Source organism: Protopterus annectens, chromosome 2.part1 (genome assembly GCF_019279795.1).
Source record: "Protopterus annectens isolate FY-2018-M chromosome 2.part1, PAN1.0, whole genome shotgun sequence".
NCBI classification, from domain to species: domain Eukaryota; kingdom Metazoa; phylum Chordata; order Ceratodontiformes; family Protopteridae; genus Protopterus; species Protopterus annectens.
The window spans coordinates 1504352977-1504497155 of record NC_056729.1 but is presented as its reverse complement, the minus strand read 5'-3'; the positions used below and the strand labels follow the sequence as shown (position 1 = coordinate 1504497155).

General features: G+C 39.0%; 1 protein-coding gene and 1 pseudogene across 1 annotated transcript; one reads left to right on the top strand and one right to left on the bottom strand.

Moving 5' to 3' along the window:
* Window positions 1-42197: 42197 nt before the first annotated feature.
* Window positions 42198-133370, bottom strand: LOC122794984. Its single transcript, XM_044063574.1, has 6 exons — window positions 133283-133370; window positions 106315-107265; window positions 58528-58710; window positions 57693-57869; window positions 55966-56168; window positions 42198-42442 (listed from the first exon to the last, which is right to left on the bottom strand). Exons 1-6 carry the CDS (start codon window positions 133368-133370, stop codon window positions 42386-42388), a joined length of 1659 nt encoding a protein of 552 aa, XP_043919509.1. The 3' UTR covers window positions 42198-42385.
* Window positions 133371-139271: 5901 nt separating this feature from the next.
* LOC122794778 lies at window positions 139272-140057 on the top strand (annotated as a pseudogene).
* Window positions 140058-144179: the final 4122 nt, after the last annotated feature.

Genomic DNA, 144179 nt, shown 5'->3' with positions numbered 1-144179 from the left:
CAAATTGTTATCCCAGGGATAAACATTCAAAGGGGGATACTCCAGTGTGACTTTCTGTCACCATTACTATTCTGCCTTGCCCTTAATCCATTAACCTGTTTACTCAACAGCTTAGGCCATGGCTATAATCTGGCTCCTAGAAAATAACAAAGTGTAAAGACTTCTCACCTTCGCTTTGTCGATGATTTAAAACGGTATAGCTCATCAGATGAGGGAGTGAAAGCACAACTGCAAGCTGTCATTACTTTTTCAGATGATATAAGAATGTCATTTGGTCTTGATAAATGTGCAAAAGCAACATTTAAAGCAGGAAAATTGCAATGCCAGGAAAACATCAGTTTGGGACAAGAATGTTATATAAAAGAACCTGAGCAAGAAGGATTGTATAAATATTTGGGAATTGATGAAGGATCAACAATAAAACATGAACAAATGCAAATAAAACTTAGTAAGGAATACTTCAAAAGACTTAAATTAATCCTGAAAACAGCACTGACATCTAGGAACAAAATCCATGCTATAAACCAATTTGCTCTTCCTGTCCTAACTTACAGTTTTGGAGTGATTGACTGGTCCCAAAACGTGTTGGATAGATTAGATAGGAAAACATGAAGGATGCTTCATCCTCACCAAATGATTTATAAAAATCAGTCCATACTAAGATTATATAATTCCGCTTTCCAAAGGAGGGATGGGTCTCCTTGAAATTGATTGTATGTATACATTTGCAATCATGGGACTCCACACATATCTGCTGACCTCACAAGACCCAAACATAGTGAAAGTTTTGAAACATGAGGAGAATAAATCTAAGATGACTTCTCTGCTTAATCTAGCAGAAGCTTCTCGGCGTCAAGCAGGAATGGAAATCAAACCAGAAGTAGATAAAAATCAGGCAACAACTGAATGTGCCAAAAAACAAAAGAAAGAGTGTAAGGTGAAGGATCAGATGAGAAGGGAATAAATGTGGAAAAAGCATAAATATAATTGCAAGTATAGAAAACTTCTGAAGGAACCTCATGTTGATCAGCAACGAACACAGGAATGGTTAATGAGAGGTGAATTCAAACCAAGAGATGAAAGGTTAATTTTGGCATCCCAAGATAGTGGACTGCAAACATGTTGGTTTATAAAGTTCATTGAACATGTGCGAGAAACAGACAAATGTAGGTTTTGTAAAACTGAATTGGAAACAGTTGCACACCTCATTGCTGGTTGCGACATACTAATGGCAGAAGGACTATATACTGAAAGGCATAATAATGTGGTGAGACTGTTGCACTGGGGATTGTGCAAACATTATGGTACTGAAGTGGCCAAAAATCACTGGAAACATGAGCCACAAAGCATAGAAAATAAAGAAGTCTACATCACATGGGATCATCCATAACAAACAGTTCAAAAGATAGATGCTAGAAAATCAGATATAGTGGTCCAAGAAAAGAAGACAAGAGTAGCATTGATCATTGAAATTACCACACCCAGTGACTATAGTGTCTTGTGTACAGAGAGAGATAAAGTCATAAAATATCAGGATCTGCAGGCAGAAACAAGAGCAATGTGGAAGAAAGATACCCAGACAGTTCCAATAGTGGCAACAGGTCTTATAAAAAAGAATTTACAATCGTATTTAGATATGTTACCAATACATGTAATTCAATACGAACTGAAGAAGGAGTCATTACTGGACATATTGTGGGTGCTGCGAAGAGCACTACTGGCTAACATTAAAGATTGAAACTATACTAATTTCATGAACTTTAATTATACTTTGACTTAGGAATGGGGTCCATTCCCGTCATGGTATTAGAAAAAAGATATATGCCCACCTATTATATAAAATGAGTAAAGTGCAACTGAGCTTGTTGTCTTGTAGGCCTGTCAGTGGTGTTACTACACAATTATAGCTCTAAAATAGTTTTACATTTCATAACAAAACCTTTAGGCTCTCAGGTTGGAATACTCAGTTATACCTTGTATTAGGATTATACGTTTTAATAAAGAGATAATAAAAAAATGCATTTTTCACTTCTGAGGAAAGATTCAGTTTTCCATTTTTCTGAAAAAATTTGAGGGGTGAAATTAGTGCAATAAAACACATTATATAGTTTTAGTTATTGTTACACGTGTACCCCACAGTTATGATTTCATCCACTGTGTGTTCAATGCAGTGAAAAGGGAAAATGTGAATGCTTGCTGTGAACTGAATTTAAAAAAACATTGCTGAAGGTGTGCTAAGAAATTATCTAACATTTTTGAAAGCCAAATCAGAGTTTTGTTATTAGTGAGCCATAAACACCACAAACACTAGTTTCACTTCCTTCCTTTTCCATGTCTGCTCTGGTGAAACATGTCTCCTTTGACTGGGAATATTTTCTTCGATAGGACACATAAATTGTTTATTAGTAAAAGCTGTGGTGATCATTGCTTCAGATATTTCTCCTTCCTATGATACATTCTTACCACTTCTGGTTAGATAAGGTGGCATTAATTTGCTTTCATAAATGGGTCTATATTAGAACACCGAACATTCAAAATGTCGAGTGTTCTAATATCGAACCCTACCAATCGAAAATACTAAACATTGAACATTCAGAACAGCAAATTCTTTCCTAGGGAAAAAAATTGCTATTCCAAAACACATACACACAACACAAGCACACCAAACAAACAGCAATCCACACACATACACCTAAACTCTTACACCTAACCCTACACTAAACTATACACACACCACTAAGTATCCACTTACCTTAACCCAAACCCTAACCCTAAGGTCCGTCACTATCACACAGTCACCTCACCCGTGCCCTAACCCTAACTCACCTACCCTGCCCTAACCCTCACGTCCACACAATCGCACACTTACCTGACCCACACCCTAACCCTAACTCACCTAACGCTCACGTCCACACAATTGCACACTTACCTAAACCCGACCCGTAACTTTCCACCAGAACGCTGAAAATACCAAAGCAACAGAAATGGACAACCAAATTCTTTCCCTAGGAAAAAATTTGTTTTTCTGTTTCTTCGATATTTTCAGTGTTCGCTGAAAACGGGTCGATATTAGAACACTCGACATTTTAAATGTTCGGTGTTCTAATATAGACCCTCATAAACTGCCCTCCTAACTCTTTAAAGAACACCTTCTGACTGGGTGTAATGCTGTCTAACTGTGTTCCAGTGAAACCAAATCACACACACACACACACACACACACACACACACACACACACACGCACACAAAATCTGCCCGTGATCAGCCAAATAAGTCAGTAGTTTTCATAGATAGCCACAGATAGCCATTTTCAGATTGGGCACATCTCAGCATTTGACTGTGATCATCTGAAAGAAATTAAAGATAAAGTCCAGTACTCTAGGTTGTTTATATAAGCACATACACTCTTTCACACTCTCTCATTTTCTGTCTCATACACCCCCCACACACTCACAGTCTGCCCCTGACAAGCAAATTTGATCAGATATTTTCAAACTCATATTTTTTTTATTTCTTCCTTACTCCAAAAGACCGACATGGTTCACTTTCATAGATGCATTGCCCTTCCCTGAAATGTTACTTTGCTGATCATTTAAAAGTAATTTCAACCTGCCTTGCCTTGATATGTAATCTACTTCCTCCCAACCTCACCAATAACCATTTTCTGACTGAGCACACCTCTAATTTTAGCTGCTATAATTATTTTTTTTCAGGAGGTCATTATATTTAACACTGCAGCTTGTATATCCCTATTAAAAATAAATTTGCAGCAAATACTGTACTGATAACACTGACCACTATTTTCTGGTGTTGTGACGATATTTTTTGTTCATTCTACAAAAGAATGCCATCTCTGAAGAATGGATTATCTGCTTCCTCTGTCTATCTTTTACAAAATAAGAGATTACACTTCAACATTCTCATTATTTGCACATAAGCAGCCAGTACAGTACCAGCCTTATATAGTGACAGGCCACAGATTAGGTATCTATGACCTTTAATAAGTGAGGGGCAGGGACGTGAGAGAGCATTCAAGTGGTTAACATAATGCCTCATTCTCTTGCTCATTTTACTGTTATTTTAAATTAGTATTTTAAGTGTACTAATTACATATCCCACCCAAAAGTGTTCCGAAACAAAAAATGTTTTATATTAAAATCACAATTTTGCAGTTATAAAATCACTTTTCCTACTATTAGCCATAATATTCTTGATAATTTTTTCACTCATTAATTGATTTCAATTACAGGAACAGTTCACTCATAATTTACTTTGGCCCTTAAGTATTTATATTCTCCTTACAATATGGTATCAATATAATTTAGGTACCAGAAATCTGTCTGTACTTTATAAAACTTTCATTTCATTACCTTGGAAAAATAGAAAGGGAAGCCCACCCACCTTTTTTTATAAGCTTAACTTCTTAAATGCTTTGTCAGAGGGATTCATCTCCACTTCTATGCCATACCACAGACAGAAGGAAATCTGTTGTTTTTCCTATCAGATATTACTCACAATCTTACAAAGGCAATAAGTCTTACATATCAGCAGCTGCTATATTTAAAAAAAAAATTCTGAGTGTTGTAAAATTGTTTTCTACTGCCTTGATTGCAGAGAGGAACATAAACAGCATCAGTACACATAGACAATAGGGTTACCACCTGTCCCTTTTGCATAAAGGCAGCTCAGATTAGAACAGTTCTGTAGGGCCAGGGACATGAAAAAAATGATAATTTTACAATTAAAGTAGATGTTCTTCCAGCTTTGAATGATATTTTCATTACAACCTGTAACATGCCAGACAACCAGTTTACAGCACCTAAGAAGGCAGAGATGTTGTATAAGTTCCTCAATTTTATGATTTTTTATTTTAGTTTTAATCCCAGATTTGACCCTTCAGTGATTTCCTTGACAAAAGTTGCTGCAACTAAACATTTAATGAATGCAAATCCCTCCCCCTCTGATAAGGATGGAAAAGGCTTTGATAGATTTGGGAAATTGTCAAGCTCACGTGTTCAAATATTTACTTGTTTCATAGGAGAATATGGGTAACGTTATAGCCACTTTTCCCTCATCGGAGAAAAAATTTTCTCTGTATAGCTGCTACTGGGATTGTTATGAGAAAGTCTGCACTGCTACATTTTCATAATTTACCTGAGGATGATAAAGATGAAATGTGTAATTCCTCTTTGTATAAGGAGGTTGCTTTTGGACCATTTGGTGCTGAAGTCCTGAAAAGTTATGATGAGAGGGGAAAGCTGATTGAATGGGGTGACCCAATGTTTCAGCATTCCTTTTATATGTTTGTTAAAGATATTACAACTATGTCAGAACCATTTTATAAAAAGCACAATAAGCAGACTCGACAAATGTCAGGAAAGCAGCTATTCAAAAAACAGTGGCAGGGGGGTCTCCAAAGAGAAAGGAGGAGCTTCCCAGAAACCAGGACAGTCTAACAAGTCTGAATGTCTGTCTACAATATTCATATTCCTAAAGCCTCAGATTTCAGTCATTAATTTCATATCTTCTGTGTCTAGATTACACTATAAATTCCCTGCATTAAACTTTGGGTTATCCACTGATCCAAGGATGTTTACAAAGTGTCTAGTGCCATTGCTAGCCTATTACAATATGCAACACAAGTACAATTTTTCTTATTTATACTACTTGTTCATCTTTGCAGAGTCTTTTTCCAAGTGTCAGGAATCTGTCACTTGGCTAAGAGATCTCTTTTGCAGACTGGGTTTCCAGAAGACCATTCTAAAGTTTTGTTTGATGCCTTCCCACAAGATTGTATTCATGGGGTATCTCCTAGATACTTCAGCTCAAAGAGTTTTTCTTCCACAGGAAAAAGTAGATCTCTTAAGTTTTTCTACTCAGTCCTAAACTTCATAAGGGAATCTCTCAGAATACTAGGATTCATGGCATCTATGATTCCCATGATCCCTTGAGACATACTCTATATAAGAAAAAAATCAGTAGTACCTAAAATTGATTTGGTCCCAACATCAACTTTGCTTGACATTTTAAATTCCAGTTTTGGGAATTGTAAAAATGGAACTGCTTTGGTGGTGAGACAAGTTTTATCTTAATCCAGGTCTCCTAGTTTCCCTTCCAGCTTCAACACAATCTGTAACAATGGATGCCTCGGACTTTGCATGGGGAGCTATGTCTGTAGGGGTAAAGTGCAGGGTAAAGTGCAGGGTCTTTGGAACAAAAAGACAGACTGAAACACATAAACATAAAATTGATGTTAGCAGTCATATATGAACTCAACTTTCTCAATCATCTATGGTTCCCAGTGTTGATAGAAATGATTAAAACATGACAGTGCTATGGCACATAAACAGATGGGGGGTTCTAGATCTTACTATCTGTGAATGTTAGACATAGTAACCTGGGATATAGCAATTCAGCACATACTCACTCTCCAGGCATTTAACATTCTGACAGTGCAAAACACTGTGGCAGATGAGATTAGCAGGATGAGGACAGACCCTCATGGATGGAAATTGTATCAAGGGTTCTTCTAGGATTAGAGCCAGCTGTGGAGAGCTCCTCAGACAGACCTTTTTGCCTGTATTCACAACAAACAACCAGCAAAATTCTGGCCAGGACTCCTTGCAAGCTGCCTGGAAAACAGATGCATTCTTATTTTCTTGGGCAGTAATGTCCCTGTATGCCTCTTGATCCTTTTCAGTGATAGCCATGGCTATTCTGAATATTCAGAGGGTTCATTGCGTTTCATTGTGGTGACTTCCTTCTGGCATGGGCAGCAGTGGTTCTCCCCTTTTTTTTACATGGCCAAGGGCAATTACTACAAGCTTCTGCATAGACTGGACCTACTCACATAAGACAGGGGTGGTTTGATACACCCCAGCTTGAAACAGCTTCAGCTAACTGCTTGGATGACAGAGTTTTAACACATTTTATGCACCTATTTTCTTAAGACATAGAGCAGGTATAAAAGGGGGTAAATAAACCTGCTACTAGAAAATCATATATTAGTGCACGGAAAATATTTTCTAGTTGGCCTCAAAATAAAAACCAAGGTTCTTTTAAGGCTAAAAAAAAAAAAAAAAAAAAAAAAAAGCAAGGAATACACCATTGAATTTATTAAAACACAAACACAAAGTAAAACGCAAAGCTCTTTCTCAATGCATAAAAACTGGCAAGTCAGTGAACTCATTTATAGAGCAAATTAACCAATGAAATACAAGATTGATCACATGATTGTGCTTAATTAGTAAAAGTTAAAATTATTAAATAGCCTAAAAAATACAAATGAAATACATACAAAACACTAAAATATATACATATATAACCCGGTGGAATAAAGTCAAATATAATCATGTTTAAGTCTTGATATGGGTTTCAAACTGTTCTGACTATTCAGTCCAGGACTAACAGATGCTCTAAAAAAATCTATCCATTTACACTCTGCTATTTCAGTGGCAAGTTTAATAACACCCCCTCGCTTTGCTACACTCACTACCTGAATAACATGAAACTTAAACTTATGTGCATTCCCCATCATTTGAATATGTTTAAATAACACATTAATATCAATACCTCGCTGGATCTCTGACATATGAGAACAGATCATTTGTTTTAATTTCAAGTTTGTTTTTCCTATATAGAAAGATGGACAGGCTACACAGTTAGCAAGATATACAACATTTTCGGTCTGACGTAGCATACGTACAAAATTCAAAATTATTCTTAGAAATAAGATGCACAAAAAATATATCAGTATTGATTATATCACAAAAAGTGAAATTATAGCAAGGATGAGTCCCTTTAGTAGCTATAGATATACAATTCTCATTACTCCATAGATCTTTATAGCATAGCAGTTGTTTCAGATTTTTTTCTCTCTTATGTGCAAACAGAGGTCTAGTACCAATTATATTCTTAACCTCTAAGTTCGATATCAAAATAGGCCAGTATTTCATAACAATATTCTTAACAGACTGTGTATGTCTATTATACTTCATTACATATCTGACAGGTCTCTTTTGAGAAGTAGCATTACTATTATTATTAACAGAACTCAAAGTAACATTAGAAGGATTAGCTGCCATAAAAGATTTACCTATATCCATATGTTTTTGCATAGCTGTAGCTTTCATTTCAGAAAGCAGATTTTCATTATAGCCCCTAGACCGAAAGTCAGCAGTCATATTTTCCAATTCTTGTTTAAATAATTCATCATTAGTGTTTATCCTACTTGCTCATAAGAACTGGCTATTATCTATGCTCTTAAATGTATAAGTAGGATGCATACTCTGAGAATGTACATAGGGTGTAGCTCGGACATTTTTCTTATATATCACAGTGTTTTTTTTTTTTTTAAACACACTTTATTTGCTTTAATAACAACAACAAACATAATAAGAAGAACACATATTACAATAATAAATGAGTTGAACTAAACATTGCTACAGAAGTGGTCAAAAATCATAACCTATATACATACGTGCCAATGTGTAAAGGGAAGAAAGGAAAATGCTACATACAGTGGAGACTCCAAATACTAGATTTAAAGGAAGTGTAGATACAACTTCTACCACACTGCAATTCTCCAACCAATTAACAGAGTACTGGAGAAATGGGGGGAATCAATAGACAAGAACATCCATGACCAAAATCACAAAGGGGGACCTGCATCAACTGCATAGAGATCTGGTTAATAGATTTTGTGCAGAGCATGGGGCGTGGAGTGACATATAGGTAGTGCTCATCAATCGTCAGTCAAAAGAAGAAAAATAAAATCCTATAATTCCTGGTATGAAGCTCGTTTACGGGGATTAATTATTAGCAGTTTTTGGGAGGTAATGTATTTAATTGCCAGATTCTTAAAGTCCCTCCAGGATAGCTTGGAGTGGTCAATCCAGTGTTTGGTAATATAAACTTTTATTAGAAGGCAGAGTGTAATTAGGGCTCTAAGTTTAAGAATAGGTATGTTAAGGCTGGTAATGTGTAGTAAGGCCATTTCCCAGGATAAGGTAGATTTATGGTAGCCCATTTTGTCCAGCCTTACCTTAAGAGAGCACCAGATGCTGTGTGAGTACCTACAAAACCACAGAATGTGGATGATATTCGCACGGGGATAAGAACAGCAGGAGCATGAAGTGGAAACATTCGGATTAAATTTATTCAAGTGGACTGGAGTTAGATATAAGTTATTTGTAATCATAAATTGTGTATACTGAAGCTTTTTAAAGGGAGAGTACTTAAGCGTGGATTCTATTGATAATGCTTTCTGCTGGGATGAGAGGGTAGTGCCCTGATGGTCCCAGTAGTCCGCAAAAATAGTTTTCCCTTGATTTAGAAATGAAGAAAAGGTTCTATAGGCTATAGAAAGCATGTTTTTCCTATTAACTAAGTTTTGTAATAAGTCTGCTACGCGGTTTTGATCAACCTCAGAGCTGGGATAGCTATGAAGAAAAGATGATGTGAGCTCTCTTAATTGCCTCAGGATAATAGTATATTTTTTGGACAAGGCCAAAGTAGCTCAAAGGTCTGTTAGTGAGAGGTGGTTAAGTTTATGCATATCCCGTAAGATAAAGTCTTTAATTAATGGGTAGTTATTTAAGTTGATCATTTTACCGTTCAGATTTAAATTCGGGTTGAATAGGTTGGAATAGTAGGAGAGCATTACCTAGGTTCAGAGATTGGAACAGCTCCTGAAAAAGTCTTAATTAACCCCTTCAGGGAGTGGTGTAACTTTAGTTTCTTAAGGTTTGATTTAACCAGGAAAGGTAGAGCTCTAGGGCTAAGATCATCTTTGAGGGCATGATTATACCACACTTTGACCCACAAGGGAGTCCACGTAGAAGAGTCTGGATGATAATTTGCAATAGCGAATATTCTATTTGCATGAATGATTCGGTAATATAATATGAGATTGGGCATCGCCAGGCCCCCCAGAGATTTGGGTAACATAAGTCTTTGGTATGAGATTCTTACCGACTTAGGGTGCCAGATGAATTTTGCCAGGGCTTTATGAATTCTGTTGAAGAAAAGAGTTGAAACCGAGGATAGAGAAGAGTTGAGATGATAGAGGAGCTTTGGAAGTATATTCATTTTAATGATAGAAGTTTTGGTTAACATTGGGAGTTTTAACTGTTGCCATTTCAAAATGTCTTGGGAAATAGAAAGCCAGACTTTTGATAGGTTAGATTGTAGAAGAGAAGAGGAAGAGTGGTCATAATAAACTCCTGGATATTTAAGGGAGTAATCTGTACGACAGGAGAGATCAGGAAACAGGTGTTGTTTATGTGCTATAGGGTTGATCGGGAAAATGAAGGATTTATTTTGGTTGATTTGGTAGTCTGAGATGGAGGTAAATGTATTCAGAGATTTTAATTATCTTCTTAGTGTCAGATATAGGGTGGTCAAAGTACAGATTCAGGCCATCGGCAAAGGCCGTAAAACTAATGTTTGTGTTAAGAATTCTAGGAATTGAGTGTTTTTTTGCGAGATAAACAGAAAAAAGGTTTCTAAGTATAGATTGAAGAGCAGGGGAGATAGAGGACACCCCTGTCTAGTACCATTTGCAATCTTTATTGGTTGAGAATATTGCTTGTTTATATACAGGCGAGTATATGAGCTGTTATATAATGTTTTGATCAAATTGATAAAGGCAGGGGGAATGTCAAAGCCCAACAAAGCCAAAAACAAAAAGTTCCAGTTTACCCGGTCGCAGGCCTTACAGGCATCCAACACCATAGTATATCTAGGGTTTCTTTCTTTTTTGGTGAGATTTATTATGGTTTCTAATGTTAAGGTATTGTCCCAGGTATGTCTGTTAGACATAAAGCCCGCTTGATCCGGAGAAATTAGGGCATGTATAGTTTTTTTAAGTCTGTTAGCTAGGAAGCTGAGAACATTTTTATATCAACATTCATAAGGGAGATTGGCCTATAGTTATTTAAGTTAGCACTATCCAGAGTGTTTTGGGGATTAGTATAGTTTTGGAATGGTTGATGTATAGATCCGTTATACCTTCATTAGAGAAAGATTCAAAAAGTTTGAGCAAGATGGGAGCAAGTGTAGTTCTAAATGTTTTCTAGAAATCAGGTGAGTAGCCATTTGGGCCTGGGGCTTTACCAATCTTGAGGTTGTTAATGGCTTCCAGAATTTCTGACATAATTATCGGAGCTGATAAAAAACTTGTCTGAGAGATTGTTAATTTTGGGAAGGTAAGTTTGTCCAGGAATTTTTTCATCTCATCACTAGTAGGAAGCATGTTATTACAAGCATAGATATCTGAATATATTTAATGAAATAGTTGGATAATCTGAGCATCTGATTTGTAAAGCGTGTTACTGTGGTAAATGAAAGTGATTCTGGGGGATTTAGGTGTGTTAACTATTAGCTTGGCTAGAGCTTTGGAAGGGGCTTGTAAATATTTGGAGTATCTAGCAATATAGCGTAATTCTTGGAGAGAAAGGTTAGATTGGTGGTGTTCAAACAGTTCTTTTTGTTTAAATTGCAGCTTTTTTTCAATGTCTAAGGAGTAATTAGTTAAAAGCTTGTCGTCCAAAGTCTTAATCTCTGCAACTAGGCTGGTTAACTTTTCTTTATTTAGTTTTTTGAAAAAACTAGCTTTCCTGATAAGAATTCCCCTAATCACCGCTTTACCTGCCGCCCATCTAACATGAAAGGGGATACCACTGTCACGAGAAGCAGAGAAGAGTTCATTTAAAGTAGAAGTAATTTCTACGATTAGTGGCTGATCCTTTAATAAATTACTATTGAGAGACCAGTTATATGTTTTATGAGTTGGGGACAAGTTGAGCGTAAAACCTATCTTTAGGGTTAACCAGAGGAATCTGGGTTCAGTTGAGAGTTTGATTTGCCTTTTAGCTAAAATGTTGGAAATTAGAAAGAAGTCTATGCGAGACCATGAATGATGGCATTTGGAAAAGTAGGTGAAAAAGTTATTATTCCCAGAGTCGGATCCGAACGAAACTGGGTCCATTAACTCAAAATCCAGTATTAACTCTCTTAAAGCTATAGAATCCTGGGAATTTGTGACTTTGGTCTTACATGAGCGGTCTATGCTAGGGTCTAAGACCATATTCCAATCCCCCCCAAGACAAAGATGTGGTTTGGAAACTTAAGTAGGAGATTATAGACTCTCATGATGAAGTCTAGTTGCCCTGAGCAAGGTCCATAAAGATTTAAAAATAGTACAGGTTTATTTAGGTTATGTGATAGACATGTAAAATAACACCACCTCCCATCTTGGTCAGCTCCCTTTGCCACAATCGTAGGCTTAAAGGAATTTTTAATAATAATCGCCACCCCCTTGGAATTATGGCTCACGCCTGATGTGATAATATCTCTAACCCATTTTCTGTTTTTATCCTTGGCCCATTCTTCATTTAACATATGTGTTTCCTAGAGAAAATAAAGGTCCGACTGGGATTAATATAAAAGATGCAACGCCAGGTTTTTCTTATTTTTGTCATGCATCCCCCTTACATTCCATGAAGAAATATTCCAAATTTTATCCATAAGTATTTGGAGTCAAATTAATATTATTTAAAGGCACTGTTATAAGAAATAAGTAATAAAGAGGAAACTTCAGAAGAATTGCAGTATGCAGCACTATATAAGATATGGCACAAAACTCCCTCAATTTTATCCCCCATGCTTAACCACATAACCCCTACAATTGAGAGAGAAAAGAAATAAAGTATGCTAAGTGAGCATAAATCCAACATACATCTAGGGATTAAAAATAGAAAAAGAAAAGTAAAAACCCTACAATATTTACAGATAATATACAACATTGATCTAATTCCAAACTAAGCCATCGACAACCCTACTTAGAAAATCCAAATAGCTTCCAAAAAATGTAGTGTAACCTAAAAGAGAAAGGTCAACTAATGTAGATAGACCCTGTACAATAATTGGAATAATCTCTGGCTGGAGTACTCCAGACTAATTAATATTAATCACACATATAAGGTAAACAGAACTCAAGAGGTTTCTAGAAGTTTACAGATATACCATTTAGATTAATACTTGAAGTTTCTTCTGAGCAACCACAAATATATTTAAGGCGGTGTATAGCCAGGTTTCACCAGTTATCAATAATAGTGGGATATACCATTTCCGGAGGAATGACCAACCTACTTATGCTAGTCCTTCATAACTTTTATCAGTTCAATCTGTAGACCCCTTGCCGTCTAGGTACATGCGTATATGTCCTAGCGACATGCACTAGACAAGTTAATATTAGGCAACTTTTCACATATCGGGCAGCTGCCCACTTCTTTACACCGATAGATTTGATCGAGGCCCACAGACTCAGAAAGTAAAGTGCATGGGTTCTGCCATGCCAAACTAATAAAGGAAGTCCAGGAGGATAGTGGTTCTCACCTTCCCAAATTGATCAGGCCAACTTCTAAGGAAATTTGGTTGACAAATCATCCAGGTGTGAGCGCTCCCCGTAGCTGTCGATGATAACATTCTCCGAGTTATGAGTCCATTGCAGGACAACAAAGGATATAATCCATTCAACTTCTGGCTTCAGAGGTGCATCAATCAAGACTCGGGTTAGCCGCCATTCTCATGGATCCCTCAAGCAACAGGAACTAGCGGAGAGTTCCTATTATAGCAAGGGAGAGTCAAAGGTTGATTAATAAAAGCCCAGTTGCAGATTAGTGTGAATAAAGACACACTAACAGCCATGAGGGACTAGAATGGCTGTAGAGACCTCCGGTAAGTGGAACGAAGTAGTCGGGAGCTTCACCAACTGGTTGGGGCTGAACCAAAGCATTTAGTAAAGATAGAATCCACTTCTTTAGGTGATGACATATAGAACTTTGTTTCCTTGTAGGTAAATGATAATAAAGAATGAAATTTCATTTGGAATTTGATTTTACGAGAAATGAGGTTGGCACAGTAGGGGGAGAGTTTGCGGCGTTTCTCCCTTATTTCAAGGGGTAGATCTTGAGAAATGACAATGTTTTGGTTATTCCAGGAGAAATGGTTTGCTTTCTTGTAGGCTGATAAAATAGTTTGCACATCCTGATGATTAAGCAATTTGACGTAGACAGGCCTTGGAATTGCAGTGGTTTGCTGTTTCCGCAAAGCTCTGTGTGCTCTCTCAATGATGTATTTAGTCGGAGGGCTTCTCTCTTGGCATAAGTTGTTGAAGATTTGTGTAGTAATTTCAGGGAGTTGATTTGGTTCGTATTTCTCAGATAAACCCCTAATAATCAGGTTGTTCCTCCTACTTCTAGCCTCCAGGTCCAAGATTTTTGCTTGCATGTCATTGATCGCTTTGTCTTTCATTTGTAGTTCTTCTTTAATGTGTTCAATTTCAAACTCATTGGATTTAGATCTCCCTTCAACTAGGTCTAGTCGGTCAGCTATTTTATTAATGGAGGAGCCGAAAGAGCTCATTTGCACAGTTAGTTCTTGGATGGCCGCTTGCAGAGGTAGCAGAGCACTTTTCAGCTCATCCATTTGTAGTGAACCGTCGGCCTTCTGTTTAATCGGATCCTTTGGCTGCTCCTGTACAGATTTGGAAGATCTCAACCTCTTTGCTTCTTTCTCCAGTGATGTGGAAATGGCTGATAGTTTGGATTTTGTGGTTTGAATATCCACAATTTCAGGTTCTTTCAGCATTATGATCTCCGACTCTGTCCTCGTGGGTATTGTCAGTTGGTCCGGTGCTGAAAGCTTGGGCCTCTATATATCCACGTGTATCTTCGTTAGGTTTCAGTTGTTGGTTAAAGCAAGCAGCTTTGGAGTACTAAAACTATTAGTTTTAGTGTAAAAACTTTGAATATTTAAAGTTGAAGCATAAAGGTTCACTGGTACAAGGTCTTATCCTATATAAACTTGAGTTGATAGGGTTAATCCATTGAATGTGTATGGAGCTAAGAGGAGAGGGTGCTTCTCAGATAACCACCATCTTGGAATCCTTATATATATCACAGTGTTAAAACACTAATATTCGATACTAACAGTTATATCCAAAAAGTTAACTTTAACTATATCAAAATGCAGATCAAAAACTAAAAACTGTGTATTTTCATATAATTAATTGACATATGCAGTTAAAGTTTCTACATTCCCATTCCAAATTAGCAAAACTTCATCTATAAATCATTTCAGGAAAACTAAACTATTATTTCTTTTTAATATAGGATTATTTTTTTCAAAGATATGGATTTCTTCCCACCTAGCTAAAACTAGGTTAGCATAGGCATTTGCCACAGGTTTACCCATTGCTACACCTATTTGTTGGTGAAATAGTTTGTTGTTAAATACAAAAACATTATTTTCAAGTATGGTTTCCAGCATAGAGCATAAAAGCTCTATCTTCCTTGTTGTGAATTGACTATGTAGATGTAAATATTCTGTTATATATTGAATTCCCAAATTGTTTGGTATCACTGTAAACAGTGATTTAATATCTAATGTAGCTAATAATATGTCATGTATATCATTATTCTCTGACCATATTATTAAAGCTTTAAGAAAATCATTTGTGTCCTTTATAAAAGTCGGACTAATTTCTAAATGGGGTTTAAACTGCTCTTCTATATATTTGCATATTGCTACTGTAACCCACTTGCTACCTGCTACAATGAGCCTCATAGTCAGTAGAGACAAATCTTTATGTATTTGAAGTAAGCCGTATATAAAGGGTGCAACAGGTTGCGAAACATATAAATAATTATATTCTTCAGGGGTAATGTCTCCATCCATCAATGTACTATACAAAAATTCTTTAACCTTATATATACAGCTGTTAGCATGAACAACATTAATTTGTTTAAAAGTTTGTGAATCAGATAGTAAAACAAACATCAAGTTATTATATAAATCTACACTCATTATAACCACCTTTTCCCTCCTTTGTCAGCCGACTTAATAATAACATCTTTATGTGTACATAATTTATGTAAACCTTCTCTTTCAGCTGATGTTAAATTATAAAATTTTGAATCTCCTTTCACTTGAAAAAATGTGTTATAAAGTTCTTCTTCACAAATCTCCAAAAATGCTTTAATATTAGGAGTATGGACGGGTACAAATGTACTAGTCAATTTCAATTTTGCATTATCATTATTACTACCATTATTACTACCATATTACTACCATTATTACTACCATCTTTAAAGAGCAACTTTTAATCAATATTTCTGGCAAATGATCTTAGTTCAGTTAATGCTTTGTTAATGTTACCATATGCTGAAGGCACAAAAGTTAAGCCTCTATTTAACACAGAGAGTTCTATTTCAGTAAACTCAAATTGAAATAGATTGACAACATTATTAATATTACTATTACGTAATGCAATGTTACCTGACTTGTGTAATTGGGCCTACCTAGCTGTGAGTCATTAATGTCTGTGAGGCTGTCTGTCCATTGGATTCGTGTATTTTGTTTGCTGATGTTGGTTTCGTGACCTGCTTCTTCCCTTTGGTTCTTTTTGTATTCGAATCAGAAGCTGTAACTGGAATCATGCTGTCCCTAAAAAGCTTTTGCCTGAAGTAGTAGCAGATTCAGGTAAACATATGGGGGTAGCAGTGACAGTCAACCTTTACTAATTAAGCACAGTCATGTGATCATATTTGTATTTCATTGGTTAATTTGCTCTGTAAATGAGTTCACTGACTTGCTAGTTTTTATGCACTAAGAAAGAGCTTCTCTTGAAAGTTTTGCATTTTACTTTGTGTTTTAATAAATTCAACGGTGTATTCCTTGCTTTTTGCTGTTTTGGTGCTTTGGACTGTGCTAAGGTCCTGGACGGGGTCTTGTTTTTTGCTGTTTTTGCTTTTCTTTTAAGGCTATTGTGTCTCTGGTTCTACAATATTTGCTTGATTTATTAACCTCTGGCTTTTCTTATTCCTTTATCAAGGTTCATTTACCAGCCATTCAGCATGTCTGCTTTTGGAGCCCCCTCTTTGAATGCATTCCTGTGTTAAAATGTTTTTGAAAGGAATTCTACATACCCGTCTACCTAGAAAACAGGCGAATTCTCCATGGAATCATCATTTTGTTTTGGAAAAATTAATTCTTGCTCTATTTGAATGAACTCATTAAATTAATTTGAGGTTCTTAACACAGAAAACAGTTTTGCTATTTGCTCTGATTTCTGCAAGAAGAGTGCCTAAGGTGTAAGCTGTCATGGTGGGTCAACCTTATCTAATTTTCCACAGTGATAGGGTTTCTTTGAGAACTAATCATTTAGTTTTCCCTAATCTGGTGTTTGAATGTAGTTTGAACAAAGCTATCCACCCCTCTGTCTTTTTTTCCAGAACCTAAAAATGAGGGAGAAGAGATTCTTCATTGCTTGGATGTACACAGACAACAGAGATACTATTGTGACAGAAACAAAACCTTCATAAATTCTGATTAGTTATTTATTTCTCAAGAAAGTAAGAGAAAATGACAACCTGTGTCAAGCAAACTATTTCAAAATGGTTTTCCCAAGCCATTTCTTGTTATTCCCACAATAACAAAAGACTTCCAGGCAGGGTCAAGGTACACTCTATGAAGACCTTTTCATCACTGGAATTTTGGAAATGGGTGAACTATAGAAGTATTCTAGAAGCAGCAAGTTGCCCCTCTGTGCATACAAAGCACTACAAACTAGACTGCTTTTCAGGTCTAATGCAGGTTTTGCTGGGGCCATTTTACAGGGGCTCCATTGATCCTCATCATTCCTCCTCACAGTCTTAGTATGCTATCATATGTTGCCAATATAGCTAAGGCTACTGCAGCAGTGATCCAATGATGAACATAGTACAGTTTTGTAAGTAAATGTACCATAACAGAAGATGTTTCAATGATCACTATTGCAGTAGTCACTCCCTCCCTCACTCCAACCCCATTATTTTTGTGGGATTTTGTTGCCAGAGTGGGATTTTTATTTACCTAGCATTGTCCATCTTCAGGGTTCTAGTCTCCCTCTTTCTTGTTGGCATGAAAGCTGTGAAGAGCTTATTGACCAGACATTTGATTTTCTGCAGCTCTGCTCAAGCTACCAACAGTTTAGGAGCATGGATGGTTCCCTTAACCTTTGGAAGCTGTCTATCTATTATATCATATGCAGGATTTAACCTACATGGCTAAGGCAACTGCAATAGCTATCATTCAAACATCCACTGTTATGGTTAGCTTAACTACACAATTGTACTTTTCTGACTTTTTCTGAATGTCACAAAAACTGGGATACTACATTTAAATCATCTTAATATATTATAAAGTAGTATAAGCAATCAACATTGGACATCACATTTTTTTAGTAATAAAATAAAAATAAATATTTTTCTTTGTTTGATTGCATGTTTAGGCATATGAAAAGATTGCAATCCTATCACATTTTGTATAGTGATCCACTTGAAATATATATTCTTTCTTGTAGGTGCAACAGTTTGATAGAACACAATACAGAGAACTAATAAATTGTCAAGTTCAATGATTATGGTTTGATAATGTGTTAATATGCTGCAATATAACAATAAAGGGGTAGCAATACAACAGGAGTAGAAAAATGTAATGTATGAAGGCATTTGTGTCTCATTAAAAAAAAACTCATAACAACACAAAGTCAAGAACAGATTGTTGTATTTTTTTACTGTGTAAAATAATTTTGAGCAAAAAGAGCACATACATTAGCACATTCCTCCAGTATTCAGAATAAAAAACACTCTTTTTTTTCCTTCAACTGAAGTCTTGGAAGAAGATATGGAAGCACTGAAACAATATTATATTAAAATGGCAAGCCTAGTATCTGCAGTTCTGTAGAAAAACATTAACATTTTATAAGAAGTACATAAGTGATTTCCATGTATTGGAATAGCTCAGGAAACAAAGATACAAAGAAAAAAATCTGTTTTTTTTAGTTCCAAATTGGAGTTTTATTTTAAGAATGCATAAAGGTAATGAATGACAGGGCACTAAGGCAGCTTTTTATGATAATTTCAACTCAGTCATCAACAAACATGTGCCAGCTGTGAACACTGTATCTAAAGTTTGTAATAAGTCACCATGGTAGAATATGAAAAGAGACTATGTAATATAAAACACCACTGGAAACAGATTAGCTGTTCTCTTCCACTGCATAGACCTAAAATAACACCAGAAGGTCTAGGTAAAGTGATGTAATTTAGAAGCGCTCTTTATGTACAAGCTCACTAGCCAAAAATTACAGACAACAAAAAGGAACTATATTTGCATTTAAAGAGCATGGGATATCAGTCTAGCAATATTTCTTACTAACTGCGATACGGGAAGGGCTTTAAAGCTGGCATGGAAATTGCTAATATTCTAAGGAGATATTCAGTTCTTATTGTTCAGAACAACTGTAAAAACTCAGAAGGACTCTCACTTGTTGCTTAATGTTCCTCATTTACTGTGACTTGGTATCAGAAGAACTGAGATTAAAATTAATATAGCTGCAGGCTTTGATTGAATTATGATGATTTTTAATAAGAACTTTCAAAACAGTTTGAACTTTAGTCTTCAGTGTCCATTTCAACTAGTCTTAAGAAACAGCTGTGTATAGGCTACTTAGAAATCAGAAACTGTTATTCCTATTCATAAGCATAGAGACAACAGAGATACGGAGATTAGAAGCCAATCAATTAGGCAAGTATTTTCCGTAATACTTTTGAAAAATCTTGCTGAAACTTCTGTCTGATAATTTGATAAATCTAGATGATATCCATCAGCATTACTTTGTAGCTGCTAGATTGTGTTGAACCAATCTACTTCTGATTTATGGTTTCTTGGTTCATATGTATATACTGGGCTAATGACCATAAGGGCCCTTACAAGCCTAGCCAAGCTTCCCAAATGTATCCAGCAGTTTTTTGGATGCCATAGAGATTATTTTTAAGGGTCTGTGTTAATGGTTATTTATAAATTAGGGCATTGCTGGCTAAGTATTTACATTTTGTTCTTTTATTGGCATCACTTCACAGTCAGAGTAAAACTTACTAAGCAAATTTGATATATCTGATAACTGCTTTTTCATATAAGAGTAAAGTTTAACTGTTATCTTTCAAAAGTCACATCACTGTTAAGTGTAAGAAAGTACAAACATAAACATTTAAAAACTAGCCAACATTTATTTTAACAATATAACTATACAGTATATATAAAACATGCCATCAATATCAGACAATTATAATATTGTATATTGTTCCATTTTATTTCAGTTGTCTAAATATCATGGATTTCTGTGTCTCTATAAGGTAATTCTCCATTAGAAGTAGGCCCAATTTAGTCCAGCATTTGTAAATAATCACAAGAGATTTTTCTATTGCTAGAAGATTAATAATTTTTCATGTACTAAAGTGAACTAATAAACTTTGGAAATGTTGGGGGTAGGCTTTTCCCATTTCCTTGTAATTATTTAAGAACAAAGAAGAAGATAGTAATCCTGATTAGCAGAAGATGAATTAAAGCATTTATAGTGCAAGATAAATTGACATTTTAAATGTTTTCTTTCACAAGGATTATGCAAACTATTGCAAATTATTCCATAACTGATAACAGAGTGCATTCAAAAACAATTGATCATATTCTGCTTTAACTCGTAGGTTGCATCTTCAACAAAATTATTAAACATTCTTGTTATTTTCCCAGTTTTTTTTCAAATGCATAAAAGCTTGTTATATAAATTTCCATGTATTAATTTTCAAAAGGTGGGGTTATTGAGTTAACATTTAAATGATCTCTAGCCATCATTTTTATATTTTTGTTATTAAACAAAAAAAAATCTTAAATGAATTCAAAAATGTTTATAATATACTAGATATATTAGTATTATGATGATGTAAATCAGACAGAATAAATATAATAAATATAATTTTGTTGGACAAAATTAAAAGTATATATTGTAAAATTCAGGGATATTTTCTATGCTACTTCTAAGCACGTCTTATAGGTTTGCAGTAATACATTTTTCTGCAATTTGTATGACTAGACAGTCTTCAGATTCTAATGTACATTTGCTGATGATATCAGTCATCCTTACTTTAATATTATCCAGAAAATTATGCCAGCACTTATTTTTTTCCTTTTCAAGTCAGCATTTTATACAAGATTGAAGCTTTAAAAAATCCTGTGGTTGCACAACAAAGGAAATAACAATCCTATGTTTACAAATCTTTTTGTTTTAAATTTGAGTATATTACTCATACATCTATAGTCCATTACTGTACACATTTTACATTTAGTCTATATCTATGATTATGTATTTTATGCAGTCTCAGTAGCTCAACAGGTATCACCACTTGTCTTTGGTGCAAAAGGCTGTGGATGCTATTCCCATATGTAGTAGTTGGATTCATTTTGAAGTACTGATCTTGCAGTGTAGCATAAGGGGGTGCTGTACTACTGAGTGTGCTGTCTTTCAGATGAGAAATCAAACCAAAGCCTGAGTCAGTGATAGTGGATGTAAAAGATAGTATATTTGTGTAAGTAAACTTACGCTAATGGAAAGTCTTCAAATGATCACTGCTGTAGTAGCCTAAGCTATATGAGTTATATCCTGACAAAGATATAACAGCCAGCCAGCTTCCAAAACTTTAAGGCACCTTCCAGGTGCCCAAACTATCTGGCAGCTTGAGCTATGCTGCCTGAAAGAAAGGTCTGGGTGCCAAGCCCTTCAGAGATTTCCTGCCAACAAGACAGGGAGGCTGAACCATGAAAGGACAATGTTAGGAAGAAAAAATAAATAAATAACCATACCCTGGCATAAATAACATACCAAGAATCAAGTGGGATGGAGGGAGTGAGTAGCTACTGCAGCAGTGATCATTAGAACATCTACTGTTATGGTAAGTTTACTTACACAGTTGTACGATGTTCTTCACATTGATCACTGCTGCAGTAGCCTCTATGTGGGTGGATTACTAAACAAAATTTAAGAGGTGGAAAGACAAGAGTCCAGGAGCCTCTGGAGAATGGTTCCATCAAAGCCTGGTCTAGCTCTAGAGAAGGAATCAAGCTTATAGTGCTTTGTAAAAGTATATACAGAGAAGCAAACTGCTGCTTTTAAATACTTATAGAATCCAGCCCTTTCAAGAAATCCAGCCCTTTCAAAAAAGTCATAGATGAAGTCAAGACTCTGGTAGATTGGGCCTTCAACCTGCTTGGAATAGTTTTGTTGTGGTGAGTATAACAAAAGGTAATAGCTTTAGACAACCATTTGGAAACAGTCAGCTTTGACACACAGCCCCTTTTTCTTACCTTCACAAGAAATGAACAATAGATCTATATAGCTGGGAGATTTAGCTCTGTCAAGATAGTACCTGACTTATTTGTGGACATCCAATGACTGGAATATCCTTTCTCCCTCATTTATTGGTTCAGGAAAAAATGGGTACAGGGATAGTTTGTTTTAAAGTAAACTTGGATACTACTTTTAGATATCAAAGAAAGATTAGTTTTCAAAGAACCTGTCCCTATGGAAAATGAGGTTGTGTTGACTGGCCATAAAAGCTTGCAACTCAGACACCCTTTTTGCAGAGGTCAGAACATTCAGTAAAACAATTTTCCATGTTAAGAACCTCAAGTCAGCCAGATTAGATTATTCAAATGGAGCAAGTGTTAGCTTCCCTAACACAAAATTAAGATCCCAAGGAGGGTCCACCAGTTTTCATGGAGGCCTCTTATACAAAACATCTTTCAAGAACATTTTGACATGAGACTGACTTGAAAAATGAGGATCCATGGGCAGACATGCTGAAATAGATAATAAATGAACACTAATGGAGGAAAAAGAAAGGCCATACAATAGTAACTCATATAAACCTTGTAAAACCAAAGAATACCTAGCCCTGAAAGGGTGTTGGTAATTTTGTTGGAACTAACTAGAAAAACTTTTATATTTGTTAATATATGATTTTCTAGTAGCAGTCTTTCTTGCCTCCATTAGTAATTGCTGCATGTCCTCAGAAAACAGGTGCCTAAAAAGAATTAAGACCCTATCATCCAGGCAGTTGAAGATGATTAGTACTGGAGTGTATCAAGTACACCTGTTCTTGTGTGAGTAGATCCATTCTTTGAGGAAGCTTGTGATAATTCCCCATGGTCATTTTCCAAAGAAGGAAGAACTGTGGTTGCCTGGGCCAGAAGTGAGTCATCACACTGATCTTTTAGGATTCCTTCTGAATCTTCAGAAGTACCCTAGATATTAGTGGAAAGGGTGGAAAGGCATGCAAGAACATTACTGTCCAAAGAAAAGAAAAGGTATTTGTCTTCCAGGCTTTCTTGCATGGAGTCCTGGAACAGAATTGTGCCAGTTGATTATTCAGAGAGAAGGCAAAGAGGTCTGCCGAGGAAACTACCCACAGATGGATCAAATCTTGGAAGACCCCTGATCTAGTTTCCATTTGTGAGGTTCTGCCCTGTTCCTGTTAAGCTTGTCCACCACACAGTTTTGCTCAGACTGAATGTAGGATGCCTGTAGAGTGAGATTGTGCTGTGAAGCTAAAAGGATAAAGCCCAAGCTAACATAGCTAGTCTGTAAAGGGGGTATGACATGCCACTTGACGGGGTCCCAGAGATCACAGATGGTTCAGAGAGGTGAGAGTTGAGTGCCTTGATCAGGGCAAACATCTCCTTGATATTTATGTTCTTGCATTTGTCCTTGGATTCCCACACCCACTGCACTTTTATCCTTCCCAAAATTGCTCCCTAAGTAAAATCTGAAGCACCTGTGCTGACAGACTACTTTGGAGCAGGGAGGGAGAAGGGGAAACCTGGATTGAAGGATATCTGTTTTCTCTATCACAGAGGAGCCTCTGTGGTGTCTCCAGCTGCTGCATGTGCTTTGCGAAGTACATACCAAAAGGGGCATTGTACTCAATAATGGGCCCTATAAGGGAAGAATCCAGGGATGTTATGACCTCCTTGTCCCTGGATGAGATACCCGCACTTATGAAGTGTGCCATGAATAAGGCTTTCCATACAATGGAAGCACGGTGGTCAAAAGTAAGGTTGCTATCAACCTGGGTGCCCAAATCCCTCAAGACTGATTGCTTGCTTAGGACATTGTTATTAATATGATAATTTGTGAGGATGGTGATGCATTTTTTAGTATTCAGACTGAGGCCATGTTTCTGGCACCAGTCATTTGTCTGAGTGAGACCACCTTGGAGGATGTCCACATCATTAGGGGAACTGATGACAGCACCCAGCTTGCAGTCATCTACAAACATGGTCAGCCATAGCCCACTGGTTTTGGCCTGCACCCAGAAAAGTATATCCCAAAATATCTCCACAGCTCCTTCCATATCACTATTCAAACAGTCACACAAGGCACACCTCACACAGTCCTGGCTATGTCATTGCATCACTTAGATATCCTCCTCTTCTCCCCACTCTCACTGTCCCCTTTTCTTCACTCACTTCTATCCCTACAATATTGTACTAAAACCACTCTAATGCAACAACTTCTACACATAACCATTATGTATTCTGCATATTATGTTCTTGTGAGTTATCTCCTTCATTGCATAAGTTGATAGTGAGCATTTTTCTCTCCCAAACACTCCCACCCAAAGCTAATTATGAGTAAACCATGCTAGCATTAACTTGCATAGAACAAACTACTGTATATACCTGTATGACTGCATTGTATCATATATACTTTGTTATATATTTTTATTGTATTGTATTGCATTGTATTACATTGTATTATATGTACTTTTTTTTCTATATATCAATCATTGCACTTGTTAGATGTGGAGCTTTTCTCCCCGGGCCGCTGCTGTAAATGGACCTCACTCCAGTCGGACATTCCCGGTAATCAAATGTAAATAAAATAAATAAATAAATAAGAAAGGCCCAAGACCAAACCCTGGGGTACGCCGCTTGTTATGGGTCTACTGCTTGAGGTGGCTTTCCATGTTTTGACTATGTGGGTTCTATCAGTGAGCGAGTTTGCTACCCAAACATATGGATTGATGCCTAGTTGAGAGAGTTTATCTATTGTGCCCGAGTGGAGAATAGTGTCAAAGGCTTTGGCCAGGTCAAGGTAGGTGGTGTGCGCCATCTTCCCCTTGTCCATGGCTTTGGAGACTGTCTCAAAGAATTCAACCAAATTTAGCAGACATGACCTCCCCTTGATGAAGCCAAACTGTGTGGGATTAAGTGTTTGGAGGTTGCCAATGTCCTTGTTAATGAGGGCCATGATAATCCATTCCAGGCCTTGCAGATCAGGCTAGTTAGGCTGATGGGTCTATAATTTCCCAGATGGGTGGATGCTCCACCTTTGTGTAAAGGGATGACAGTGGCTGTCTTCCACTCAGCTGGGATGAAGCCAGTACTCAGGCTTTGGTTGAATAGGGTGCCTAATGGTGCTGCAAGTACCTGCTTGAGTTCATATAGGATGCAGCCTGGGATGTTATTGGGTCCCATGGAGACTGCATTTTTTGCCTTTGAGAGAGCAGTGATGACCTGTTCCCGAGATAGAAGGGGAAGGGGGCAGGTACTGAGGATGTCCTGGTTTACTGATGAGGGAAGACAGAGGGGTAAAGTTTTTGCTGAATCTGTCAGCCAGCAAGTTTGCTATATCTACGGCATTTGTATATGTGATGTCCTTGACCACCAGTTCTGAACAGATCTGGGTGCTTCCTTTCAGGTTGCGGACATATGTGAAGAAGGCCTTATGATTGTCTCTAGTAGATGTGGCCAATTTGGACTCAAAGTTTCCTTTGGAGGATTTCATTAGTGCTCTTATTTGCTTGTTCAGGCTAAAGAGACATTGCTTCCAGTTGGGCACCTGCTCCTTCTTGGTCTTGGACAGCAATTGTTTTCTTTTGTTATAGAGTTTATTTATTGCAGATGTCTACCAGACAGGTTTACTCTTCCTTGTGGAGGATGATTTAGTCCTATCAGATATTCCTGATTCCATGCATCTATATAAATGCTTGTATAGTGTTTTGGTGTAGTTTTGGATATTGGTGCCAGTTCCTACAGAGGGGGATGGGGCTGTGAAGCTGTTTATACCATACCTCAGGAGGCTGTAATCAGCTTTGGAGAAGTTTTTTTTGTCTGATCCTAGCTACAGGGGGGTTGGGGGAGATGGTTCAGATGTTGGACTCTCCTTGGTTTTGGGAGGTTTGAGACTTCTTTTTGGAACCTTTTGCCACATCTTCTTAATTGTCTGTGGACCTGAATTCTGTTGAGACTGTTTATTCTGTTTTTTGATAAAAATGGATGATGAGAAAGAAAATCCCTTGGGCTGTTTGGAAAAGGAAGTATGAGAATTCTTAGAAGTTTCCTGGATCAGTTTGCCCCTTTCATCACACGTTTTGATCACCTCTGCAGAAGAGGTGCCAAACACTAAATCTCTGTCCAAGGGAGAATTTAAAATCTCATGTTTTACATCACCTGGGAAGTTCTGTGAATGCAGCCAAGAAAACTCCTTAAAACAGTACCAGTGGCCATAGTCCTGGAAGAAGTATCAAGACCGTAACATACACACTACAAACAATGAGTAGTGATCTGTGCAGTAGAAGAAATTATTTAAAGCAGATTACTCCTCACAAGAAGAAACTGTAGAGAAACATTCCTCGTGCTTTCATAATTTGTCAGAACAAACTTTAACTTATACGAGCCTGACAATTAAAAATTATGAAAATCAGAGTATACACTTTTTCCCCATACCTATCAATAGTTTTTCCATCCTTTTAGAAAGAGTAGGATTGGAATTAACTAAGTGCTTAGCAGCAGTGGACTCAACTAAGACTGTAGGTTTCGGTATAGTGTATAAAAATTTAAAAGACTGAGGAACTTTATACCTCCTATTTGCATTTTTAGGAACAGCTGGCTGACTATTAGGAAAACTGCAGGCAGTAACACACATATCCTCTAAAGCAGACAGAACAGGAAGAATGGGAGTAGGTTCTGGAAAATCCTTCTGTAACAACTCATAGTATTTTCTTAGTGACTGAGAAACTAAAAATACTAGGACATTCTAGCTATAGTCTCAGAGAAAGAAAACAACCCAGAGGCAGAATCAGAAACTGATCTCTCCTCTGAATCTCAATTAGAAATCTGAGGACAAAATCCAGAATCCATCCTTCAGGAAATATCATCAAATATAACTCCCCCTACTATCACTAGGGAACAGGTTCTTAATGCTCTCTCTAAACCAAGAACACTGCATTGGTGGGCCCCCAGATAATATCCCAGGATGCCTTCTAAACAGCATGAAACAAGACCTATGAGGGCATCTGGAATTACTATTTAACTGTAGCCTCCAAACAGGTTTTTGGCCTCACCAATGGAGAAAGGCAACAGTCATCCCTCTGCACAAAGGTAGACCATCTACAGACCCTGGAAATTACAGACCCATAAGTCTCACTAGTCTTATATGTAAAGCCATGGAAAGAATTATCATGGAGTTGATCAACAGAGATATAGTAAATTTCCAGACACTAGACCCAACCCAGTTTGGTTTCTTCAAGGGCAGATCATGCCTACTCAACCTAGTGGACTTCTTTGAGAAGGTCACCAAGGCAATGGATGAGGACAAAATTGCTCACATTACCTACCTTGACCTGCCCAAGGCATTTGACACAATACCCCACTCAGGCATTATTGACAAACTCAAGAGGTTAGGTACAAACCCATATGTCACCCGGCGGATAGCTAACTGGCTCACAGACAAGAACCAGGAAGCTAGAATTGGGGAGTCCCCCTCTACAAAGAGGCCAGTGACAAGTGGAGTCCTTCAGGGATCAGTCCTTGGACCGCTCCTTTTTGGCATCTACTTCTCAGAAGTCAAGGACAATGTCAGTGGTCTGTGGCTGGCTAAATTTGCAGATGATTGCAAATTAGGAGCTGTCATTGAATCTCACACTAACACAAATGTTCTCCAAGAGGGGCTGACACAGACAAACAACTGGTGTCAGAGTCATGGACTAAAATTAAATGCCACAAATGCATAATGGTATCCTTTGGGAAGTCATCCATCCTTGGTGACTAGCATATTGATAACACACCCCTTAGAGTTGACCCAGTAGTCAGGGACTTAGGGACACACATATATAGTAATATAGCCTTTGACAATCATGTGTCTACAGTGGTGAGGAAATCATTCTATGTTGTGCAACTTGTAAACAAAGGTATGGCATCTAAGTCCAAGGAAGTCATTGTTCCACTGTATTTGGCATTCATCAGAACTAGCATTAAGTACAATGCCCCCTTTGGTATGTACCTAACTAGGCATATCCAACAATTGGAACATCCACAGAGATTTCTCACTAACAAAATACAGGGCATAAGTAAAATGTTCTATGCAGACCGCCTTAAGACCCCAATCCCTGTATTTGTCTCCTATGGGCTTTTTAGGGGAGATCTATGCCTGGCATACGGGGTACTGTCAGACCCCACTCTGATGGACCTCCTGCATATCCACAAAACCAACATCATTAGAATTACCCGTTCTAAAGACTTAAACCTTGAATGTGATATAAATAGGACCTGCTGGAGAGATAGGTATGTATACCAGAGACTACTGCATCTATGGAACAGGCTCCCTAATCCAGTTCAAGTGCAACTTGGACAATTGGATGGGAAACCAGAAATTCATACCTGGTTTGGCACCTATGTCTGTAATGGACACAGGTCACCTGTAAATGGTTCATCTCCAGGCCAATGCTTACACTTATCAAGGGTATCAGAACTTGTCAAAGATTTGGGATGCATGGCTAGGCTTAAAAAGGCCCTTATGGTCATTAGCCTAGTAAACACCTATGAACCTATGAATCCATGCAGTTTCCTGTTCAGATTCAGAATCTTGAATCTCTTCAGGAAAAGAGGAATCCCTCTTTCTTTTACCAGAAGCTACTTTACAAGAAGGATCAATAGTCTTAATTAAACCCTGAGCCAGTGCCAATAAACTACTACCCAAAGACATTTTAGGAGGAGTAGATACATGCTTGCTTTTATGTTGCTTTTTGACAAGAAAAATGGGGCAACTGTCTCATAATGACAGCAGCTGCTTCTCCAGGGATGGGTTCAGCATTCTGCCACAACAGGAAAACCTTCCTTGTTCCCTCTCGCATGATTGACAAGAGTGCCACTGAGGGGACTCCTACAGCTACAGAGGACATGGCTAACCCCTGGTCTGTAGAGTCTGTAGGTGCTACACCAGAGGGATCCAGGGTAGAAGATGAGGGGTCTGAGGTAGAACAAATGGCCACAGCAGATTTTCCCACCTATGGCTGAGGCAAATTGCTAGCCTGATGTTGTAGCAAAGGCTGTTTGCTTAACTTTTTCTTCTTGTGACTAGAAGAAGGATCAACTGTGGGACCAGCAATCTGTTCCATGGTCAGGTCAAAAATGGTGCCTCTTTCCTGGGGAAGGCAAGCAGCAAGTGCTGATAAAACTACCAGTCTATAAAAATTACTTTTTTGACAGAAAAAAAAATGCAGTAAAAAGCACTTTAAAAACACTACAGCAGTCTCACAACTGAATTTATCCACAGAAAATATATTTTCAGTTAGCTTACACTACTTTTAAACTGGCAGAAAAAAACAAGTGCTCTGTTTAAAAGAACAATACAGTGTCAAGACAGTCCATTACAACGCAACACTCTTAGCTTTAAAATGATTTTCCTAAAGAGGAAAGTAATAAAACTGTAATAAATCTAAGAAAATGTAAGTATTTTTCCCTCCAAAGAGAACTTATCTCCCAGAAAAGAGAATCAGAAGCCAAGTGTCGATCCTCGAATGTCTCAAAGGCATGTACTTTCCTGTGACCGTAAAGCTCTGAAAGGCTTCATTCCCTAACTTGCTTTTAGTCACCTTAGCTCGAGCTGCCTGATGTTTGGACATGTGGAAAGTGCCCTGAAGATTTGGAAGCTGGTCAGCTGTTATATCCTTGGCAGGATATGACCAATATAGTGAAGGCTACTGCGGTAGTGATCAATATGAAGAACATCATTGAAATTTTTGAAAATGGGAGGACAGATTGATCTTGATAACTCAACATTCAATATTCTGATGATGTCATCTAGTGCTAAGCTAACTCATTGCTCAAGCTAAAATGGTTGAAGCTAGAGTGTCAGTCTAACCGTTGAGTGTAGAATTCAATAAATTAATGAAATATATCATTTTTGCTAATTTTAACTGTCTGAGGAATTGCAGTTTCTTTACCTTTTCTTGGTCCTGCATAATTTGCATGTTGCAAGCATGTTACAGTGGACAGTCTGAACCCCTTTTCTAGCATGTTGATGGTATGGAGAACCAGTAACTTAATCCCGAGTGCTTCCCCCCTTAGCCTGCAATTTCAGGCAGAGGTTTTATAGGATTTTCCTCAATGAAGCTTTCGTAATCTTTTGGCTACCCCATTTTGCTGATTAATGCAACTAAGCCCTGAATGAAATGGCAAACGTAATTTAAAATTCCATTCTGTGATTTGCAAATCATCTTCAGTTTTATTTATTACATTTTTAAAAAATACTTTGTGGCATTCCTCACCTGGTAACCATATGGCTGAATACCTCATTCATTCCCTAATCATGTGAGAGCCCATTACTTGGGACAATCAACCATAAAGGCATCAAGGGATTTTTTTTAATATCCATGTTTTGTCCCTGTTGTGCATACCACATAGATACTGGAGGGCTCAGTGTGTAAGAAACCTTTGTTAGAGATTGTCATTCACTCACTGTTGTGAGTAATATATCCCCTTGGATGACACTGCCCTTCTTACAAGCCAACAGCTCTTTGTGATCTCCAGGCTCCACTGTAAATTCTATTAAAGACTGTGCACCCCAGCTATGTGCACCCCATCCACCCTCATGGGAGAAAATGTGAGTAGGAATTTCTTCAATACCTCTCTCCCATTGCTTAGCAGCTGCTCCAGAACATAGGCTGCTAATCAAACCTGGGGTGCTTGGGTCATAGTTAGGGCTTTATCTCACTATATCAGTGGACAGGCAATGGTAGGTTCATAGGTTCATAAGTAAGTACTAGGCTATTTGCCCAAGGGCATTTATAAGCTTAGCCAGAATGTGTTGGTTTTCACCACCCTCTTAGATTAGTTCCCTGTGCCTCTGTCCAGCAGAGCCATTAGTTCCCTGTGCCACTGTCCAGCAGAGCCACTGCAGTGATTCCCGGGGTACATTTTCTGTTTCCCATCCACCTGTCAAGGTTTCTCTTGAAGAGTGTTAGTGATGGCCTCTGCCTGATGTATATTGGAATCCTGTTCCAAAGCATGGGGAGTCTCTGGGATAGGAATCTATCCCTCCAGCATGTCCTATTTATCGTTGTGGTGAGGTTTATATCTCTCCAGCATGTGGCTCTCCGGGATTTGTTTTTTTTTTAGGTGGAGCATGTCCATCAATTCTGGGTTGGGCATGACCTTGTATGTCAGGCAGAGATCACCTCTGAGTAAGCGGTATGCAACCGAGTACAGCTGGAGTTTCTTGAGTCGGGCTGCATAGGGCATCTGTTTGAGGCCAGCAATCCTCTTGGTGAGGTATTTTTGTGGTCTTTCCAGCTGTTGCAGGTGTCTTGTAAGGTACATCCCAAATGGGGCATTGTATTATATGATGGGTCTAATGAGTGATGAGTAAAGAGGCACAATAACCTCTTTTGCTCTAGATGTGAACCCTTTTGTGATTAGGTGGGCCACATAGAAGGATTTTCCTAACCACCTTGGCAATATGATTATCAAAGGAGAGATTACTATTTACTTGGGTCCCCAGATCCCTTTTTACATTTTCTGTATTTAGGGTACTACCACCTATGTGGTAGTTCGCGGGTACTTTATTTTTTCCAAAGGGGACGACTATGCACTTTTTGGCATTTAGTTTGAGGTCATGCTTTTGACACCAGGTATCCGTCTCAGTGAGACCCATCTGGAGGGTGTCTGTATCAGCTGGAGAATCAATTATGTCCCCTAGTTTGCAGTCGTCTGTGAACTTGGTCAGCCATAGTCCTCCTATGCTTGCCTGTACCTCTGAGAAGTATATACCGAACAGGAGGGGTCCTAGGACTGAGCCCTGGGGGATGCCACTTGTAACTGGTTTAGAGTTGGACATAGAGCCTGCAACTCTCACCATGTGGGTTCTATCCATGAGCCAGTTGGCAACCCATCTCTTGATGTAGGGGTTTATGTTCAAACTGGTGAGCTTGTCTATAATACTAGAATGGGGAATGGTGTCAAAAGCCTTTGGGAGGTCTAGGTAGGCTGTGTGGACCTCCTTTCCCTCGTCTAATGCCTTGGTAACCATGTCAAAGAAGTCCACCAGGTTTAGGAGGCATGATCTTCCCTTAACAAAGCCAAACTGGGTAGGGTCCAAGGTTTAGAGGTTCCCAGTGTCTCTGTTAATGAGTTCCATGATGATGCATTCCATAGCCTTGCAGACCAGTCTAGTCAGGCTTATAGGGCGATAGTTCCAGGGGTCCATTGTGGCTCCACCTTTGTGGAGCAGGATAAATGTTGCTGTGCGCCACTCTGTGGGTACATAGCCTGTAGAGAGGCTGAGTTTGAACAGTGTGTTTAGGTGAGGGGTTAGTTCATTTTGGAGCTCTTGTAAGACACAGCCTGGGACACCGTCCGGTCCCATTGAAGCTGTGTTTTTGGCTTTGAATAGGGCTGTTTTAACCTGTGTGTCAGTGACTGACAGGGCCCTACATTCTTCTTTTATGGTTATGGACCCTTTAGGGAGGGAGAAGGGGGTGAAGTTTGCACTAAACCTGTCTGCCAGAATGTTGGCAATATCAGTCGGTTCAGTGTAATTTGTGCCATTCTGCACTAACTCAGAGCAAATCTGAGAGTTTCCACTTAGGTTCCTGACATAGCTAAATAACGCTTTGTAGTTATCTTTGGAGTCATTGGTAATCTTTCTTTCAAAACTAGCCTTGGATGATTTAATGAGGGATCATAGTTTCTTGCTGATACTGATCAGAGATGTCTTTCCTTCTTGGGATTTTACTCTTTTCTGTACTAGTTTCCTCCTTTTGTTGTATAGCTTGTTTATGGCAGGAGTCCACCAGACTGGTTTCCTTTTCTTGGAGGAGTGAGTCTTGGTTTTACTTGGGATAGCACAATCCATGCATTCCTGCAGATGCTCATAGAGTGTCTTTGTAAAGGTTTCAGCAGCTTGGACAGCATTGTCCTTTAACATGGGGGCTGTGAACCTTTCCACCTCAGTCTTAAGTAACGTGAAGTTTGCTTTTGAAAAGTTTTTCATGGTGGTTTCCTTGATTGGGGGTTGGGCGGAATGTGGATATCCAGAGTGATTAGTCTATGGTCTGATCTAACCAGTGAGGGGTTGACCTTTGGTGTAGAACACCAGTCGCCCATGTTGGTGATGACCAGGTCCAATATGTTGTTCCCTCTGGTGGGGGTGTTGACCAGTTGATCCAGGGTGTTCGAGTTTATAAATTCTAGGAAGCGTTGGACAAGGGAGTTAGTACTTGAGTAGTTCTCCCAGTTTATGTTTGGGTAATTGAAATCACCCAGTATTAGGGTGTTTCGTAGGATCTTCATATTTCCCAGTGTCTCCAGAAATGCAGAATGGGGGTCCTGGGCCATGGTAGGTGATCTGTAGCAAGCTACAATTTGGATTGCAGTTTTGCCCATTGTTAGTTGCACATGGATGATCGCTGATGCATTGTGCTGCACCACTAACCTGGAGGTGTGGAGGTGTGGGTATCCTTGATGAATATGGATACATCCCCGCCTTTTGTGTTTCGGTCCTGGTTCTGTGGCCGAAAGTTATGGTATGAATTATAGCCTAGTAGTGCTGGGGTGCTCTCAGGAGCCTTAAACCAGGTTTCTGTTACTGCACAGATGTCGATGTTCTCCATACTGAGGAGTGCCTCGAGTGTGTGCATTTTGAGGTTTAGACTTCTGGTGCTGAGTAGCATTACCCTCAGTTTTTGGTTACTTGTGATATTTATGGTGGTGGGTTTGTCTTTTGAGCTTTGCCTAAAAAAGGCACTATGGGGGCGGCAAGAGCCTTGGTCAGTATTCGAAAGCCTAAGGGTGACAGGTGCAAGCCATCTCTTGTGAAGCAACGTGGCTTGTCGAGCATGTCATTCCAGGCAGACAGATACTGGATCCTCTTTGAATGACACCAGAAACTTAGCCAATTGTTGAAATTGATAATTTTTTCTTTATACTGTGGCATCATTCTTGGTGAGGGCAGAATGCTACTCAGGTTCAGGGTCATACCGGCCTGGGTTACATGATCAGAGAGCACTTCCATGTCTCTTTTCATGTAGTCCAGGGAGGTACGTCTCAGGTCATTCACACCAACATGGACAATGACAGAGTTGTATTTGTACTTGTTCTGGAATGACCTGAGTGCTTGTGTTATGTGGCGGATCCTGGCACCCAACAGGCAGCTAACTCTAACCTTCTCCTTGTCCAGCCTAGTTAGTGGGACATCAGTGTGCCTGACTATAGAGTCGCCTATTACTAGTGTATTGGGTTTGTTATTTTGCGTTAAGGGCTGTTATTGCGTGGCACACTGATTATGTAAAGTATGTGTTTCATGGTTGGTGATGGGGTGTGGAGTTTGCTTGGATGTCTGCTCTGGAGTCTCTGTTGCTTTTGAAAATTTTTATTTAGGCCCTCCGAGTATGTTTTCATGTATTCATGTGTGTTATTTGCCAGTGTTGGTTTATTAGGTCTATGTGAGACTGGTGGTGTGTTGCAAGTATTACCCTTCTCCTCTTGACTGTCAGTTCCAGACTTGGGTTGAGAGAGCTTTGCCTCCAGTTTGGCTGTATAATTGCATCTCTCGCATATATTAGTGTTTGGTGGTAGGAGGAGCGGGTTGTCTGTGTACATAAGGCAGTTGTAACATTGCTTCAAAATGCCCAGATTCACCAGTTGGACTGGATAGCACACCAGAAACTGTCCTTTGGACATGTCTGAATAGGTAGAGTAAGCTGTTTTTCTGATTGGCTGGTGGAGACGAATAGAGAGCCTTGTCCTTCTGGAGAGTATAGGGGGGTCTAGTGCTAGGGTTAATTAGTGCTTGCTATGAGTTTTAAGCAAGTGCTTGACTGTGAAATGAATGGTTTGAGTGCTAAAGTTGAAGGTTTGTCTAGTTCCAAGGGAAAAAATTGGAAGAGTAGACTTCGTGGAGCTGAGAATAGTTTAATTCTAGCTAAACGGCGCTGCCTGGTGCACAAAACCTCACAAATGCGGTTTTTATAGCAGGGAAGTGAAAGAGATAGAAATTAGCCCAAAATGGCCGATAAACTACTAACTTCTGGGCTGAAACCACTCCTCCAGGGACAGATAGGCTGCTCAAAGCTCCACTCTCTCACAGGAGAAAAGAGAAACTTCCTTCTATCCAAGTAAGGTATGGGCAACACAGAAACTTGTAACACAGCCCTGGATTCAGCAATAACCTGAAAACTGGACTATACTAGTTCAGAAAGGCGTGAAAAGGTATATATTTTTTTTTTTTTTTTTTTTTTTTTTCAGAAAATAGAGCAGATACAATCAAAATTAGCCCAAAATGTTCAATAAACTACTAACTTCTGGGCTGAAACCATACCTCCAGGGACAGATAGGCTGCTCAAAGCTCCCCTCTCTCACAGGTGAATAGAGAAACTTCCTTTTATCCAAGTAAGGTATGGGCAACACAGAAACTTGTAACTCAGGCCTGGATTCAGCAATAACCTGATAACTGGACTATACTAGTTCAGAAAGGCGGGTAACAAGTATTTTTTTTTTCTTCAGAAAATAGAGTAGATACAATTAAAACAACACTTTAAATGCACAGAAAAGGCTATCGCACTTTAGTGTGTAGCATACAACAGTTAAACAGATTATTTAAACACAAAAATTACTTAATTCAAGTGCAGGCAGCAAATAAGTACAATATGTAGCAATAACAAACTTTTTAAATCACAGATTCGCTAAAAAAAAACTGGCGTTTTAGGTGGATGTTTATAAAACATACTGCATTACTTTATGCATAGCCCATATCAAGAGACTTATGGTCCCAGAAACTTAATAACAGCGATGAGATTTTCTGAAGTAATAGCATATACTATCATTCTTCTACAATAACACTGTCTGATGTTGCTCCTTCAGTTAAGATAACAAAAGAAACAAGGTCAGTCAACTTATCTCTCTCTCTCTCTCTCTCTATATATATATATATATATATTCCAAATAATTCTGCCTGTTTGTTATAGTAGATTTCTCTTACCACAACCCATTTGATTTCATACTGTACTTAATGAACACCCGCGGTAGTGGTGCTGCGGTAGCATTGTCGCCTCACAGCAAGACATTGTCGCATTCGATTCTCAATTAGAGCGTCTTCTGTGTGGAGGCATGCATGAATGGGCGTGCCTTCATTGAAGGTTGTGCGTCAGGGCTGGTAACTCGGCACGTAAAAATCCACTACCAAACATTAGCGGACCGGAGTTCCGCTGTGGCGACCCCTAACCGGGATAAGCCGAAAGACAGAACAACAACTTAATGAACACCCAAAAGAGATTAAAAGTGACCTTCACAAATGTCACACAAAAGGAATTTTTTAGTATTTTACATGAAGCAGACTAGGTTTCTCTTTAGTGCTACACACAGACACACACACACACACACACACACACACACACACACACACACACACACACACACACACACACACACACACACACACACTCTCAGAATCTTGCAAAACAACTATTTGTCCAAATGTTAAAAACACACACCAAGTTATGTCACAAAATGTCTAGTAGCCAGTATGTAATAAAACCTTATTGTATCACCGGGTGACAGCTTAAATAACCACCTAACGCAGTAAGGGTTATTTAACTCACTGCTGACCTAGCTGCCTGTGCATTACAGAACCTTGCCATATCACAAAGTGACAGGCTCATAAGTCCACCTGAGCCAGTAAGAAATTTTGTAACACACGTCAGGCCTGAATGCCCCTGTGTTAGGGAATCCTGCTGTATAACACAATGCCATATTCTGATGCAGCAATGGTTATTTAACCTCTGATAGGCCTGGCTGCTGAAATGTTAACATATGGTGATCATAAAACTGTGAGTGAGTGAATTAACAAGCTAACAGGCTGTAGTCAGTCACTTATTAACTCCCCAAGTGATGCAGGCATTCTACAGAAAGGCCTCACTGAGACCAATGACTGGTGTCAAAATCATGGCCTTAAGCTTAACGCCAAAAATGCGCCATCATCCCCTTTGGTAAAAACTCAGTTCCCACTCATTACCACATCAATGGGAGCCCACTGAACACTGAAGAAGCTATAAGAGATCTGGGGACACAGATTGACAGCAACCTCTCCTTCGACCACCACATTGCCACTGTGGTCAGAAAGTCTTTCTATGTGGCACATTTCATTGCCAAGGGTTTTGCATCCAGGAAGAAAGAGGTCATCACCTCTCTCTCGACTCTTCCTTCATTAGACCAATCATCGAGTATAATGCCCCATTTGGCATGCACCTCACTAGACATCTGCAACAGCTGGACAGGTCACAGAAGTACCTCACGAAGAGGGTCCTAGGTGTTAAACACATATCCTACATGGACAGACTCAAAAGACTCCAGCTATTCTCTGTCTCATATCGCCTACTTAGAGGCAATCTCTGCTTGACTTATAAAGCCATGTCTGACCCAACTCTGTTAGAAATGCTACATCTAAAGAAATCCCAATCCCTGCACACAACATGCTCTAGAGACCTCAGCCTCATTACCACAATCAACAGAACATGCTGGAGGGACAGGTTTCTCACCCAGAGACTGCCCATGCTCTGGAATAGACTTCCCATACATGTCAAGCAGAGCACCTCGCTGACCCTCTTCAAGAGAAATCTTGATGAGTGGCTGGGTAATAGAAAGTTCACCCTGGGGTCACTCCAGTGGGTCTACTTGATAGAGGCACTGTGAACTAACTTCGGCGGCATGATGCCAGGGCACTTCTATGGGTTAGGCTTGTAAAGGCTCCAGAGCCATAGCCTAGTACACACCTATGAACCTGTGAACCTGAATTGTAAAATAACACTTTCATCTGTTTGCAGGTGAGCATTCAGAAAATAGAAAAAGAATGCAGCAATAAATGGAAATGACAGATTCTTCCATTGATAAACATAAATAAGGAATTTGGGGCTACAGCTTTATTAAGACCTTGATGTTAAATCTATTCTAAAATAGTAGTTATGTGATAGAGGAATGATAAAGTTGTATTTGGATAGACACTACAGATAAAAAAAATAGAAGTTAGAGCTGAGGTAATCATCCTTTCATCTTCTTCAGCAAAATAGCAGATAGTGGAGGGGCTGTGCTTTATTAACAAACAGTTGCTTTATATCGGGTTTGTGCAAACATACTGATATTTCCTATAATTGTGGTTTTTCATATTGTTCATTAACAAACTCATACATACGTACTGCATGATTTGATGAAAATCTGAACTTATTGTGTGCAACAAGGTTTTGTCAGAATCTTGTGCTATGGATTCAGTCCATGGTGATGTCATTTCAAAGGACAGAAGATCAAATTCAAATGGTCAAGGGACAAGCATTGCATTGGAAATGCAAAGTAGATGCAACTCAAACTCTAAATGTGTCTTGGACCATCAAAATGAAAACAAAATAAATAAAACAAATGCTAAATCTGACCTTAATCTTGATGGTAAGCAAAAACTCAAAATCCAGTGCTAACCCAAAACATGATCCCAATTTTTATTGGCAGTGTAACATAAGGGATTAACATTGTGAGTTTGCCTGTCCAGACACTTGCAGCAACTCTAACACACACACAGACACCTTATTAAAAGGATACAAGGCTTTAATAATATGTCCTACATGGACCAACTCAAAGCTCTGTCACTATATTCAGTATCCTACAGACTGCTAAGAGTTGACCTGTGTCTGGCATACAAGACATTACTGATGGATTTACTACACATCAGCAAGTCAAATGGCATCAGAAATACTGAGCTTAGGGATCTAAACTTCTTTTGCAACATCAACTGAATAGTTTGGAGGGACAGGCATGCAGGTATATCTCACTGAGGATACCGCTGCTGTGGAGCAGACTCTCTATTATAGGATCATAGGAGGTTACTTGGCTAATGGCCCTGGGGCCCTTACAAGCCTAGCCAAGAGTTTATCGCCAAAAAAGAAACCTTAGTAGCACCTGTCACCCCTGTCAATGATGGATAAATGTGGAATCCCTGAGACAAAGTTGTGGTTTCCCATCCACTCATCAAGGTTGTGCTTGAAGAGGGTCAGCGAGGTACTCTGTTTGACATGTATGGAAAGTCAATTCCAGAGACGGGGCAGCTTCTGGGAGACAAACCTGTCTCGCCAGCAGGTTTTGTTGATGTTGCATATTAGATTTAGGCCTATCGAGTGGGTAATGCACAAGGAGTTAGACTTATGGATATGAAGCATCTCTAGTAGGGCACAGTCCGATATTGCCTTGAAGGCGAGATACAGATCACCTCTGAGCAACCTGTATGATATCGAGTAGAGTTAAAGTGACTTAAGCCTGTCTGCACAGGACAGGTGTTGGAGGCCATGTATTCTCTTTGTGAGGTATTTCTGTGGCCTTTCCAGTTGGTGCAGGTATTTGGAGAGGTACATACCAAACGGGATGTTATACTCAATTATAGGTCTAATAAGGGAGGAGTACAGAGAGGTAATAACCTCTTTTTTTCTGAATGCAGTCCATTTACTTATGAAATGAACCAAGTAAAAGGCTTTTCTGACCACAGCCGCCACATGATGGTCGAATGTGAGATTGCTGTCAACCTCAGTAACCAGGTCTCTCACCAAAGGTTGTGTGCTTAGGGGGTTGCCGTTGATGTGGTAATCAGCAGGGGCTGTGGTTTTGCTGAATGGTATGATAATACATTTATTTGCATTTAGCTTAAGGTCATGACTTTGGTACCAGTTATTTGTAGGTGTGAGACCCTCTTGCAGTATGTTAATATTATTTGGGGGGTCATGACAGCACCCAGCTTACAGTCATCTACAAACCTGGTCAGCCATAGGCCCTTTGTCTTTGCCTGGACCTCTGAGAAGAAGATTCCAAACAGTAGGGGTCCCAGGACAGATCTCTTGGGCACACCGCTACTGCCTGGTCTGCTGTCGGAAGTGGTGGCACCTATTTTGAACTTGTGGGTCCTATCTGTGAGCCAGTTGGCCACTCATTTGACTAGATAGGGATTAACACCAAGTTGTGTTAGCTATTCAATGATGACTGAGTGGGGGATTGTATCAAAGGCCTTGGGCAGGTCAAGGTAAGCTGTATGTACTGACTTTCCCTCATCCAGGGCCTTAGTGGCAGTCTCAAAGAAGTCAACTTGGTTCAATAGGCAAGATCTGCCCTTGACGAATACGAATTGGGTGAGGTTGAGTGCTTGGAGATTGCCTATGTCTTTGTTTATGACAGCCATAATAATATGCTCCATGGCTTTACAGATCAGACTTGTCAGGCTAATGGGGCAATAGTTTCCTTGGTCAGTAGTGGCACCACCTTTGTGCAAGATGATGACAATGGCGGTTCTCCACTCTGCTTGAATGGAGCCTGTAATTAGGCTGTGGTTGAATAGGGTGCTCAATGGCGAATCTAGTTCTTGCTGGAGATGGTGAAGAATACCTCCTGGGATACTATCAAGTGTTCTATGCCTTGGATAGGGCCTTTAACACTTGATCTTACAGAGAAGTGAGGTGTGGGACAAGTATAGGGGATGTCGACTGGACCTTTGGGAGGCAATAAGGAGGTGAGGTTTGCACTGAACCTATCAGCTAGCAGGTTGGCTAAGTCAGCAGGAGCAGTGTAAATGGTACCATTAAGTACTAGTTTGGAACAAACTTGGGCTTTGCCATGGAGGTTCTTAATGTAATTGAAGAAGGACTTATAGTTTCCCTTTGTTTTGGAGGCTAGTTTCAACTCATAATTGGCTTTGGAGGTTTTCACTAGTGATCTAATTTGCTTGTTGAGGTGGAAGAAAGAGTTTTTTCTATTTGGAATTTGCTCCTTTTTACCCTTGGACAACAATTTCTTCCTTTTGTTGTAAAGCCTGTTGATAAAGGATGTTCACCAGACAGGTTTGTGTTTCCTTGAGGAGCATGTTTTACTTCTGTTGGGTATAGCTGAGTCCATGCAGTTGTACAGGTGCTTGCATACTTCACTGGTGTACTGTTCAGCATAAATGTCTGCATCATCTCACGGGGGCAGTGGTGTGAAGCTGCTGATACCCTTCCTTAGGAGGCTGTAGTCAGCTTTTGAGAAGTCTATTAGCTTGGTTATGACTGGGGAGGGGTTGGGTGGGATAGAAACTTCAAATGAAACAGACCGATGATCTGATCTCACCAGGGAAGAACATACTATGGGAGTAGTGCAGCAGTCACCCATGTTGGTGAGAACCAAGTCCAGTATGTTATCTTCCCTTGTGGGGGATGAGACCAGCTGCTCTAGTGTGTTAGAACTGATGAAGTCAATGAATTGTTGGGTGAGTGCATTAGTGCAGGAATAGTTCACCCAGTCTATGGTGGGGTAGTTGAAGTCACCAAGGATCAGGGTGTTAGGGGGTACCTTGATGGAGTCAAGTAGGTCCAGGTAGGATGAGTGGGTGTCCTGAGACATGGAGGGGGTCTATAGCTGGCTATAACTTGGATGGGTGTCTATTTAACTGTTAGTTCCACATGTCCATGTAAAACAAAGCTAATCAGTGTCCATATTCAAGCGCAACTTGGTTCTATGGATGAGAAACAGAAAATTTACTACAGGACTGCCCCTGTACTATTAATGGACAGAGGCAGCTCTTAAATGATTTATTCCATGTAAGGCTTCCCTCAAAATATGTATGATATGATCCCACTTACTTTCAGTAGGGGTAATAAATAATTATCGACCATAGGATGGGTAAGGCCACTTTAACACCAAATGGGAAAGGTTAATTAAAGCACCAAAAGGGAAACTGGCTATGCTTAAAATGGCCCTCAATGATAACAAGCCTAGTACTTACCTATGAACTTATGAGTTGTTAATGATGTTTATCTTGTACTCCTTGATTTGAATGCTTCAATCTCCATTTGCCTAATGTGTAACTCAGAGTAAGTCATACAACAAGAGAGTGTGCTTGAATCATTTTTTAAAAGAACATATGCATAATGCTTAGTGGTTTATCCAAACGGCAAATGGACTCACAAAAACTGCTTTATTACTAGTGTCATTCCAAATGAATATACATGCTTAAAATTAAATTCTGTACTTATAGTGTTATCAGGAGTGATGAAAAAAAAGTCATAAGCTTATTTCAGGTGATCCCTGGTGAAAAGTACAGGTCAGAGTTTGAATTCTCTGTCTCCACTATTTGTAATGTGAATTTATGCCAAAGTTAGTTTTATTTCAAAGTCACAAATTGAAAAGTTGACGGATTACATTTTCAATATCAGCAGATACTCTTCTGTGCTGTCAAAACAAAACAAAATATAGTTAGTGTACTCTTAATGGGAATATCTATAATATTCATATTACTGGTTATCATCCGACATCTATTCATAGGAGAATTAAAACTTAAGTACAAGGTAAACCATCAGAAACAGTGAGAATGCATTTTGCAGGATGTAGTAAGTGAATAATAAATATTAAAGTGATTACATTACCAAGAACAGATATTTAGTATTGAATCCATTAAACAACTAGAAATTATACAAAGATCATTCAAAAGAAGAATAATAGGAGTTTGACATGTCATACAAAAACCTGCCTGGTGAAGCTCCAAAGATTAGTAAGGAGGATTTACTATTGCTGTTTGTTAAGTATTATAAAGAAAAACTCTTAGCATTAGCTGTGCTTATATTTAAGTCCCAGTTTGATTCATGGTGTGGTTCAAAAGTATATAAACCTTGTTATTGGTTGCAAACAATATGATGACCTCTTCAGAGGTTTTGAGTTTGTTGTTACTAATACATTATAGCATTGTAATAATTATATTCATTAATGCTCTAGCAAATCTCTGATTTTTTTTATCTTGTTTTAAGGTATGTCCTACCAATACTGGAGGCAAAAACATTGCAAATGTTTTGCTTCACCATTTATGAATTATTGGATAATTAACTATTTACCAAAACTACATATAACTATCTGCCTCTTTTTTATGCTTTGGAGACAAACTTGAAATGAAAAGTTATAAGATGCGCTCACCATGACATATCATTGCTAAGGATGCATGAAGACCATCAAGTTAAAGACAGAAGCAGTTCATGTAGAAGGCCTGCTGATTTGATTAAATTGTATTGAAAGGCCATGAAGGTAGCTACTTTGGCAATCTCTGAAGTGAAGACCTGGGTGTTGCAGGAGTTTATAGAGACCATTGAAAATGACATTTGAATGATCCCAGAGGACCTGGTAAACCATTTAGTGACTTATAAGGGGTTGGTAGGAATTTTCACAGGCTGTCTTCAGCAAGAGTGAAGCAACACTGGGCTCAACCTGGGACATTGTTGCAAGGTAGAAATAGCACTATGACTGAGCCCTAAAGCTGGTAGATATGCACTCATCTGTGTAAGTAGTGCCAAAACCATTTGGTGGGATCCATTTCCTTCTGTAAATGAGGTTATTGCAGCAGTTAAACAAGTTGATCTTTTGTGGCAATTCTGTGATAATGTATGAGACCCAGCCAGTAATACAGAAGGTGCTGGGCACTGTTGAGATGGTATGATTAGCATACCTATTCATAGTTTCACGGCAGATGGGAGAGTCCCTCTGGAGTGGCAATCTGGTGTAACAGTCTGCGTTTCTAAAAAGGTACAGGGAAATGTACTAGAATTGTGTTTTCAGAATGCCTGGGAAAATCTCTGCTGAGATGCTGAAAAGGAAATTTTGTCTTATAGCCCTATGACTGAGGAGGAGCACTATAGATTTATTTCTGGTTAGGACATAGTGGACTATCTCTTTGTTCTTGCATACATTTTGGAGGGCTCATAAGAGTATACCAATACTAACTAACTAAATGTTTTTGTGGACTTGGAAAAGGAATATGATTCAATACCCTGGAATGTCTTCCCCAGTACGGGTTACCAAGGATTTCTGTTGTGTGTTGCTCAGTCCCTGTATTTAAAAGGCAGGTTGCACTAAACCACATTTAGGGTGGTACTCTGATTTTGATGAACAGGATACTAAGACACAACTGAGGATTAGAGAGTATTCCACATCTGGGGAAATGGGGCTATGTTTTTCTTGTTTGCAGATGATTCTGTCTTTCAGTGTCAAGTGACTATGATCTCCAGCATGTACTGGAATGATTCCCTGATAATTATGAAGTCACTGAGATGAAAACAAGTATTTTCGCTTCAGAGGTCATAGTTCATTCCTGCAGATGAAATGCAGATGAAATGGGAGTAGCTTCCACAGGTGAGAGAGTTTATCTCAGGATGTTGTTCATGAATGAAGGTAAAGAAGATCAAGAGAATCTCCAGCTGATGCTGCAAATAACTGTCTGCAGAGACTGCACTTGAGTCTTGAGGAGGAAGCAGAAGTCATTAAGTAAATGAAGCTGTCAGTTTGCCATTAGTCTATCTTCCCTTCCTCATTTACGGTTATAACCTCATGGAAGAATTAGCATGAATGAGATCACAAGCACAGGCCAGCAGTGTGGAAAGAATTTGGAGCAGTACTCACTGCTGTCCAGGTAGAGAGGAGACAAGTGAGATAGTCTTCATCAGGTATTTCCCATTAGGAGAAGGCCTACAGTGATATCGAGGATACACTGAAGTTATAATGTCTTTGCCTGGGAATGCCTGGGGATACCACAAAAAGAGTTGGAGACTTTTGCTGTGATTAAGAAACACTGGTCTTCCTCCCTTAGTTATCTACCACTGTGGCACTCAACAGAAAATGATAGATAGACAGACGGATGGATGAATGGATGGATGGATAGGTTGGTGGATGGCTTTTTCTTGTGGAGTATCCAAATAGTGCAATAGGAAATGGTATACACTGTCGGGATCTTCAGCAGTGTTAAGTGACTCAGTCCCTGGCACTACTACCCTATTGATCTTTCTATTACCTCACTGTTGTGAACTAGGTACTACCTTTAGATACTTCTCAGTTTTTCCCCACCCTTATCTTTCCTGTCTCAGGCTATCTGAAAAATAGCTTTTCCCCTCAGTTTCAGGGATGTAACATAGGTCTAATGTAATCATAGTTCCTTTCACTGGCAAGATTTCTCAATGAAATGCAAGGTCACACATATGAGTAAGCAGAATCTAAAGGAATCTATTACATGAATGAAGCTGTTCTGGAAAAGACACCCAGTCCACATAAAACAAAGCTCATCTCTTTCCATATTCAAGTGCTTTTCCCCTCATTTTCCGGGAAGTAACATAGGTCTGACATAATCATAGTTCCTTTCACTGGCAATATTTCTCAATGAAATGCAAGGTCACACATATGAGTAAGCACAATCTAAAGGGATCTATTACATGAATGAAGCTGCTCTGGAATAGACTCCCAGTCCACATAAAACAAAGCTCATCTCTGTCCATATTCAAGTGCAACTTGTATCTATAGATAGGAAATATAGAATTTGCCCCAGGACTACCCCCTGTACTACTAATAGACAGAAGCAGCTCCTTAATGCTTTATTCCATGCATGGGTCCCCTCAAATTATCTATGGTATGATCCCAATTATTCTCACCAGGAGTGATCAACCATGGAATCATAGATAAACTTACAAAGCTGGGCATAAATCCCTACGTCACTTGATGGGTTGCCAACTGGCTTACTGACAGAACCCAGACTGTAAAAGTAGCCAACTCCAAATCCAGCTCCAGACAAGTGACAAGTGGAGTACCTCAGGGTTCAGTCCTGGGACCGCTCTTGTTTGGCATCTACTTCTCTGAAGTACAGGCCAACACTAAGGGACTCTGGCTAACAAAGTTTGCAGATGACTGCAAACTGGGAGCCATTATTGAATCCCCAAATTATGTGGATATTCTACAAAAGGGCCTTACAGAAACAGATGCTTGGTGCCAGAGCCATGGGCTCACGTTTAATGCCAAGAAATGTATAGTTATCCCCTTTGGGAAAAACCATGTACCCATGAATTACCACATAGGTGGCAGTACACTAAACACTGAAAGTGTGATGAGAGACTTAGGGACACAGGTGGACAGTGGTCTCACCTTCGATAACCACATCGCCACAACAGTCAGGAAATCCTTCTATGTGACACACCTCATCACTAAGGGTTTTTCATCCAGGAAAAAGGAGGTCATTGTCCCACTGTACTCATCCCTCATTAGACCCATTATAGAATATAACACCCCATTTGGTATGTACCTCACAAGACATCTGCAACATCTGGAAAGGCCACAGAAATACCTCACTAAAAGAATCACAGGCCTAAAGTAGATGCCATATGCTGGCCAGCTAAAAAAACTCCAGCTATACTCTGTGGCATATCGTCTACTCAGAGGCAATCTCTGCTTAACATACAAGGCCATGTCAAACCCTGAGCTGTTGGACATGCTCCACTTAAAGAAATCCCAATCCCTCAGTGCCACACGCTCCAGGGATCTAAACCTTATCGTCACAATGAACAAAACATGCTGGAGGGTAGGTTCCTGACCCAGAGACTCCCCATACTCTGGAACAGACTGCCCATACATGTCAAGCAGAGCACCTCCTTGGCCCTCTTCAAAAGAAACTTTGATGATTGGATGGGAGATAGGAAATTCACCCCGGGGATCATGTCAGTCGCCCTGCTAGACAGGGGTCCAGGGAAGTAAATACCGTGGGAAGAAATATCCAGGGAATTGTTATGGCTAGGCTTGTAGAGGCCCTAGGGCCGATAGCCTAGTACCAACCTATGAACCTATGGGATGGCAAGGTCAACCTAAAACCAAATTGAATAGGTTAATTCAAGCAGCAAAAGGGAAAATGGCTAAACTTAAAATAGCCCACAAGGGCTACTAGCCTAGTAATTACTTATAGACCTATAAATAACAACGTCTTGACTCAGGACCTTGGAATGCATTTAGGCTGCTTTATATTTTTAAGGTGCTAATATTAAGGTTAGATCACTGAAGACCTGTAATACTACTGATGACTGCTCAGAAGAAGAAGTCCTTTGCCCACGTACAAGTCAGTGATCCAGCCATTCCTTCAACTTGAATCTGTTAGCTGAACTGTCAACATTAAAATAACATTCAGCTGAGGTAAACAATGGGATGACAAAAAATGTCATTATTAGGATACAGAGGGGACTTTTTCAAATCTATATACCTTGATATGTGGAAGGACAAAAGGAGATGTACTGGAACATAGAACTAGTGAATAAATATGGTAGTACTTAGGTGAAAGAATTGCTGTGATGTGGAAATGTTTAGAAAACATTAGAAAGGAAGTTTAAGAACATTACAAGATCATATTTTAATAAGACTATACAAATGAAACGCAGTGAATAGGTTTTATTAAAAATCAAATGAAAGAAATATGGAAAATGGCATAAGAAATACAGTAAGTTGAGAACAGAGTAGAAAATTATGGCAAAGGAAAGAGAAATAGAAAATGAAAACAGTGAAAAGATAAGAGAAAGCAGCGAAGGAGCAAACTACTGAGTATCATGCAGAGGCAGAGTACTTGAAGGAGCGGAGTTATGGGCAGTACACATACATGTATCTATTTACAATATATACAGTGGCTTTCCCTCTGGTTCACTTAAATGTTTAACAGAGAAACAGGTCTTGTATCAACATTCATTTTCTGAACTATAGGAAATATTAAACTCTAATGTCTGGTATTATTGGCTGACTTTAATCTTTAGTGATTTACCAGGAAAATCAAAATATTTTATAAAGGGCAGGGTGAAATTTTGAGGCAAGATCAGGGAAAATTGACTGGTATGGTAGTATTTATTTATTTATTTATTTATTTATTTATACAGTTTGTTAACTGAGATAGTGCACTGATCCTACTGGACCAGTTTCAGCCTCACCCCAGAATACAAACATTTATCAAGTGGAAAAAATAAAAATAATGTATACAACAAAAGAGCACCTAAAACAAAGGAATAGCTAATATACAATAGTACAAATTATTTAAGAAGATGGTTAACAAAAACCACTATGTACAATATTTATGTTACTTAGAGTAATGACATAATAGGAGTTAGAGAATGTTTGTGCAGTTCTAGAGACCTTCTCTTTGCAACAACTGAGGAACTTCAGATAGGGAACCAAAAAGAGTATAAAATGCACATCACAAGCTATATAAGGAAATTCCAGAGGTCTTTAGCATGCCAGATATCAAGCCCTAACCTCCCTTTTGTGATTGCATCCTCTCTTTTCCCTGCTTAGCAAAGAGTGAGATAATCATGGAGAGAGGACACTATCATTTAGGAAGTCATTTAGGAATTTTCTCATTATAGTTTTAATTGCTCCCCTAGCAGTTGTCATACATGAGTGCATATGTGTGGATCTGCCTTGCCTAAATTCAATTATGTGGCCACTGCTACACACATGCCATAACTCTCAACGTCTTTGCTCAACAATTCTGGACAAAGCCAAATATACTAGAGGATAAAGACCCCAAAGCAGGGACGATTTTAAATATTATTATAATTCATGCAAAAGGTTAACTGAAAAACAAATGTTGCATTAACTTGAGTTATCTGTATAATAAGAAGCATGAAAATGTAATACCTGCCATTACTGAGAGACTGTAATCCTTAGCAGTTTACCAGAAAGTGAACTATTTTATGCATGACAAGGCAAAATATGATGCAAAATCAGAGACAGTTGAGAGGTACAATGCATGCACACACTGAATGTATTGTTACGAACAGGGCCTGGCCATAGCCAAGCAATCATCTAGAGTCCATATTTTGTATTCCATACACCACTCTCTCCTGTAAGTGTTGACATTGCAGTAAGCCAGACCACATCCCTATCTCCAGGATGGGTGAGCTGCCATCAGTAACTCACCTTTACCTTCTCGGAAATTCTACAAACAATTGAGGCACTAGTTGATCCCAGTCAGTATAAGAAGTAGTCAGATATTTATTAGTCTTCTGTTTAGATCTGTTTAAGATGTAAACAGAACTAGAGACTAGGGTGGGGCAAAGGGGGCAGCTGTCCTGGATGCAGAGTGTTGGGGGGTCATGATTGGCAAATCCCAACTGGTGTTCAGTGCATACCGGCATTAAGAACTAAATGATGCTATTGCATTTGTGGTCAAAACTTAACCACTATAGTGCTTAATGTGTAACATAAACTGGAGTTGGTACATGCTACAAATGTAGAAAGCAATTTGCTACCATTTTTTCCTACTCATCTTAAAGTTGAGGGTGGTGCCAGACTGGGGGATGGCACAGGGCACAAAAATAGCTAGCAACACCCAGTGCTAGATCATGGTCAGTTGGGGCCCCTAGGCAGGGTAACTTAATGGGCCCCTCTCCAAGCCATATCAATATCCCAGTACTTGTGTGCCTCTCCCCATTTACCATAAAACACTATTCATACCTGTCAATATGTAAACTACAATCTTCTTTAATTTTACAATGATCAGAGCTGGTCTACAAAATAGGTTAAACTAGGCATGCAGTTTAGGAGTCCATTGAGGAGACTAGCCCTACTTCCAATTGCCCCAAAGCACTGTCTGGTTAAATGATTTGCTCAAGGTCACACACTAGACAAATGAAGGTAGAAGGATTCAAATTCTACACCCTTGGCATTGGAAGCAGCTCATCAATAAGTCAGAGCTTCAGTTCTTGGCCATCAGAAAGAGATAAAAGATATACATATCTTAGAACAGGTTAACATCAGCATGCTTTTTCTGAACAACAGCAATGAAACACTAATATCTGTCATTCCTGACTGGCTGTGATTCCACATGCAACTGCCTAGCACCTGTCTGACATATTCTAACACTTTTCCCCTACCCACTATCCAACCTCTTCTTTAAAACTCTCACAAATGCACTATATAGTATCACATGTTACTTACCAACTCACCACCGTCTATTCTTCACTGTTCCATCTATACCCACTAACTCTCCCTTAGACTAAGTTGAAAAGCTTTCTCTTAAAATGTCAATGAACCTCATATGAACTTGTCTATATTCTCCACATTTGACAAACTGACTAGTATTTTTAGTTTTTCCTTTCTTCTCTTACTTTCATTACATATTCAAGATAATCTAGCTAGTATTGTTTTAGTTTTTCCTTTCTTGTCTTATCTTCACTACATCTTCAAGATTACCTCTGCTTAATATACTGTATGAACAACAATCATATGTTACTACCTGCTATACTTTTAATTGTATGTCTAAACCACTATGTTTATGTAAATATCTTATGCAATCATATGTTATTATTTGCTATATTTTTATGTCTAAGCAACGATGCTTATGTAAATATCTTATGTATAGTATGTTAGCAATTGTTCTGGAGCTTTTCTCCTTGGGCCTCTGCTGAAAACGGACAGCTCTGTGTAGTTGGACCTCCCCGGTAAACAAATGTAAAATCAAATCAAATCAATAAATCAATAAATAAATAAATAAACAAACAAATAAGTATATCAGAAAATGAAGTAGTCAATAAACGTACAGCAGTCCCTGCAGATGATTATGGTTTCACACTTTTCCTGAGCTGCTTCCTATAGTTAGCAGGTACAGGGTTTGATGCTTTCTTTCCTCCACTTGCTTACTGTGGGACTCTGAGCAAATCACTTAACCAGACAGTACTCCTGGGTGGTCCCTGAGATGTGTGTGTATATATATATATATATATATATATATATATATATGTATATGTATATATATATATATATATATATATATATATATATATATATATATTGAACAGTAATTATGAAATTTTAATGCATTATAGGTTTTATAACAGTAACACTCCATGTTTCCTCTTAGACAAATAGACGTTATCTCGCCTTTATTCTCACTGATGGGTTCGGAGCCGATCCTCAGCTCCGTTACGGCCGATAGCAAGCTCAAGGTTTGCCAGTAGCTCGAGACCAGCCCCTTATCCCACAATGCACTGCTGGAATTACCTCAGATCTAGTTTGCCACGGTAAGAGAGATCTCGGTGATCCAGCTAGCTCGGACCATTTTAGAAACAAATCAACAGCAAGTCTTTAAAAAGTTCTTTTTTTTTTGTTAGATATATATTTAGTGTGTGTTAGTTCTATTATATTTAGATAGTTTAGATAGTTTAGATAGTTTAAATAGTTTAAGAATTAGAGCCTTGTTGGCTTCGTAGTTTGTGTGGGCCTTTAGCCCCCTTTTCCTACTATTAATCCCTTTAGTAGTTAGGCTTTTGCTCCGAACCCATCAGTGAGAATAAACGGCGAGATTTAACAACTTCATATTAATATGTTGCTCTTTCTATAATTACAGGACTGAGCCTACACATATACACACATGTGCACGCACACACACACACACACACACACACACACACACACACACACACACACACACACACACACACGCACGCGCACACACACACACACACACACACACACACACACACACACACACACACACTCACACACTCACTATAAACAAAGACGTACCACCTCACTTCTCAGAAAATGGCTTGCCTCATGTTAAAAGTTTGGCTGTAATGAGCTCCACCCATGCAGTAGGCATAATGAGATCCATAGTAACAGATCTGAATGCACCCACTGTTTCTGACATGCAGGAAGTCTCATTTTATTAGCTCAAATGAGACAGATTATAAGCTTCTCACACATTAAGGCAGAGCAGCTAAAGGGTAATTGGGTTGGAAATGTAGATGGGAGTGGGGCAGTTTTCTTCCTTTCTTTTTTTCAGTAGTGTTTATGGGGCCTCTCAGCCAATACCAGGCCCTAGGAAGCTACCAAAGTTGCCTTCTGCTGGATTCAGACCTGACAACACTTCTGAACAAAACAAAAAAGGCAAGTACCAAATTAAAAAACATGAAAATATTTTAATAACCTTAGTTTAAACACAAGAACAGAAACATTACAGGTAGCCCCTTCTTTACTTCATGAGCAGCATTAAACAGTGTACGTTTAACAATTTAAAAATTAAGCACAATGGTTCAACAATATGATGCCAAGATCACCTTCAAAAAACTCATTGACAGTACTGTATAAAAGCATAGAAGGCACTATAACTTAACATCATATTCACTACGGGTTAAGATTGAAATAAAAGCGACTTAGGGGATAACTGAAAACTGCTGTGCTGAGACTGGTGTATTTTAAATAGTAAAACTTTTTATACAGAGCATTTTTTCAATGCTGCTTACAATCTGAAGAACAGGCAACCCAAAGAGTTTTTTGTGCTTGTGCGAGTTATTAAAGTATTTTAATATTTTTCAGTTTGGTACTTCATTTGGTTTATATCTATATATATATATATATATATATATATATATATATATATATATATATATATATATATATATATATATATATATATATATATATATATATATATATATATATATATATAGGTTCATAGGTAGGTACTAGGCTATTGGCCCTAGGGCCTATATACGCCTAGCCAAACGGTACCCTGGCTTTTGCCACCCAAGAAAATTATTTTCCTGTGCCCCTGTCAAGTAGTGCCACAAAAATGATCCCCGGGGTGAATTTCCTATCTCCCATCCAATCATCAAGATTTTTCTTGAAGAGTGCTAATGAGGAGCTTTGTTTGATATAGATAGGTAGTTTGTTCCAGAGTATGGGAAGTCTCTGGGACAGGAATCTATCCCTCCAGCATGTTCTGTTTATTGTGGTGACAATGTTTAGGTCCCTAGAGAGTGTAGCTCAGAGGGATTGGGATTTCTTTACGTGGATCATGTCCAACAGCTCTGGGTTTGACATAGCTTTGTTTGTTAGGCAGAGATCACCTCTGAGTAGGCAATATGCGCCACAGTAAAACTGGATTTTTTTGAGACGGTCTGCGTATGGCATCTGTTTGAGGATGGTAATCCTCTTTGTGAGGTACTTCTGTGGCCTTTCCAGTTGTTGTAGATGTCTTATGAGGTACATACCAAAAGGGACATTGTACTCTATAATGGGTCTAATGAGTGATGAGTAGAGGGGAACAATGACCTCTTTTTTCCTGGATGAGAAACCTTTTGTGATGAGGTATGCCACGTAGAAGGATTTCCTGACTACTGTGGCGATGTGATTATCAAAAGTGAGACTACTGTCCACCTGTGTTCCAAGGTCTCTCATCACACTTTCAGTGTTAAGAAGACTACCGCCTATGTGGTAGTTCATGGGTACAGAGTTTTTACCAAAAGGGATTACAATGCACTTTTTGGCATTGAGCTTAAGGCAATGGCTTTGACACCAGGCATCTGTCTCAGTGAGGCCCTTTTGTAGGATGTCCACATTGTTTAGAGTTTGGTTATGGTTCCTAGTTTGCAGTCATCTGTGAACTTTGTTAGCCAAAGACCTTCTGTGTTAGCCTGTACTTCAGAGAAGTAGATATTAAACAGGAGAGGACCTAGGACTGAACCCTGTGGTACTCCACTTGTCACTGGTCTGAAGTTGGATTTAGAGTCTGCTACTTTCACAGTGTGGGTTCTGTCAGTGAGCCAGTTTGCAACCCATCTTGTGACATAGGGATTTATACATAGTTTAGTGAGTTTATCTATAATTCCAGAGTGGGGGACGGTGTCGAAAGCCTTGGCGAGAACTAGATAGACTGTGTGAGCCACCTTACCCTCATCTACGACTTTGGTGACCGCTTCAAAGATGTCTATCAGGTTTAGGAGACATGATCTGCCTTTTACAAACCCGAACTGGGTAGGGTCCAGAGTTTGGAGATTACCAATGTCTTTGTTTATAAGTTCCATGGTGATACGTTCCATAGCCTTGCAGACCAGGCTTGTCAGGCTAATGGGGCGGTAGTTTCCATGGTCCGTGGTGGCTCCCCCTTTGTGGAGTGGGATAACCATTGCTGTGCACCTTTCAGTGGACACAAAGCCTGAGGTGAGGCTATGATTGAGCATGGTACTTAGGTGGGGTACCAGTTTGTTCTGTAGTTCATGTAGACTGCAGCTTGGGATGTTGTCAGGTCCCATGGATGCTATGTTCTTGGCTTTGGAGAGTGTGTTTTTTACCTTTGCATCTGTGATTACAGGAACTTTGCATTCTTCCGGTATAGAGATGGGCCTTTTAGGGGATGAGAGAGGGGTAAAGTTAGCACTGAACCTATCTGCCAGGATGCTGGCAATATCAGTTGGTTCTGTATATTTAGTGCCATTGTGCTGTAACTCAGAGCAGATCTGAGGGTTGCCTTTGAGATTCTTGACATACCTATAGAATGCTTTGTGGTTGTCTTTAGAATCAGTGGTGATTTTGTTTTCGTAACTAGCTATATATATGGGTCTACTTTGTTTCGTTGAATCTCATTTCACTGAATTTCATTTCACCCCGACCACATCGGTGAAAACACAAATTACTGAAAACTCATTTCACTGAATCTCATTTCACTTAACTGAACTTAGTATATCTAGCACTGTGTAGAGTACTGTACGGCAAGTAAAAGGTATATACCCTTTCCCCCACTACAGTGCGATCCTGGAGTTAATATATATATATATAGTTGGGGGTGTGGGGCACAGTCCCCCAACTTGTTTGTTTTATATTGTATTTTACTAAAAATGACAAAACAATACATTTTAAGCAACAGACATGCATAGTTGCAACACCAATGACTAACTCCAAAAGACAATATGTACTCAAACTAAATGGGGGAATGCGTTCCACACCCCCCAATGAACTTTATATACTAGCTCCAGGATTGCACTACAGTGGGGAAAAGGGCATATACCTTTTACTTGCCCTACAGTACTCTACACAATGCCATATATACTAACTGCAGTTCAGTGAAATGAGATTCAGTGAAATGAGTTTTCAGTAATGTGAGTTTTCAGTGAAGTGGTCGAGGTGAAATGTAATTCAGTGAAATGAGATTCAATGAAACAGAGTAGACCTATATATGTATATATATATATATATATATATATATATATATATATACACACACACACACACATATATATATACACACACACACACACACACACACACACACACACACACACACACACACACACACACACACGCAAGAAATATGTATTAGAGTTCTGGCAAGTTACAGACATTAGCCATTTGTTATTTTCCAGTTGATTTATCTTATGTAGCTTTAATGAAATGAGAAATAATAGAAACTTAAAATATAACGAGAATTCATAAAGTATATATGGATAATCTGTCAATAAAAGATGTAAGAACCCTGAAAAACAATTTGAAGGTAGATGATGGATCTCTCCCCAGGGGAGAGAAAAAGAAATACTAGTTTACAGAAACAGTGGTGGATGAGCTGATCTACCTTTGTTAAAAGGCAGTAGGAAAAACTGTGACTTCTGCAGCATATCTAACAGCAAGGGGGTGGGAAACAACAGCTAGCCCAAATGGTTTTCATTTGCCATAAAAATATAATTCTGTTTAAGTACATGTAGTGGGGTAAACATGTGAGTCTGTGTACATGTGAGTGTGTGTGTGTGTGTGTGTGTGTGTGTGTGTGTGTGTGTGTGTGTGTGTGTGTGTGTGTGTGTGTGTGTGTAAGTTAATTAATCTTTGGCAAGGGTATTGACTGCAAAACAAAAAAATGCAGCTCAAAGCCAAACTGAGGAGCAAATGCTGATTTTATGTAGAAATCCATTACTTGTGCTGTGCCTCATCTCTTTCAGGAGTAGCTAAACAGTACACGTGTTTGCACCTGAAGATCATCTTTGTCAATTGAACTGGTCAAGCAGAAGGTCTGAACACAAGCTGTCTTTTTAAAAGTATGACCTTTTCTACTGAAGTACACATTTCTGTATATAAAAATATTTTACATGTAACACTTTAAACTTTGAAACAGAAAGACTTACAATATTCACAGATATAAAATGGAGTAGTACCTGACTGTAATCGTCAGCCATATACCAGAAAATCATCAAGTGCACGAAGACAGGCCAAATGTATGAGGTAATACTTGGAGGACTCTGTTGTTGAGAGCTGTTGTCTGGCATGGATGTATTATCTGGGCTTTGTTGTTGCTGCTCTGCATCTTCATTTAAATTCCCATCAGCTGTAACATCAGTTTTGCAGCTGGTAGAATACTCTATAAGTAGTGAAAGACAGATATTATCCCTTCCTGCAGTAAATGAAGAACACACTATTTGTTTATTTATGTATTTACTGATTGTTTCCAGCCAGGCAAGTGAACTCATCATCAAAATCTTTTCAGCTACAACCCAGGTCAATAGGTGTGTTCATTTATAGGTCATACAGCATGGAGGATTATGATCAGGTCTGTTGCCTCATTAGTTCCCCTAGAGCACACAGCATTATGTCGCCTTCATTCCTGTACAGGTGAAAGGTGAGGAGTGAGTGATGCAAGTAGTGCTGTCATCAGTGTGGAGTCAGGATTTTTCTAAATTTAGTCCTACCATTTTCTCCTTTGCACATGCTCACTTGAGACCCAATGGATTGGCATGCAGCAGGTGTCTTTGAGATTGTGCATCCTGCTTCTTTGAGTAGCATCACCTCCCCAGCCCTACTCCCTTGAAAGCAAGCACTTCTGTTGAACTCCAGTTTTGTCCAGGAATTCAGAATGGAGTCCACGCCCACTAGACATGTGCGACTAAAGTCTGTCCCCATTGTTAAATATTTAAAGGTCTATACTTGGGATATTCAGGTGCCTGATGGTTCTCTGGTGTTGAGGTGGCCAGCTTGAAGTTTACAGGACATTTCAAATAATGAAGTCATCATAGGATCATAGAAAGTTACAAGGCTGCTGGTCCTAGAACCTTTTTCAGTCTAGCCATTCATGCTCAGATTTTCCCAGTTATCTATGCCCATGGGCTAGAAGAGCTTTGATATATGCCTGTGCCTTACAACCCTGCTCCAATGCCACAGCCACTACTTAAACACAGGACATCTGGTTATAGTTAGGGTTTTATCCCACTAAACCATATAGCTTGCAGTTAGCATTAGATCATGAAGTGCTGAAGTTCTTTGTAAGGATAATTTATTAGGATAGGTCAAATTTAAGATAGCGTACACCAAAAGAATATTTTTTTCTAGAGGACCTACATAACAGGAAAGGTCATGGATGACCTTGGGGCTGTGGATAGCAGCCTGGGAAGGGTCTAACGATCAAGAATTGTTAGCACCAGAGACACAAGCACTATGTTGTCCAGGAACCAGAGCTTTTAAAATCAGATATTCACTTTCCTTGAGTGGGTGATGCTGTTGCAGTATGTTATTCGGGATAACCGCACCAAATCCAGCTCTCCCACTAGACTGGACAAACTTAGAATCATTATATTTCCCATGCATGACCTTATGCAATTAGGTTTCATGATATCATCATTTATAAAATAGGAGTAAGATCAGACGTGGTAATAAATTACTCAGAAGGGCAAGGAAAGTTAAACCCTGCTGATAAGTAAACACATAAAGACCACTTTCATTACCTAAATGGATTGAGCAGAAAGTCAAAAACATGTCTTGATTTTTAAAGCATGACTTCTGCAAAATGGAAAGCACATATTTCTGATGATAAAACCTTTTGCAATTAGCACTGTTTAACTTTTGAAAAAGAAAAGTTTCTAATACTTAGAAGTGTAACATGAAACAGTACCGCACTCTTTATCCTCTGGCACAGCCTGATTTTCTGGGTTCTGGTTTAGACACAAATCCTCATCTGAATCCTCATAACATTCCCAGCTGGAAAAGCTCTCTGTATGGGAGACTCGATAACAATGTCTTTTTTCTTCTTCTGGCACATAATCAGATGGAGTTGGTAACGTCTGTAATACTGCAGAAATACACAAATGATAGAGTGAGTTGTATATCTTTTATTTATTTGTTTATACCTCTTTATAACAATGTTTGTTACTACTGGGTGATGGCCATTTGATGGAGGACCTAGGGAGACAAGCTCAAGTCACATTAAACTCTATGAGCTATGCAACGATTATCAGTAATGGATAATAGTAATAGACTTGCCAGTAAATGGGAAGAGATAATAAACAAGTTGAAGCATTGAAGCATGCTGCTGCTGCCTGATGCTCATAATGCTGTTTCTGGAAGGGCGCCATCATTTTGTAATGTCAGCTAGCCTTGGAGAAGGACAAGAGGGTGGGTGTTGCATTTTTATCACTTTTGCCCTTCTTCTCTGTGGTTACTCTCTGTAAATAACAGAAATCATGATGCTATCATCTTTAACCCAAGCATGAAATCAAACAGACTTCTAAATGTATCATCAGGACAGATAGAGAAAATAAGTGAACACTTGCGTATCACTTTGATTATCAAAACTGGTCATGGACAAAGTCCTCCATTTGAAAGCATGACTCCTGTGCTAAAGGGAAAGTGCATGTTTCTGTTTACAAAGACCTCCTAACAGACATCTCTGATTTAAACTTTGAATGTGAAAAAGCTTTAATACGCAAAAATGTAATTTGAAACATTACCTGATTCTTCATCCTTTGGTACAATCTGATTTGTTGGGTTTTCCTTTAAATATGAATACTCATCCGAGTCATTGTAAGTTTCCCAACTTGAACAACTCTCTGTATGTGAAAGTTTGTAGCCATTTCTTCCTTTTCTAGTGGAATAATTACTTGTAGCCATGTGAAACCGCAATACTGGGACAACTGCAAAAATACATGTATTTATTTGTTAATTCTGCTTAGTTAATCAGGGTTAACTGCTAGTTGGTGTGGCCCAAGTGAGGCATTCTAAAAGATGACACATAGAGGAAAAAAGACCTGCTGAGCTCTGTGATCAGTATACAGATTATCAATATCATATAGAAGCAATAAACTTAAACAACGAATGAGAAATGAGTTAACATGATGAAGCATGCATTTACAGGCAATAAGTTGATACACTAAAGATTTAAAGCTTTCACCATACTTTTGCTTATAACTCCCCTATGCTAGGCTGCTGATCTGGTAATGCATTGAAGTATTTGTTTGATGATATAACTGCTTGTATCCAAAATAAGTGAAACACAAAAACACAAAAAAGCATTTCAATGACAAATACTCATATCTAAAATGAACAGAACACAAGCAGCCTAGAAAGAACAATGAGAGCATTTTTTTTTAGCTGGAAGGAAGCCCCCCCCCCACCCCCCAAACACTATCTGGAAATCTTTGCACCCAACCCCCCCTTCTTATATATACTAATTCTGAGACTGAATTAAATGAAAAAGAACATTCAATAAAGTGCATCTTTTTTGCTCCACTCCTTTCTATCAGTACAGCCTGAGTTCATTCAATAGCATTGCAGGTATTTAGAAGGAGCAATACTCTGAAAAGAAACATACCAATGGAAATATAACCCAAGTAATTGGGCCCATGACTACATTTTCACTTTATAGTGGTGTTTGCATACCTCACAACTCTCCAGATTTTCACAGAATGGCCAGATTTTTGCCTCATATTTTTGGTGTGTTCCTCATAAAATTTGTAGTTTTCTAGTAAGCCACTGGGTATTAAAGTTCCTAAATAATGACAAGATATTTGAGTTTCAGACTTCATTTACACCAGAAAAATACTTGCTGCCAACAAAACTTGTTATTTTAGAAACTTTCTAAGTTTGTAAGAGCAATATTTAAAATCTGCCCCTATTTGGGGCCTTTGTCCACCCATTATTTTGGATTTGCCCAAATTACTTGGGCTAAGAGATTGAGAGCTATGTAAACAGAGTATGATAAGTGAAGGGGCTGTCTACAAAAGTGATGATACTACACTTTCTAGCATTTAATTTGAGCCCATTCCTATTACATCAGGAGTTGTTTTAGGTAGAATTCATTCTGGAGGATTTGGGTGTCATAAAATTACTTAACAACAACCCTCTGCTTGTAGATCTGAGAAGTAAATATAAAAAAGGATTGATTCCATCCTCTTTATACTTCCCATTATGCTTAGAATGTTTTGGCAGTGGTTTGCCTATTTGATTGCTGAAGTATTGGTGCAAGTCGGAGGGGAAGGATGTCATGTTTTCAAACAGGCGCATGGGTGTTGGGTTCCTGGGAAATTTGTCTAGGTCATCTAAGAGCTGAGGTATGTTAGCTATTGGGAAATCTCTAAAGACAAATGCACAGTCTATATGGAAGGCTTTGTGGAAACCAAGAGAACTAGAAAAAAAGATGACTTCTTTGTGGTCAGAGTTTACCAGGGATGTAGTGTCATAGGCTAAGGCAATGTTAGTAAGAACTGGATCTCCTAATGAGGAATTAATTTTATTCTAGAGAAGGGGATGCGCTGGGTGATGAATCTAGCTCTTCATTATGTTTTGTTTATCTGCTGATGAAAGTTGAGGTCTCTTATTATACGTTTAGCTATGCAGTTTGACTTACTGATATAATAAGGTCAAGAACCACCTGATCGCTAGTGGCACAGAAGCAAGGCACAGATCAACCCACAGGAGTCTATAAGACACAGAGTACAGCTCATAGTTTTTAGTCTGTTCTGATAACTAATGTTCTAAAGACCAGAAATGTTTTTAAAGGAATCACTGTGGCTTTTTGAGTTTGTTGAGATGTCAAATGAAATATATACTGAATGGAGTGTTATACTCTGTAATTTGTTTGATCAGTGCTAATTAAAGAGGAAGGATAACGTCTTTGGATCTAGATGAAATACCTTAGACTAGGTAGAAGGATTTCCTGTTAACAATTGCAGCATGATAATCAAAGGACAGCAATTTGTCAAGTGCCCAGGTCCATGGCTACATTTTAGTTTAGAAAAGGTGTGTTATCTATTACGTATGTTGTGGGCAATTTCTGTTTTCTGAAGGAAACAGTACTACACTTTTTAGCATTCAGTTTAAGCCCATTTTCTATACCAAGGAATTAACTAGGTAAGCATTTTCTGAAAGGTACAGATATCTGAATGAGTAGGGACAATTACACCCATTTTGCAGTCATCTGCAAATGTGGTTAACCAGATGTCCTGGTTATCATTTCTGAGTTAAGAAAAAGATTCCAACCAGGAAAGGACCCTGTACAGTCCACTGGAGGACTCCACCAGATACCTTAACTTTGTTTCACGAGACATCTGCTGCATGAACTATATGGCTTATGTCTTTTACCCAACTGGTGATCCATCTTACCAAGTAAGGATCTGTGTTTAAGGATGATAGTCCAGCATAAGAAATTATATTAACTGGATCAGGATAGGTTGTATGAGCAGTGTGACCACTGATGAGAGCTTGTATTTATTTTTATTTATTTTATTTGCAGTTTGTTGACCGGGAAAGTCCATTGAGCCAAGATGGGCCCTTTTCAATGGAGGCCCAGAGAGAAAAGCTCCACAGTAAAAGTATTTAAAAAAAAATCAACAAGATATAGTGTATATAATAATCAGCAAGAAATAATGTCAGGAGATAAACCAGTAACAGCTCCTGATAATATAGGTATAAACATCTACAATAAGTAATATAAGAGTTAATACAGTAAGTTCAAAACAAAGTCATTAGCAGTTAGGCCATAATGTTAAACAAAAGAGTTGAATTATACAAGCAGGTTAAAAGTTCTAAAGAGAGAAGGTATGTTATGTCTATGTGGCAGGTAGCATTGCCAACCTAGGCTGAGGTATGCTAGATTAGTTGGAAGGAAGTTAGGAGGGGTGGGAGCAGGAGCAATCCCAGTTAGTGGAGAGGTATGAATGGAGCAAAGACTTGAAAGAGGAATGATTTTTTGTAGTATGGATATGGGAAGGAAGTAGGTTCCATTTTCGAGCAAGGGAGAAAGATAGGAGAAGTTGCCCTGGGCTGCATGTAGGTTTGTGTCCTTCAAGGAGGTTTTGGTTATTAGATTTAAGAGTGCAATCAGGAAGATGCATAGTGAGGATGGAGGAGAGGGAGGGACATTGTGACGGTTTGAAAATGTGTATGGGCAGCAGTGAGTTGAATATAAGACAGATAGCTGGGGAGTTCCAGCCAGTTCAAGGAGTGTAAGTAGTCGCAGTGGTGGGATGAGGATTTTGAGCTGGTAGCAAACTTGGAGATTTTATTGTAACAGAATGCCAGTTTAGTTTTGAGGGTGGCTTGTAGAGAGAAGCTCCATACATGAGAGGGGGAAGGAGGTATGTGGTGGAGAGTGTTAAGTTTAGTGTAAGTTTACAAGTTTGTTGTTGGTAAAGTATTCCTAGTTCCTGCTGTTTTTTTTATGTTGGTTTGGAGGTGAATGTCAAATTTTAATTGATCATCAATAATGACACCTAGAAGCCTAGTTTGGGAGACTAATTTGATGGGGGTTTTGTCTAGGCTTACTATGGAGAAGGCTTTTGAGTCTATTTTGGAATTCTTAGAAGGAGTAGAGATCATAATTTTGGTTTTGGATCTGTTAAGAGCTAAGTGATTGTTGTGCACCCAAGTTTCAGTACTGTTAAAGGCAGTTTGTGTTATATGCAAGAGTTTAGGAATGGATTCAGTAGAAGGTTGAGTAGATGGTTGAGTCATCTGCATATTGTACAAGTTTGGCATTAGGTATGCAGAGATGGAAATCATTTATGAAGATATTAAATGGAAGTGGGCCCAGGATAGATCCTTGGGGGACACCAGTCAGTGAGTTAAGGTAGGGCGAGGTACAGTTATTCCATTTGACAGCTTGCTGTCTATCTGAGAGATAACTGGAGAACCAATTTAGAGAGGAGGGAGAGAAAATAAATTGGGAGAGCTTAGATAAAAGTAGACTATGGGAAATTGTATCAAAGACCTTAGAAAGGTCTAAGAGAGTAGCAGATACAATATTTCCAGAGTCACGGGGCCGGTTAATATTTTCGAGAAAGGATAGTAGGGCTGTGATGGTAATATGCCTAGGTCTGAATCCATGTTGTGTAGGGGTAAGAGTTGAAGGTGAATAAATGTTTCCAGAAGTTTGGAGATAGCGGAGAGGAAGGCTATAGGGTGAAAGTTTGAAATGTCAGTATTGTTGCCACCTTTGTGTAATGGAATGATAAAGGCTTTTTTCCAAATGAGGGGTACATAGGATTCATGGACTGAATGGTTAATTAAAATACAGATAGGGAATGCTATGACATCTGCAGCCAACTTGAGGAAGTTGGTAGGAAGGTTATCAGGGGAGTTGGAGCATGGCTTTAGCTTTTAGATGAGCTTTTTATGGTGGAGACAGGGATAGGTTTAAAGGAGAAGAAAGGGGGATGAGAAGTACTAAAGGTAGAGGTAGAGGGGTTGTGGGTAGGAGAAGTGGAAGGAGTACTGGAGGTCTGAGGGAAAGAAGTGGTGAGCTTGGCTATGGGGTTTATGAAGAAGGAGTTGAATTTGGTGGCTATGATGTGTTCTGGTGAGCTAGGATCAGGTCAGGGGCTATCTTTTCTATCAGGGGTAAGGAGGATAGAGATGCTTTTCCAAAACTTTTTGGGTTAGATTTGCGGTTGTTTTGAAGCTTGGAGTAGTATGATTTATGGTCCAAAGTAATACGTTTTTTAACTGTATTACAAAGTTGTTTGTATTCAGTGAGGGAGTTGGGTGTTTTATGTTTTTGGTAAAGTTTCCAAGCTTTATCACGGGTATGCATGAGTGTTAGTGTTTCTTTAGAGAGCCAAGGGGCAATGCTCGATTTTACTCTTTTTGTTCTAGGAGGGGCAAGGTAATTTAAGAGGGTGATGAAGGCAGTGTTAAAGTACGTAACAGCATCACCAAGAGAAAGAGTTTTTAGTGGGTTCCAATTCATCTCATTTAAGCTATTGGAAAAGGATTGTGGGTTGAATTTTTGAGGTTGCGGGTTTGGATATAATTGTGCTATAATTGTAGAGATGAAGGATAGCAATGGACGAAGGCAGGAAGGTGATCACTGAGGGTATCGGGCAGAGTGCCACTGTTAGATATATTGTTGGGATGGGAGACTAATGTCCAGTCCAGAATGCTGCCTGGGGAGTTGTCTTTTTTAGGTCTAGCAGGAGAGTTAATTAGTTGAGAGAAGTTATATAAGTTGATATTTTGGGAAGAGGAGTTTGACTGAATCGAGGCCCAGTTAATGTTAGCATCTCCTAAGATGATTGTTCCATTGGCAATATTAGTAGAAAACCAAGAAAGCATGTCTTCCAGAAAGGGGACATTATTTCCGGGCAGGATATATAGAGCAGCTCTAAGTATGTTTTTATGGTTATTGATTTTTAAGAGGGCTAGGGTGATTTCACCTGTACTGAATTTAGGTATATGGTGAGTATAAGATTTACTGTTAGTGAGGAGGAGAAAAGTAAAGCTACTCCATCTCCTTTCTTTTAAGGTCTGTCATGTCTTATGATTCTGTAGTTGGGGGGGGGGGTGATTTTGGAGTCTTTCAGATGTGGTTAAACCAAGTTTTGGTGACTGCTTCTATGTCAGGGAGATTATGGGTGAGCCAAGCATGGAAGTTAGGCAGTTTGTTGCATAGGCTTTGGGCACTGATGGTGGTGAAGAGTAGAGATTTATGGGGAGGAGAAGCAGGGGTATGAATATGATTTGTTGTCTGCTTGACAGGAGGTCCTGGGTTGGGGTAAATGTTGCCTGAAAGAAGGGTAGAGATAAGTTTGAGGCTGTGGCTTAGAAGTTTTGTGGTAATAATAGTATTAGGGTTGAATGATAGGAGACATGAGGCATAGGGATTGTGAGGGGTGGGGTGGTGGTTTGGGTAGGTGAAGAGCTTTATGGTACAGAGGATAAAGACATTGGTTTGGTAGAGGTGAGGAGAAATATAGAGGGTATAGGAGGGATCTTTATTGAAGTGTAAGGAGGTTGTGTGTAGGGGTGGGGAATGGATGCAGTTAGGTAGACAGGTTAGGTGGAGTAGAAGGTAGAGGGAGAGGGGAAGCAGTATGTGGAGTATGAAAAGTGTAGGTCTGGTGGACATGGTTATAGTAATATGGTATAGAGGAAAGTAATAAATATAGGTAGGTTAAGTGGGGTAAATTGTGTTATGGTAGGAAATGTTACAGGAAAGGGTGTCTTAGTGGTTGTGTAAGGGGAAGTGAAATAAGAGAAAGCTAAGGAAGGTGTGTACTGAGGGTTTAGGAAGTCAAGTATGATAGGTTGAGAAGTAGAGGAAATGGTATGGAGGTAGAGGTAAGGAGGGGTCCAGTAACTTGAGGGGGAGGGGAAGTAGGTAGTTTAAGTGTGGGAGGAGTGTGGTGTGATAGGTGTAGAAAGTAGTGGGAGTGGTATACTGGATACAAAAGTGGAGATAGTGGGGCCGGGTGGAATTTGGGGGCAGGATAGGGGAGCGGAGTGTGCCTAAAGGGCAAACAGAGTGGGCAGAGCCAAAAAGAAGTGATGTACAGGACAAGAATATCTACAAAAAACTATCACTGGAAAACAGTCACAGTTGGGAGGATATAGCTGCATGTAAGCCTAAAGTGAGTGCTGAGAGCTAATGGGTTGAGGTAACTATTGCAGGATAGGGTTACTGCAGGATAAGATTGCAATTCTTAACAGACTAGAAAATACAGCGAGAAACACTTAGCAGGGCAATAACGATTCAGTTTGTGGTTAAAAGTGGGAACAGGGTTGCGCTGCCATCTAGTGGCTTACCTATATTAGGAGAGTCTTAGGAATAACTGGAAACACAAGTAGAGAGGAAAGGCTATGGATGGGGAAAAAGCCTGTGTGCGCACCACTTGCATTGACAAATGATAATTATAAGATATAAACAAAGTAGTGGGAGCTTAATGTACACTCAGAATCAACCCAGAGATGGCTTGAAACAGTTCAGGTGCACATCCAATGAGGTGGAGGAGGTCAGGCCACAGTTTAGCTTGTTGGGGAGGGAGCACCTGCGACAGGGATGTTAGTGATACTCAGAATCAATTCAGAGATGGCTTGAAACAGTTCAGGTGCTCGTTCAGTGAGGTGGACGAGGTCAGATCACAGTTTAGCTTGTTAGGGAGGGAGCACCTGTGGCTGGGATGTTAGCAATATTCAGAATCAATCCAGAGATGGCTTGAAACAGTTCAGGTGCTCGTCCAGTGAGGTGGAGGAGGTCAGACCACATTTTAGCTTGTTGGGGAGGGAGCACCAGTGGCAGGGATGTTAGCGATACTCAGATTCATTTCAGAGATGGCTTGAAACAGTTCAGGTGCACATTCAGTGAGGTGGACAAGGTCAGACCACAGTTTAGCTTGTTGGGGAGGGAGCACCTGTGGCAGGGATGTTCGCAATACTCAGAATCAATCCAGAGATGGCTTGAAACAGTTCAGGTGCTCGTCCAGTGAGTTGGAGGAGGTCAGACCACAGTTTAGCTTGTTGGGGAGGGAGCACCAGAGGCAGGGATGTTAGCAACACTCAGAATCAATCCAGAGATGGCTTGAAACAGTTCAGGTGCTCGTCCAGTGAGGTGGAGGAGGTCAGACCATAGTTTAGCTTGTTGAGGAGGGAGCACCCATAGCAGGGAGTTTAGCGATCGGCAGGCACAAAGGCATTTGCGGCAGTACTATCCAGGGGCTGGGGGAATAGATTTTATATAACCCTCTTAAAGTAACTAACAAGATTTAATAGGCATGATTAAATCAGATTGCTGGGGGTCAAGCCTAATTAAATTCTTGATGCCATAATTAATGAGCTTGATTATGATACTCTTTATTACTTTATAGATCAGAGTCATAAAACTGATTGATTTATAATTTCCAGAGTCTGTGGTAGGACCACTCTTGTGGAGGAGCATCGCCATATCAGTACACTACGATTCAGGAACCTAGCTTATGGCTAGTCTTAGGTTAAACAACTTAAGGAGAAGTTTGGTTACACTTTCTTTCTAATGTTTAATAAACATGAAGTTATGTTATCAGAAGCCATGAAGGAAGTGTTTTTGGTTTTTAATACAACCTTTTTGATAACACCTTAAGAACAAATCCTTTAATAATAGAAGACGTGATAAGGGATCTGGGGACCCAAGTAGATAGTAATCTCACCTTTGATAATCACATTGCCAAAGTAGTTAGAAAATCCTTCTACGTGGCCCACCTAATCACAAAAGTGTTCGCATCCAGATCAAAAGAGGTCATTGTGCCGCTCTACTCATCACTCATCAGACCCATCATAGAGTACAACGCCCCATTTGGGATGTACCTTACACGACACCTGCAACAGCTGGAAAGACCACAGAAGTACCTCACCAAGAGGATCACTGGCCTCAAACAAATGCCCTATGCAGCTCGACTGAAGAAATTACAGCTGTGCTCGGTTGCATACCGCCTACTCAGAGGTGATCTCTGCCTGACATACAAGGCCATGTCCAACCCAGAATCGATGGACATGCTCCAACTAAAGAAAACCTTATCCCTGCGAGCCATACGCTCTAGGGATCTAAACCTCACCATAACAATAAATAGGACATGCTGGAGGGATCGATTCCTGTCCCAGAGACTTCCCATGCTTTGGAACATGATCCCAATCTACATTAGGCAGAGCTCCTCACTAACACTCTTCAAAAGAAATCTTGACGAGTGGATGGGAAACAGAAAGTTTATCTCGGGTTTCACTTCAGTGGCTCTGCTGGACAGAGGCACAGGGAACTAATTTAAGAGGGCGGCGAAAGCCAACACATTCTGGCTAGACTTATAAATGCCTTTGGGCAGATAGCCTAGTACCTACCTATGAACCTATAATGATGGGGAATGTAAGGGATTCTGGGATGAGAATTGTTGGATTAGGTGTTTTATGGGTAAAGTTTGCAGAGAACTTATTTGCTAATATATTTCCAATGGCATTTGGGTCATAGTGGGAGGGAGTCCTATTAAAGATGAGTTCCGAGCAATGTTGAGTTCCTTTTGTTAGTTTTCTAACATAGCTAAAGAAGGAATTGCAGTTATCATTCACTTCAGAAGCTATCTCCTTTTATGGGTTGCTTTACTGGTCCTTATAGTGCTTTTCATTTTCTGTTTATACTTTCCTAATTCTGAGGGGTTCTTGTCTTACTGTACAACTGAAGGAGTTCTTTCTCTTGTTATAACGTTGATTTATGTCAGTTGATGACCAGAAGGGTTTATTTTTAACTTTCTCAATTATTTGTCTCTAGAGAGGAATGATAGATCTATGCATTTGTGGGTATAAAACTCCTTAGTAAAGTTGACTTCTGTGTCCTTGTCAATGGTAGTGATATCATTAGTCATTTTAGAGATTGTATCACATAACTGTATATGTTCATCTTTTTGAAGTATTACCCACATTCATCACATGCCTGGATAGTATCAACATGTTTTGCAGCATGTCCCTCACGATTTTGTGCCACAACTCATTCACTACCACTTGGAACACCACCCTGTCATGGACCACCAAGGACTGAGTGGAAAGGTATTTAATTTATAATTAAAACATTTAGGAAATCTGATGTAAATAGTTCTTGTGAACAATTTGTCACAATATGATGGAATTTCTGACAAAAATAAATAATCCACTGCAGTTACCCCTAAGTCTTAAAGCATGCTAGGCACTGAATCAAGGCACAGATGGAATACTTTCACTGCACCAGAACCAGTTTCTGGTAAGTTCACAGGTGTGGATGTATTTTAGTCACAGGTGTGCCTCAAGTTCTGTCATCTTTCTGTTAAAACATTTAGCATTGATCAGTACTACCTCAATATTGTCTGAATCTATATTTGCTATGTTGGAATGTTCATCAAGTGAACCCCGAATAAAAAAGACACTATGGGAGCAGCAACTGTTGTTGCCAATGTGCGGAAGTCCTGGTGTGAGAAATGCAAATCATCATTGTCTAATCGAGATGCCTTTTTTATCACCTCATCCCAGCTTGAAGCATTCTAGACCCCCTTTAAATGACACTATTTATCTAGTTGTTGAAGACAATTATTTTGTCCTAATATTTAAGCATTCTTGGTGAGGGCAAGATGCTACTAAATCACATTTTCCCTACCTCATACATGTACATAGTAAATTCTGTTATATGTCCCTTAGGGTACAATGTCTAAGATCACCCACTCCTGTGTTCACCACCGCTTGGTCGCAACAGGTTTAAGGGTCATCAGGGTATTCTTGACTTCCTGGATTCTGACCTCAAAGAGGCAGCCCATGCTCTTGTCTAATCTGAAGAATGTGGAGTCATTCATACAACAGAGTCTCAAATGACTAAACATTCCTCTAAGTGGTAGCAGGCTTTGATGGCTTTATTGGCTTCTGGTTACCTCTTTGTTAACTGGCTTGGTAGCTATGTGCAGATGTTTTTGCTGGTGGATTCAAGTGTAAAATATACTTATTGCGCTTGAGGCTGAGATTTTCTGGTGCAAATTCTAGAATGCTTCAATAAGTTATTTTTAACAGACACAGCAAAGATTATAGGTCTGAAGGTGATGTACAGTTTCTGATGTATGTTTTTGAAAATGATAGCCTGATGGGAGAGTTTAGCCTCCATGTGAAGAAAGTACTTACATTTCTCACAAATTGTAGTGGTGGAAGAGAGTAACAAAGAGCAGTCAGTAAGCATGAGACAGCTGCTACAATGTCTCAAGATGCCTTCTGCAGGCAGGCAAGCCACAAAAGGTGAGAAAGCAGATTGTTACTTCATAATGCCAGAGACATGGGACAAATTGTGAAGTAAGTTAAGTATTCAGTATTTGAGAGCAACATAAAAGACAGTGATGAATATCATCCCCAAGTTGTTACTAGGTTAGAAGAAATGGCAGCTGCTATGTGTTATACATTTCTCTCAATGTTTCTTGGGTTACAGGAATCAGCATCTAGTCTATGCTGCACAGTGCTCTATCTAAGGGAGTGCAGTTGACTATTTAGTAGTTACATAGTGCTCACATCACGTTAGTGTAACTAGTAGAAGTAGAACAATGAGTCACACTGGCATAAGGAAAACAATTTGAAATTGCAGGCCCAGGTGCTGCAAAAATATGCAAAACTGCAAGCTAAGTAAGTCAAAAACACAAGCACAGTTGCCATGACTTAACAAATAATGCACAATCTATCAAGGGCAAAGTATAACAATGCACAGTGCAACAGACAGATGATTCAAAAAAGCAAGCTTAGGTGCCACAAATGTAATATGAGAATCCAAGTAGAATTATTTAAAATTTCATGCAGAGTTACCATAGCTTACCAAACACAGTGCTATAAATCAGTGGCAAAGTCAAAACAACTTAACACAGTGTGATGTTATTGGTCCAATGCAACAATTCATGACACATAAACGCAAGCAATTTAAAATGTAGGCATAGCTGACACAAAATTATGTACAACTGAAGGCTCAGGTGCCACAGAATTATGCAACCATAGTAAATAAAATTGTACAAAATTATGCCTGAAAACTGTAAATATTGAACATCAAGTGCTACAGAAGGCAAGAACACACGCTAAAGTCCTATAGAATTATGCAGATACAATATTGCAATTTAAAAGTAGCACAACAGAAACAGCTCAGGTGCTACAAAGTAGGAAAATGTAGTAAAAATAATTTCAAAGAATACAATACAGGTCGTACAATTAATTTGCACAGATTTGCAAACGTCTTCACATTATGAACCTTACTTGAGGGGAGTAAATGTCAAGTTACTTGAGATAGTATGGCAAAAACAATCACATTTTGACTACTGTTAGGAGGGGGCTTTGCAGTTCTGCACCCTGTGCAGAACTTGCCAGCAGCAAAAACAAGTACTAGGTTGTACAATGCAGCACAAAATATAGACAGATGAAACAGCCACATCAACTTTCAGTGCTAAGTAGGTAACAATAAATAAACACCTAGGACACTGCAATTTTACTTTCTTTCACGAGAAAACTGCAAAAACAAAAAATCCAAATGTAAAATTCAAACAAAAAAAAAAACAAGTAAGCCACACAAAGTCTCAAAATCAACCAAAAAGATCACTTCCCTGGTATTAAGGGATTAGCAGAGTAGTCAGACCCAGTAAATGTGTTGCTCTGGTGCTCAACATTGGGTAGCTCAACTCATACAAATGCTAGGCCGTGCAATGCAGCATAACGTATTCTCAGGCAAAAACGAACAGTCAGTTGGGATTTTCAGTGCTAACTGGCTACCAGCTAATAAATGCCTAGAAAATTGTATTTTTACTTTCTCTCAGACAGAAAAGCAGCAAAAAAAAGAAGTTCAAAATGGAAAATTCTATGTGGAAATAGAAAGGGACAGAACTGAAGATAAACTACATGAGCAGATGTAATAAAGTCAGACAGCCCTAGAAAGAAGAGAAGAACTGATAAACATAACTTGAATGTTTTGGAGAAGCAGAAACCAAAACATCCATTACTGACATATTGACTTGCATGGCCAGTGCCATAGATGAACACAAAGGAGATTGCGTTTTTTTTTTTTTTTTTTTGGTGCTTCTTGCCTCCTGTGCCTGCACTCCATTAAGATTCCCCATTTGTACTTGAGCTTATTGTTTTCAAAGCACATCCATGGAGTCATCATTTAGGCAGCCATGAGAATTGTGTTCTTGCTTTAATCCTTGCAATAAGAACATTTTGCTATCTTGGCCTAACTCTTAACCTTGATTAAGAGATATGCCACTTGCATAACTGTAGGAGCTGCAACAGTTTCCTGTACATAACTGCAAGCTCCCTTGCACTTGTTTGATGAAAGTTGCCACTGTTTGGTAACTTGGAGTACCACATGCATGACCTTCTAAGTCATGGACCTGCCTTCTTCCTCTGAAGGACTGCTACAACCCACAAATGGCTCCACCCCTTCTCCCTAGTAGGATCATGCCCATCCTCCCTGCCAGGTCCAACAAGCACCTGAGATACTAATCAAACATGGTTCAACTGGGTGGCAGTACAAGCTTTATTTCTCTGTAACAATGCTGCTTGATATAGACCAAGTTTGAAGAAATCTTGGAAAGTTGCGTGTAACTTAACATGTTGGGAAGGTCTGTCATTCAGTGCTTCTTAGCACTTTGCAGTGGAGAGTACTCATTTCTTTATTACATGCAAAGGCCATGACCTTTTTGTGTATTTTATTCACTTTGCCATATATCTGAGCTGCTGGCTTAGCTAGTACAGTGCTAGCACTCATTGACAAGAACACCACTTGTGCTGTCATTGACTAAATTTCAGGTATAAGACCCCAAACTTGTTATGCACTTATTCAATTATTGTTTCTGTATGTGCTTAGAAAGATAGGTTTTAGCATCTGTAAGCTTCCAGTAAAGTGACAAGCTGCAAGGCTTTTTTAGGTTGGAGTGGACATGAAATGGTGGACATCTAGTATCTTTGGAGGGTTGTTTAATGAATAGGAAAAAAACATGAATGCAATGTTATCATTAAGCAATGAAGTAGTCATCCAGCCGCAGCCCACAGTGAATGTACTTACAAAAAATGTTATGCAAATATCATGATTAGGATAGAATTTTTGCATATGCAATATTTATTTATTTATTTATTTCAGTTTGATTACCGGGGAGGTCCACTGGGCTTGGGGGCCCGTTTTCAGTGGAGGCCCGGGGAGAAAAGCTCCAGATTAACAACAATTTAATTACAAAAAGAGTTTAGACACAGATATCATTACAATTTACAGTTTTGTACAAAAATAGACTACAAAACAAATATCAGCTTGTTCAGAGCAAAAAGTATTAACAATTTCAGTTGAGTTCGACGGGAAAAAGATTGCCATATGTATAAAAAGCAAAGAAAAAGGTAAAGAAGAAAAATTTAAAACATTAAAAACTTTAACTGTTTAGAAGCATATGCAATTGGAATTTTAGATGAGAAGAGGAAGGTAAGGAGGTTTGCCAGGGTAGCTTAAGCATAAAGAGGAAAAATGCTTTGGTAGCTACTACATTTAGAATTGTAAGTGGGCTTAGAGAAGGATTAGAAAGGTACAGAGGTTAGCCTGGAGAGAAAGAGGAGGATAATTGGACATGTATTGGTTGAAGGGTACAGTTGCATATCCTATTTAGATAAAGGTGAAAATAAAGTTGGGTTTTGAAGTTGGCTAGGTTGTTGCAGGTTCTTAGGGAGGTGGGAAGGGCATTCCATTTTTAGCAAGGGTGAAGGATAAGAGAAGTTGGCCTGCTGGGCGCTTTGATTTTTGTACTGTGATCTGGTTTTGGTGAGAAGATCTAAGGGATCTGAGGGGAGTATAGGGTTGAAGAATATTTGAAAGTGCACGACAGTTAGTAGGATGGAAGAGTAGTTTATGAGCTGTGGAGAGTTGGAGAAAGTTAAGATGATTTGGGAGTTCAAGCCAGTTTAGAGAGTGAAGGGAGGTGCAGTGATGAGAGGAGGATTTGGATTTAGTGACAAATTTAGAGATTTTATTGTAGCATTGTTCCAGTTTGGAGGTAAGAGTGGATGATAGATTAGTGAGCAGGGGGGCACCATATAGCAGAGATGGAATGAGGAAAGTAGAGGCAAGGGTTAATCTAGTGGAAGGGGACAGAAAGTGGATGTTTCTATATAGTAAGCCAAGTTTTATGTGTGTTTTTTTGATGTTTAGTTGAATATGAGTATTGAATTTGAGCTGGTCATCTATTGTCACTCCAAGAAGTTTAGTGGAGGTTACTATTTCAATTGTGGAGTTGTTAAGGCTGGTTATTTGGAAAGAGTTTTTATCAAGAGATGAGGATTTGGAGGGGGAGAAGAGCAGGATCTTGGTTTTGTTGGCATTTAGGGAGAGGTGGTTTTGGAACATCCATTTATCTGTGGTAGAAAATGCTGTTTGGGTTAGAGCTTGGAGCTCTGTTAGATTAGGGGTTTGGAAGATCAGAGTGGAATCATTAGCGTATTGCATGATTGTGGTGTTGGGGATGGCTTTATGAAAGTTGTTAATAAAGATATTGAAAAGTAATGGGCCAAGAATGGAACCTTGGGGTACTCCAGTAGGGGTAGGAAGGAAGGTAGATGTAGCTTGGCCCCACTTCACAGCTTGAGACCTGTTTGAAAGGTAGCTGAAGAACCAGCAGAGAGCTTTTTGGCTCAGGTTGAGGTCAGAGAGGTGGTTTAGAAGGAGGGAGTGAGAGATGGTGTCAAAGGCTTTGGATAGGTCTAGTAGAACAGATGACACTAAGTTACCGGAATCTCGTGCAGAGTTCACAGAATGAAGGAAAGAGAGAAGGGCAGTATTAGTGCTGTGACCAGGGCGGAAGCTGTGCTGGGTTGTGGAGAGTAGTTGGTGTTCAGTAAGGAAAGGCATGAGCTGTAGGTGGATACATTTTTCTAGGATTTTGGATATAGGGGAGAGGATGGCAATGGGATGGAAATTGGAGATGTTACAATTTAAAGATAAGGAGAAAACTATAGTTGTCTAAGTAAACTTACCGTAACAGTAGACATTTGAATGATCACTGCTGCAGTAGCCTTAGCTATATGGGTTACATCCTACCAAGTATATAAGAGCCAGCTAGCTTCCAAAGCTTCAGGCACCTTCCACATAACCAAACCATTAGTCAGCTGCCTAAAATAATAGGTTTGAGCACCAAGCCATTCAGAGCTCTCATGCCAACTGAGAGAGGAAGGCTGAGCCATGAAAGGACATTGCAAGGAACAACAAAAAATAAATGTCACACCCTGGCATGAACAACATAGGATCATAGGAGGTTATTAGGCTTGCTATTCATGCCCCGATTTTCCCAGTTATAGATGCCCACAGACTAGAATGGCTTTGGTATATGCCTGTGCCTTAGGGCACATACAAACTGCCCCTATCCATAAGGCCACAGGTGACAAGCCAGGAGTGAATTTGTGATTTCCCACCCAATGGTCCAAATTGCATTTGAATAGGCTTAGGAAAGAGCTATGTTTCACATGAATGGGAGTTTGTTCAAGACAGGGGTTAATCTGTGATAAAAATACCTGTCTCACCAACATGTTTTGTTTATGTCTCTGACAAGGTTTAGATTTGAAGATCATGTAATTCTAGTGCTGTTTATTTTGCAAATGTGTAGTAAATCCATTAAGGCTGGATTGGAAAATGCCTTGTAGGTTAGACTTAGATCACCCCTCAGTAGTCTGTAGAAGACTTAGTACAAGAATAGGGCTTTGAGGAGGTCCACATAGGACATATTTTTATACCACGTACTCTCTTAGTGAAGAACTAAAGTTGCAAATGATTTGCAAACTAAGAGCTGTCATTGAATACCACACTGACACAAATGTTCTCCAGGAAGGGCTGAGACAGACAAACAACTGGTTTCAGAGCCATGGACTAAATCTAAATGCCAATAAATGCATAATACTAACCTTCAGGAAGTCTTCCACCCCTGGTAACTATCATATTGACAACACGCCCCTTAGAGTTGACCCAGTAGTCAGGGACCTAGGGATACACATAGACAATAATCTAGCCTTTGAACATCACATGTCTACAGTACTGAGGAAATCATTCTATGTTGTGCAACTTATAATCAAATGTATGGCATCTAGGTCCAAGGAACTCAATGTTCCATTGTATTTGGCATTCATCAGACCTGTCTTTGAGTACAGTGCCCCCTTTGGTATATAACTAGCCAGGCATATTCAACACCTGGAATGTCCACAGAGGTTCCTCACTAAAAGAATACAGGGCGTAAGTAAAATGTTCTAATCAGACTGCCTCAAGGCCCCATCCCTGTATTCTGCCTCCTACAGTCTTTTGAGGAGAGATCTATGCCTGGCATACAGGGCATTGTCAGACCTCACTTTGATGGACCTCCTGTATATCCACAAAACAAACAGCACTAGAATTACGTTTTCTAAAGACTTAAACCTTGCCTGTGATACAAATAGGACCTGCTGGAGAGACATGTATATATCCCAGAGAGTACCTCATCTCTGGAACAGGTTCACAGTCTATATTAAGCAGAGTTCCTCCTTAACCCAATTCAAGTGTAACTTGGACAATTGGTTTGGTAACAGGAAATTCATCCCTGGTTTGGCACTTATCACACTAATGGACACAGGCAGCCTGTAAATGTTTCATCTCCCAGGCCCCTACTTGTAAATGTTTCATCTCCCAAGCCCCTGCTTATACTTATCACGGGTACCAGAACTTGTCATAGATTTGGTATGCATGGCAAGGCTTAAAAAGGCCCTTGTGGAAGTTAGCCTAGTAAACACCTATGAACCTATGGACTTCTGTGGCCGCTCCAGCTGCTGCAAATGCCTAGACAGGTACATGCCAAAGAGGGCATTGTACTCAATTATTATTCTAATGAGTGTTGAGTATAGTGGGACTAAGCTCTCCTTAGATCTAGAAGCCATACCCTTACTTCTAAGTTGTGCTACACAGAAGGTTTTTCTCACTACCATGGGCACATGCTAACCAAAGTTCAGGTTACTGTCAACCTGAGTTGAACACACCAAAAAATAAGGGGGGAGCTGCTATTGCAGCAGTGATCACTTAAACATCTACTGTTATGGTAAGTTTATATACACAACAGTACTAGATTCATCATACTGGTTACTGCTGCAGTAGCCTTAGATGTATGGGTAGATTATCCTTGCTTACTACATTTTGGAGGCATAAGGAGAAGGTTCCAGGTGACTGTAGAGAATGGTCCTAGCAAAGCCTGATTTATTTATTTATTCTTTTTTGACCAGGTTAGTCCCAGTAGGCTGGTAGCCTCTTTTCAGGGGAGACCCAAGGTGGTATTTATACCGCTAGAGAAAATTTGGCAAGGACATCAGGACACTTCCCCTCCTCATCATTGCTGTGAGTGGGACACATTTTGCACGAGCAATTCCTGTTTCCATTCCAGGCACAGAGGTGGCCTGGAGAAACAGGGGAGGCAGATGGAGAGAGAAGAAGATAATGGAGTGGTGAGAAAAATGGAGGAGAAAGCAAATATCAAGACCTGAGAATGTGTACTCTGAGGAGATTTTTCAGAAAAATCTGTTTGATGGATATGAGTCAGCAAATGATGGATGCATAATTACAACTCTGTTGTCGGGAGATACAGATTGAAACAGAAAATGAAGGAGACCTTTCCAAGGAGGACATTATGGAGGAAATACAAAAGGAGAATGCAGAGACAATCCTGAAGAATAGAAGTGAGATGGAAACTAAGACATATGCAGGGAAAGTAAAATGAGGCAAAGGGGAAGTAGCAGAAAAGAAGGCAGAAGAAAATGAAAAACAGAAGTACATGGTAAGGATTCAAAGTAAAGACAAAGAAATGGGCAGGTATGACATGTGGGACAATTTACTAGCTCCTTTGGGTATAAAAGCACACAAGGTAAGACCAGTTATTCTTAGTAACAAAAAGACATTTTGTGATATTAAATTTGAGATTGTTTTTCAATGGAAATTTTGATTGGAGAATATACAAAAAAGAAATATTGTAACCCATAGAATCCTTATGTGATAAAAGCATTTAACAGAAACAAAAAAGAAAATTCAGTACAATTTTAAACAGAGGTAGAAAGAGAGACTTTGAAAGGACATTTCAAAACTTTATGTAAATAAGTACTAGACATTGCAAACGTTTCTGATAAAAGAGTTTTATGGACTTGTGGATGGGATTGTAACATTGTATTAAAAATAGAAAGAGAAAAAATATACATTTACCAATCATGATAAATGTTGAGGGGAATAGGGGTGTTGTAAAATAAAGGGGACAACACAAAACATGATTTGTTTGTGGACAAGAAGGACATTTGATAAGTAACCATGATAAAACAAATGTTATATTTGTGGGGAAATAGGACATGATGCAAAAAATGTGAAGTGAAATGTTAAAAACATAGCAAAATTAGACATTGATGAATGGATTGTAAAAATGAAAAATAAGAGTAAGGAAAAAGAAAGAGAAGAAAATGAAGACAGAAGACTTTTAAGAAGTAGAAAAAAGAGAAATTAGATGAGGAGAAAAATAATAAAGAGGACACAGAAGAAGGCTATGACATAAGTGATGAAGAAGACATAAATTGGGAGGTAGTAAAAAAAGAATTTTATTTATAAAAGGGTAAAAGACTGAAAAATAACATTTAAATGGATAAGTGCAAAAAAAAAGAAAGGAAATGGGTAAAAAAGAATATATACAGCTAATGATTGGGGTGGTATAATAGTTAAGGTGTTTGACTCACAGACACAAGTTACAGTGTTTGATTCTCACATTTGGAAGCAAAACTGGCTAGCCTAGAAATTAGCTATAAATGTATGAAACCATGAATCTTAGGAAAAGAGAAAATTAAAATTTTACAGTGCTTTCTGGAAATATGAATAATATTAAAATATAGTAAGAAAAATAGGGATGTGGGAGAGTTGTAATACATATGCTATAGATGTAAATATATTAGAAGACACAAGACGATTTTTTAACAAATGAAAAAAGATTACAAACAGAGAAACTATGGGGAGGAAAGATAATCTTTAATTTGGGAAATCAGAGATATTCCAGAAAAGCTGTATTCTGTAGAAATACAGTAAAAATATTAGATGTGACTTTAGAAAAGATGGGAAGATTAATCATTGTAGATTTAAAATGGAAAGAGCAAATATACAGAATTATAACATTATAGGCTTGCACTAATTGTAAAGAGAGGGAAAGCTTATATAATCAGATTTTAGACTATGTAGTAATAAATATAAATATTATAATAACAGGAGACTTTAATTGTGATTTAAGAGGCATACATAAAAAGAGAAGAAATTATGTAAGAAAATGTTATAAGTTATAAAATGTGGTAAGTTAAAACTTTGGGACAAAAAATCATGGACTTACAAAAGGGGCATGTATAGAACTGAAATTGATTGTTTTCTAGTATCAGAATGTTTAGTTATAGGAGAAGGGGGTAACTGAAACAAGATTTTCTAATCAACTTACAGTATGGCTAGAGATAAAGGAAAACAAATATATATATAAAAATAGACAAAGGAATAAAAAGGATAAATGAGAAATCATAGAATGAAGGAGGAAATAACTTAGTAATGCAGTTATGGAAAGATCATATTACTTTGAGAACATTTTATAAAAATTGGTCTGAATGGCTGATGATATTTAAATAAAGATAAAATACATTTTTACAGTGATAATATGCTGTAAGAAAAGTAGAGAAAGAAAAATATAAAAGAAAATATAACAATGCATTGGAAGATTTAAAACATAATGATAGAAAGTTCTTTGACAAAGAAAAAGAATTATATGAAAGAAAACAAGGAAAAATGCAATAATTGTTATATAAACAAAGATACATTTTACAAGGAAAAAAGAACAAGTATTGAGTTACTTAAGCAGATACATAAAGGAAAATGATAGTACAATTAGAGAAATAAAACATTTAATAGGTAAAATAGAAAGAACTAAAGAGAAGATTATGAATAATGTAGTATAATATGTACAAGAAATGTTTAAAGAAAAAATAATGTAGTGAAGAAAAAACATGGAAAGTAAAAAAGTTAACAGAAAAGGAAAATAAAGAGTTGAAAAAGGAGATTTATTTAAATGAGCTAGATAAAGTATTAGGACAAGTAAACAGAGATTCAGCTGCATGACCAGATGTAATAGTGTATGAAATGTAAAAAAATTAAGGGATTGGCAAAAAATATTTTAAAGATTTTGAATAAATGGTTAAATGAACGTTTAATGTATAAAGAATCATGCAGTGGAATACTTAAATTCACATGGAAGAAGGAAGACAGAAGACAATTAAAAAGTGGAAGAGTGATAGTATTGAGTAATAATGATTATAAGATCTTTCTGAAAATAATACAATAGATTTGAAACTGAAATGGAAAATATTATGGAAGACAGTATATATAGTATAAATGGGAAGGGTTGTTAAGAATTATTAATTATAGTTAGAGACATTGTGGATAATATTATGAATAGAAAAGAAGAATTATGATAGGAGACCTTAATAAGGAATTTGATACAATTGGACATGAAATCTTATGGGTAATAATGAAAAAATACAATGTAAGTGACAAAGTGAAAAAGTTGTAAATTATGTTTGTCAGCAAATGCTAATAATAAAGTAAACATACTTGTAAATGGTTGGTTAAGCCAAGAGGTACATGTGGAGAGTGGTATAAGACAGTGATGCCCAGTGAGATGTGTACTCTTTGCATTTATTATAAATGTGATAGCATGTGAAACAAATTACAAAATGGATGAGGTGGGGTATATAACACATGAAAGGTTAAGAATTCCATTTCTGTTAACATATGCAGATGACATTATAATAATTGCAAAAAAAAATGGATAAAAGAAGTAATAATTTGCATAAATGAGTATCTCGAGGTGATAGGGATGGCTTTAAATAAAGAGGAAAGTTTTAGGTGATATAATAATGACAGGGGATATATATTTTACAATATATGAAATTTCTGTGTTGAATTCAATAGAAAGAAAAACAATAGAAGAAATAAAACAAATCTATCTTTTCTGGAGAGCATGTAAATTATCATTCAGAAAAAGGCTTATTTGATAAATTTAGTGCTGATGGTAATATAGCATACTTATCAAGTGTATTTAACGTTGTCAACAGTATTGGAAAATGAATTACTGCAGATATTTTTTATTTATATGGGGTTCTAATTTAAACCCAGTAAAAGGAGAAGTTTGTATGTAAATAAAGAGAAAGGAGTTTAGGGTTAATTAAACCAGTGGTATATGCTGCTTCATTAAATTTGCACAAAATATTAAAGTCAATTAATGAAAAATATGAGATTTGTTTTAAAATTGTATAAATATAAATATGATAAATTTTGGGGTATGGTAATAAGAGAAAAGGAGTGTATAAAATATTTTGTGGAAAAAATGATGATATTGAAAAAAGATGGAAACATATGGTGTAAGAATGTAATGACAAAACATCATTGAATATAGCCATGGGAAAATCTAACAGATGAAGAAATTATAGCTATAAAAATAAAAAGCAAATGATGTAATCTGAAAGTAGAATGTCCATATTTTATTTTGGAGACTAATAGCAGATAAATTACCAGTAAAGGGAAATATACCATATAAAAAGAAAAGTGGGGTGGGAGATTGGCATAGTGGTTAAGGTGTTTACCATACAGACAAAAGGTGCAGGGTTTGATTCTCCCATGGGGCAATTGGCTAGGCTTAAAATAGTCTACAAGAGCAGTTAGCCTAGTACCTATCTATGAACCTATGATATAATATGTTTACATTGTCAAGAAGAAGAACTAATCAACATGTGTTTTTGAATGATACTAGATTAAAAAAAGTTATGGGGAAAGTATGTAAAAAAGATTTTTTCAAACATATAGAAGGAATGGATAAAATAAACATAGATATGATTAAATGTGGATATTATAAGAATAGAAATAAAGAATATATTAAAAGAAGAGATTAAAAGTTATTTTATGTCATATGAGTTTTATAGAATGAAAGAATAAATGAAATTATGTTTAATGGTAAATAGAGTTTGTCAACAATATTAAGTAAACTCAGATGATGGCCATGGAAAAAGGAGTGGAGGTCTAATAGGGATGAACATTTAGTATGATTCCAAGGAAAATTATGAATATGTGCATATATATTTGTATATCTATATATGTGTACATTTGTAAATATTTGTAAATATGTAACTATGCTGTAACTAAGAGTTGTTTTTGTATATAAAAAAAGATCCCTACTCTTTTCAACATGTGTCATGGAATCTTTTACATCTGCCTGTGCTACTACCAACTCAAACAAATGGGGCCTCAGTTTAATGTCTCATCCGAAGGATGGCATACTCAGGAGTGCAACAACCTTTATGTTGCACTGCAGTGTCAGCAATCAATCTATCTGGTGTGGGGATAGAACCCACAGCCTTCTGCACCAAAGGTGACTGTGCTATATCTTGCAACACTTATCCTGTCTAGATCTAGCAAAGGCGTCAAGCTTTTAATGCCTTGTAAACATATGTATAGAGGACTAAGTTGCTACTTCTAGAATAATTCTGGAATTCCGCCCTTTCAAAAACCTATAGAAGACTCTGGTAGTGTAGGCCTTGACCCTGACTAGAATAGTTCTGCTGTGGTGAATATAACAAAAGGTAATAGGCTTAGACAATTATTTGGAAATAGTCTGTTTTGACACATGTTCTCCCTTCTTCTTACCTTCCCAAGAAATTAACAATTGATCTAAAGATCTGAACTATTTAGTTTTGTCAGGATATTGCCAGAGTTGTTTCTGGATATTCTAGTTATGAAGTATCCTTTTCTCCCTCATTTTTTTTAGGTTCAGGATAGAAAAAAGGGGCATGAAAAGTTTGACTTAAAGTAAACACAGACACCACTTTAGGCATAAAAGAATGATTAGTTCTCAATGAACCCCCGTCTTTGTGTTAAATGAGATAGGTTTGACTCACCATAAGAGCTTGACTCAGATACCCTTCTTACAGAGATCAGAACAATCAATAAAACAATTTTCCATGTTAAGAACCTGAAGTCAGCTAGATTAGCTGGCTCAGCTAGAGAAAGTGGTAGCTAATTTAACACAAAATTAAGACCCCAAGGAGGGGCCACAACTTTGTTTGGATGCCTCTTACACAAAACCCCTTTCAAAAACATTTTGGCATCAGAATGCATTGGAAGAGGAGGATCCATGAATATATATGTTGAAATGGCTGATAAATGAACAATGATGGAGAAGTAAAAAAGACCATATGATATTAGCTTACGCAATTATTGTGAAACCAGAGAACAACTAGCCCTCAGTGGGTTCTGGCTATGTTGTTGGTGCCAGTTGAAAACATTTTCCATTTGCTTTGAACCTCAGCACTGAAATAAATAGGACATGCTGGAGGGACAGATTCATAACCCAGAGGCTCCCTTCACTCTGGAATAAAATCCCAGTCCAGGTTAGGCAGAGTCCCTCATTGACTCTCTTCAAGAGGAATCTTGATGAGTGGATGGGAGATCGTAGGTTTACCCCGGGTATCACTTCTGTGTCACTGTTAGACAGAGGCACAGTATACTAACCTCGAAAAAGGGCATAGCAAAATAAATTTAAAATGGGTGGCGAAAGCCAAACACATTCTGGCTTGGCATATAAATGCCCTAGGGCAGATAGCCTAGTATGAACCTATGAACCTATAATATACGAGTTTCTAATAGTAAACTTTCTTGCCTCCATTAGTACCTGCTGCACATCCTCAGTAAACAAGGAATTAAGACTCTATCATCCAAGCATTCAGCTAAAGGTGATTGGAGTTGGGGTGTATCAAAAACTAGCCAAAAAACAAACTGAATCACAAAAAACAAACTAAAACCAAAAGGTAAGCCCCAAATCCAGAAGCCAGCAGGCAAGATGTCTTGATAAAGTCTCTGAATTGACAGAGACAAAAACGCTTCTTGTAGTTTTCAAATAAAGTGTTTTTTGGTGATTACTGGTCTCTGCTACTTTACAGTGACTAAGCATTGGATTGGACTGTGCTTGCCTGCTGGCTCCTGGATTCAGGGCTTATCTTTTGGTTTTAGTGCATCAAAAGCTTCTGATCTTGCGTGAGTAGATCAGTCTGTGAGGAAACATGTGATAACTGTCCCTGGTCATTTCCAGAAGAAGGGAGAACCACTGTTGCCTGGGCAAGAAAGGAGTCACCACAATGATCTTGGGGGAATTCTTTTTGAATATTCAGAAGTACCCTGGATATCAGTGGAAATTGTGAAAAAGCATACAGGAGCATTCTTTCCCAAGGGAAAAAAACTATCTATCTTTCAGGCCTTCTTGCATGGAGTCCTGGAGCAGATTCTTGCCAGTTTATTGTTTAGAAAGAAGGATAATAGGTCTATTTGAGGAAATACCCACAGATGGATTACATTTTGGAAGACCCCCAATCTAGTTTCCATTCATGATGGTCTGCCTTGTCTTGCTCGGCCTGTCTGCCATACAGTTTTGCTCCAAGAGAATGTAGGATGCCTGTAGTGTGAGACTGTGATGTGAAACTACATCCCAAGCTAACATGGTTAGTCTACAAAAGGAGTACTACCTGGTTCCCCTTGCTTGCTGATATACCACATGGCTGTGTTTGTAGCAACTTGAAGAGGCCCCAGGGACTAAAGATGATTCAGAGAGATAAGTCCTTGATCAGGGAAAACATCTCTTTTATATTTATGTGCTTGCATCCCTCCTGAAACTGCACCCCAAGCAAAGTCCATGGCATTTCTTGTGTCTGACAACTTTGGAATAGGGAGGGAGACGTGGAGACCTGCATTTAGGGAAATTTGTTGTCTCCACTGAGTGATTTCACTTCTGACAAACCCCAGCACTGAGATTTGAAAAAAAAAACAAGGCTGTTGGTGCTGCGACCAAAGATTTCTCAGCTATTATTCTATCTTTCTCATGTGAAGGAATATCATGAGAATCATAGATGCCATGAGACCCAAAATCCTGAGGTATTCCCTTAATGTGACCCAAGTCTGAGTGGGGAACCTCAGAAATAGATCTAGAGATAGATTTATTTTTTTCTGTGGAAGAAATGTTCTGAGGTGCTGATACCCCAGTAACACAATTCTGTGTGAAGGAGACAAAAAATACTTTTCAGTGATCTTTTGGAATCCCAGCTTGTATAAGAGATCTGTCACCTAAGTGAGAGATGCCTAACACTTTGGAAAAGACTTTGCAAAGATAAACAAGTCATCTAACTTTATACATTCTATCTGCCTTTTAATGGGCAGCAGGCTGACTGTTACGAAAATTACAGGCAGTGACACACACATTCTCCAGAGCTGAGAAAACTGGGGAAAAGGGTGAAGGTTCTGGAAATTCCTTCTGTAACAGCACATAGTATTTTCTGAGGGACTGAGAATCCTCAGTGTTCTCCCACTGAAAACACTGGCATATTCTGGAAATAGTCTCAGAGGAAAATAAACTGCCACAAGGTGAATCAGAAACTAAGCACTCCTCTGAATTTAAATCAGAAAACTGAGGAGAAAACTCTGTAACTGTCCCTTCATCTTGCTGTCCAGATTCAGAATCTTGAATCTCTTCAGGAAAGGAGGTATCCCTATTTCCTGTACCAGAAACCATCTTATCAGAAGGATCAATAGCCTGCATTAAACCCTGAGCCAGATCCAGTAAACTACTCCTGTCTGAGGAAATCTGAGGAGGAGTAGATACATGTTTAGTTTTCTTTTACTTTTTGACAGGAAAAATGAGGCCAACAGTATTATTAATGGCAGAACAACCCCCCAGCCACAGGAATGGGTACAACATTCTGACTAAACAGGAAACTCCCTGTTCCTTCTCCCAGGACTGACAAGAGTGGTGCTCCCTTGCCTCCAGAGGGGACCCAACAGTTGCACAGGACGTGGATAACCCATAATCCCCAGAGGTTGTAGGTGCTACACCAGAGGGATCCATGGTAAAAGATGAATGGTCTGAGGAACAAGCAGAGTTACTCACCTGTGGCTCAGGCAAATTGCTAGCCTGCTGTGGTGGCAAAAGCTGTTTGCTTAACTTTTTGTTTTTGTGGTTGGAAGAAGGACTGACTATGGGACCAGAAGTTTGTTCCATTGTCAAGCCAAAAATGGTGTCTAATTCCTATGAAAAACAAGCAGCAAAAGCTAGTAAGAATTTTAAGTCTTGTAAACACGGTAAAAAGTACAATAAAACACCTTGAAAGCCCCCAAAAGTAAAATAAAACAATTTCTCTAAAGAAAAAAAATCTTTTTCAATTACTTTAAAAAAAGTTACGTACTTACCATAACGTTCCATCTGTGTTGCCCATTTTCATTATTCCTCAACTGTTGGGTTTGGATCTGACCCTCGGATTTGACTCTGCCATTTTTTCCAGCTTGTGGAATGCTAAACCTCTTGAGCTCCTTCCTTACCCATAATGACCCAGTCACCTAACATACCTCAGATCTTGTTTGCTGCCCCTTAAGCCTGTAAGCATAATGCAGTGATGAAACAACAGCATCTGGAGCTCAAACAAAGGAACACTGTTTCCTTCAGCATCTTTCAATCATTCCAAAAGTCAAATTCGGAGGGGGTTGGAGGGAGGGAAGTTTAGGAAAAATGAAAATGGACAACACAGATGGAATGTTATGGCAAGTTCATAGCTTTTGTTATCTGATGTTGTTATTTTCATTCATTCCTCAACTGTTGGGACAGAGTGCTCAGCTACCTATATCTCAGGAGGACTCTAAGGAAGGATATTCCTGACCATCGCTGAGCCAAAGGTTGCTCTTCCTCTAGAGACCAGATCTAATTTGTAATGAGCAATAAAGGTATGAAGATTAGCTCAAGTTGCAGCTGCACAAATGTCATCCAATGAGGACCTAGATAAAAAGGCTGAAGAAGTTGCTATAGACCTGGTGGAATGAGCTTTTGGTGGTTTTGGTAAAGACATACCCAATTTTTCGTAAACAAAGGTAATACAATCAGTTAGCCATTTAGCTACAGTCACTTTAGAAACTAATTTGCCTAATTTTGATTCCAAAAAAGAAACAAGTAGTTCTGATTTCCTTAACTTTCTGGTTCTACGCAGATAAAACTGTATTTGTTTTTTATGAAGCCAGAATGTTAGCCACTTATGCAATAGAAGCTCAAATACCATCTAGAGCTCTGGCCAGAATTATCTCCCAACACAAAAATGCCTCCAATATATCAGAAATAAACTATAGAGATAAAAACTACACAAAAAAAATGAAGACATTATTAAAACATTTGAACAAATATACTCTCAAATATATGGAGCACAAATACTACAAACCTCAAAGGAAGATAGAACTCTTTTCCTTCAAAAACGGAAATTCCCTAAACTAAATTTAGACCAGCAAAAAAAACTAACTGAACCGATATCCATCAGTGAAATTATTACAACAATCAAACACTTAAAAGCGCATAAGGCTCCGGGTCCGGATGGACTCACATCAAAATTTTACAAAGCATTTTCCCCCTTGATAGCCAGACTACTATACTGTACACTGAATTATATAATAAACTATAAAATAAATGATATTCACTTTAATGCCTCTAAAACCATCTTTATATTAAAAGAACACACAGACTCCAAAAACCCCAACAGCTATCGACCCATCTCCCTCTTAAATATAGATACTAAAATATTTACCTCTATACTTGCAAACAGAATGAAAAATCTGATAGAGAAAATCATCTCCCCAGAACAATCCAGTTTTACGCCACATAGACAGACTAGTGACAATACATTAACATTAGATGCACTAATATCCTAAGCTAACCGATACAATATCAACATCTACACAATGGTAGTGGATGCCCACAAGGCATTTGATAGGGTTAACCTAGAATTCTTACTCCAAACGCTACCCTTCTTTAATATACCCAATAACTTCATTCAGATCATCCAAACTCTCTATAGCAACCCATACACATCTCTATATATAAATAAAACTTGGTCAAATAGGATTCTAATAAAAAATGGAACAAGACAAGGATGCCCATTATCACCATTCCTGTTTAACCTATACCTAGAGCCACTCTTTCTATACATTAAACAAAACACATACCACAATCCTACATCAACTCACAACTTCAAAATATACCTCACTGCATTTGCGGATGATCTGAACATATACTGCACTACACCAAATTCAGATATAAATAAAATAATAGCTGCAATTGAACATTTCTCGACTATGTCTAACTACAAACTAAACCTCAATAAAACTAATATTTTCCCCCTAAAAACACCCAAACTCATCTCACTAATACCATTGTTAAACACAATAAAAATAAAAGAAGAAACTAAATAACTGGGAATCACCTTTTTCCAGAATAACAAAGACTTCTACCAACACAATGTAAACCTTAAATGGCAAAACATAATGCAAGACTGTAAAAGATGGAACAACCTAAAACTACCATTCTTGGCCAAAGTATCAATAATCAGAATGAACATTTTACCTAGACCAATGTATATATTCATGACATCACATATAATAATACATAATAAATTCTTCAAACAAATTCATACCTTCCTAACAAAATTTATATGGGAACCCAAAAAAAAAACAGAATCTCCTATCCAAAATTAGCACTCCCCAAAAGCAAAGGAGGACTAAATTTACCAGATTTTAAAATGTACTACTCGATCATTAACGCTAACAGAATATTAAGAATAGCTGAACATAACCCTTCAATGGAAAATTGGTCTCCTCTTTGGGTGACAATCTATTACAGATATATTAAAGCTCTAGATTTCAATCCCAAAGCACTTCCATTCCTGAAGCAGAAATAAATACAAACTTATAACATTACAGAGCCCTTAAAACATTCACAAGCCATGACAATACTCCAACCCCTTCATAAAAACCTAAATTTAAAAATAAACAATAAGATGCTGGACTTAGTCCCTTTTCCCAGTCAGAAAGATAAAACAATCCAAGATATTTATCCTTACCTTAACTGCTCAATACAAGAAATGAGGACCAACTTAACCTTCCCTAAATCACACATAATAATCCTAAGACAAATCAAAGAAATGTGTTCCAGTTACCTCCAAAATGCTACTGTGACCAGTAGTGACATAGAAACTTGTAGCAGGTTTTGGAAAACTATTATCACAACAAAGAAAGCTATTACTAATTCATATAAAATGATAAATGAAATCAAATACCAGAAAGACCTCCTCTTCTCTAACTACTGGAGAAAAATTAAACCATCCATAGATGATCAGCAAATAAGCCAGGCAATCAATCTAACACTGAAGATTATACCCCTCAAAAGTTAGCATACACTCAGCTCATGATCAATAATAATTCATATTTTACACCTACAATCCTACACAAATTTAACACATCAAAATTACCTTTCTGCCCACACTGTAAGGACCAGATAGCTGACTTAATCCATGTATTTTGGAGCTATAAATGTGTCTATAAACTCTGGAACTCTCTCAAGGTACAATTACAAAAAATGGGTTAGCAAACATCAGCATTAACTTGGGAATTTACTCTATTACACATTCTCCCACCCAACATACCAAGAAAACAAGCAAATACAATTTTAACAATCTTCCTACTAATGAAAGTGTATATAGCTTTTAAATGCTAGATACGATAAATATCTCTTGGGAGGGTTTTAAACAAGTAGCTATACAACACCTTTTAGCTCATAAAATAGTAATAGATAAAAGAAACAAAAACATGAAATCCAGAGAAATTTGGGAACATACCTTTAATATCATATTAGCATAATTCATCACACAGCAACTTAGAAATACACTCTAATGGAATAGAAGAACACATACAAGTTCAGATATTAAATAATAACTTGGATATCACGAATGTATATACTGTCTGTATACCTGTGGAATTAACAGTGAAAGCATCTATGTACATAATGTTAATAGATATATTGTATGTCATATATCCTGTGGTATTGACATCAATGTATAACATATATATATGGTCATGTTGTAAGATGGTTTTTATCTGTGACATTTATTAATGTAAAAAGAAAAAGAAAAATTATTGAAAAAAAAATGTAATTGTCTGTGAACTTCCAAAAGGTGGAACATATACTCTCCTTTGTTGGAAAAATGTGAAAAGAAAACTGGAAGGTTGATAACCTGATTTATACTGGATTCTCACACCATCTTTGGAAGAAAGGAGGGGTTGGTTCATAAGGATACCCTATCTTTATTAAAAATCAAATAAGGAAGCTTGGAAGGCAGTGCCTGAAGTTCTGAAACTCTTCTAGCAGAGGTAATTGTCACTAAAAAGACAGTTTTCCAGGTCAAAAACTTTAGTTCACACTTAGCTGATGGCTCAAATGGCGATTGTGTCAATGATTGTAAAACAATATTTAATTCCCAAGGAGGAGTGGGGCCTTTTAATGGGGGTCTAAAAAGAAAAGCTCCTCTTAGAAAGGCTTTGCAAATTTTGGAAGAAGCCAAAGATGAATTGTTTACACCTATATGAAAATTGGAAATGGCAGCTAATTGTACTTTTATAGTAGAAGAGCTAGCACCATTGTTGAAAAAAGAAGTTATGTACTCACCATAACATTCCATGTGAGATGTTCTATCTCGCCTTCATTCTTCATTGATGGGTTCGGACCTGATCCTTGGCTCCGACACGGTTGTTTAGCAAAGCTCAAAGATTACCAGTAGCTCAAGACCAAGCCCCTTATCTCATGATGCACTGCTGGAATTACCTCAGATCTTGTTTGCTGCGTGTACCATATCCTAGTAAGAGGACTAATCTCTTCAGACAGGAAGAAACATTGAATAACCAGGATGAAGTCAGTCTCCAGGTCAACTGTCAGCCAGGTGGGGGAAGGAGGGAGGGATGTGAGAATAAAGGTGAGATAGAACAACTCACATGGAATGTTATGGTGAGTACATAACTTCTTTATGTGAAGTTGTTTAATCTCGCTGTTCATTCTTCACTGATGGGTAGCGTCCCTAGCACCCTAAATCCTGGGTGGCTCACGGGAGTACATTTTTCAGGACTGCAGAACCTAAGGAAGCCCTGTCCCTGGAGGCCTTGTCCACTTTGTAATGAGTGATAAAAGTGTGAGGCTTAGACCAAGTGGCTGTAGCACAGATATTATCAAGGGGTAACTTGGCTTGAAAGGCCGAAGAAGTAGAGACTGCTCTGGTTGAATGCGCCTTCACTTTATGCAACAAAGCAGATTAGCAATGAGTAAGTGTAGGTGATACAATCTGAAAGCCACTTCGAAAGGGTTGTTTTAGCCACTGGTCTACCTTTTCTGGCTTCAGAGAATGAAACAAAAAGCTGGTTTGACATTCAAAAGTCTTTTGTTCTGTCCAGATAATATCTAAGCTGTCTGTGAACATCAAGTTTGTGCATCATGTATTCTAAATTGTTGGTATGTTTGGGGAAAAACAGGCAACTCAATAACTTGATTGATGTTTGTCTCAGAACATACTTTAGGCAAAAAGGAAGGGTTAGTCCTAAGGGATACTCTGTCAGGATGAAAAATCATATAGGGGGGCTTGACAGATAATGTCTGAAGGTCTGACACTCTGAGGGCAGAAGTAATGACCACTAGAAAAATAGTTTTCCATGACAGAAACTTGAGCTCACTATATGATGTTGGTTCGAAGGGAGGAAGAATAATACAGGATAGCATGAAATTCAAGCTCCAGGGAGAATAAGGAGTCTTCACTGGAGGTCTCATGTGAAAGGTACCTTTGAAGAAGGCTTTGGATAACTGGTGTTGCATAATATTTAGTCAATCAATACCTAGATGAAAATGAGATATAGCTGCTAACTGGACCAGACAGTAGCAGCTGCCACTCCTTCATGAAAAATCTTGGTCAAGAATTCTAGTATGGATGACAATGGAGCTTGGTAAGGATCAAGGTTCTGGTTAGAAGGCCAAATGGAAAATCTCTTCCACAAACAAAAAGGTAAGGGGAACACTTCTAAACAACTAACTATATCTAAGAATATATATATATATATATATATATATATATATATATATATATATATATATATATATATATATATATATATATATATATATATATATATATATATATAAATGAAGAAAACTTGCAAATATGCAGAATATCCCACAAAAAGTCTCGAGCAATGTTGGAAACCAAGAGATCAGTGCCGCGGCAAACTAGATCTGTGGTAATTCCAGCAGTGCATCATGGGATAAGGGGCTTGGTCTCGAGCTACTGGTAATCTTTGAGCTTTGCTTAACAGCCATGTCGGAGCAGAGGATAGGCTCTGAACCCATCAGTGAAGAATGAACGGTGAGATTGAACAACTTCACATCTGCAGTTAACATTCAAGAACTTTAGGAACCGGTGCTGAAAAGGGATAAATATCTTTTTGCTGTGCCCAAAAACATAAATCTTTTCCATTTATTTCTGTGGAAGCTTTTTGGGATGATAAAAGAATGTGATGGACACAGGAGAAGAGCCTTGGCTGTCTAGCCATCAATGGAAGTAGAGAAACCATGAGGTTAGCTTTAGGCCAGGAATATCCAGATGTGCCATGTTTGTTGGGTGAGACAGAAGGTCAGGAATTGAATCAAGAATCCATGGGGGTAGAAGCAGATGAGGCCAAGGAAAAGGAATACAAATCTGATGAGGTCAGTAAGGGGCAATGAGAATAACTGTGCTCTTCAATCGAGATGCTTTCTGAAAAAATAATGGGATTAGAGATAATGTGGGATAAGCATAAAGGAGACTGGGGGGGCCAGTCATGAAGTAGAGTGTCCCTTGGTGAGTCCCCAGCAGGGGGATCATGGCAAAAACCTACTGTACTTGATGTTGAGGGGCGATGCAAGGAGATCACAGCATGGTTTCCCCTGTCAGCAGAAAATATCCTTTCTGCAACTTTCATATTGAGGGACCACTTGTGAGGCATTAGAATGGATCTGCTTAACTTGTCTAAAATCATGTTGGATTTCCCCAGAATGTACATTGCTATCAGAAACTGACTGGATGAGATCACCCATTCCCACACTCTCATGGCTTCTCGATACTGGGGTAAGATTTGGATCCTCATTGTTTGTTTATGTACCAGACCACTGACATATTGTCTGTCTGAACTGCAATAATCCCAGAGAGTAGACTGTCTTGGAAGGCCTGCAATGCTAGGAGGACAACTCTCATTTCCAGAACACTAGTATGTGCATTGGCCTCTTTGGAGGACCATGTGCCTTGGACTGTCTTTTCCAAGAAATGCCCCCCCCCCCCCACACCAAATCTGGGAAGCATCCATGGTCACTATGGCCTTGGGCTGAGGGAAAACAAAGGGATGAGCTTCTATTATCTTATCGAAGTAAATCCAGCATAGGAAGTAATTTTTGCAAGCCTATGTTATCTTGATCTGGCTGGATAAGGGCTGGTGAAGAATGGACCATTGAATCACTAGGGTCCACTGAAGGATTCTCATGTGGTACCTCACTAATGGCACCAAAAGTGTTGCAGCAGACATTAACCCCAATGCTTGAAGGATCAGTTGAGCTAAAAAAAGAGGAGAACTTTGAATGATGTTTTTGACCTGGAATTGAATGGTTTGAATCCTTGATGGAGGGAGAGAGGCTGTCATAGATACTGTACTGAACAAGGCTGCAATGAACTCCAATAACTGAGTTAGTTTGAGCTGAGATTTCTTGTGGCTGATAGTTATTCCCAGATGAAAGCATAACTGGAGTACCTAAAGTAAGCTTTGATCAGATGATGCCTGGTTGGAGTGGTTAAGAGCCCGTTTTCCAAATATGGGAACACCCAGAATCCCTGTAGTCTTAAGTGAGCTGCTACTATTGCCATACACGTGGTCAACACCCTGGGGGCTGTGGAGAGCCAATGGGCAAAGCTAGGAATTGGTAACGACTGGCCCCCAGATGGAAATATAGATATCTCCTCTGTTCATTTTGATATGATAGTATTCATCCTGATGATCTACTGAGCACATCCAGTCATCCTTGTGCAGAAAAGTAAGAATGGACTGAACTGTGACCATCTGGAACTTGGTGTACTGAAATAATTTTTTTTCATATTACTGAGATACAAAATTGGTCTCCAGTCACCTGTTTTCTTTGACACTAAAAAGAATCTTGAGCAAGTTCTGGACTCTGTTCTGCAGGGACTTCTTGGATGCCTCTTTTTTCTAGCAGCTTGTCTATTTCTAGTGCTGCTACTTCCCTCTGATAGGGTGTAACACTGGGGATTTTGTTTACTATCAGACTCTTTGCACCCATGAATCTTTTGTAATCTCTAGCCAGGCTCTCTGGTGCAGGGATAAAGCACCCCCAACTTCCTCCTGAGATGGACAGTCAGGCCTCCTTTCAGGACTGCTGGTAGGACCAGTCAGAGAAGGTATGTCTGCCCTGGTTTTGCCACATGGATGGCGTCTTCCATTAGAATTCCCCCCTCTGCCCCTGGGGGAACTATCTCTATGTGGATCTTGGAAGGGACCCTGTGACTTTCTGAACCATATTTTTTCTCTGGGTCTATATCAGATGAATGAAAGATCCGGTCATCGAATACGTAATGATTGAAATGTCATGGAAATCGAAATCGGTATTGTGGGGGGCACAGCCCCCCACACCCCCTGCTAAATATATATTCTAACTCTGAGATCACACTACAGTGAGGAAAGGGCAAATACCCTTTGGCTGGGCTTGCATAGGCCCCAGGGCCGATAGCTTAGTACCTACCTATGAACCTATGAACCCCAATCCTCACTGTACTGAGACCCGACAATGCCGTTTTCGATTTCCATGAAGCTTTCAATCCTTACGTATTCAATGACTGGATTTTTCACTCATCTGATATGTACTTTGTTGGTTCCTGGAAAAGGTAATTTGAGGGGTTGATAAATGTATGCCCACAGCAGGTAGGGTTCTACCTTCCTGCTCATACTTGGAGGGTGTGTTTTTAACTTTGGGGCCAAATAAAGAACTTTCGTCAAAGGCAGCATTGATCAAGGACTACTTGAAGGGATCCACAAAATCACACAGGCCCATCCAAACATGCCTCTTGATGGAAATGCCTGAACCCACCACCCATGAGGAATCTTCAGTCGTGTGTGAGATGAGTCTTATGGACAAGTTTGAAAGGGATTGGAGGGTAGCCATCTGCAAGGTAATAGTGCTCTCTGCCTCAGAAGAAATGGTCCCAGAGAAGGATTTGGTAAGTTTGTTAATCAAATCCCTTTGGAGTCTTGTCAAGTGTGCCAAATAATTTAGTGACCGAATCTGTCTAGCACCCTAGACTTCCTGTTGGGGGGTGTGGACAGAGGAAATCTCCACTGCTAGTTCCTTCATTGCAACTGCCACTATGACCATGGCATTAACTGGTACTCCCTTGCTCCAGAACTCTCTGTCCTTCAGTGGTGCCAGGATCTTATCTGGTCTCTCGGGGATCAGCTCAATGGTGTCAGTTTCCTTCATGCCCATCGAGAGACCAAATCAATTAGGCAATCGGCAAGAGCAGTCACCCAGGAGGTAGACACCCAGCTCCAAAAGACTCCAGGAATACTGACTCCTCTTTGGAAGGGTTGTCTGTAAACCAACCACCACTTTACTTTAGAAGTTCTAGAATGTCTCCAATGTAGATGTCATCAGATGGTGATCTTAGGCACCCCCCCTCATCAAAATTGGTGTCCTCTGTGACAGACTTTTGTGGGGAGTCTAAGTGCCTCCTCTTGCACTTTTTCTTCTTACGAATTTCTTCAGTGGGATGCTTCAGAGAAGTATCAGAATAAATTAGTATATCCTGTTGGGTATACTGGTGACTTTCCTGGGCTAGCTGTCTCCAGGACATAAAAAGTTGAGGCTTAAGACAAAGAAGAATGAAATTGGGAAGTCAGAGCCAAGGAGGGGGAAATGTTCTGACTCTAGGAATAGAGAAAACTCTCTCCACTACCTCGTAAGCAAAATGCCTCGGAGAGAAAGAAATCGACAGCTCTGAGAAAACGTGCTTTCCGACCATCAACTCCCTTCACCCCAAAGGCAGACTAACTGAGGAAGGAGTCAGAACCAAGCTATCTAACACTGAAGCTTCAAGGGGCAGAGACTGCTTCGACAATTTCGGAGTCAACTCCACCTCCCCAGACCTGGCACTGACCCTACAGCTCTGAGACTCATCCAGCTCCAAAGTGCTTGGAACCAGTCCACTCAGAGACACCAATGGAGGTGAAAGCACCATGACCTTCAGATCTGATGTGAACAACTCCAGAATCTTTGGATCTGACTGCACTAAAACCAAAGTTCAGATCCCATAAAGAGCCAGTATTGGTGGGGTAGTACTTACTAAGGTCACTGGACCTGACGGGGTCAGAGCCAGAAGAACCCCAATTAATTTTGTGTTGAGAAGAACTTCATCATCCTGTCCACATCAGCTTTGGACAGACTTCTGGAGGAATGAGTGGAAGGTGCTGTCGATGGTGCTCTTGAATGATGGTGTCTAGGGTCCTACCAAGAAGGAAGAAGGCAGGTGAAAGGAAACCGGATCCAAGACCAGTGGTGAAGATCTTGTCCAAGGAGGGTTTTCAGGTTTGGCCTTCAGGTCCTAGGAGGTTAGATCTGAAGTTTTCAAAACTTTGTGAGGAGGTTCTGAACCTGGAGTCAAGGGACTGGTCAAATCCGGGGAACACTTTTTTGCATCTTTTTTTAATCTAACTTCTCTGGGGGTTCAGCCCCAAATGATACTTCTGATGACTTTGAGGGAAACAAAACTCTTAAAATCAGTTTGTTTTTATTGTCTATCAAAGCTCTAGGATTAAAAGCTTTGCAGATATCACAACTGGAGTCTAGATGTGCAGGGCCTAGACGATAAATACCTTTAGTGTGCGCATCTGACAAAGGCATTTTATGGCTGCAGGCTATACATTTTTTAAAACCCGAAGGCTTCTCAGACATCTTAAAGTACCAAAATAACAAATGCTATAATAGAAGTAGAAACAGAAGGTTATAAAAGTGAGTTTTTTTTAATAAGTGAAAAGGAGAAAGGGGAGAAAGATTACCAACAATGACAAACAAAGAAGTACTAATCAGGTACAAGGAAAGATAATACCAACTATGGTAATAAGATTTACACAAAAAAGTGTAATTAAAAAAAGAATAACTCTATAAAAATAGGATTTATATGATAAAGGAAGATATAACACAAAACTTTAAGAAAAGATTTTCATTCACGAATAACTAGTTAGCTAATCCAAGAGTTTGCAGTGATCATGTCCGTATGCTAAGGTGGCAAATGAGATCTGGGGTATGTTAGGTGACTGGGGCATTATGGGTAAGGGAGGAGCTCGAGAGTTTCAGTGTTCCAATAGTTGGAAAATGCGGCTGAGTCAGATCGAAGGCTTGGATTTGAACTCAACATTTGAGGAATGAATGAAAATGACAATATCAGATATAACTTTTAAACTAGAGGAAAAAGTGCGCTCACATTTAAAAGTACAGTGTAGTTTCATGACAGTCTATTAAAACACAACTCCTTGCTTAAAAATAACATTTCTAAACAATAAATTACAATAAAATAACAATATTTTAATGTGCAAGTTTTCTTTCCCAAAGGGAACTGGCGAAATTGAAGTGTATTAACCCACCACCGAGTTTGCGCAGGAATGGGCGTGCCCACCGTGATTGACATGTTGGAGGGCGGGATTAACATTGGCAATGTGCCGTGATTGACATCGTTTTTTTTCTCTGGACAGGTTACTTTGTTAAAGCTGGGATGACCGTAAACTTTCACAAATACGTTTCACTAAAATTCAGTATCTGCCAAGAGGCACAGCATGGAAGGAAATTTCTGTAAGACAGAAATAGGGAGCACTGGCAAGTAAACATATAAAGTGATTTGTGTCTCTTCATGTTTACCTTGTTCCGCAGACATACCCGTCTCATTACTAGGAACGTCCGTTTTCCTCACTGTTCCACAACGTCAGTGTTAAGAATTTAACATGCTAAAGAGTACTAACTCGTATTAAATGAAAAAGAGAACATTTTTTAACTTTAACACATTTTGACCATCATATGAGCTTCCAAGTTGAAGTTATTAATACATTGTATGTAAGTGTTCCACCTTTTGCCCATTTTGTTGCACATTATTGGAGGCAGTGTTCCACATTTTGGGAGTGGAAGGTTGAGCGCTATATGCTCAAACTGAAAGCATCACTGTACATACATTTCTCTTCTATTGCTGGCTTTAGTTTGCCATTCGTGTGGCACAGTGAGTGGTTAATGTTACAGCTCAAGTCTTCACTTTGAGCTCCACCCGGAATTCATTCTGACAGTGCAACATCTTGTGTGGGGGTGAGTTTTTGTGAAGTGCTCTCCTGTTTTACCATTTCATAAACGTACATACTGGGCAATGAATAAATGAGTAGCAAGGTTGTAGACAGGCATACTATTTGTACTCTACTGAGCCCACTTTTCTGAACCTTGTTTAGAAAATTGTGTCTTTCGCAGGACATGATATGCCTGTTACTGGCTAAATTAATGTCTTGCTTATAGAGAGATTTGGTAATCTAAAACAACATTTTTAGTAAGTATAAAAGGGACAGTTGAAAATGACATATGCATTATTAAGTTTTGGAGGGCATTATTATTACTAGGTGGGATGGGGATAACAACAGGAGACTATGAGTACGGAATGGATTTCTCTGGCTACACCCCTGATGAGTAAGTACATTTACTACATAATATTTAAATAACTTATTAGACATATTTATGGTATAAGCAAATCGATTACTTGTGAACCAAATAAATGCTAGTGTTGGGAAGTTGCATTAATATATCTCACCCCATGGTATTCTCGCACTGAAAACGTGCAGTGCGTACTGAAAGTCTAGATACTCTACCAGTTTCTAGGATGACTAGATAAGGTAGAGGTTAACACACCCTGCTTAATTTTTTTGTTTTCGCATCTTTTTGTGCAATTAATTTGCGTTTCGCATATCGCAAATATTACCTTGTGTTATGGTGGCATCTTTCAATCAAACGGTGGGCGGTGCAGTCAAAATGCTCGCAGGCGAGGTTTGGGCGGGGCTTGCTACTGCGCATCTGGTGGGTTAATACACTTCAATTTCGCCAGGGAACTTATCTACCAGCAAAGGAACAGTACAAGCCAACTGTAAATCCAAAAAGCCCTCAGAGGAAAACACAGAAGGGCTTGGCACACAAATTATTATTTAATCAGCTCAACTCAAGATGACTAATGATCTAGGGGTGTGGAATATGCCCTGAATCTAAGAAAGATGGCTGGCTGTTATATTCTTGGTGGGATATAACTCATATAGCTAAGGCTACTACAGCAGTGATCAGTATAATGAACATCATCCATTATATAACTGCTGCCATAAGTAAGATGAAAAACTCAAATCCTATGGGTCAGACAGCATACCTTGAGATTTTCTACACAGAATCCAGGGAAACTTAACTGATCCCCCATCCAGCATTTTAAAGAAAATATTCATATGAAGATGTCCCTGACTTGTGGTAAAAAGGTCTTGTGGTAAAAAGGTCTTGTGGTATCAACTCACAAAGTTGCTTAGAGCTATTTACATACATACAGTGTGTAGTCACAATAGGTCAAAGCAGCAGAGGGAGCTTAGAGATATTTACATATATACATTGTGTATCCTCACAGTAGGTTACGTATATATATGGTTTACACTGAAATTTCTGAAGTGCAGGGTATTGAGTGACACCTGGTCAAATCACTGTTTTCAAAACGGCAGTGAATCGAGCCAAAAGTGCTCGATTTTGAATGATTGAGTGACATGTTACACTCGATCATTCCTGATTCGACGTTCTGGGAGATCGCCGTTCAGTGATTAACAGGGAATTAGCCCATTTCCTCAATGTAGTACAATCCTAGAGTTGCATATTTAATGTGCAGGGGGTGTGGGGGGTGCAGCCCCCTCCACATGGGGGTGCAAGGGGCCATAGCATTAACATACCGTTGACTGTGAAGTGCAACAGTACGTTAATGTGCATAGCATGGGTGACTGACATGTCCTCCTGCTATGTCAAATACATCAAACCATGGCTGTTGATGTATTCATTTTCAGCTTGGTTTACTTTTCGGCATTCCGGATTCGACATTCTAAAATGTCAACTGAAGCAGATTCAGAATGCCGACAGTAAACCTATATATATATATATATATATATATATATATATATATATATATATATATATATACACAGTGGATATAAAAAGTTTACACACCCCTATTAAAATGAAATGAGACCACAATAAATCATTTCAAAACTTTTCCCCACCTTTAATGTGACCTATAACCTGTACAATTCAAGTGAAAAACAAACAAATATGTTAGGGGAAAAATATAAAAAATAAAAAATGTACAATACTCTAGTTGCATTAAGTGTGAACACCCTTAAACTAATACTTTGTTGTGTGTGCACACCCTTAAACTAATACTTTGTTGAAGCACCTTTTGATTTAATTACAACATTCATTTTTCTTGGGTACACACCTGCCATCAATTAAAGAGACTCTGATTAACCCCAAATAAAGTTCAGCTGTCCTAGTAGGATTTTCCTGACAATTACCAGTTTCCTGCTACAGCAAAAGCCATGATTCACAGAGAGCTTACAAAGCATCAAAGGGATCTCATTGTTGAAAGGTATCAGCCAGGAGAAGGGTACAAAGAAATTTCCACAGCATTGGATATACCATGGAACACAGTGAAGACAGTCATCAAAAAGTGGAGCAAATATGGGACAAAAGTGACGTTGCAAAGAACTGGACATCCCTCCAAAATTGATGAAAAGACATGATGAAAACTGGTCAGGGAGGCTGCTTAATTAAGCAACACTGAAGGAGCTGCAGGAATTTCTGGCAAGTACTAGTTGTGTATTACATGTGACAACAATCTCCCGTATTCTCCATATGTCTGGAATATGGGGTAGGGTTGTAAGACAGAAGCCTTTTCTTACACAGAAAAACATCCGGGCCCAGCTAAAATTTGCAAAACAATACATTGTCTCCCAAAAGCATGTGGGAAAATGTGTTATGGTCTGATGAGACCAAGGTTGAACTTTTTGGCCATGATTCCAAAAGGTACGTTTGGCACAAAAACAACACTTTGCATCATCAAAAGAATACCATCCCCACGGTGAAGCATGGTGGAAGAAGTATCATGCTTTGGGGTTGCTTTTCTTCAGCTGGAAAGGGGTTTTAGTCAAGGTGGAGGGAATTATGAACAGTTCCAAATACCAGTCACTTTTGGCCCAAAACCTTCAGGTATCTGCTAGAAAGCTGAAGATGAAGAGGAATTTCACCTTTCAACATGACAATTACCCCAAGCATACATCCAAATCAAAAGAATGGCATCACCAGAAGAAAATTAAAGTTTTGGAATGGCTCAGCCAGAGCCCAGACCTAAATCCAATAGAAAATATGTGGGGTAAATTGAAGAGGGCTGTGCACAAGAGATGCCCTCGCAATCTGACAGATTTGGAGTGCTTTTGCAAGGAAGAGTGGGCAAATATTGCCAAGTCAAGATGTGCCATGCTCATAGACTCCTACCCAAGAAGACTGAGTCCTGTAATTAAATCAAAAGCTGCTTCAACAAAGTATTAGCTCAAGTGTGCACACACACACAACAAAGCATTAGTTAAGGGTGTGCACACTTATGCAACCAGCGTATTATACATTTTTTATTTTATATATTTTTTCCCCTAACAGATTTGTTTGTTTTTCAAATTGTACAGGTCATAGGTCAGATTATAGGTGGGAAAAGTTTCGAAATGATTTATTGTGGTCTCATTTTTTTATCTCACAAAAAATGGCATTTTAGCAGGGGTGTGTAAACTTTTTATATCCACTCTATATATACAGACACACACACACACACACACACACACACACACACACACACACACACACACACACACACACACACAATGTGTATTCTCACAATAGGTCAGAACAGCAGAGGGAATAAGAAGTAACAGAGTATAGGAGATGCAGCAAGAAGTTTATGTGAAATGACCACTAGTAGTTCACTTTATATATTTTTTTTCTATTTATCCTTTGTTGACCGGGTTAGTCCCACTAGGCTAGTAGCCTCTTTTTATGGCAGACCTAATGTGGTATGTCTAATAGTAAGGGAAATTTGGGCAGGGCACCAAGGAACTTCTCTTATTCCTCACAATAAGTGTCACGGGATCTTTTGCATCCACCAGGGTTACCACCAACTCAGGCAGATGGGGCCAAGATTTAATGTTTCATCTGAAGAATGATACACTCAGGTGTGCAACACTCCTCCTTATGTTGGATTGCAGTGTCCGCAATCCATCTGCCTGCTATGGGAATAAAACCCACAGCTTTCTGCATCAAAGGCATGTATGCTACCTGTTGCATCACTGACAACATTACTTTGTTTAAGCAAGAAAGGTTTAAATAAGGGTCTGAATTTTGAGTAGCTGGAAATGTCTCATAGACCAAAGGGAAGAGATTGTCAAGAAATTGGGAGCCAGTGCAGGGAAACTGTGGATAGAACAGGGTTGTTCGGTTCTAGGCATCTAGAGCATGGGACCTAAACTTGACTGGTTTCTGAAGTTGTAAGCTGTTGGGATGTATGTTAATATTTTGCTGGAGAAGGGAATTGGGGGTATCTTGGTGGAGAAGTTTACAAATTAGTGAGCCTAACAGGAGATCAGCTCTTAGATTCACAGGAAGCCATTAGCTCTATCCAGTGACAGGCAGTAGTGCTCTTGTTAAGTGGATTTGATTATGAATTAGTACATCTTATTGGAGTGTCATGTAGTGTTTTGGTGTTTTTATATTTATTTATTTATTGACTTTTGATTAAGAGGTAAGTCCAACTGGGTAGAAGCCCATTTTCAGCGTAGGCCCAGGGAGAAAAGTTCTAAATTATTACAAAACATTTTAAGAACAATAATTTCACAATCTACAAAAATAAAACAAAATCATCTGCAGTTTAAATAATTATAAGAAATTAGACATAAAATAAAAACATTGGTTAAGAATCGATACAAGGTATATGACAATCATTTAATATTTGGACAACTTTTACACAGTTTGCAGAGAAATTAAGGGTAAGTTAGTCTACCACAAATAGGAATTGCAATATGAAATGAGGGAAAAACAGGCTTATGGTATACTGAGAGAGAAAGTCAGTGAAGAGAAGTAGGTGAAGAAGGGACAGTAAGGAAGTATAAGGAGAAAAAGGGTACTTGTTCACATTTAGGGATATAGTTTACCTGGTTTTGAGCAAGAACAGAGCCAGATTTTAGCTAAGAAGTCTTTCAGAGTGGTTTTGAAAGATGGGAGGGAGGGTATAGACCTGATGAACACAGTCACACAGATAATGAGTTCCAGGCCTTAGCAACCATGTACTAGTACAGACAATGCCCAGCAGATTTGCTAGGTTTGTAGACAGACAGGAGATTTTGGTCACTGGATCACAATGACTGACTGGGAGCATAGTTGTGTAGAATGTTTTTTAGTGCTGAAAAGGCAGATGGATGCTGGATGGTTTTATAGGTGGTAAGAAAACTGGGGTTGAGAGCGGAGTGACATGGGACACACCCTTGCATAAGTATGAGCCAATCAGTCTGTGTATACACAGATCACAGAGCAGACGGCTAAGCAGGTAAGTGATGTTTGCAGGTTCAGTAGTGAAAGCCCAAAAAACTGCTTCTCTTTCACCTATTGCTTTTTGGAGGAGTTTCTGCTTAGAGATTTGGAAATGTCTGTAGGTTACCACAGTAAGAAATCTACCAGTAGAAAAACATTTAAATTGTGGGACTGGGGGAGGGAGTTAAAACTTACTGTTTAGTAGAGTAAGAGTGGATAGAGGATAGCAAAGGTGAGATAGACAAGGAATCCTCACGTTACCTATACCTTATCTGTGCTCATAGCTGTGATTGTTGTAGTACATTTGTTAAAATATCCAGTCTATAATAGCTTTCACTGGCAGAGAGCATTTTCAGTATTGTTTCCAATTTTGGTGTGCTGCAAAAGATTGTAGCTTGCAGTATTCAATTACTGGGTGGTGGTGAACTTCAAATATTCTAAGCAGCACTTCAGGGACAAACACAAGTCCTCACAACTGAAAAAAAGGGGAATAGATAAGGAAACAGACATTAGAATTCAAGGAAAAAACTTCTTTTATAAAGGATTGCTTTTACTTTAAGAAGAAAAAAAAAAACTCCTCAGGGTAATGGTACAACAATATATTTTGCAGCTGATGTCAATTTTTTGTATACCGTGACCCCACATGATCTGGGCAACTAGTGGGTATCTACATGCTTTTGCAAAGTAACAATTATATGGTTGATGAGATCAACTTTTTTGGGGGGGGTTGTACTGATAGTGTATTACATTTTTTTTCTTTTTATGGATATATATTTTCAACAGACATATGGAGTGGCAGTAGATGCTACTATAATCCCCACTTTTGTTAATTTGTTTTATCTGAGTATTTTGTTCAAGAAAGTTAAGTTCTATGTCAGATTTATTGATGATAAGCTTTTCATATGGGGAAATGACAACAATGGGTTTAACATGTTTTTTTTGAAATATATTAATTCAACTACAGAATTTTTGAATTTTACGGACAACCGTGATGTTAATTCCATTATTTTTGGACTCCTTGGTTTGTAAAAAAGGAATGCAACTCAAAATGAGTGTGAGTTTTAAGAATTCAGCCAGTAATTCTCTCATGTATTACAATAGTATGTACCCACTGCATCAAAAAACAGCTTAGTTAAATCTGTTTTCAACAGTGTTGAACATTTTACTACAGATGTTTCCTATAGTAGTAAACTGACTGAGATATTTGTTGATATGTTATCCATGAGAAGATATCCTGTCACAGCATTACTTTCCAGTTGAAATGAAACATACAACAAATCCCATGACTGGGAATGGAATACATCCATGTGTATTATTCACAGCTTAGATAATTATGAAATCAAGAATATTCTCCGAGATCAATGGAAAATGATTTCAGGCAATCAAGACATTCACATGATACTAAGTGATTAATACCTATTAATACATTGTAGGTGCAGAAATTTGAAAGATATTTTGGAGAAATAATTTACCCAGCACCTCTTTATCTGTCTATCTTAAAGGAATGCATAACTGCACCAACTGCAGTAGTTAGAGATAGATTTCTGGGGGTCCCAATGTGTTTTGTTCTAATACTAGCATAACTTACACCGATTCCAGTTATTTTTCATGTAATTCTATTTTTGTTGTTTATTTAGCCATTTAGATGGCATGTGGCAAATTTTATGTAGGTAAGATGACACATAGTTTAAGAGCTAGGATATATTAGCATTGTTATGCTATCAAAAATGATAATATGTTAAATGCATTATGTAAATATTCAAAGGATTCCTCTCATTTAAAAAAAAATACTTGATCATGCTACAGATAGTATTAGATAGGGAAAACAAGAGAGGATTTATTTGAAAATCTAGTATATGTATGGAAGTTAGTCAGATGAGTATCATTGTTATGGACTGAACAGCTCAGAAAATTTTGTTTGTCACCTTAACAAATTAAGGAAGAAATGTGGTTACACATTATTCAGTTATGATTAATATTTCTTTAAATTTCATGTAATTTTTGAGTTTTATTTTGTCTGATGAAGTCTCTTGTCCATAAGTGGTTTATACTGTGATACAAAAGTGCTTATTTTTGAGTAAATATTTTTATTGTTTTTCTTCCTTTTGGTACGTATTGTTTTGTTTAGAATTGTATGTGAGTAAGATCTAGGAACAAGGGCAGACAACAGTTTAAACTTTGAAAAGTGTGTCGCTACCAAACCAGAAAATATATTATGTAGCTTTTATAAATTTAAAGAACATATCTAGTCACTCTAAGGAGATTAATTCTTCCCTTTATGTCTCACTGATCTAACCCATTATTGAATAAATTACTGTTTTGTAAGTAGCCATTAAACAAGCCACATGAAACAAACTTTTTTGTGCCTACCAAACATCATAGTTGCGTTCACCGATGTGTTCCTTTTCATGGGACAAGGGAGTTTTACTTTAATGTTCCTGCTTTATCAGTCTTCAGCACAAAATATTCATACTTGATGCATTTCTGCATTTAATTTTAATCGCTTATATCACTTTGAGTCAAAGGCTCCTTTAGTGGCACCCCAGGAAGAAAGCTCCTCGATAAAAACCTAAGAACACTTTTAAAGTGGCTAAACACTGAAGCAGGATATCATGGGGAAGAAAATGGAGTGCCCTCTAGGGTCCTCACAGACATCGTAAGAGTATCCCAAGCCCAAAGAGATAAGAGAAGCCAAGCTTGAAACCAAGACCTCAGACATCAGAGGCAACAGGATGATTCAGAACATTAACTGTTGTTCAGCTGAAAGTAGAGACTTCCTTTCAGTAAGTTTCAGAAAATATGATGCTACTGAAACACCAGTAAACTTTTATCTACTTTGCATATGTTAGCAAGAATTGACACTCTGTATGCTATGCACATACTTCTGAATTGCAAACTCACCTTTCAACAATATATATATTTTTTTATTTTTTTCTCCACATTGCCTGCCAAACATTAACCCTTCTGTGACCCATTTGGCTCATTCACGCCATGTGAGGGAGAGCCAGTCAAAAGGGTGTTATCTAAGCAGCCATCACAGCTTTTGCTTTTTGAACATGTTGACTGCATTGCAGACATTGCTTGGACAACCAAGCATACAGCTGCAAGGCCGTATACTGCCTGTTATGCACCCGTCTCTTTACCAGCTTCCAGCTTTGCAGTTGATCACACCTTTTCCCTCTTCCTATGATGGATGAGTTTGAGTTGACCACTCGCACCTGTCATCTCTCTGTCTCCTTTATTATGTATATCGCTAGTTAATCCCATGTTATGTAAGACATAGTCAAGACTTTATCCATCTGTGCCACAGTTTTAAGTACCTGCTATTATAGAAAGGTGTCTTACCTGTTTGTAAATGAGAAGAATGGGCACAATCCTCAAAAGGAATAATATCTGAGGACTCTTTTGCAGAATGAAATGAAGGAGTATGGTCCTCAGAAGCAATCTTCTCTGTAGGTTCTCCCCATCCTTGAGAAGATAGAATGCTCTCTTCATCAGGATTTTTTTCTGTAGGTTTTTCTTTTGTGAGAGATGAAAAACTGCCTTCTGTCGACAGGTATTCTGCAGTCATAGCTGGTTGTGACACAAGGTCTAATGGCTCAGTGCCAGTCTCAGAAGCAAATATCTCTGCTGCAAGATGCATGTTTGAAGGAATGTTTGATGTAGAATGTGCAGAAAGGCACTCATTAGTGGAAGTCTTTGACGCATCCTCTGCTTGTCTCCAAGATGGTTGTAAAGAAAGTGCTGGAGTGGTTGAAGCATAACACTCTTCTTTTGTGAATGTTTTCTCTACTGCATATTTCATTTGCTCATTATGCTTCTCTTGAGGAACAGTCGTGTGAGGATCAGCTAGTGATTCCTCTACATGGTGGCGTGGATGGATGTAAGATACTGCACTGGCAAATGACTTTTTCATTCTGCCTGTAGTTACTTTATAACGAGAATAGGCATTTGAAAGTGCCGAAGTAATTCCAGACAAACAAGAAGTGTCCTGTGTATCAGTATCTTCATCAGGGATAGGGTCTTTCAATCGTATAATTTCTGAAGGTTCTGATACTGGTAAATTAACCGTTTCTTTAGGAATAGTATGTTGAACTGTTGAGTCTTCCTCAGCAACAACTCTGAATGCTTCCTCATTGCAATGCTCAGACTGTTTATTGTAGCTGTGCCTAAATGGCACTTTAGATAGTTCCTCTGAAAGGCTTGTTGTCTCAACTATTTCATGCTGATCATTTTGGTGAGGTATGGCCTCCTCCACACGATTTGTTTCCTTAAAAGATGAGAAAGCCACTTTGCCTGTTTTAAAAAATTTGTATTATTATTTAATTCCAGAAACCTGAACAATTTCAGCAAAGATAATTTCAATTAAATACTTGCTATATATAACTGGTCTTCCCTAAAAGATTTACAGCTTTATGAAGCTGTGATATATTTATGTACTTTTCTTACAGTATTAAATTCAGTAGTTCTAATACATCGAAAAAAATGTATGCACCTGTTATTTGGATGACATATGAAACACAAGAAACAATGAAAATGAGGGTGGCATTCGGAGTCCTATCCTTCACAGATGTAGAAAGGGAATCTGTGAATCATGTCAGTACACCTATATTTAAATCAGCAAAGTGTGAATACACACCTCTGGTTTTAGAACTTCTCAGACTTATGACGGAATATCTAGTAAATATTCACACATCTAAATAAGAGTAAAATGACATGAAATGAGCATAATTAAGCACAGAAGAATCCATTCTTCTTCTTCTTCTTTTTTTGGCTTTTCCCAGTTAGGGGTCGCCATAGCAGATCACCTGTCTGCTCATGACTGGTAGTGGAGTTTTACAGTGTTGAGTTGCCAGCCTTTTGCCCAACCTTCCACGGAAGGCACACACTCATGCCTAGGGCCAATTTAGAGTATCCAATCCACCTACAGCATGTCTTTGGGATGTGGGAGGAAACCAGAGCAGCCGGAGGAAACCCACGCAACCACAGGGAGGACATGCAGACTCTGCACAGAAGGCACCCCAGCCTTGGATCGAACCAGAGATCCTCTTGCTGTGAGGTGACAATGCTAACCGCTGCATCACTGTGGCTGTCCCACAGAATAATACATATTTTCTTAAATTTATGAATGCTGTCACATATTTTCAGCAAGCAGTGACAAGTGCAAAGCTGCACAGATCTCTCAAGACTTTCCACAAGGACTTGTCATCTGCAGCCTCAACCAAGTCTCAAAGGCCACATTTCTAACTTGTCAAGATGCCACATGCTGGGATACCCACAGGGGTGGAGCCACTGATGCCACTCTGTGAAAGTGGGGGAGGTAGTGATCATTCCTGCACCTGGCAGGCATGCTCTTGAGCTTTCTCGGGTACTTCTGGACCTGTAAAAAACAGAAAATAAGAGGGAAAGAAGGAAATAAAAACAAACAAATGGCATACAGATAAAGAGACTGGAATTACAAATGGACTCCATTAATAATATAATGAGTAACCACACCCTTTTATACTTTGGTGAGTCTGTAGGGGTTTAGGTAGTACAAGTAATTGCACAGGGTACCCAAACATAGAAGCTCCCTAACATCCAATGAGGTCTGATGAAAGAAATATAGGTTCATAGGTTCATAGGTATGTACTAGGCTATTGGCCTGAAGGCCTACGTAAGCCTAGCCAACAAGGTTCCCTGGCTTACGCCATCCAAGAAAGTTATTTTCCTGTGCCACTGTCGAGCAGACACACAGAAGTGATCCCCGGGGTGTAATTCCTATTTCTCATCCACTCATCAAGATTTTTCTTGAAGAGTGCTAATGAAGAACTTTGCTTGACATAGATGGGTAGCCTGTTCCAGAGTATGGGAAGTCTCTGGGACAGGAATCTATCCCTCCAGCATGTCCTGTTTATTGTGGTGAGAAGGTTTAGGTCCCTAGAGCATGTAGCTTAGAGGGATTGGGATTTCTTTAGGTGTAGCATGTCCAACAGCTCTGGGTTTGACATAGCTTTATATGTTAGGGAGAGATCACCTCGGAGTAGGCGATATGCTACGGAGTAAAGCTGGAGTTTTTTGAGACGGTCAGTGTAGGGTATCTGTTTGAGGCCAGTAATCCTCTTTGTGAGGTACTTCTGTGGCCTTTCCAGCTGCTGCAGATGTCTTGTGAGGTACATTCCAAAAGGGGCTTTGTACTCTATAATGGGTCTAATGAGTGTCGAGCAGAGGGGAACAATGACCTCTTTTTTCCTGGATGAGAACCCTTTTATCATGAGGTCTGCCACGTAGAAGGACTTCCTGACTACTGTGGTGATGTGACTATCAAAGGACAGACTACTGTCCACCTGGGTCCCAAGGTCTCTTATCACACATTCGGTGTTAAGTAGATTGCTGTCTATGTAGTAGTTCATGGGTACAGAGGTTTTACCAAAGGGGATGACAATGCACTTTTTGGCATTGAGCTTGAGGCCATGGCTCTGACACCAGGCATCTGTCTCAGTGAGGCCCATCTGTAGGATTTCCACATCATTTGGGGACTCGACTATGGTTCCTAGCTTGCAGTCATCTGTGAACTTCATTAGCCAGAGGCCTTCTGTGTTAGCCTGTACTTCAGAGAAATAGATACCAAACAGGAGAGGTCCCAAGACTGAACCCTGTGGTACTCCACTTGTCACTGGTTTTGGGTCAGATTTGGAGTGTGCAACTTTTACAGCGTGCGTTCTGTCAGTGAGCCAGTTGGCAACCTATCTTGTGACAGGGATTTATACCTAGTTTAGTGAGTTTAGCTATAATTCCAGAATGGGGGATGGTGTCAAAAGCCTTGGCGAGGTCAAGATAGGCTGTGTGAACCACCTTACCCTTGTCTATGGCTTTGGTGAATGCCTCAAAGAAGTCGATCAGGTTCAGGAAGCATGATCTGCCTTTCACAGACCCGAACTGGGGGGAATCTAGAGTTTAGAGGTTACCAATGTCTTTGTTTATGAGTTCCATGATGATACGTTCCATGGCCTTGCAGACCAGGCTCATCAGGCTAATAGGGCGATAGTTCCCGAGATCAGTGGTGGCTCCCCCTTTGTGGAGTGGGATAACTGTTGCTGTACCCCATTCAATGGGCACAAAGCCTTATGTGAGGCCATGATTGAACATGATGCTTAGGTGGGAAGCCAGTTAGTTTTGAAGTTTGTGTAAAATGCAGCCTGAGATGTTGTTCGGTCCCATGGATGCTGTGTTTTTGGCTTTAGAGAGTGCAGCTTTTACCTGCATAGTTGTGATTACAGGGACTCTGCATTCATCCTGTATAGATATGGGCCCTTTAGGGGGTGAGAGGGGTAAAGTTAGCACTGAACCTATCTGCCAGGATGTTGGTAATATCAGTTGGTTCTGAAATTTTCATGCTGTTGTGCTGTAACTCAGAGCAGATCTGGGTGTTGCCATTGAGATTCTTGACATAGCTAGAGAATGCTTTGTGGTTGTCCTGAGAATCAGTGGTGATTTTGTTTTCGTAGCTAGCTTTGGAGGATCTTAGCTCAGATATCTGGACTCCATCTACTCAATTCATTAACCCAGGACTGCCCCCTGTTAAGGATCTTTAAGTAAGTTAGGGTTGCATTACTGCAGAAGCTGGCACTTAACCTTGCTGATATATGCTAGCTGAATTATTATAAGGAAATGCTCAATTTATTAATTAGACATGGTAACTTTAAACGGGCCACCATAAGTCCTTTCCAATCCTCTCCACTCACTTTATCTGCTTCTTAGCCTTCCTTCCATCCTTTTATCCTTAGCTCTGTCTTGCCTTATCCCTTTCTGACTGTTTCCTAGTACTCTCTTGTCTCACAGAGCCATACTGCATGGCATAATACCCAATTATTTAGTGGAATTTAAGTTAACCTTTCTGTCACTGATAGTTTTTTGCAGCAAAAAAAGTGGGGGGGAGGGGGCGTCACTCACATCCACCAAATATAATCAAATAAATACTTCTCTTGTCAGTCCCTCTTAATACTTACATTATCTTAACCAGGAAGCAAACAAAACTTCATCAGTCTCCCATCAACTCACAGTAACTCCCTCCAATATTCTTATATCCCCCAACAAAATTACTCAACACAATACAATATTGTAGCATGTGGTGTAGCACTAAGACTTATTTAAACCTCTTTGATCATCATAGGATCATAGGGGGTTACTAGGCTATTGGCCCTAGGGCCCCTTACAAGCCTAGCCATGAAATACCCTTGTTCCCTCTTAGAATAAAACATTAGTTATAGCAATGCTTACAGTACTCTTAGGAATTAATTAGCACATTATTTCTGTAGTCTGTGATGCAACAATAATGATAATCTGCAATTTTCTCTTAACACATTCTGCTATAACCCTTAATGCTTTATACCTCCTGTCACAAAAGGAGCTACTGCCAGCCCAGCTATCTGGATTTTTTTAAATAATTATATGTCATTTGTGAATATTAATATGACTTATATAGAAGTGTGACAGAAGGAGATACTGCTAGCCCAGCTATCTGGAATGTTGTAAGTGGTTTTGTGTCATCTGTGAATACCAACATGATTCATATGCCTGTGTTACAAATGTATTATAACTGTATGTCATATTGTATAGACGTGTGTGCTAAAGAGTTATTTCTATACACTATTGTAATTGTTTAGATGTATGTATTTTAACAGAGGAGACTGAACGTCAGAAGAATGGTTCAGGCTGAGTTACTTTATGGCTGGGCCATAAACAAAAGAGATGTTATCTTTCAGTTTCAGTGCAGAAGCAGACATAATGTCTAGAACTAGAAGTTTTTTGTATTGTCTTTAAGTGAGGAGGAATGTAAATTGTTTTACGACTTCCACCATTTGCCAAAGATCTGTGAGCTGTGTTTTTTTCACAGGGGGATGCTAAATGCTGGCAGTTTCTAGCAATGGGGGTTTTCACCTGTGACAGTCAGATGACAAAAGTGATGTCATCCTGCAAGTATCCCAGCAATATTTGAGATATTAATTGAAGAACTCTCTGAAAGAGAGAGAGAGAGAGAGAGAGAGAGAGAAGGTATTTTGTATTTTGTCTGACTTGACAGCATCAGCTAGAAAACCCACTCACTGGATCTGGCTTGCCTGGCTCTGGAAGTAAGTTAATTACGGTACAGTAATTTCTCTTAGATACAGTTAGTAATATAGTGAACTATAGCTTAGATGTTTTCTTTGTTTATTTAAGACTGTCCTGCAATGTTGTGTTAAATATTTCCTGTGATTTTGAACTCTGAAGTAAATGTGATTGTTGACTGAGTATTTTCTTGTTCTTTTATTTATTATTAAATATATTTAAACATTTCAATTGTGGCTGGTCTGTCTGGAGATATTTAAGCTCTTAGAGTACTTGCATATCTGTTTGGTGACACTGTGCAGGCCACTCCTAATAGCTTTGCTCTTGATCAAACTACCATTTGGATTAATAGTAACATTACACAGTAAGATTGGGCACCTTTTGCTAAGGGCCTTGAAGTAGCTGATAAGTAGTGGCTGGTGGCAGTGAAAATACCTTATAGTCTGGGCAGAAGGAGGCATAGCTAGTAAACCTGTGCTAGCCTTTCCCAGGTGTGTGTGTATGTGTGCATAAATCAAATCTCAAAGACTGTGTGTGTGTGTGTGTGTGTGTGTGTGTGTGTGTGTGTGTGTGTGTGTGTGTGTGTGTGTGTGTGTGTGTGTGTGTGTGTCTACTTGGACAAGGACAGAGAGGATGCTGTAGATCTTGGCTTGGCCACTCAGCTGAGATCTTCAACTCTATACCTGTGCCAGTGGGGAGTCTTATTGGGGATCTGGAGAAAGAGGGAGAAGTCAGCCCCAGACTGACTGTGGTCTCTGTGTGCTCTTAAGGGAAATTGCACTTTACTGTGCATGTACTTGTCATCCCTCCCAGTGTGTATGTCCCCCATTGTTGCCATTGGTGAGGATTGAGGCTCCCTGATTACTGGGCCAGTGCTTGGATATCACACCTCCGTCTTTAGATGGCACTGCTTTAACCATTAACACTTATCTCTCTATATACCCATTAGTTGAGGTTACAAATAGATTACATTTCTCAACTTTTCTTTCATTCCCATTTTATAAGCTAGATGCTAGATACTTTCCTAGCTTTTGGGTACACTGGTCTATCTCTTATATAATACCCTTTAACTACATGGATATTCTATCTCTTTTCTAATATTCTTTTTATCAGCTTAGACAGCAGACAGGCTGCACCATCTACTGCTTTACAGTCTAGGTGGCACATATTTATTTATTTAACTTTCTTAACTGGGTAGGTGAACTGGTCCAACAACCATTTCATTCATGATCTGGGACAGAGAGACCAAACAATACAGTTAAACATACAACAGAATGTAGAATTACATAAAAAAATACTTAAGCATTGGCAGTAGCATAATTACAGATATAGAACAGTACTGAATTTTCATTTAGGAACAAATCATTTTGAATTTTCAGTTAGGTATAATTCATTACTGAGAGGAAATTAGCTTTACAGTTTAATTCCAAAGAAGCATTTCAATGAATATGACAAAAGATGAATTAGTATTAAGCCAATAGATGATATACATAATTGGTCCTTGCCTTGCAGGTGCTTTCTAGCCCACATTCCTGAAGCTCTAACAGGCATGCTATTTTTCAGATTTTGTTTGTTTGTTTTATTTTGAAACTAGTAAGTTAACTCTTTTCCGCCATGTAACCTGGACCGGAACACCAAAAGTGGAGGTGTGTCCATATTCATTAAGGATATCCACGCCTCCAGGCTAGTTGCTCAGCATAATGCAGCTGAGGTTATCCAAGTGCACCTAACTCTGAGCAAAACTGCAGTCCAAATTGTAGCTTGCTACAGATCACCCACCATGCCCCAGGATTCCCACTCCTCTTTTCTTGATGTACTGGAAAATATTAGGGTTCAACCAAACACCCTAATAATGGGCGAGTTCAACTACCCCACCATTAACTGGGAAAATTATTTATTTATTTACATTTGCTGACCTGGAGAGTCCGACTGGACACAGGTCCGTTTTCAGCGGAGGCCCAGGGAGAAAAGCTCCACATCAAGTATTATATGCATTATACAGTTAAAAAAATATAGCATTTAAATATAGAAATTAGTCCAGTTAAGGACTCAAGACAAGAAGAAAACTGATGTAAAACAGCTGTAGAGCATAGTACAATTTTAAAATATGGTGACATATACTAAACATGGTTAAAATGTAGTTGAGATTCATCAGTGAACAATTGATACAATCTGTTTTTTCAGGTACATAACAGCCATTAGCAGTTGTTGCTACAAGAAGTTAGTATTATGTGGTAGGTAGCTGGGAACATGAATAGCCAAGCTTGCTAAGAGTAGGTTGTTGATATGGGGCTGAGACAGGTAGTGGATGGGGGGAGTGGATGGTACTGGGGGGGTTGCAAGGGCATATCTGGCAAGTTTTGAAGTGTGATTTTAGTAAGGATTTAAAGTGAGTGCAAGAAGTTACAGAGATAATTGAGGGTGGGAGGGAGTTACAGAGTTTGGCTATAGTGCAGGAGAATAATGCTTCTCCAGCAGAGTTAATGGCTCTTGTGACCTGTAGGAGGTTTTTGTGGCTGGATCTTAGTGATCTTGTGGTTATGTAGGGTTGGAGTAGATTCTAGAGGGATGGGACTTTTAGTGGTTGGTTTATTAGTTTGTGGGCGAGTGTGAATTGGTACCATTGAAAGAGGTGGGGGAGCTCTAGCCAGCCCAGTTCTGCTAGTGAGAGACAGTGGTGAGTACGATAGGAAGCCCCTGTGGCGAATTTGGCAATTTTGTTGTAGCAGGTTTCGAGCTTATTTAGATTGCATTGTCTAAATTAGTAAATATTGGAGAGGCATAAAGTAGGGTAGAGAGAAGATGAGAATTTGCCACCTAAATTTTAGCGGCTTTGGTAAGTAGCTGCTGATTTCTATATAATGCTCCTAGTTTTTGTGCACTTTTTTAATGGTCATGGAAATGTGAATGTCAAAGTTCAGTTTATTGTCTATTTCTACTCCTAGTAATTTGGTGTGTTCTGTAGGATGGATGGTGGTATTATCTTTTGCTGTGATGTTAAAGTGAGAGCTGTCTAGGGTAAGTTTGGTGGGTTGGAAGATTAGTAATTTTGTTTTGTTTGGGTTGAGTATTAGTTGGGCATCGGATAACCAATAGAATAAAATGCTTCCTGTGTGACATTTTTGCAGTTCTGGTAGGGAGTCGGCTGTACAGATGATGGTTGAGTCATCTGCGTATTGTATGAGTGTGCCATGTGTTGTGGCTGAGGCTAGATTATTGGTGAAAATAGAGAAGAGTAGGGGTCCCAGGATGGACCCTTGGGGAACTCCTGTGGAGACTGGTAGTTGGGGGGATAGGTTGTCCTGCCAAACAACTGCTTGTTGGCGGTCAGATAGGTAACTTTGAAACCAGTTGATGACTGGTTGAGAGAAGGATAGGTTATTGAGAAGAGAGATGAGTTGTTTGTGTGGGACCATGTCGAAAGCTATAGAGAGGTCTAGGAAGCTAGCTGAGGAGAGATAACCTGCATTTTTATTTTGTAGGATAGTGTTAGAGAAAGAGAGTAAGGCGATGGTGGTGCTATGGTTAGGTCGGAAACTGTGTTGTGTGTTGGAGAGGAGGTTGTTATCAAGGAGGTGATCTGAGACTTGAGAATGAATGCACCTCTCTAGTATTATGGAGTGTGGTGAGAGAATAGCTATGGGGCGGTAATTGGTTAGATCTGTGGAGGGGCCTCCTTTGTGTAGGGGAATTATGTGTGAGACTTTCCATAGTGTAGGAACATAACTTTCTGACAGAGATCTGTTAATCAAGAGTGATACGGGGTAGGCTAGAACGTCAGCTGCAAGTTGAATGTATTCAGCTGGGAGGTTGTCTGCTGCTAATCTGGTGGTTTTAAGTTTAGTTAGTAGTTGTTTTATTTTGGAGGTAGGAACAGGAGAGAAAGAGAAGCAAGTTGGGAGATTGTTAGTTCTAGTTGATGGTGTGGGTTTATGGGGGTTGTGTTGTCTAGCTAGTGATAGTATGGTTTGTGTGAAGTGATTGTTGAAAGAGGTAGCAATATTTTCGGAGGAGTGAGTTAAGTTAGGAGTGGGTGTACTTTCTTTACCTGGGTGGAGGATGGAGTTTATTGAGGACCAGAATTGTTTGGGGTTATGTTGGAAGGAGGTAAGGGCAGACTGGTAGTATTGGATTTTGTCCTGTTTGATAAGCTTTTTGGCTCTATTGCGTAGTTCTAGGAATTTTTGCCTAGTAGAGGGGGTTCTGGTTTTGCACCAGTTGTCCCATGCTTTATCCCGGTTTTTAATTTCAGACTTCGTGTTTTTTTGTAGCCATGGGGATTGTTGGGTTCTAGTTCAGGAACGTCTTATGGGGGCATGGTAATTAAGGATGCTTAGGAATGTTTTATTATTATTTATTAAAGTAGTCAACTGCGTCATCTAGTTTGAGGTATTTTAGAAGTTGCCAGTTACAGTCTTTTAGGGATGAGCTGAAAGAGAGAGGGTTGAAGTTAGTTTTTTTGCATATTTGATGGTAGATGATGGGTTTTGCTTTATAAAGGTGTTTTCTTAGTAAGAAGGTTGGGAAGTGATCACTGAGGCTGTCAGATAAGCAGCCTGCTATATATGACTGGGGGCTCTTATTGGCTAGTATCCAATCAAGAGTACTGTGTTTGTTGGAGTTATTTATCCTAGTAGGTGACTGGACTAGTTGGGTGAAGCCATGAAGATTTACACGATGGGTTGGGTGGTTGCTAGAGCAGGATTGCCAGTCAGTGTTGAAGTCTCCTAGAATTAAAGTTTCTTGGGGTAGGTAGTGGGTAGTCCAGCTGAGGAGGTTTTCAAGTGGAGGGATGTTGTGGCCAGGTGGGAAGTAGCAACCTAATATGTGTAGGGTTTTATTCTGGTTTATTTTAAGGTTGACATATATTATTTCTTCCTTACCTATTTGGGGAGCTGCTAACTTTAAGATCTGGATATCTATATGCTGCTTAAATATTATAGCTATACCACCTCTTTTTTTGTTTAGTCGGTCTACTCTTAGTATATTGTAACCAGCAGGGAGGATTTGCTCATTAGTAATGTGTGGTTTTAACCATGTTTCTGTAAGGATCACTACATCAGGGGAGTAGAAGTCTATGGTGGCATGGAATTCATGCACCTTGTTGCATATACTTCTAATATTTAGGCTTTTCAGAAAGAGGTCAGTTGGCTTTCTATTGGCTGTAATTTGGGAGATGTGGTTTGTACTTTGATTATGGGGAGGGGTTGGAGATAGAGGGACCAGGATTAGGATGGATGTCTCCACTGAGTGCTAGGTTGGATATGGATGAGATTATTAGTTTTATCAATTTCTGTATATGCTTGCTTATAAGGGAAGTTTTTTGATTGTGTTCTGTGGGCAATAGGTATGGTTGTGGGGTTATGTTAGGTTGTGGGGTTGTTTTTAATTTAGGTATTGTGGTCTGTAGTCTATACAGAAGGTGTATTGGGAAGGTTGTTGACCTGATGTGAGAGTAGTAGAGTAGAGGTGGGATATGAGTGGTGGTGTGTGTGGTGGTACAGTGGTAGTGGTTGAGTGCAGGAATGGTGGAGGTTTGGTAAGATGTGATGTATGCAAGCAGTGTGCATGCAGTGACTATACGTATGGTGTGCTTGTACATATTAGCTGAGTAGGAGGGATAGTAGTGAGAAGTTGTAGGAGGAAGTATAGGTGTGGTGATGTTATAGGTTGAAGGGTGGGAGGGGTTATTGTTTGTAATAAAGGTAGGACCACTGGTGGTGGGTGGAAATTGGGGGAAGGGAGGGGAGCGTAGCAGGCAACAGATGAAGGAAGACTATCAGTAGGTTTATAGGTTATAATGAAAAGGGCTGGCCCTGATTAGGCTGCAATTGTGATTGTGGGGAGGGGGAGGATCAGAATAGACCAGAAAAGTGGTGGATAGCAATAGTATGATGAAAAGGGCTGGCCCTGATTTCACAGATATGCAAGTCTACAGAAACAATAACAAAAGGCAGAAGTTACTCTGACTTGCTTGTTTTGCATACCTGTCTTATTGAAATAAAATAAGCCAATTTTACCAAGGAGTTATGTGGAAATTAGGAAGACAAGAATTTATAAGAGAAAAGGTTTAGTAGAAGTAGAGAAACAGCAGATCATACAAATAGTACAGCAACTAAAGACAGATTGCAGTTAGATGTACAGAATGGGGGGGGGGGGCAGTTAATGTTCTGAAACAATAAGAAAATCAGTAGGTACTTTGGACTTACTTGTTTTGCATACCTTTTTTTTTAAATAAACACTTGTAATCAGGAGTATGTGGGATTTAGAAAGACCACAAGTTATAGGAGAAAGGGTTTAGTAATACTAGAAAAACAGCAGGGCTTTCAAATAGTTGAAACAGCTTGCAAAGGGAGACTGCTGTTAGGAAGTACAGTATGGGGAGGGGCAAACTAACGTCTGTGATGGAGTGCTTTACCTAAAAATAGAAATTAAACAAGGGCTAGCAATTAATTAGAATAAGTAGAAAACTACTCATGTACCAACTCCTTCGCTCAACGCTTTCTGGAATTTATAAACTCCAATGCCCTGGATCAACTTATCCACACCCCCACCAGGGGCAACAATATCCTAGCTCTAGTCATTACCAACATGAGTGACCGGTGTTCCACACCTGAAGTCAACGCCTCATTGGTCCGATCTGACCATAAGCTAATTACCCTAGATATCCGCATCCTGCCCCCACCCCTCCATTAAGGAAACCATGGTAAAAAAAATTTCCAAAGCCAACTTCATGCTTCTTAAGACAGAAGTGGTGAACTTCATGACACCCATGCAGATGGACAATACAGTTATGACTAATGAATCCTACACAATAGCACTTTATAAGCACTTACATGAGTGCATGGATCGTGCTATCCCAAACAGAACCAAGACGCTATCCTCCAAAAAAAGGAAGCCAATCTGGTGGTCCCCTGCCATAAACAAACTGTACAACAGAAGGAAGAAACTGTTGCAAAAGAGAGTAAAATCCCATGAGTGGAGGAGCTCCCTAGCCAGCCTCAGTAAGAAGCTGCTATCCCTGATAAAATCCTCCAAAGCTAGTTACAAAAACAAAATCACCACTGATTCTAAAGACATCCACAAAGCATTCTAAAGCTATGTCAAGAATCTCAATGGCAACACTCAGATCTGCTCTGAGTTACAGCACAGTGGCACTAAATATACAGACCCAACTGATATTGCCAACATCCTGGCAGATAGGCTCAGTGCTAACTTTACCCCCCTTTCACCCCGTAAAGAGCCCATCTCTATACCGGAAGAATGCAAAGTTCCTGTAATCATGGCTGCACAGGTAAAAACCACACTCTCCAAAGCCAGGAACACAGCATCCATGGGACCAGACAACATCTCAGGCTGCGTTCTACATGAACTACAGAATGAACTGGCACCCCACCTAAGTACCATGTTCAATCATAGCCTCACCTCAGGCTTTGTGCCTGCTGAATGGCACACAGCGACGGTTATCCCACTCCACAAGGGGGGAGCCACCATGGACCCTGGGAACTACTGCCCCATTAGCCTGATGATACCGGTCTGCAAGGCCATAAAACGTATCATCATGGAACTTATAAACAAAGACATTGGTAATCTCCAAACTCTGGACCCCATCCAGTTTGGGTTTGTAAAAGGCAGATCATGTCTCCTAAATCTAGATAAAGACTTCTTTGAAGCAGTCACCAAAGCCGTAGACAAGGGTAAGGTGGTTTACACAGCCTATCTAGATCTTGCCAAGGCTTTCAACACCATCCCCCACTCTGGAATTATAGATAAACTCACTAAGTTAGGTATAAATCCCTATGTCACAAGGTGGGTTGCCAACTGGCTCACTGACAGAACCCACACTGTGAAAGTAGCAGACTCCAAATTCGACTTCAGACCAGTGACAAGTGGAGTACCACAGGCTTCAGTCCTGCATCCTCTCCTGTTTGGTATCTACTTCTCTGAAGTACAGGCTAACACAGAAGGTCTTTGGCTAACGAAGTTCGCAGATCACTGCAAACTAGGAGCCATAATCGAAACTCCTAACAATGTGGACATCCTATAAAAGGGAATCACTGAGACAGATGCCTGGTGTCAAAGCCATGGCCTCAAGCTCAATGCCAAAAAGTGCATTGTCATCTCCTTTGGTAAAAACTCTGTACCCATAAACTACAACATAGGTGGTAGTATACTTAACACCGAAAGTGTGATAAGAGACCTTGTGACACAGGTGGACAGTAGTCTCTCCTTTGATAATCACATTGCCACAGTAGTCAGGAAATCCTACTACGTAGCACACCTCATCACAAAAGGTTTCTCATCCAGAAAAAAAGAGGTCATTGTTCTCCTCTACTCATCACTCATTAGACCCGTTATAGAGTACAACACCCCTTTTGCTATGTACCTCACAAGACATCTACAATAGCTGGAAAGGCCACAGAAATACCTCACAAAGAGGATTACCGGCCTCAAACAGATGCCCTACGCAGACCGTCTAAAAAAACTCCAGCTTTACTCCGCCACATATCGCCTACTCATAGGTGATCTCTGCCTAACATACAAAGCTATGTCAAACCCAGACTTCTTGGACATGCTCCACTTAAAGAAATCTCAATCCCTACGAGCTACACGCTCTAGGGACCTAAACCTTGTCACCACAATAAACAGAATATGCTGGAGGGATAGATTCCTGTCCCAGGGACTTCCCATACTCTGGAAAAAACTTCCTATCTATATCAAACAAAGCTCCTCATTAGCACTCTTCAAGAAAAATCTTGATGATTGGATGGGAAATAGGAAATTCACCTCGTGGATCACCTCTGTGGCTCTGCTCGACAGTGGCACAGGAAAATAATTTTCTTGGGTGGCAAAAGCCAGGGTACCTTTTTGGCTGGTCTTGTATAGGCCTCAGGGCTGATAGCCTAGTACCTACCTATGAACCTATGAACTGTATCTCTTTTGGGAGTTTGTTCCAAATGGGAGAAGCATTTTTAGAGGTTTTTTTCCATAGTAGCTGACAGACAGGTGATATTCAAACAAACCCGGGCCATTCTCAACAACACACTCTAGCATTTAATGCTCATTTTAACCATCCTGAAAACAAAGACCTTAAAACAGAAACTTTAAATGTGTGCAGCCTAAACAATAAATAGTCAATAAATAATAATAGGCTTGGTTACTAGCAAAAAAAAAAAACACATAATCCTTTCTACTTCTGAAACCTTAATGAAAGATTACACCTGCCCCTCCACGTTTACATCTGACAACTATTCATAATGATACAAGGCCTGATCCAGTTAATGGAGGGGGTGTATCTATGCTAGTTAAAAATAACTCTCCTATAACTTATTAATCGCTAACTAATGATGGTAAAGGCCCCAAACTGGGTTTAATTACATACCATGTTAGGTGGACACATCCACCTATGGATAGGATCTGTCTACATCCCCTGCTTTACTCAGTGCCTCTGAAGCAAAATACCTTACAAAATATGTTCCCAAAAGGCATCCAAAATAGCTCTTATCATCCTAGGGAATATCAATGCAAATGCCAATAGAAAAGATGCAATTCTCCTTAATAAAATGTTGCAACAGCATCTCCTATCCAAATTAACGAACATGGCTACTAGGATGAATGCAAAAACAGCCAATAACTCAATTCTAGGCCTATCCTAACCAATATATAGTATAGATGTTGATAAACCAAATTTATCCAGAACACACTAAGTGGCCATTCACCAGTAAAATCCTATTGGTCCTTTCGAACCCCTAACAATCTACCCCAGTTATTCACTGGTCTCTCTTTCCTAAACACCAAAGTCTAACAACTTAACATGCTACTCTGTACTGCTGGCTGGACCCCTCTGTATAATCTAACCAATCCTTCAGCTGCTCTGGACCTTTTCCAGTCCACACTTTACCCACTTCAGGTTTTATTCGACCCACTAACTAAAAGAAGAGTGAGAGTTCATGCCTGCCCTTGACTAACAGCTGATATCAAAATCAAAATGAGAACAAAAGGTGCCTCATGGAGGGCATGGAAACTGGACCCACTAAAACCTCCAACTATGGCAAACATTTCTTTATCTGATAAAGAAAATATGATTTATCACTAATACAGCCAATAGTACATACTTAGAAACATGATCAAAACTGGCCCAGTCCTATACAGTTCTATCTGTAATAGTTATGTACATTTTAAAAGTGGTCACCCCCATTTTATGAAGAAAAATATACCACATGGATAATTTATAAGAGCTTCCCATAAGATAGTGGATGATACCACTTTCTTAAATGAATTAGGATTTATAAAGGGTTTATTCATGGACAGGGGGTATCCTGAGGAATTACTTAGCAAGGCAGCAGATGAAATAATCTCTAGGAGACATGCAAATTTTCCACCAATTTTAATCAAAGGATTTTCCAACAAAGAATCTATTTTCCCAGTGGGAACTTCTGGAGTGAAGAAGGATGCCCCTAGGTTTTGTTTGGATATGAGTGTAGACAGTCAAGCTATGCGTAATGTTCTTTGTGACAACTGGAAGATCATTTTAGGAAACAGTTGTATTGCCAAGACTCTTGGGGATAGCCCCTCTTTTGTTTATAAAAGGAATCTTAGCATTAAACAAATGTTGGAAACAAGCAGATGGGCTAAGAATTCCTTTACTGGTGGGGGAGCGGGCATGTTTAAATGTATGGGCTGTAGACTTTGTAGATTTATTTACGAAGGCCCCCATCATTTTTCTAACACATTTGGACAGGACTTTTACAGTTCTTGGTAGGTGTGATTGTGGCACCTCTGGCGTTGTTTACATTGCCCTATGTTCAACGTGTTCTGCTTTTTATGTAGGTATGTCAACTAGAACTCTGAGGAAGAGAATCCAAGAACATGAATACGCTATAAAAAGAACATTTTGAATAATGCTTTGTATAAGCATTCTAGTGTTTGTGTAAATTGGCAAACATTTATTTTTTCCATTTTGGAGGTTGTCAGTCAGGACCCAAGGGGTGGTAATTTTAGGAATTTAGTAGAACAGAGGGAGGCTGAATGACAACTTAGGCTTGCATCCTGTCTCTCCCTTGGTCTGAATGATGTTAACATAAAGTGTTTTTTGAAAAACAGAAAAATAGTTATTAATAAATTTTAAACAAAAGTGTTTTTTTTATTAACAAAGTTCAAATTAAGAATGTTTTTTAATGTTTTTTTATGAACTCGTGATGTGTAATTAATTGTTTTAAATTAATTGGTGTTTAAAGTTTTAAAGTTGATAGCTTAGTTTTTTCACCTACACTATTTAAAAGTGAGCAGTTACTATTTGGGATTCAGTTTCTGAGGAAGTCTGTGTGATGAATAGCGAATATTAAAGTTTAACTACGTTAAAAACCTTCGCTTGGTGTCCTCCTCATGCATTTCTTGGTGTTTTTTTGGTAGTGGTTTTTGTTCTACACCATTGCCTGGTCACTGCTGTGGTTTTCGAAGATACAGAAGAGACAACTTCAGTCCTGGGGAAAACTACGTCCTCATTGATGGACTGAGAACGTATGGAAAACATATCTTTGGAAAAGGGAGATCAAAAAAGTCAGAGAGAGCTAAGGTGAGGGAATATGTAATGGTTGACATAAATGCTACAGGGGGAAGGAACTGCACCTTGGCAGAGTGTAGAAAAAGAGCTAATGATATTATGGGTTGTTCCAGGACTAAAGGTAGGCAGAATGCAGTTGCCCATAGCAGCCTTGGCAGTAGGCATTCCATATTCCAACCTTTAACACAGGATGAGAATACCTTCTATCCATAAAGGGGTGATGGCATTGAGGGGGATGCTGCAGGAATCATTTGAGTTGGTGTTGAAACCAGTTTCTTCAGACACACACACACACACACACACACACACACACACACACACACACACACACACACACACACACACACACACACACACACACACACACACACACACACACACACACACACACACACACACACACATGCAGAAGGTTAGTGTTGAGCTGACTTTGTTAATTTCAGGCTATGTGTACTTAGCATGGTACTTGCATACATACAACTCTTAAATGCTTCCTCATCACAAACTCCATTAAAATTAGGTGTAGCGCAAACTCTAAAGACAACTGAATGGTAAGTGTGAACGTTATACCATTAAGAAAAATTATGTATAACTGTCATGGGTCACAGTAAACACATCTTGACATATTTTTCACAAGCTCAGCACTAGAAAAAAGGTCATGCTGTGCTGCACCACAACACAGTGATGGTGGCAACAAAATGCCTGCCAAAGATGATGTTGTAATTCTCATTCTTATGCCACAGCCTCAGGACAGTGGCACATAGTCTCAAAGTGTATTGGCAAGGCCCCCTATCCCAAAGCAAGTGGATAAATCCATAGGCATTGACACAGGCTCACATATATATAGCACAATAAGGAAATGACATTACAACAAGGGAGGAAATGCCACATCACTCAACACCTTGATAAAGACACAGCTCTTTCAGAGGTACCAGTATCCAATGTTACACCTGACCACAGAGAACCCAAGCAGACATACTCCGCAGTTAGCTCCAGAGATGTGCAAGACCTTGTTTATTTAGCAGCCAATGTGCTGTGGCATACTGTAGGCACAGGCTACTGCCACTAAAAGTCAGGTAGAGATGGTTTGAGTAATACAGGATATACATGAGGAAATGAACCAGTATGTGGGAATGGTGGAGGCCAAGGACAATGCCATGATGACCCTCATGCACAGTTTAATTTGCACTAGTATATTTCAGGAACAACACAGTGTGGTTGCACACATGAAACTTGTGTCTCCCTCCATATGCACACTAGTAAGAACTCACCAAACATGTTCAGGACACAACTGGTCGTGGACAAGGGAGTGGCTGCATGTAGGGTGGATGAGTAGACCATACATCATATGTATCCAAAGAAAGTGCTACAGGCATTCATGTAGTTCTCAGAAGAAGAAGAAGCAGGCAGTCCTGCCTAATCAGACTTCTACAACACATGGTAGAACCCTTCAGTCAAGATCTAGGACCCACAGTACTGTTAAGTTAGTCTCAAAAGGTTCCTTTGCATTCAGCAGATCCCATCATCGGAGTAATGTTGCACGAAGCTCACATGCCAGCACTTACTCATGATATCTAGGATCATCACCCCCAATATCTTTGGAGAACACTGTGTATGACATCTTCCAAAGTTAAATTTTGACCTTATGTTGATCAGTAACAGAGAAATTACTCACAAAGAAGCAACCTTGCAAGCATTGGGTTCTTGGATTCAAAGCATAAATGCTGCACTTATTTTTGTAACCGAAAGAAAAAAACAAAACAGCAGGAGCAATAATACATTTCATGATGAAAAACCAAATACGCTTTTTTATTTATTTTATTTTTATTTTTATTGTTATTTATATTTGTTTGCTGGGGTGGTGCACTGATCAGTAGTGACCATCGGTAGGCACAGCCTGGGTGAAAGAATTCACAATGACATTCACAAGGACTGCAGATAAAAAAGAAAGTAGAATCACATAATAAAAATTATACAACATACAGGTTTCACATAATAATGTGATGTACCATACAGTTTAGAATACTTATTTATAACAAAAGTTCAAAAAGTATTAACAGCAGGATAATTTTAAATTGTAAGTAGTAAAGTTTAAGAGCTGTCTTGAGAAAAGAGGTGGAGGGTTTGGCATAATGGTTCGGATTTTTAGCTCATACGCAAAAGTGCTTGATTCTGATCTCGGGTTACTAGCTAGGTTTATAATGGCCCTTCAGGGAAGTTAGCCTAGTATTCCCCTATAAACCTATGCTGTTGTGGTAATGTATAGAGGAAACTGCACAAGGTAAATACAACTTAAGTAAATAGCACTGCAGTGAAACACTCGCACTAGACAAAAAAGTGTTTCATATCACCTGCTCCTTTACAGTTTATGTCAACCCTGACAGTATAAATGACATTTGTGCCACTGACTACTAAAAACTGTACAAATGATAATGGCTAATACCATATGATAACATATTTTGTGTTTGACATGCATAGAAGTGTCTGATATACTGTGTAGGTTGACCACATACCACTCAGCATAGCCCAAAAACAATACTGTATACATTAACTATTATATGTTTAACTTTTCACTGTTATGTAGTAAATTTCATGGACCATAGTCGTGGCCTAGATGCCACCTCTTCACCTGCTCAACACTGTACAAGGCACAAGCCTGCTAGAGAGGTTGCCTACCATCACTTGTGGGACAAATAACTCATGGAGCAGCACTGCCACTATCAGTAAAGTACAGTTCTGTAAGAAAACCATCCATAACAGTATATGTTTAAATGATCACTGCTGCAGCAGCCTTAGCTATATGGGGTTATATCCTGCCAAGAATATAATAGCTGGCCAACTTCCAAAACTTTTGGGCCTCCTAGTATTGTGTCCTCACTCCCCCTAGTGTTATGTCCTCACTAGTAAGATCAGATCACAAAGCTGTCTCCCTTGAAATAAAGGTAAAACTAGTCCCCCCACCTAACCAAAAACTTCTCAAGGTAAATTATACCCTATTAAGGGACAGCATAGCTAGTTTCCAAGCCCCTCCAAATCCAGAAAATGCAGAAATCTATTCACAGGCATACACAAAAGCCCTGTATGACCATATAAAAAAATGCATAAAAACATTGGTACCAGACTGAAATAAACTCAGATCAAACAGCAAAAACAAGCCACCCTGCTGTACTCCTAGTATTAATAGGTTGTACGACAAAAAAAAAAAAATCCTGTCAAGAAGTAAGAGGGAATGTGCACAACAGAGAAATAAGTAACTCGTTAGTCTAAATAAGCAACTCGGGGAACTAGTCAAGTCTCTGAAAGCAGACATTTTTCAGTTATGTCCACAATCTTAAGGGCAAAACCCAACAATGTGTGGAATTAGTTGTAGATGGCATCACCTATACTCAGCTGGAAGACATAACAACAGGTCTACTGGCCGACAAATTCAGCTCAAATTTATCTGCCCACCACTACCAGTTCTCCCCAAAAAATATCCTCCACCACACCACTTCCAGTTATCACCAAAGAACAGGTTGCCACTGCTCTCTCTAAAGCTAAAAACATGACTGCAATGGGGCCTGACAATATACGAGTTTGCATCTTAAAACAGCTTAAATCAGGACTTATCAGGCCTATTAGGATCTGTATTTAATTTAACCACAGCCTTCAGACTGGCTTTGTTCTGATAGAGTGGAGGACAGCAACAGTAATCCCTCTGCTTAAATGAGGACCATCTACTGACCCAGGAAATTATGGACCCATAAGTTTGACTAGTCTTATATGTAAGGCCATGGAAAGAATAATCATGGACCTGATATATAATGACATAAGAGACTGCCAAACATTGGATCTGACCCAATTCAGCTTTGTCAAGAGCAGGTCATGCCTACTGAATCTGGTGGATTTCTTTGAGAAAGTCAAGAAGGCCATGGATGAGGGTAGAACAGTACATACCGCCTACCTCAATCTAGCCAAGGCATTTGACACAATTCCCCTTGTCAGGTATTATAAATAAACTCATAAAACTGAGCATAGATCCCTATATCAGCATATGGATAGCCAGTTGGCTCATGGACAGGACACGTGGTTAAATTGGGTAAATCCAGATCCAGCAAGAGGCCAGTTACTAGTAGTGCACCACAGGACTTAATACTGGGACCACTACTTTTCAAAATATACTTTTCTGAAGTCAATGCAAATGTGAAAGGCCTATGGATGACAAATTTTGCTGATGACTGCAAGCTAGGGACAATAATTAAATCCCTCAATGATGTAGATATCCTTCAGGCAGGCCTAGACCAAACAAAAGATTGGTTCCAGAACAATGGCCAAAAACTAAATGCAAAAAAGATGCATTATCATACTCTTTGGGAAGTCAAATACCCCTGCAGATTACAATGTCAATAGCGCACTCCTTAGACTAGACTCAGAGGTGAAATATCTAGGTAAACAGATAGATAGTAGCCTGAACTTTGACAACCATGTATCTAAAGTGGTGAGGAAATCCTTTTATCTGGCACAATTCATAAGTAAAGGTATGTCATTCAGATCCAAGAAAATTATAGTCCCTCTGTACTCAGCCCTCATTAGATCACTTATTCAGTACAATGCACCATTTGGCATGTACTTGACTAGGCACTAACAGCAGCTGGAGTGACCTCAGAGGTTCCTCACAAAGAAAATACAGGAGGTAAACAACATGAACTATGCAGACAGACTAAAAGCCCTATCCTTTTACACTGTCTTCTACAGAGTGCTTAGGGGTGACCTATGCCTGACCTACAAGGCAGTCACAAATCCAGACCTGATGGACCTGCTACACATCTGCAAGTCAAACAGCATAAAGGTCATCTGATCTAGGGATCTAAATTAGTCAGCGACTCAAACAAAACATGCAGAAGAGACAGATGTGTGTCTCACAGACTGCCCCTTCTTTGGAACAGGCTTCCTAATCACATTAAGCAGAGACCTTTCCTGGCCCTCTTCAAATACGATTTGGATTAATGGATGTGGAATCACAAATTCACACCTGGGGTAGTGCCTATGTCCCTTATGGGCAGGGGAATTCTGTAAGATACTCAATGCACAGGCACAAATATGTGTCATCCTCTTGCCCCTAATGGCCATATATTGGGGAAAATTTGATTATTTTGGCTAGGCTTGGAAAGGCCCTTAAGCCCTTAGCCTAGTAATCTGTTATGAACCTATGAACCATCACCACATGCTCAAGCCATTAGGTAGCTCGAGCTGGGTTGGGTGAAAACTCAGGCTTGAGTGCCAAGGTCTCCAGAGCTTTCATACCATCTGTGATCAGGAGGCTAATCCCTGAGAGGACATAGCTAGGAGTATATACATATATACTCTACAATGCTGACATAATCAAAAATCAGAAAGGGTTGGAGGAATGGAGCAGCTACTGCAGCAGTCATCATTCGAATATCTGTTTTTATGGAAAGTTGGTTGGCATAATGGTTAAGGTGTTTACCTTACAGACACAAGGTGCAGGGTTTAATTCTCACATAGTGTAATTAGCTAGGCTTAAAATGGCCCATGAGGGTAGTTAGCCTAGCACTACTCTATGAACCTATAAACCTAAGTGTCCAAGATCCCCTAGAGAATGGTCCTAGCAAAGCCTGATCTAGACCTAGAGAAGGAATCAAGCTTGTAGTGCTTTATAAAAGTATGTACAGAAGACCAGTTTGCTGCTTCTAGAATATTTCTAGAATCCATCTCTTTCCAAAAGGCCATAGAAGAAGCCAAGGCCCTGGTTAAGTGAGCCCTGACCCTTCCTGGAATAGTTTTGTTGTGAATAGAATAACAAAAGGTAATAGCCTTGTACAACCATTTGGAAGTAGCCTGTTTTGACACAGATTGTTCCTTCTTCTTACCCTCATAAGAAACGAACAGCTGATCTCAAGATATGAAAAATTTTGTTCTGTCAAGATAGTACCTAAGTTGTCTGTGGACATCCAATGTAAGGAGTAGCTTTTCTTCTACATTTTAAGGTTCAGGAAAGAAAACAATGAGATAGATAATTTGGCTTAACATAAACTCAGATACCACTTTAGGCATAAAAGTAGGATTAGTTCTTAAAGAAACCATATCCTTGAGGAAAATGATGTAGCGTTGACTCACCATAAGAGCGTGCAACTCAGATACCCTTCTCAAAGAGGTCAGAGCAATCAATAAAACTGTTTTCCATGTTAAGGACTTTAGGACAGCCAGATTAGATGGTTCAAGTGGAGCAAGTGTTAGCTTCTCTACCACAAAATTAGGATCCTAAGGAGGGGCCACAGGTTTACTTGGAGGCCTCTTATGAAAAATCTCGTTCAAGAACGTTTTGACATTTGACTGCCATGCTGAAATGGCCGATAAATGAACCCTGACAGAGGAATAAGAAAGGCCATAGGATGGTAACTCACACAAATATTGTAAAACTAGAGAACAGCTAGCCTTGAACGGGTGCTGATTATGCTGTTGCCATAAACTAGAAAACATTTTCCATTTGGTAACATATGATTTTCTAGTAGCAGGCTTTCTTGCCTCCATTAGTATCTGCTACACATCCTCAGAAAACAGGTGCCTAAAAGAAATTAAGACCCTATCATCCAGGCAGTCATCTGAAGATGATTGATGTTGGAGTGTATCAAACACCCCTGTTCTTGTGTGAGGAAGCTTGTGGAAATTGCGTCTGGCCATTTCCCAAAAGAAGGGAGAACCATGGTCACCTGGGCCACAATGGATTCACCACAATGATCTTGAGAGAGTCCTTCTGATTCTTCCTTAGTACCCTGGATATTAGTGGAAAGGGTGAAAAGGCATATAGGAACGTTCATGTCCAAAGAAAAGAAAAGGCATCTTTCTTCCAGGCCTTCTTGCATGGAAAGAATTTTGTCAGTTGATTGTTCAGGAGAAAAAGAGTTCTACTTGAGGCATTCCCCACAGATGGACCAAATCTTGGAAGACCCTGGATCTAGTTTCCATTCGTGAGGGTCTGTCGTGGTCCTACTTAGTTTATCTGCCACACAATTTTGCTCTGATGGAATGTAGGATGCCTGAAGAGTGAGAATGTGCTGTGAAGCTATATCCCAACCTAACATGTCTAATCTGGAAAGAGAGTACAACCTGGTTCCCCCTTGCTTGTTGATGTATCACATCACTGTGATATTGTCTGTAACAAGTTGAAGATGTCCCAGGGACTAAAGATAGTTCAAAGAAATGAATGCCTTGATCTGGGCAAGTGTCTCCTTGATATTTATGTGCTTGCATCTATCCTTGGTATCCCACACCTCACCCCCCCACACACTTTTATCTCTCATGAAAGTGCCTGCCAAGCAAGCATCTGTGGTAACTGACTGCTTTGATTTCTCCTCTGACAAACCTCAGTACTAGGATCTGTAAAGACAAAGGATGTTGATGTTGGGAATAAAGAGATTTCAGATACCACTGTATCTTTCTCATGTGCAGTCTTGCCAGTGCCATTATGAGAATTATAGAGGCCACGAGACCCAAAATCCTGAGGTATTCCCTCACAGTGACTGAAGTCTGACCGTAAAACCTTAGAAATACATCTAAATAAAGATCTATTTTTTTCTTGTGGAAGAAAAGCTCTTTGAATTGAGATCTCTAGTTGTCTTCCCAGGAACCCAATCCTGTGTGAGGGAGTCGAGAGACTTTAGAATGTTCTTATGGAATCCCCACTTGTGGAAGAGACCTCTAACTGAAGACAGAGATTCCTGATATTTTGAAAAGCACTGCAAAGATAAGCAAGTCATCTAAATATGGAAAAATGTGGATACCCTATAACCTACAATGAGCTATAACTAGAGCTAGACACTTTGTAAAAACTCTTGGTGCAGTGGATAGTCCAAAGGATTAAGCACAGAACTGATAATGTGATCCAGACACACAAACCTTAAGAAACACCTGAAGTCTGGATCAATAGGGATGTGATAATAAGATCTTTTGTGTCTAGTGTTACCAGGAAACTTGAAAGAGTAAGAAGAGGCTACAGTTTGTGATGTGACATCATTTTGAATTTGGGCACTATCACAAACAGGTTTAGAAAAGAAAGATCCAGAACTGGTCTCCAAGCATTTTCTTTCTTTTAGACTAGGAGCATTCTTAAATTAAACCTCTTCCTCACATGGGAAGGTGGAATTAGTTCTATCACTCCTTGCAACAGCATGTGATAAAGAGCAGGTAGAAACAAAAAAGTCTGATCCACAGAATGAAGAACGACCTCCACCTCCAGAATTTCCTCCCACTGCCATCTGTAACCCTGATGAATGATTTTCAGAACCCATTTGTCTGAAACAATCTGATGCCAATGAAAGAAAAATGGAGATTCGGGGTTTCTTGAAGAGAAAAAGGACCTGGGTGGGAGGGGGTCACAAGGTCTTTTGAACATTCAGACTTGTTGGAATGTCTTTGGTTCTGGGAGGTTTGAGACTTCGTTTTGGAACCTTCTTGCAACTTCTTCTTGGGTGTCTGTTTACCTGAATTCTGTTGATACTGTTATTCAACCCCTTGCACAATTTGGAAAAGGAGGACTGAAAAATCTTATTGATTTCCTGGATCAGCTTGCCCCTTTCATTACACTTTTTGACCACTCTACAGTAGATGGGCTAAACACTAAATATCTCTCTAAGGGAGAACTTAAAATCCCACTTTTAACATAATATAGGAAGTTCTAAGAATGCATCCAAGCAAACCTCCTTAAAATCATACCATTGGCCATAGCCCTGGAAGAAGTATCAACAGAGTCATACATACAGCAAACAATGCGTGATGACCTGTGGAATCGAAAAAATTAAGTTATTTAAATTAGATTTTTCTTGACAAGAAGAAACTACAGATAAAACATTCCTCATATTTCACAATATATCAGAATAAACTTTAACATATGAGCCTGACCATTTAAAATTCTGAAATTCAGATTTGCAGAAGTATATGCTTCCTTCCCCATACCTATCAATAAATGTCCTATCTTTATTAGAAAGATCAGGATTGAACTTAAACTAAGTGCTTAACCGCAGAGGATTCAACCAAGACTATGGCTGGGAATACTGTATACAAATTTAAAAGACTAAGGAATTTTATACATCTTATCTGCCTTTTTAGGGACAGCTTGCTGACTATAAGGAAAATTGCAGGCAAAACTCACATCCTGTAAAAAAAGCAGGACAGGAGGAATGGGTGTAGGTTCTGGAAAATCTTTCTGTAACAACTCATATTATTTTCTTTGGGACTGAGAAACCTCAGTGCTCTCCTACTGAAAACACTGGGTCATTCTTGCAATAGTCTCACAGAAACAGAAAGCCACACAGGGAGAATCAGAAAGTGAGCTCTACTCTGAGTCTGAATCATAAATCTAAGGATAGAACCACAAATACAACCCTGCAGCTTCCTGTTCAGATTCAGAATCTTGAATCTATTCAGGAAAGGAGGCCTCTCTCTTTCTTTTACCAGGAACTACTCCACAAGAAGTATCAATAGCCTGAATCAAACCCTAAGCCAGTCCCAGTAAATTACTCCTATCCAAAGAAATTTGAGAAGTAGTAGATAAAATGCTTGGTTTTCTGTTTGTTTTTGACAGGAAGAATGGTTACTAATGGAAGTTGCTGTTTCTTCATGGATGGGCAAAGCATTGTGACACACCAGAGAAACCTTCCCTGTTACCTATTTCCAGGGCCATCACAAAAGGGTGTCTCTTGTCCACTGAGGGAACCTCAACAGCCACAGAAAATGTGGTTAACCCCAGGTCCATAGTGGCTCTACCAGAGGAATCCAGAGTAAAAGATAAGTGGCCTGAGGTACTACAAATGGCCACAGCAGTCACCTACCTGTGGCTGTAGCAAATTGCTAGCCTGTTATGGTGGCAAAGGTTGTTTGCTTAACTTTTTCTTTTTGTGGCTGGAAGATGGACTGATAGTGGGACTGACAAACTGTTCCATGGCTAAGCTGAAAATGGTACCTGTACCCTGAGGAAAACAAGCAACTATGCCAGTAAAACTACCAGACCAAAAAAGTTACTTTTTTTGACAAAATAACACAGCTATGGCAGCGCCACAATGGAAAAATAAACACAATTTCTACACAAAAATATATTTATTAGTTACTTAAAACTACTTTTAAACTTACCAGAATTGAGTGCACCATTTAAAAGTACATTACAGTCTCGAGAAATCTGTTAACACACAATACTCCTAGCTTTAAAATAGCTTTCCCGAAGAGGAAAGTTATAAAACATCAGTAAAAAATAAGAAAATGGAAGTTTTTTCCCCAAAGGGAACTTACCTGCCCAGCTAAGGAAAGCAGAAGCAGACCGTAAATCCTTGCAAGCCTCAGAAGAGTGTACTCTTCAGCTGCAGTAATGCTGTGAAGGGCTTCATGCCTAAACTTGTCTTTTAGTCAGCCCCATTACCTAATGTGAGAATCAAACCCTGCACCTTGTGTCTGTAAGGCAAAAACCTTAACCATTATGCCAACCTCCCATGTTAATAGGGGTTTATGCCTAATTCCATAAATTTGTTAACAGTGCCCGAGTGGGATATTGTATCAAATGCCTTAGCTAGATCGAGGTAGGCAGTATGCACTGTTTTACCCTCATCCATTGGCTTGGTGACTTTTTCAATGAAGTCCACCAGGTTCAGTAGGCATAACCTTTCTTTGCTGAAGAGAAACTAGGATGGACCCAGTCTTTGGTAGTCTCCAATGCCTTTGAATAGTAACTGGGATTACAGAGCTGATCATTTCTATGATAATTCTTTCAATGACTTTACAAATAAGACTTGACAGACTAATGGGTCTGTAGTTTCTAGAATCTGTTGATGTCTACCGTTATGAAGGGAGGTGAGCATTGGAGTCCTTCATTCCCATGACACAAAGTCTCTTTTGAGACTATAGTTAAATACTGACTTCAGTGACTCACATATATTGCATTTTAGTCTATTCAGGAGGCAAACTGTGATATTACTGGGGCCCACTGAGGCTGTGTTCTTGGCCTTAGTGAGCCAGGACATGCTTTCTATTTATAGTTGGAAGGGTTATGTTTGAGGATATTTCTTGGGGGTGAAAGAGGGTGAGTGGGGAGTAAAGTTGGAAAAAACTTGGTCAGCCAACAGATTGTCTACGTTGCCCGGCTCAGTGAATGTAGCACCATTGACCACTAGTTCAGCACACTGCTGTGTGTTGCCTTTGAGGTGTTTGACAGTGCTGAAGAAGGCCTTATGGTTATCTTTTGCCTGGGAGGCGATCTTAACCTCAAAATTGACTTTGTTGGACTAATTCCTTTTCATAGATACATATGATGTGGAAAGAGTAAAGGCAAACAAATTGCTAAACTGTGTGCAGATTCTAAAATTTATTCTCAGACACAACAGATTATAGATATATTTACAAAAGCCTATGCAAAACTGTTTGGCTACACATAAGGGATGACAAGTTGTCCTAGTGACATCCAGGTAACCCCAGATACTGGAAACAAATTAGATTATATTGAAAAACAACTGCATAAACAGGATCCAAACAAAGCACAGGGAGGAAAGGGAATTGGTAACAATGACCTGAGAACACTTCAGCAAGAACTTTAGGTACCATTATATCTATTGTTCACTCTGTCATATAAATGTTTGGAGATTCCTAAACATTGGAGACATGCGCTTATTAATCCTGCCTTTAAGGGAAAGGGGAGTAGGACAAACCCAGAGTTGTACAGACCCTTAAGTCTACTTTCATGTTGTGGAAAAATAATGGCGAGTGTAATATTGGATAAGTTATTGTCAAAATTTAATATGTTGGGACTAGAAACCATATATCTATTGCCACCTGTGACGTGATGTTCTATAACAATATAATAACAGGTATGAATGAAAAATTGTGTTGTGATGTAATTTATATAGATTTAACTTCAGCATTTGACAGGGTCACACACAAAACACTGATCAATAAATTAATACAACTAGGTATTGATGTGCTCTTGATAAGATGGATAGCTGCATGGCTGACAAATAGGACATGGCAAGTATCATACAGCAACTGGAGAGGCGAAATTCTTGGTTACAGTCAGGGTGTCCCATAGGGCTCTGTTCTAGATCCTTACTTGATTAGATTGTATCTTTCAGACCTAACCTTTTTATCTGAGGTGTTCTACCGTCTATATGCAGATGACATGAAACTGGGTAAACCGATTACATCTGTTACAAATAAGGCATGTCTGCAAAATAATGTGACTAAATTGACCATTTGGGCACAACAGAACAATATGCTGATAAATACATCAAAAACGAAGCATATAAAATTTAGAAGACATAAATTGAAAAGTGAATATTTAATACTGCACACAGTGATGGAAACTGTAGACTCATTTAAGGACCTGGGTATATGGGTAAATCCCACTATGAGTTTTTCTAATCGTATCAACCAATTGGTTAATGATAGTTATAGGACTACAGATTGTATAAAAAGACTTATAAAGTCTAGGAAATCAAAAATGATGAAGTCATTGTTTGTTAGTTACATTAGACCCAGACTTGAGTATGGAATAACCGTATGGAAACCCTATAAGAAATGAAGCATGAGCAAACTGGAAATAATACAGGGGAAATATGGATGTGAAAATTTAAGTTATTATGAAAGACTAAAATATCTGAACTTGTACAGTGTCTCTTAAAGATATCTAAGATGAGATCTTATTCAGGTATATAGGGCATTTAGAGACTACTACCTCTGGAATGTTTGAGGTTATCAAAAATTACTAGAGAATCATCAGACAACCTATGTAGAAGATTACCAATAATGTGCCTTCCGCCGACGTATAAACTATACAACGGAACTGATGCTGTCAGAGTTTATATTCATTTAGAAGAAAACTCAATTATGGCAATAAAACAAAAGGGTAATAAAATAAATTCATATGGAACAAAGGATCACTTGGTGTTAAAGTTATAATGGAGAATTGGAAATAGGACAAGAATCTAAGTATGGCATGGATAGAGTACAAAAAAGCATTTAACAGTATCCCACATTCATGGATAAAAGAGTGGTTAAAAATGTGTAAGATACACCCTACACTGATCGACTACATTACAGTGACCATGAAACAGTGGCAAACCACTTTGCAGTTGAGTTAAGCCATGATAAAGGACAAATTATTATTCCATGGATAAAAATTCAAAGGGTGATTTGCAGGGTGACTCTGTCGCCACATCTCTTTTGTCTTGCCCTTAACCCATTAAGCTGTCTGCTTAACAGGTTAGTTTATGGCTATAATTTGGCTCTCAGAAAGCAACAAAATGTAAAGACTTCTCATCTTCTCTTTGTAGATGATTTAAAACCGTGTAGCTCATCAGATGAGGAACTTAAAGCACAACTGCAAGTTGTCAAAACTTTTTCAAATTATATAAGAATGTCATTAGGTCATGATAAATGTGCAAAAGCAACCTTTAAAGCAGGAAAGCTGCAGCACCAAGAAAACATCAGTTTGAGACTAGAATGTGATACAAAAGAACTTGAAAGAGGGAGTGTATAAGCATTTGGGAATTGATGAAGGATCAACAATAAAACATGAACAAATGTGAATAAATCTTAGTAAGGAATACTTTAGAAGACTTAAATTAATCCTGAAATCAGCATTGACATCTAGAAATAAAGTTCAGGCTATAAACCAGTTTTGTTCTTCCTGTCCTAACTTACAGTTTTGGAGTGATTGCCTGGCACCCTAAGGTGTTGGATAGATTAGACAGGAAAATAAGAAGGATGTCTTATGCTCATCAAATGATTTATAAAAATCATTGCATATCAAGATTATATATTCTCCATTCCAAAGGAGGCATGGGCCTCCTTGAAACTGATTACATGTATAGCTCTGCAATTGTACATACCTGCTGACCTCACAAGACCCAAACATAGTGAAAGTTTGGAAACATGAGGAGAATAAATGTAAGATGACTTCCTTGCGTAGTCTAGCAGAAGCATAGCAAAGTCAAGCTAGAATGGAAATCTAACCAGAAGTATATAAAAATCAGGCAGCAACTGAAAGTGCCAAAAAACAAAAGGAACAATATAAGGTGAAGGATCAGATGTGAAGGCAAGAAATGTAGAAAATGCATAAATATTGTTGCAAATATAGAAAACTCCAGGAACAACCTCATATTGATCAGGATCGAATGCAGGAATGGTTAAGGAGAGGTGAATTCAAGCCAAACGATGAAAGGTTAATATTGGTGGCCCAAGATAGTGGACTACATGCACATTGGTTTGCCAAGTCCATTGAACATGTGGGAGAAACATACAAATGTAGGGTTTGTAAAACAGAATTGGAAACAGTTGCACACCTTGTTGCTGGTTGTGATATACTAATGGCAGAAGGACTGTATATTGAAAGGCATAATAATGTGGCAAGACTGTTGCACTTGAGACTGTACAAACATTATAATAATGAAGTAGCTGCAAAACACTGGAAACATAAGCCACAAAGCATCATAGAAAATGATCTTCGCCAGGTTACTGTGTTACCTAAAGCTGAATGGGAGAGGATTCAAGGAAGTCTCAACAGTTTGACTAGAGAGGAAGAAATCAGACATGCAAAATGGAAAGAAAAACAAGATTTACACATGCACTCCAAAGAAGTGGTTAAGAATTGGTCAAATACCATAGCAGTAAGTGAAGTCTAGGGAACTACTAAAGGGGCGGTGAATACCGCACAACGTGGCTGGGCTAATATATGCCTTCGGGCAGATAGCCCAGTACCAACCTATGAACCTATGAACCTATCACCCATTACCAACAGTTCAAAAGACAGATGCAAGAAAAACAGATATAGTGGTCCATGAAAAGAAGACAAAAGTAGCATTAATCATTGAAATCGCTACACTCAGTGACTACAGTGTCTTGCATACAGAGAGACACAAAGTCATACAATATCAGGATTTGGAGACAGAAAATAGAGCAATGTGGAAGAAAGATACCCAGACAGTTCCAGTAGTAGTAGGAGCAATGGGTCTTATAAAAAAGAATCTACAATTGTTTTTAGATATGTTACTGATACATGTAACTCCATATGAATTGCAGAAGAAGTCATTGCTGGGCACATTGCAGGCGCTGTGAAAAGCATTTCTGGCTGACAAACATTGAAACAATACTACTTTCATGAACTTTAATCATACTTTGACTTAGGAATGGGGTCCAGTCCCGTCATGGTATTAGAAACCCATAAGGTTTGGAGAAATTAAAAAGATTCTATAGGAATGAGAAGTGTACTAATTGGCACTTGACAGAGTAGCTGATGCATGGAACAGACTACCAAATTACATTAAAGCAAATACTAGTTTAAATATTTTTAAGAATAGTCTGGACACTTATTATGGGAACAATTGTTTTGGTATATTGGCAAGCTAGAAGGGCATTAATGTCCTTGCTTGAAATATTTGTATGTACGTATGTATGTAATTGGCCACCTTAGTTATCCATTTTTCAGGACATTCATGGTAGTGGAACATATAACTAGCAATTGCCTTTCTAATAAACTAGTTTCTTGATATCCTGTGTGCCACTGAACAACAGCTTTCATTTGGATCAAAGTTCAGTTATATGGAGGTGGGCAAATTTAGAGAGTCCTGCAGTTTCACAGCAAACTTTCTCCTTGTTTTGTGTCCTTTTGTTCATAAAAATGCAGACCACAGGAACAGCAGCTTCAAGAGAAGTGCATAAAGGGAAAGAAGCAGTAGCTACTGCTGCTACTTACAGGATTAGTCTAGATATTGCGCGATGCTTGGCAGAAGAAGGTGCCCATGTTGTAATAAGCACTCAAACACAGGAACATGTTGATATAGCACTGGCACAGCTGAAGTCTGATGGTCTTAATGTTTCAGGAATTGTCTGCCATGTGGGAAATGAAGATCACCTAGATAGGCTAGTCAAGATGACTGTTGAGCAGTATGGTGGCATTGATATTTTTGTGTCTAATGCAGCAACAAACCCGTTTGTAGCCAATATGCTGGACTGCAGCAAGGAAACTTGGAACAAGATACTTGATGTAAATCTGACAGCAGTCTTCCTCTTAATAAAACTTATTGTTCCTCATATGGAGAAATGAGGTGGTGGTTCCATTGTCTTAATATCCTCTATTGCTGGTTACAATCCCACACTGGGTATTGGTCCATATTGTGTAAGCAAGACTGCCCTTCTAGGATTGACCAAGGTCCTGGCTTCTGAATTTGGTCCCATGAATATTTGTGTGAACTGTGTTGCACCTGGACTCATTAAGGCCAGATTCAGTACATATCTGTGGCAAAATCCAGATCTGATGAAAGAAATAAATGAAAAGCTGCCTTTGAAGAGGTCTAGGAACTCGGAGGAGTGTGCTGGTGCAGTGTCTTTCCTTTGCCCATCTGATGCTTCCCATATCACTGGGGTGACTCTCATTGTGAGTGGTGGAGGCCAAGCCAGACTCTAAGAAGAGTTGGGTATTGAAGGGAGAAGATGGAGATTTTGAAGCTTTGATAATGGGGGCACCTGCTTTCAATATGTGCAGCTGGAAGGATTTGCTTTTTTGCCCATCTTCCTTTTATAAAGGAACAAATTGTATGCTTATATCTGAAGATTAGAATTTTCATAGCTTTAAAAAGTGCATAAAGATATATTAGTATCATTTCATTGGTTCTCACATTAAATATCCTTTCTTGGTTGATATAAAATGTTTTTCTGTAACATCTAATCAAATAAGCTAATCAGAAGAAAGGCATATGAGGAGGGTGGTTGGCATAATGGTTAAAGTTTTACCTTACAGACATAAAGTGCAGGGTTTGATACTCACATGGGGTAATCAGCTAGGCTTAAAATGGCCCACAAGGGCAGTTAGCCTAGTACTAATCTATGAACCTATAAGAGAACTTTTATCTTTATGGGAGTTACACTTCCTTATTTTAGCCATGATTTTTTTATTTTGTTAAATATCCTGATTAATTTGGGATGCCACCAGGGCAGTTAGTTTTGGACTGGTAGGTACAGTATCCTCTATGCAGCCTTTGACATAATTGTACAGGGCTTTTGTGAAGAATTCTGCACAGGCTGTTGTGTTCTCTTGATTTGGAGGGCACTGAATTTTGACAAACTATTGCTTAATAAAAGGTAGTTTGCCTTTGAAAAGTTGCTAAGTTTTACTGGTTTTACTGGGGTTACAGAGTTGATTTTGATGAAGGAGACAGCTTTATGGTTGGACCTCACCAAGGAAGACATGACATTGCGAGAGGTGCAGCATTCTCTCATATTTGTAAGTATGGGGTCCACTCTGTTGGCGCCTCTGGTGGACATATGCACTAAGTGGTCAAGGGTGCTTGTATTTATGGAGTCTAGGAATCTCTGTGACTGCAGATTTGAGGATGTGTAGGATTCACATTTTATATAGGGGTAATTAAAGTCCCCCATGAGTAGGGTGTTTGGTTGGATACTAAGTGTATTCACTAGGTCTAAGTATGCACCATGACTTTCTTGCGACATGAAGATGACCTATATCTAGCTAGGATATGGTACATCATTTTATCTATGGTGATCTACATGTGGAGAAACTCCAGTGTGTCATCCTGTTTAACCAACCTACAGGTATGTTTATTATTAATGTATATCGAGACATCACCACCTTTAGCCCCTGCTTGTGCAGCTACTGGTCTAAAAGTGTGAAAGGCACTGAAACCTTGCACTGCTTGGGTAATTTCTGTGACTTTAAACCATGTCTCAGTAACTGCACAGATGTCTGTATTCTTGTAGGTGAGGAGGGTTAGAGAGAGTGTAGTTTTTGTTTAGGCTCCTGGCATTAAGCAGTAACACCTTGAGGATCAGGTGAGTTGATTTTGTTATATCAGTAGGTTTGTCAGTTTATCATTGCTTAAAATATTCTCTATGGGGTGAATAAAGTTTTAGCCATTATTCAAAAGCCTAGGAGAGACAGGTGCACTGACCAGATTGCAAGTAATTAAAATATGAAAGCCACTGCCACTTGTTTCTGATATGTTTTTTAAAACAATATAGGCACATAATATTGCCTCTTTTCTGCAAGCAAGATGTCTAGTCGTATATCATTAGTTATACCCAAACCATTCAGTTCTTTGTAATATGTGTGAATATCTGTCAAAGGCAGCATTAGGCCTAGCAAAAAAGAATAACTAAGAAAGGGGGTTGTTACTAAATCAGTTCCTGTTATCACGCTTTTTACTATGCCTTCTTTACACACATTTATATGATTATATGGTTCCTGTGTGTCAATATGTAAATTAGAGCAGAAAAATCAAACCTTCTCTTCCTAGTTATCTTTCTGTACTTTCAATTACTTGTCCTCATAGACACCACATAGTGCCTTAGTAAAAATTAACTACTATATAAACCCTTTAAATGCCATGCTTTGATTATCACTCCTCCACTGCTCTAATAATTCTAATAAAGGATTACTACCGGAAGGCCAGAAGATGACAGTGATCACATATACAGTCTCTGATAAATATCCCTGTACAATGTGCATGCAGTGATCTAGTTCTGTACACCATAATCTGTCGCAACACAAGGCACTTGTAAATTAAATGTCTGATGATGTGGCCAGGCTAAAAGTGGAACTAATGTTTTAAGTATGTAATGCCAGCAATACAGGTTTTCCAACAGACCTGAATGTCAAAGGAACCTTGGGGTTAGGGAATAAAGAGTGACTGAGCTCCAGCATAAATAATCTCCAAAGTGCTGAGATAACAAGCTGCAGGGGTGGCAGATCATTTTATTTTATGAGTCCCAAAGGAATGTATGTCTGCTTCTCAACAACTAGTTTGCTGAAACCTAATCTACTGACACTAGTGTTGGCAAATAAAAAAGAAGCAAAAACTTTTTTGTAAACCCATGTAGAAGATCAAACCTCCTCAACCCCAAACTTTATTCTTCTAATTCCAAGGTCAGAAAAGGTAACATTTCCTACTACAGTAGCCTTGGTTGACAAAAACAAATGTTACTTCTAACATTCAATGTGATGCTTTATGGGCATCAGAGCTATGTGTTGAAGATTTTTTATTCACCTTATATTTAAAAAACTCTTTCCAGTATAATAACCTCTAGCCTAGGTCCTCTTTCTATTCACAAGAAACATGGGATGGTTACCCACTTTTCCTGTCATAATCCTGACAGTGTACTTAGGGAAGAAATGTGCAGCAAGCAGGTAATGGGTTTTGAGAGTTAGGGCCTGACGGTTACAGTATGTGCCTGTCATGGTACATGGACAGGAAATGTGTGCACTGTGCCGCATGTACTCCCACATAAGCAAGCTGCCTCAAGTCTGGGATCAGAACCACAGATTTTATAAATGGATGACATTGTGGACCTTCCTCAGCCTTGGCCATCAAGCCACACTAAACTGGGGGGGGGGCATCTATTTTAAACTCCTTGATCCTGGTTGCTACCAAGGAATTATGTTTTCCCACCAGGGCAAGACAGAGTCATATACTGCCTTTCTCCCTTCACCTGGGTAGCAATACCTTAGGCATATTTCATATGACTGACATTCATTTGACTGAGACCAGAACATCAAAAGTTCAAAACACTGAAAACTCATTTGACTGAAACTCATAACACTGACACATTAAAGTAAGAGGTATATGCCCTTTTCCCCACTGTAGTGCGAGCTTGGAGTTAATATATATAGTTGGGGGGGGTACAGCCCCCCACATACATTATACATTTTAAAACATACAGATAGATACTTATAACTGCAATGAATAACTTTGCAGAAGACAATATATACCTAAACTATGTGGGGGACTACACCCCCACACACCCCAATGTGGGTGTCTGTGCAATCTCGAAGTTATTATATATAATTAGTAGGGGGTGTGGGGGTGCAGAGGAGCTTGCTTTATTTCTATCTTTGAATTTTGCAGGTACTGAGCCTGTTGCATGGAGCATTTGTAGTAGTGTGCCGATGTTTGCAATGCAAACATTTTCAGGTCAAATTTGTGAAAGTCGACGTTTGTGTCATTCGATGAAAATCAGTAGAATCATGGATAAAAATGCTGAAAGACCAAAGCAAAAATCATTGATCCCAGCATATTCAACAGCTAAAACATCAAAAACAAAAATGTTGCAAAAAGAAAACAACCAGTTTCATATTGCAATCCATTAACCTATCACTAACTTTAAAAATAATTGGTCTGAATAGTGGTAGTGCTATGGAAAGGGATAGTGACAGGATTAGTATGTGTTAGTAAACTGTAGAAGATAAATTAGAGCTTGTATAAATTACCAAAGAAGTATCAAAAGTGATGAACTAGTGTATGCTAAGCCTAACCATCCCTCTGCCCAAACCCTCAACCCTATACATCCTTTAGAAAAAAACTATCTATAATACCACCACCAGAAGACACTTGGGCACACACTACATATAAACACAGGCATAACCCTAAAACTATCTCCTTACCTAATCATTACTCAAATCTTAACCTACTAACACTCACACATACATACTCCCATCCTCAAACCTGCTCTCCCCTTCAAACAACATTTGACAGATTGGACACACATTTCATTTTGTCAAAGAAATCAAAATTTT

Coding starts and splice junctions, on each gene's coding strand:
- LOC122794984 (XM_044063574.1), bottom strand. CDS start 133,370: ATGGACCTGGGGTTAACCACATTTTCTGTGGCTGTTGAGGTTCCCTCA. Junction 107,266..133,282: donor TGTGATGGCCCTGGAAATAG/GTAACAGGGAAG, acceptor TTTTTAAAACAG/GCAAAGTGGCTTTCTCATCT. Junction 57,870..58,527: donor ACCAAAGGATGAAGAATCAG/GTAATGTTTCAA, acceptor GTATTTCTGCAG/TATTACAGACGTTACCAACT.